Genomic DNA, 121,896 nt, shown 5'->3' on the forward strand with positions numbered 1-121,896 from the left:
AAACTTTTTCAAGGTCTTTGTCCACACGACCATTCAAAATTCCCGGGTTCGGCTGATGGTGACGTCACGATGGCCAGGATCATCGCCCGCGCGTTTTTTTGGTGACGAAAGCAATGTTCTCCCCTCCCTCCTGGTCTACACGAGTTCATTGTGAGGCCAGCAAGTGCGTGTATTTGTCAACAAAACACGAACGAGCAGACTCTAACCCTTTTAATATACAATCTGAGTACACTGCATCGAATTGCAAGCGATCATCGACTTATTAAACGAACTTCAAACAACAAACTTAATGTTTAAAAATAAGAAGTGTAGTAGTACATAATTACACGGGATTACATCAATACAGGATCAATATAATAATATAAAAATCACAAATTAGCGGTACAGAAATAAAGCATAAAATCGTTCATAAAATCGTTCATCAGCTGTAGTCGTTCATAAATACAGTCAGCGAGAAGCTTGTTCAATGCAAGTCGATGGCTTTCACAATCAAGCAACTACAAGCAAGTCAATCGCACACAAAAATGTATTTATTAAGCTGCAGTTTACCTTTGAACACGAAAGCGATTCAAGTTGTTATCCTCTTCGATTTTGTTTGGTATTGGATCGTTGATAATTTGAGGAATATATTTTTCTTCCACTTCTACAAGCCTTGAAGCTGAAGACACCTTCAATACTGCACTGTCTGAGTTTGCTGACGACAGGTAAAGCAAAATCACGTGATCTATTTTAACCAATTGCGCGCGTGGATTTTGGATAGTGAACGAAGATTGTATATTAAAGTACATACTAGTTATGCAACGCTTTCGAGTGGTATACTTAACAATTATTCCATGAGTCCGCGTTGGATACGAGGTGGTAAATAGCCAACGAGGCGCGAAGCGCCGAGTTGGCTATAACGACTCGTATCCAACAAGGGCGAATGGAATAATTGTTTTATTAAATTCTTCTCAAGTTAAAATCGAATGGACATTTCATTTTGATGTAAACGAAGTGATAGTATGAGGAGGCGCGAAAATTTCTGGCGCGGTGTTCACTTCTTGAGTTGAATGAAACATACGAGGAAAGCGAGCAAGAGAGTTTTCTTCAGAAGATTTTCCTCAAACAATCCCCTCTAAAGTCGTCTAAATATCATAGAATTGTGTCAACAGTTAAGATTTACGAGAAGATCCGAAGCAAAACCTTTTCTGGAAACTACAAGTCTTGTGCAAGTCGAACGAAGCAAGTGTTTACATTGTACTTTTTTACAGCTCCACGGCTGTCATCAAGACTGCTATATTATTTGAAGCGAAATTGAGCTCAAAGTGGAACAGGTTTATTAAAGTATGAAAGGACAAAACCAAGATTGAAAGGTAACAAACTTTACTGAAGTGCTGAGCCTAGTTTTATGACGTACACTGAATGAAACTGTGTCAGTTTGCCGTTCTTTCGTAAATTTAATATTTGCTGCTTTTCTACTTTATTCACTCGCTCTTGCTGTGCGTTCAGTTTAAAAGTATTATTAATTACACTTTTCGCATCTATCCTTTTGTTTTGCGTAGTTTAATTTACTATGGCATTTCTTTGGTTTTTGTAGGCACCGCTAATTATTTCTTGTTCATAAAGCTCGCCAAATTTGCTGTTCAAAACCATTTTGATGAAACTGTCGCTTCCCGCAGAAAATTTTTAGTTTGGCAACAGTAACGCAATCATTTTCCAAATAAGGTCAAACTAAGGTATACGAGCTGACAACCGGGATTGAGTGAACCAATCAGAATGCTAGAAATGCAATATCCGTGGCTGAAAATTTAATAATATGGAATATCCCACGAGTCACTTGTATTTTCTCGGTATACACACGAGCCTTTAGGCGAGTGTGTATGCCAAGAAAATACAAGTGACAAGTGGGATATTCCATAGTATACCACGAGAAAGTGTTGTGTAACTATTTTATACCATGCCATAGAAAATACGCCTCCTAAATTTTGTCGAGAATACAGTCGCAGCGCACTATGGGAAGGTGTGGTTGAATACCGTCGAATATACAACGGCTTTCCTGTATTCTGATTGGCTGTATTTTCTATGGCATGGTATAAAGTACAGTACAGTACAGTACAGTACAGTACAGCACAGCACAGCACAGCACAGTACAGCACAGCACAGCACAGCACAGCACAGCGCAGCGCAGCGCAGCGCAGCGCAGCGCAGTGCAGTGCAGTGCAGTGCAGTGCAGTGCAGTGCAGTGCAGTGCAGTGCAGTGCAGTGCAGTACAGTACAGTACTCAATTTGTATAGACCTCAAAATGTCCTCTTTACTGATTTACTCTTTTAAAAATAGTGCCATAATCTCTCCCTTGTAAGAAACGTTTGTCGGTATGCACTCTGTGAAGTATCCTGAGCAATGGCCAGATACTCCGCTTGACTTGTATGCTTCCAAAATATGCCGCATATCGTGTTTCATGACATTGCTAAGCATCGATTCAGGACAAAAACAGACAAAGTAATTGTGATTCTGTGTAGTATCTGTTTTAGTTTCAACAGTATAACAAGAATTTTTGGTTAAACTAAAAGGCCTGTTAAAAAAGACATCAACGTGTCCACAATGTTCATCATCATCTTGAGCCTTATTTCTAAAACACTTTTCTTTAATTTCTCTGATCTTTTTGTCTGAGCCTTGAGCATAAACGGACAGACTAACGCGACAAGATGGTTGTCTTCCTGCTGTGTCAGTGATGATCCTTACACCGCAAAAATTTAAAGCCTTGCTGACTGTAAAAGTCAACAATCCTGCTTTATCCAAAAATTCTATGCGTGATAGTAGCTGCTGCCTGGTCCATCTGTCATACTCATCTTCATCCCGCGTATTGCACAAGCCCATCGAACGTGAAAATTGTGCATTCCTCGTAATTCTAGGACGAGTTGGGAACTTGATTCCACCGGAGATAGGGACAGAAGTGAACTGTTTAAAAACATCGAGAGCCTCAGTTTGCAACAAGATTTCCGTGGGCATCACCACGTTTGAAAACTTTTCAGGCGTCATCAATGAAAATCGAAAATGTTTTAACAGATCTTCTCCAAGTACAGATCTTTTATTTGTTCCATCAACGGTCTTGTTTGCTTCTTCGCATCTCCTTGCTGCCCAGCGATCCACAGCTTCGAACAGCGTAACTTCGTCAATACGTAACGACGACCTTTCGAGAAAAAGAAGCAAAAACTCGTGTTTGAGCTCGAGAAACGAGTCGTCGACGACGATTTCTTGTGCGTTGTAATCGATGACTTCCCAGAAAGCCTCTTCTAGCTCTTGATTCTTCAATTGGAAGGCATGCTGAATTACATCCAATGCCTCTAAAGGTTCCATGATCCGGTCTACGAAATTTACGCACTCCCGTGCAAGCGAGGGGACATCATATTTGTCAGCCAGATAACACAACTGAATAGCTCTGTCCACGTTTTGAAAATTTGTATCATCGTAATACAAGAAACGCAGAAATTGAAGGAAGTCGTCTGGATCGAAGTCAGTAATGTCTATACTTTCCCCTTGCTCGGCCAAATCTCCGTAAAACATAGCGAAGAAGACAGGGCTGCTGATTGCAAGAACATACTTATGAGCTGGAATGGTCTGCTTGTTAGGAAAGACAAACTTGATGTCGCTCATAACAGGATTGTTAAACATGAACTTGTTTCTTTCCAAAACTGTGCTTCTATTGGTTTGCCACCTTTCTTCTAAAGTGCTAGCCATTTCAGCTATCCAGTCGTACTTCAAAGAGGAAAGGATTCTTAAAGGCTGAATCAAGTAAAGTCGCCAAGCGAAAGCGAAAGCGGAAGACAGCGCCCCTGGATACAAAATTTTAATATGATAAAAGCAAACAAGACAGTCCAAGCGTGAACTGACAATAGAAATTTACAATGGATGTCACGAATAAATGGAAATTTTCTAGTGCGACTGTATGAAAACAACCACTGAACATGCGCATGCGCAACTGGTGGCTTAGTCCTTTCAGAGAATTTTCCGTATCTCAGTCTTTTCTGAGTTGAACCTTATTAAGCATTTTAAGTAGTTTTTTTTTTTAAACTCACGAGAATCTTCACTATTGAAGGAGGTGAGTTACGTGGAAGAAGAAGGAGAAGAAAACCTTTCAAAAAACCAACAGTAGTTCTTGTCCAAGTAAAAATTCATTTGTCGTGTGTTTGAAAATTGAACACCTGTACATATGCAGCTTTCAGTGTTCATCACTACAGTTTATTTAGTAGATAAGCATTTCGGTAACTTATTCTTTTGAGTTTTCGATTCATAATTAAAAGTTCCTGGTTTTATATTAGTTTCCACGGAAGCTCGCCAGCTGAACTTATTTTCTTTAATGAAGTTATATTGCAAGTAAGAAAAAAACCTATCGTCACACGCTGCTCTATCAGCCCGGGGAGTGACGGCTCAAAAACCCAGAATTGCCGCATATCACAAGCAGCTTGGAAAACATCTTATTTCGCTTTCAAAGATCCTTCATCGATTTTGGCTGGGGCGCTGATTCTGAACGTCCAATCGATCACTATTCTCAGCGGTCTCTCTCACTATACAAGCATGCGTATTGATTAGCTTCACTTCACACGAAGAATGGGAGGGCTTGCTATGGGTAGTCCTCTACCATCACCCGGTCTTCTCTTCACACCCATTTTGTTGTTTGCCTTTAGGTTTTTTCCATCCCACCCGCCTCTCTCCCTTTCTATATTCCTTTCCTGAAGGCAACCAACGTTTTCTCCCCGGTATAGCTTATACAAAATTTACAGTAATATTGTAATTAGCCTTTATTTTTTTAGCTCCCCGTTATCAGTGAAAATAAGTTGAATGTGTGTCACAGAAACATTGAAACTAAAGTGAAACATTGAAACTAAAGTGAAACATTGAAACTAAAGTGAAACATTGAAACTAGAGTAGTAAAACATGATGTATAAAGGGTAAATTAAATTTTGTCAGCTCTTGTCCTGCTAGTCCAGTCCATTCCTTGAGTTTTAGGTCTCAAAAGTCGACCTGCTGATTTATTCTTGTAAAAATAGTGCCATTATCTCTCCCTTGTAGCAAGCGTCTGACGGAATGCATTCAGTGTAGTGTCCTGAACAATGGCCAGATACCCCGCTTGACCTATACGGACAATATGTATCCAAAGTATACGTTCGTTTCTGCGAAGAGTCACTGAGCAACGATTGAGGAACAAACCAGACGAAGAAATTACGATTCTGTGTAGTATCTGTTTTAGTTTCAATAGTATAACATGTATTCTTGGATAAACAAAAAGGCCTGTTAAAAAGGACATCAATATGTCCACAATTTTTGTCTTCTTGAGCCTTATTTCCGAAACACGTATCTTTAATTTCTCTGATCTTTTTGTCTGACCCTTGAGCATGGAGGGACAGACTAACACGACAAGATGGTTGTCTTCCTGCTGTGTCAGTGATGATCCTTACACCGCTTAATTTAATGTTCTTGCTGACTGTAAAAGTCAACATTCCAGCTTTCTCCATGGATTGTATGCTTGAACGTAGCGGCATGTTACTGCCGTTATACCTGGCATCCGTATTGCTCCAGCCCATCGAAAAAGAACAGAAGGGTGCAAATGGTTCATTCCATCTAATCCTGGGAAGAACTGAGAACTTAAGACCACCGGGGACAGGAACAGAAGTAAACTGTTTAAAGACATCGATAACCTCAGTTTGCAACAAGATTCCCGTTGGCATCACCACGTCTGAAAACTCTTTGGGTGATATCAATGAAAATCGAACAAGTTTCAACAGATCTTCTCCAAGTACAGACCTTTTATTTGTTCCATCGACGGTCTTGTTTGCTTCTTCGCATCTCCTTGCTGCCCAGCGATCCACAGCTTCGAACAGCATAACTTCGTCAATACGTAACGACGATCTTTCGAGAAAAAGAAGCAAAAACTCGTGTTTAACCTCGAGAAACGAGGCATCGGCGAGGATTTCTTTTGCGTTGTAATCGATGACTTCCCAGGAAGCCTCTTCAAGATCTTGATTCTTCAGTTGGAAGGCATGCTGAATTACATCCAAAGCCTCTAAAGGTTCCATGATTCGGTCTAAGAAGTTTACGCACTCCCGTGCAAGCGAAGGGACATCATATTTGTCAGCCAGATAACACAACTGAATAGCTCTGTCCACGTCTTGAAAATTTGTATCATCGTAATACAAGAAACGCAGAAATTGAAGGAAGTCGTCTGGATCGAAGTCAGTAATGTCTATACTTTCGCCTTGCTCGGCCAGATCTCCGTAAAACATAGCAAAGAAGACAGAACTGCTAATGGCGAGAACATACTTATGAGCTGGAATGGTCTGACTGTTAGGAAAGGCAAATTTGATGTCGCTCATAACCGGATTGTTAAACATGAACTTGTTTCTTTCCAAAACTGTGCTTCTACTGGCCTGCCACCTTTCAGAACTATCTTCTGAAACGCTAGCCTGGCACGGTTCTGATATTTGTTCGGAAGTGCTAGCCATCCCGTCTTCCCTTAGAGAAGAAAGTAGATTTTTACGAGCTGAACGAGTCGTGAGGCGAAAGCGAAAGCGTAAGACAGCGCCCAGGATGTTCAAATATACAGTTCAAACAAATACAGACAATGCACACAGGTGGACATGAACTAACAATGGCTGTCGCGGATGTCACAAGACGCTTTGCATATATTAAGAAATAAGGAATTAAAAAATAAAAATGTCAGTTTTGTAGTTTCATAACTGAGGCATTTGTGTACTAAAAGCGTTTTACTCACACTGTGAGCTAATTTTTGTGACTTTTTATCTTAAATTGAACCTTATATGACCTTATATGATTTGCTTTGCTGATGTATTCACTAGACAGCTCGATGGATTTTGATATCAAACTGCGCACTGTCTTTCGTTTGTTTTGTTTCCTAGGACATGTATAAAAATTTTATGCCTTGAGTTGACTTGATGTAGATTTTTCACCGCCGGTAAATAGTTACTTCTAATACTTAAAATTAGCGTTTGTCGAGAGATGTTCAAAAGAATAATTCTAACTATCCGAGTAAAACTTAACTGTGAAAAGTTGGCTATCAAACGAAATTACTTCACACTACCATGGCTACATATATTATTAATGTAGTGGCAGTCCATTAGTTGTCATGCAAAGCTACCTTAAAAATCTTCACATGTAATATTAGTCCCATCTCCCCTAGATCTATACCAAAGATGCTCGGCAACTTTTGGGCAACTTTTCATCTTTCGAGCAACTTTTTTCTTTTCGAGCAACTTTTTGCAATTTTTAGCACCTTCAGTTTTACAATTTCAAGATGGAAGACTTCCGAAGTTTTTCCGAGTGTTGCTCGAAGGTCATACGAACGTTTCCAAGCATTTTTCAGACTCCTCCGAAGATTAACGAAATTTGCCGAAGATTTCCGAGAAAGTTCTGAAGATGCTTCAACTTTCGGGTCATTCAGCATTAAAAACTCGTCAGCAAACACTAATGACGTCATCAGTATCTTCACGATTGTTCTTAGTGAAAGAAATCCTATTAATTCAACAATTTTTGGCCTTGAAACGTTATTTAGATATTTCTGTTGCCGTTAAATTCCATGTAAATGCTTAGATATCTTACCTTTCAATGGGAAATTAGCATATATCTCAGTGGAGAACTTTCTTCTTCAAAAGCAACATTTTGGATCAACTGTCGAGCAGTTGAGACATTTTTTGTTAAAAAGCAAAATAAGAGAAGTAAACCTGTAAAGGAAAAAGAAAGACCATGCGATTTGTAAACCAAGGAATGAAGCAAGCAAAATGTAGACTTAAAAACACATATAGTGTATTTACTTTGGGTTCATTCTTCCGACGCTGGAACGCCTCCGCAAAGTAGAGTCCGGATCCCCTCCCCTCCCCCCACAGCAAAACATCCAGTTACAGATCGACGGACCTTTCTAGTCTATAAATCGGACTGTTTACAAGTCTGTGATAGCAAGGATTGGAAATATAGAAGAATCTTATTTTCCAGAAGACAAAGAATGACTAGCCATAAGAGTACAGTGGGCTCCTGATTTCTTGCACCCCCAAGGGAAACGATAATCGACCCCAAAGTCAGTTTTGAGAAATCGGCAGTTCCTGACGGATATCGAAAGAGGCATTGAATTATTAGTACGCAAAATTGCTGGTATTGTTTTCACGACATAGTAGGCACATTTTCGTAAAAATACTCTAACAACCTTTTTGTTTTTGTAACACAGATCTGTTGTGTAATGAGTGATTATTTCCCATCCGCAGTTTGGATTTAAGTATAGTTTAAGCACATCGTGTATTACAAGTAGGTTAGTATAAAGCCGTATAGTAAAGTATAGAAAAGGTAAGAGAAACTGTCTTTGAGGTATTAAAAGGACGTCTCAGAATTCCTTGAACAGACCCCTGGAATGGTTGATTCATCCAAAGTATTTTATGGGTTATTCATTGATATGTTAAGAAAATAAATGCAGCATCCCTACTGTAGGTATATAAAATGGTTGCCTTATCTCCTTTTTGTAAAAAAAAAATGGTTTACAGCTGTTTCGAGAAAGGTTGTCCTACAGAAGCATAAAAGCGTATGCAACAATACCAAAGGGCATTATGCATTGGAGGTGGTTGACCGTTGCTTGTTTGAGGCAAGACGCTCTGGCTCGAAATAAGTTTATCGGCCCGACCTCTCGTTTATGCTATATGTCACAATGTCATTTTGTCGTAGCTTAATTCCACGGTGCAGGTTAATACGTTGTTTCATAAGTTAGAAATCTTTCTCCTTCCGGTATCTGGTCATGGGAGTTTGTTCGTACCACGTTTATAATAATAATAATAATAATAATAATAATAATAATAATAATAATAATAATAATAATAATAATAATAATAATAATAATAATAATAATAATAATAATAATAATAATAATAATAAAAAAAAAAAAAAAAAAATGCTAAAAAAAAAAAAAAAAAAAAAAAAAAAAAAAAAAAAAAAAAAAAAAAAAAAAAAAAAAGTCAAGTTCGAGCCCGAGTCAAGTTCGAGTCACGAGTCAAGTTCGAGTCAAGTTTTTGTAAAGATATTTTTTGGTCTTTTGGTTTTAATTGCTGGCAAAATGTTGTACCAGAAGCGCAGGAACAGCAAGATTTGGCTCTCAATGCCGATTGCGAGGACTGATTCCTTCATCGGTTCGCAGCTGCTTTCAAAGAAGTAAACATTCCTTGGCAACCCAGCCGGAATTTGATCGTTACAGTTTCCTACTTGTATTAATTACTCACAACTGAAGCAGAAGTTTCACTTCAACGACACAAAAATTATATTCAAAAAACACTTATCAAGGGAACTTGAATGTTCGTAAGCGAACGGACAAGCGGCGGCCGAAATATTAGTAACAAACACCAATCGTGACGTGACGTCCAAACTATGACAACTATGCTTGATTCCAGCTATACAGTTAAAAGGCATTTCTGGAAATTGTCTGGATACAAGATTTGTTAATTCCTGCACTTTTTCGGCACATAATGAATACATCAGGAGTCAAGACAAAACAAGTTCACTGAAAAAAAATGTTTTCCCCCATTTCTGGGACTCCGGGACATACCGACGGTAATGCAAGTGCTTCGTTTCTCTCACGTCGCGAGTAACGCGCGCAAGACTGATGCCAAATTCGGAGCTGCCGAATCAAATAAAACAAAAATTGAAACAAAAATTATATGAATTCCAACTGTGCGTCAAAATATCACTGATTGAAAACGAGTCGGTCATTGCTTCTCGAAATTGAACGCAATGTTAATTTCGCGTAAGAGGTAAAAATTTCTCGTCTCCCAAGAAAAGCCGCTAAGATCAAAGAAGCCACTGGCAAAAGCATAGAAAACGGCGATGGAATTCATTCCGGAAAAGTTTTATAAACATAGAATTGAATGACAGAGCAAGGTATACCGGTAGTTTAAAGCTTTATTAATTGTATTGTTTTAAAATACAAATAGGTCTTCGCGATCGCGTTTGCACGCAATCTTTATGCACCTATCAATGGTTTGCCCCAGGAAAGGGGGGGACAACCCCAGGGGAATTTGACATTTTTTGGAAGCCAGAGTCGAATTCCCCACCCCTGGGCACCTAGTGAATGTCAAATTACTCATATCTTCTCTTAAATTTCGAACCCAACAGACCATTTTTGATGTCAAAATTCCTACCCTGGGAGAGCTTCACGATGTCAAATTCCCGTGGGTTGCCCCCCCCCCCCCATCCTGGGGCAAACCATTGATAGGTGCATTACAATTCCTCCCGTGAGGGAGGTAAAATTGCGTGACGAAGTCAATGAATGTTTACGTGGGAGGCCAGGCGTAAATTGTTCGACTACACTTTACGGCTGTTTTCGGGGCCTTCTCTACACGAGCAATTTTTATGTGACAATTTTTATTTGCTCGTGTATATGAGAAAAAAATTAGGTAATTTTTATGTGACAAATATATTTGTTAAGAAGCTGGCGTGTCAGTTTTATGTGTCAAATAAAAATTGCCACATACAAAAAATTGCTCGTGTAGTTGATCTCATATCCAACAAGCGCGAGTGGAATAATTGTTTTATTAAAAACGCCCAAAGAATTACAATATTTGAGCTCCCCAGCTGTTTTCGTTGACGCGTATCGGCTACCAAGTTTGTGGTCAATGGTATATGAGCTCATATACCATTGTCTGTTACTATAAATAAAAACTCAGGAATTGCAATATACCATTGCTAGTTTTTAATAACATCTCATATCCAACGCGCGCTCGTGGAATAAAAAAACAAACAAACAAAAACAAGAGAGTCAGTTATAACCGCCATAACGGCTCGCGTACATTTATACCAATAAGAAACTATTTACATTCACACTAAGAGTTAAGCTCCGCCAAATGTAAATGCGTTCATTGTGTTATTAGTTGGCTTTCATTTTGCGGCGGAAGCGCACAAGCCTTTTCTTTTCAGAGAAAATAAATCTTGTGAAAAAATACATTGAAATTAGCTGGATTAAACATAAATTATGATAGCCTTGTGGATATTAGACAACGAGTATCCCTGAGTCAGGGTCCTTCAAGCGTCTTTAATTGGAAAAACTTGCGTGCGCGCGAGAAGATCCATTTCGCGTCGCGTGTCCTTGTGTAAAGTGTTTTTCTCGCGCGCTCCCCCGCTCCACTCACCAAAAGTGATAGACAATTCGTAGTCTATGTTATTGAATTTTAATACTAGTCCTTAATTTTCAAGTGCAGTTCATTCCTCCTCATTAAAAAGTAGTGACAAGATCTCTCCCTTGTAGGGGACATTGGCCGGTATGCATTCAGTGTAGAGCCAGGAACAGTGGCCAGATAATATGCTTGACTTCTCGGTTGTTGAACTATTTGTGGACACAGTCGATTTCTGCCGCAAAGATTCCTCAAACGACTTCGACCAGACGAAAATATGGTCATCCTGCGTTGTATCTGTTTTAGTTTCAATATTATAACAAGTATCCTCGGATAACCGCAGAGGCCTGTTAAAAAAGACATCAATTTGTCCATAAGCATCCCAGGGGCCGTTCTCTGTACTTAATTCCTTATCTCTAATTTGTGCGAGTTTTTGGCCTTCTCCAGCGACGGACAGACTAACACGACAAGATGTTTGTTTTTGTACCGTTCCAGTTATGAACTTTACACCACAAAGCGTAACCTCCCTGTTAACAGTAAATGTCAAAATCCATGATTTCGCCACATCTCGTTTACTTTTCAGAAGCCGCATGCCTGTGCCATTGTTGTTATAGCTCTTACCCAGTGAACATGAATGAAGAGGTACGCTGTTTCCTATCCTGGGAAGAATTGAGAACTTGATACCACCAGGCACAGAGACAGAAGTAAACTGTTTAAAAACATCGAGAGCCTCGTTTTTTGACAAAATTTCCGTAGGTTCCACGTAGTCTGAAAATCCTTGAGGCGACATCAGTGAAAATCGAAAATGTTTTAACAGATCTTCTCCAAGTACAGACCTTTTATTTGCTCCATCAACGGTCTTGTTTGCTTCTTCGCATCTTCTTGCTGCCCAGCGATCCACAGCTTCAAACAACGTAACTTCGTCAATACGTAACGACGACCTTTCTAGAAAAGAAAGCAAAAACGTGTGTCTAACCTCGAGAAATGAGTCATCGGCGAGGATCTCTTGTGCGTTGTAATCGATGACTTCCCAGGAAGCCTCTTCTAGCTCTTGATTCTTCAATTGGAAGGCATGCTGAATTACATCCAAAGCCTCTAAAGGTTCCATGATCCGGTCTACGAAATTTACGCACTCCCGTGCGAGCGAAGGGACATCATATTTGTCAGCCAGATAACACAACTGAATAGCTCTGTCCACGTCTTGAAAATTTGTATCATCGTAATACAAGAAACGCAGAAATTGAAGGAAGTCGTCTGGATTGAAGTCAGTAATGTCTATACTTTCCCCTTGCTCGGACAGATCTCCGTAAAACATAGCAAAGAAGACAGGGCTGCTGATGGCGAGAACATATTTATGAGCTGGAATGGTCTGCTTGTTAGGAAAGACAAACTTGATGTCGCTCATAACAGGATTGTTAAACATGAACTTGTTTCTTTCCAATACTGTGCTTCTATTGGTTTGCCACCTTTCTTCTGAAGCGCTAGCCATTTCAGCAATCCAGTCGTACTTCAAAGAGTAAAGGATTCTTAAAGGCTGAATCAAGTAAAGTCGCCAAGCGAAAGCGAAAGCGGAAGACAGCGCGCCTGGATACACAATTTTAATATGATAAAAGCAAACAAGACAGTCCAAGCGTGAACTGACAATAGAAATTTACAATGGATGTCACGAATAAATGGAAATTTCTAGTGCGACTGTATGAAAACAACGACTGAACATGCGCATGCGCCACAGGTGACTAAGTCCTTTCAGAGCGGCGAGCGCCACAGTAATGCGGTATGGGAAGACATGAGCGAAAAGTTTAATCACTTGTCGCATTACATTATAAAGACAAAACAGAGATAGGTGGCTTCAATTTCGCATAATCAGCCATGCACTATTTCTTCAACGTAAGGTTTGTTAATTAATGGTGTGCGGGATGCATTCGAAAGGTACCCCAGCTGGTATCCAGGTTTCATTTTGGCTCCCTCCACACACCCGAGGATTCCTGGGTACGAGATTGATTTAGCGTTCCTCTGTTGCACGGGCTCTGTAGTTATCGGGTTTTAATTGGGGCAATGTAGCAGCTCTCGAAGCTACACTAGAGGACTTGTTAATGTAGAATTACAAGCTTACGAGAGCTGCTAAACTACTGTTTAATTGACGTAATTTGTCTTTAAACTGTGACTGTGTTTGTGCCTGGTAAGAAAATATGGCTTAGCATAAGGGACTTGAGAAAAATTTTATTTACACTGTACATTCTATAATAGTTTCAGTGACATTTTCTGACTTCTGGTTGACTTTAATTTCCTGTACTAGAGCACAGTACCTCCTGCTTTTGGCAAGTAATGTAAATAGGTGTAACATCATGCACAACAAACAGAAACATCGATCCACCCAGAATCCAATTTTTCATGTACATCGTCGTTCTATTGCTGGTTTTCACTGTCACGCAAGTAAGGATACTGCCATGCGCTGTTAAAAATAAATCCAAAGCTATTGAGTAAAACATATCAAGAACACTACAGGTTGTAGGAGATTACAAGATAGTCTTCGTGTCCAAGTCTCACCAGACCAGATTCACCTTCGTGAAAACGTAAACATTCACATAAACACTTCTCAGTTGTAAAACCTCAATTGTTCAGATCGTTAAAAATAACAGGATGAAGCATTTCTTTTAAAGCATACGTGACAGCTTTCAGGAGGCCATGCCGATCCATTTATCAATTTCCTTAGTGCATTCACGGCTTCAATCAGAAGAATCAGAATCGTTTAATTTTTGACACTTAAAAAATAGTTCCATTATCTCTCCTTTGAAGGCAACATTAGTCGGTATACATTCAGTGTAGTGTCCTGAACATTTTGATATCTTTGTTTTACCGAATCTGGATTTCTCCATCGACTCAGACTAGACGAACAAACTTTGATTCTGTGTACTATCTGTTTTAGTTTCAATACTATAACAAGTAATCTTGGATAAGCTAAGAGGCCTGTTAAAAAAGACATCAATACTTCTGATGTTATGGGCGCTAAAATTCTTATTTGCAATTTGGACGATCACTTTTCCTTTTCGAAAGAGGGACAGACTAAATCAAGACTGAGATGGTCGAACGTTAGATATAATTTTAACGCCGCATAGTGTAATGGTCTCGCTGGCCATAAATGTCAGCATTCCTGCTTTCGGCATAGATTTTATGCCACTGCTGTGGGCACCTCCTCCTATCCCTTTTATTACAGGCCATCTGGTCTTGCCCAAAGGAAGTGAACGAAGGCCTTCATCGCTTCTTATCCTGGGAAGAATTAAAAATTTGAGACCACCAGGTATATGTACAGAAGTAAACTGTTTAAAAACATCAAAAACCTCCGTTGTAAACAAAAACATTTATGGGGAGCAGGGATGGCGCAGTGGTGAGAGCGCTCGTCTCCCACCAATGTGGCCCGGGTTCGATTCCGGCCCGGTGCTATATGTGGGTTGAGTTTGTTGTTGGTTCTCGCCTTGCTCCGAGTGTTTTTCTCCGGGTTCTCCGGTTTTCCTCCCTCCCGAAAAACCAACATTTCCAAATTCCAATTCGACCTGGACAGAGGACCCGCATGAAAACCAGCTAGCGCTGATGTGGCTGACATTTCTCTAAATATAGCAATTTCTGTAGGCATCACCACGTTGGAAAACTCTTGAGGCGACATCAGTGAAAATTGAACATTTTTCAACAGTTCCTCTCCAAGTACAGACCTTTTATTTGCTCCATCAACAGTCATGTTCGCTTCTTCGCATCTCCTTGCTGCCCAGCGATCTAAAGCTTCAAACAAACTTACTTCGTCAATACGTAACGACGTCCTTTCAACAAAAGAAAGCAAGAACTCTGGTTTGAGCTCGAGAAATGACTTCGCTGTAACGATTTGTTGGGCATTGTAGTCGATTACTTGCCAGCACGTTTTCTCCAGGTCTTGATAGTTAAAACGGCGAGCGATGGAGATCACATCAAAAGCGTTTAACGGGTTCATGGCTGCCTGTACAAAATCAACACACTCCCTTGCAAGAGAAGGAACGTCGTATTTATCAGCCAGATACCACACTTGAATAGTACTGTTTACGTCTAGAAAAATTGCATCATTGTAATAAAGGTAACGTATATAAATTGAAGGACGACCTCTGGATCACAGTCGGTGATGTCTATACTATCCCCTTGCACTTATGGATCGCTACTTGATCGTGTCGAATACACAGACATTTCTGAAAAACGTGGCGAATTGTTACATTTTTAGGGATTTTAACTTCAACGTTTTAGCCCCACAAACAATCAACGTTAGATTTTAGTATTTTGCATATTTTTAACTTATTCTGATTCACAATAATTTATAGTTTTAATACGTAGATCTTACGCTTTTTATAACGGTTTTTAACCTTTTTTAACCTTTTTGTTTATTTTTAATTTGTACAAGACCCCACAAGCTTGTTGCTTTTATCTTTTATCCTGTATAAATAAAAGTTGAATGTATAATAAATAGAACAAATGATAAATTTTGAGCTCGGTTATAAATAACAAAGAGGTATTTTTCAACAATAACACGAGCATGGGACAAAGAAAAATTCTGAGTCCCCGACGGTGCACAATCCACGCAATCTTTATGCACCTATCAATGGTTCGCCCCAGGATGGGGGGGGGGGGTGCGGGAAAAACCCAGGGGAATTTGACATTTTTGGAAGCCAGAGTCGAATTCCCCATCCCTGGGCACCTAGTGAATGTCAAATTACTCATATCTTCTCTTAAATTTCTAACCCAGAAGACAACTTTTGATGTCAAAATCCCTACCCTGGAAGAGGTTCACGATGTCAAATTCCCGTGGGTTCCCCCCCCCCCTCCCCATGCTGGGGCAAACCATTCATAGGTGCATTACAATTCCTCCCGTGAGGGAGGTAAAATTGCGTGACGAAGTCAATGAATGTTTACGTGGGAGGCCAGGCGTAAATTGTTCGACTACACTTTACGGCTGTTTTCGGGGCCTTCTCTACACGAGCAATTTTTATGTGACAATTTTTATTTGCTCGTGTATATGAGAAAAAAATTAGGTAATTTTTATGTGACAAATATATTTGTTAAGAAGCTGGCGTGTCAGTTTTATGTGTCAAATAAAAATTGCCACATACAAAAAATTGCTCGTGTAGTTGATCTCATATCCAACAAGCGCGAGTGGAATAATTGTTTTATTAAAAACGCCCAAAGAATTACAATATTTGAGCTCCCCAGCTGTTTTCGTTGACGCGTATCGGCTACCAAGTTTGTGGTCAATGGTATATGAGCTCATATACCATTGTCTGTTACTATAAATAAAAACTCAGGAATTGCAATATACCATTGCTAGTTTTTAATAACATCTCATATCCAACGCGCGCTCGTGGAATAAAAAAACAAACAAACAAAAACAAGAGAGTCAGTTATAACCGCCATAACGGCTCGCGTACATTTATACCAATAAGAAACTATTTACATTCACACTAAGAGTTAAGCTCCGCCAAATGTAAATGCGTTCATTGTGTTATTAGTTGGCTTTCATTTTGCGGCGGAAGCGCACAAGCCTTTTCTTTTCAGAGAAAATTAATCTTGTGAAAAAATACATTGAAATTAGCTGGATTAAACATAAATTATGATAGCCTTGTGGATATTAGACAACGAGTATCCCTGAGTCAGGGTCCTTCAAGTGTCTTTAATTGGAAAAACTTGCGTGCGCGCGAGAAGATCCATTTCGCGTCGCGTGTCCTTGTGTAAAGTGTTTTTCTCGCGCGCTCCCCCGCTCCACTCACCAAAAGTGATAGACAATTCGTAGTCTATGTTATTGAATTTTAATACTAGTCCTTAATTTTCAAGTGCAGTTCATTCCTCCTCATTAAAAAGTAGTGACAAGATCTCTCCCTTGTAGGGGACATTGGCCGGTATGCATTCAGTGTAGAGCCAGGAACAGTGGCCAGATAATATGCTTGACTTCTCGGTTGTTGAACTATTTGTGGACACAGTCGATTTCTGCCGCAAAGATTCCTCAAACGACTTCGACCAGACGAAAATATGGTCATCCTGCGTTGTATCTGTTTTAGTTTCAATATTATAACAAGTATCCTCGGATAACCGCAGAGGCCTGTTAAAAAAGACATCAATTTGTCCATAAGCATCCCAGGGGCCGTTCTCTGTACTTAATTCCTTATCTCTAATTTGTGCGAGTTTTTGGCCTTCTCCAGCGACGGACAGACTAACACGACAAGATGTTTGTTTTTGTACCGTTCCAGTTATGATCTTTACACCACAAAGCGTAACCTCCCTGTTAACAGTAAATGTCAAAATCCATGATTTCGCCACATCTCGTTTACTTTTCAGAAGCCGCATGCCTGTGCCATAGTTGTTATAGCTCTTACCCAGTGAACATGAATGAAGAGGTACGCTGTTTCCTATCCTGGGAAGAATTGAGAACTTGATACCACCAGGCACAGAGACAGAAGTAAACTGTTTAAAAACATCGAGAGCCTCGTTTTTTGACAAAATTTCCGTAGGTTCCACGTAGTCTGAAAATCCTTGAGGCGACATCAGTGAAAATCGAAAATGTTTTAACAGATCTTCTCCAAGTACAGACCTTTTATTTGCTCCATCAACGGTCTTGTTTGCTTCTTCGCATCTTCTTGCTGCCCAGCGATCCACAGCTTCAAACAACGTAACTTCGTCAATACGTAACGACGACCTTTCTAGAAAAGAAAGCAAAAACGTGTGTCTAACCTCGAGAAATGAGTCATCGGCGAGGATCTCTTGTGCGTTGTAATCGATGACTTCCCAGGAAGCCTCTTCTAGCTCTTGATTCTTCAATTGGAAGGCATGCTGAATTACATCCAAAGCCTCTAAAGGTTCCATGATCCGGTCTACGAAATTTACGCACTCCCGTGCGAGCGAAGGGACATCATATTTGTCAGCCAAATAACATAGTTGAATAGCTCTGTCCACGTTTTGAAAATTTGTATCATCGTAATACAAGAAACGCAGAAATTGAAGGAAGTCGTCTGGATCGAAGTCAGTAATGTCTATACTCTCCCCTTGCTCGGCCAAATCTCCGTAAAACATAGCGAAGAACACAGGGCTGCTGATTGCAAGAACATATTTATGAGCTGGGATTGTCTGCTTGTTAGGAAAGACAAACTTGATGTCGCTCATAACAGGATTGTTAAACATGAACTTGTTTCTCTCCAAAACTGTACTTCTATTGGTCTGCCACCTTTCTTCTGAAACACTAGCCATTTCAGCTATCCAGTCGTACCTCAAAGAGGAAAGGATTCTTACATGTAATGGCTGAATCAAGTAAAGACGCCAAGCGAAAGCGAAAGCGGAAGACAGCGCCCCTGGATACACAATTTTAATATGATAAAAGCACACAGGACAGTCCAAGCGTGAACTGACAATGGAAATTAACATAAATGGATATTTCTAGTTCTAGTGCGACTGTATGAAAACAACGACTGAATATGTGCATGCGCAACCGGTGGCTTAGTTCTTTCAGAGGGGGCGAGCGTCACCGTGAAGACATGAGCGAAAAGTTTTAACAGCTCGCATTACATAATAAAGACAAATCTATTTCTGCAGAATTCATTTGAAAGGTACCCTAACTGGGTACGAGATTGATGGAGCGTTCCTCTGTTACACGGGCTCTGTAGTTATCGGGTTTTAATGAATGGCTTGCTTCCTAGCCCCAAAACACTGGCAACTGCTACACTAGAGGACTTGTTAATGTAGAATTACAAGCTTACGAGACTGCTAAACTATTGTTTAATTGACTCAATTTGTTGTCGGCTTCAGTCGTCGGGCAGTTCGTGCATACTCTTTAAATAAATACATACTAATGATTGCAAGGGTCCTGCGCGACCTTAAGTAAGAGATTACGCCTTAGCATAAGGAACTGGTGTGAGATTTTATTTACACTGTTCATTCTATAATAGTTTCAGTGACATTTTTTGACTTCTGGTTGACTTTAATTTCCTGTACTAGAGCACAGTACCTTCTACTTTTGGCAAGAAATATAGGTGTAACAACATGCATAACAGACAGAAACATTGATCCACCCGGAATCCAAGTTTTACTTGTACTGTTCTATTGCTGGTTTTCACTGTCACGCAAGTAACGATGCTGTCACGCGCTGCAAAAAATAAATCCAAAGCTATCGAGTCAAACAAATCAAGAATACTACAGGTTGTAGGAAATTACAAGATAGTCTTCGTGTGCAAGTCTCACCAAGTCTCAGGTATGTACGGTATTTCGTACTCGAGTTATCTGTCAAAATGTTCAACACAAATTTAGAGAGCACAGTATGGAAACGTCATGTTGGAGTCCATGTGAAGAGGCACCTAGATGGCCGCCGGAAATCAATGAAAACATCTGGCGTTCACTTCTGTTTGAGAAAGTGGTCAGTTCACCTTCATGAACACGCAAACATTCACATAAACACTTCTTGTAAAACCTCAATTGTTCAGATCGTTAAAAATAGCAGGATGAGGCATTTCTTTTTTAAGCACACATGACAGCTTTCAGGCGGCCATTCTGATCCATTTATCAATTTTCTTAGTGCATACACGGCTTCAATGAGAAGAATCAGAATCGTTTAATTTTTGACACAATAGTTCCATTATCTCTCCTTTGTAGCCAACATTAGTCGGTATCCATTCAGTGTAGTGTCCTGAACATTTTGATATACCGTAAAATTCCGGTTATAAGCCCTCCCGCTTATAAGCCCCCCCGGTTATAGGCCCATCATCCTGGAAACAAAAAAAATACATCCGATTATAAGCCCCCCCCGGATATAAGCCCCCCTCTACCAGATGACAGTACTGAACAGGGCTAAATGTTGCTTTATGATGCGTTTTTAACTTAAGAAAGGTATTTCAATCAACACTCCTGTGGCTCGTCTCGAAACGTGTTTTTCATTCCCCTTATAAGCCCCTCCGCTTATAAGCCCACCCAAAACCCCTTACGAAGTTGTATAAGCCCAGGGCTTATAACCGGAATTCTACGGTATCTGTGTTACCGAATCTGGATTTCTCCATCGACTCAGACCAGACGAAAAAAACTTTGATTCTGTGTACTTTCTGTTTTAGTTTCAATACTATAACAAGTATTCTTGGATAAGCTAAGAGGCCTGTTAAAAAATACATAAATACTTCTGGTGTTATGGGCGCTAAAATTCTTATTTTTAATTTGGGCGATCAGTTTTCCTTCTCGAAAAAGACGAAAGAGAGACAGACTAAAGAGAGAGAGACTGAGATGGTCGAACGTCAGATATAATTTTAACACCGCATAGCGTAATGGTCTCGCTGGCCATAAATGTCAGCATCCCTGCTTGCGGCATAGATTTTATGTCATGTGGTATGCCACTGCTGTGGGCACCTCCTCCTATCCCTTTTACAGGCCGTCTGGTCTTGCCCAAATGCAATTGAACGAAGGCCTTTATCATTTTTTATCCTGGAAACATCCCTCTGTAACAGATCCATGCAGTGGAATCTTCATTCTCACCGGGTTTTCGGAAAAAACGTCACTGGGTTGGCCAATTTCCCACTGGGTCGGCTTACTTGGGCTGGTTTTTTAAATAGGTCTTTTCGACAAAAGTCATACTTTACAGTCACTGGGGAAGCATAAAAATAGGCGGGTAAAATCAAAATATCTGCTGGGTACTGAGGAGACTAAATTTCGACTGTGTAGGGGAAAATAATCCACTGGGTCGGGTTCCACTGGGTCTGTTACAGAGGGGTGTCTGGGAAGAACTGAAAATTTGAGACCACCAGGTATATGTACAGAAGTAAACTGTTTAAAAACATCAAAAACCTCCGTTGTAAACAAGACATCAGTGAAAATCGAACCGTTGATTTTTCAACAGTTTCTCTCCAAGTACAAACCTTGTATTTGCTCCATCAATAATCATGTTTGCTACTTCACATCTCCTTGCCCAGCGATTTAAAGCTTCAAACAAACTTACTTCGTAACGACGGCCTTTCAACAAAGGAAAGCAAGAACTCTGGTTCGATCTCGAGAAACGAGTCGGCAGTAACGATTTGTTGGGCATTGTAGTCGATTACTTCCCAGCACGTTTTCTCTAGGTCTTGATGGTTAAAACGGCGAGCGATGGAGATCACATCAAAAGCGTTTAACGGGTTCATGGCTGCCTGTACAAAATCAATGCACTCCCTTGCAAGAGAAGGAACGTCGTATTTATCAGCCATATAACAAAAAAGGCACTGTTTACGTCTGGAAAATTTGCATCATCGTAATAAAGGTGACGCAGAAATTGAAGTAAGATGTCTGGATCACAGTCGGTGATGTCTATAATATCCCCTTGCACTTATGGATCGCTACTTGATCGTGTCGAATACACAGACATTAAATCATTTCTGGAAAACGTAGAGAACTGTTAATTTAAACTTCAAGGTTTTAGCCCCACAAACAATCAACAATAGATTTAAGGATTTTACATATTTTTAACTTTTATTCTGATTCACAATAATTTATAGTTTTAATACGTAGATCTTACGCTTTTTATAACGGTTTTTAACATTTTTTAACCTTTTTGTATATTATTAATTTGTACAAGACCCCACAAGCTTGTAGCTTTAATCTTTTATCGTGAACTGATAAATAAAGGTTGTATGTCATAATAAATAATAAAGATGGTAAATTTTGAGCTCGGTTATAAATAATAAAGATGTATTTTTCAACAATAACACGAGCATGGGACAAAGAAAAATTCTGAGTCCCCGACGGTGCAATCTTTACAATTCCTCGCGTGAGGGAATTAAGTAATATTGCGTGACGAGGCCAAATAATGTTTACGTAGGAGGCCAGGCGTAAATAGGCCAATTCCGATATATTAATATTCTAACTTGGCTCCAAAGCTTGGGGGAATAAAACAAAAGAAATGATTTATTTATTCCTGAACCTCGACGTGATATCTTTTGTTTTATTCCCCCAAGCCTCGGAGCTAAGTTAGAATTTTAATATATCGGAAATGGCCTATTGTTCGACTACACTTCACGGCTGTTTTCGGGACCTGTGCTACACGAGCAGTTTTTATGTGACAATTTTTATTTCTCGTGTAGATGAGAAAAAATGGGCAATTTTTATGTGACAAATATATTTGTAAAGAAGCTGACGTGTCAGTTTTATGTGACAAATAAAAATTGTCACATACAAAAACTTGCTCGTGCAGATTCCAACTGGGCACTGTGTACGCGTATCTTTGTGTGTCTCTGCTGTCCAAGGTCATTACTGGCGCACTAAAATTTGAACTGCTGAGAAAAAATTGCTGTGTCATCTATACGATCAAATATATTTGTCACATAGAAATTGTCACATAAAAATTGCCCATGTAAACCCGGCATAACAATAGTGTATAAAATAAAAGTTTCAAATTTTCAGAGTTAAGATGAATACATTACAATCATATACTAAGCCCTTAAAACAAGAGAGTCAGTTATAACGCCATAACGGCTCACGTACATTTATACCAATAAGAAACTATTTACATTCACACTGAGTTTAGCTCCGCCAAATGTTAATGCGTTCATTGTGTTATTAGTTGGCTTTCATTTTGCGGCGGAAGCACACAAGCCTTTTCTTTTCAGAGAAAATAATTCTTGTGAAAAAAACAAAAAACATTGAAATTAGCTGGATTAAACAACGAGTATCCCTGACTCAGTGTGGGAGGCGCGGTGGCCTAATGGTTAGCGCGCTCGACTCCGAGTCGAACGGCCCGGGTTCGAGTCCTGGCCGGGGCGCTGCGTTGTGTTCTTGGGTAAGACACTTTACTCTTACAGTGCCTCTCTCCACCCAGGTGTATACCGGATACCGGCGAATTAACTGCCGGGGGATAATCCCTGCGATGGACTAGCTGCCTCGTCCCTTAGTCGCTCGCGATCGTTGGGAGAAATGTTAGTTAATCATTGAGGAAAGCGAGGGCGAAGGGATACACGGGAAGGAAGTACTTTTTCCCCTTCCCATCACCCACCACCGCTCGCGCTTCGCGCTCGCTCCCAATCCCCCTACTCGCGCTTCGCGCTCGCTCAAAATCCCTGCCTCTCTCCAAAACCCGCGCGGCCTTGGAAAAGCCTGTGGAGGAGGCAGATGGACTAGCATCCCATCCAGGGGGGAGTAGCTATACTCTCAGTCGCTTAATGCTACGGAAACCGGGATAAGCTCCGGCTGTATGGGCCACTTGGCTCGAACACAGACTGGGTCCTTCAAGCGTCTTTGGCTACGTTTACACGGGACCGGTCCGGAACCGTTCCGAACCGAACCGGACCTGTTTACATGGAACCATTTGGAACCGATCCAGGTGTTTACACGGGACCGTTCTGGAACCGGTCCGAAATGGATCCATAACTGGACCTGCAAAAAAGCAGGTCCAGTTTTGGATCCGTTCCGGACCGGTTCCAGAACGGTCCCGTGTAAACAGAAGGCCTATCCGAAAATCGGACCGGATCCGTTCCGGACCGGTCCCGTGTAAACATAGCCTTTAAATGGAAAAACTTGCGTGCGCACAAGAAAATCCATTTCGCGTCGCGTGTCCTTCTGTAAAGTGTTTTCTCGCGCGCTCCCCCTCTCCACTCAGTGATAGACAATTCGTAGTCGTTGTTATTGAATTTTAATACTAGTCCTCAATTTTCAAGTGCAGTTCATTCCTCCTCATAAAAAAGTAGTGACAAGATCTCTCCCTTGTAGGGGTCGTTGGCCGGTATGCATTCAGTGTAGAGCCAGGAACAGTGGCCAGATAATATGCTTGACTTCTCGGTTGTTGAACTATTTGTGGGCACAGTCGATTTAAGATTCCTCAAACGACTTCGACCAGACGAAAAGATGTTTATCCTGCGTTGTATCTGTTTCAGTTTCAATAGTATAACAAGTATCCTCGGATAACCGCAGAGGCCTGTTAAAAAAGACATCAATTTGCCCATAAGCATCCGAGGGGCCGTTCTCTGTAGTAAATTCCTTATCTCTAATTTGTGTGAGTGTTTGGCCTTCTTGAACGACGGACAGCCGACTAACACGACAAGATGGTTGTTTTTCTACCGTTCCAGTTATGATCTTTACACCACAAAGCGCAATCTCCCTGTTAACAGCAAATGTCAACATCCATGCTTTCGGCACATGTCGTGTACTTTCCAGAAGCTCAGGCAAGCCAGCTGTCCTTGCAGGATAGCTCGTACCCAGTGAACATGAATGAAGTGGTACGCTGTTTCCTATCCTGGGAAGAATTGAGAACTTGATACCACCAGGCACAGAGCCAGAAGCAAACTGTTTAAAAACATCGAGAGCCTCGTTTTTTGACAAAATTTCCGTAGGTTCCACGTGGTCCGAAAACCCTTGAGGCGACATCAGTGAAAATCGAAAATGTTTTAACAAATCTTCTCCAAGTATAGACCGTTTATTTGCTCCATTAACGGTCTTGTTTTCTTCTTCACATCTCCTTGCTGCCCAGCGATCCACAGCTTCGAACAGCGTAACTTCGTCAATACGTAACGATGACCTTTCTAGAAAAGAAAGCAAAAACGCGTGTTTAACCTCGAGAAACGAGTCGTCAGCGACGATTTCTTGTGCGTTGTAATCGACTACTTCCCAGCAAACCGTTTCCAGACCTTGATGGTTAAAACGGCGAGCATGGGGAATGATATCAAAAGCGTTTAACGGATCCATGGATGCGCCTATAAAATTCACGCATTCCCTCGCAAGCGAAGGGATGTCATATTTATCAGCCAAATAACACAGTTGAATAGCTCTGTCCACGTTTTGAAAATTTGTATCATCGTAATACAAGTAACGCAGAAATTGAAGGAAGTCGTCTGGATCGAAGTCAGTAATGTCTATACTTTCCCCTTGCTCGGCCAACTCTCCGTAAAACATAGCAAAGAAGACAGGGCTGCTGATGGCGAGAACGTTCTTATGAGCTAGAAAGGTCTGCTTCTTAGGAAAGACAAACTTGATGTCGCTCATAACAGGATTGTTAAACATGAACTTGTTTCTTTCCAATACTGTGCTTCTATTGGTTTGCCACCTTTCTTCTAAAGCGCTAGCCATTTCAGCAATCCAGTCGTACTTCAAAGAAAAAAGGATTCTTAAAGGCTGAGTCAAGTAAAGTCGCCAAGCGAAAGCGACTAAAGCGGAAGACAGCGCCCCTGGATACACAATTTTAATTATTGCCAACGAGACAGCCGAGCCAAGAGCTGTTAAAATTTTCAATGCGGTCATTCATCCCTTTACCGATAAATACACCTTTAGGGAATTATAAATCGAAAGAGAATACCCTACAGAATATTCGACCGCCAAAAAAATGAACATCAAGGTCTTCAAAGCGATGAAATAATCTTTCGACTTTGGAGTCCTTTGATTTACGATCGAAGAGAGACATGAAAATCAAAAGCGGACTGTTGACTTCAAATAGAGTTTTCTTGACTTATGAGAATGTTGAAGTCGGGTAAATGCTTCCTTTTAGTGTTGATTGTGTTTATAGTAATTGTTTGACCGATGATTTATTCCAAATCAAATACCGTTTATATTTTATTTGGCACGCATTTTCGCTCCGCGTAGGAATAACATCAATACAAAGCGACGCTCACTAAAATTACTGCATGTCATACAAACAAGAAAGTCAAAAGTTTTTTCCTTCTAACGGCAAATGTAATGTTAACTTGAATAAAAATTTTGTCTCCAAATAATCCTTGACCGTTCAAGTTTTTTTCTGTTCAAATTTTTCAAGTTTTGCGTAACTGAACATGACACTTCGCATGCGGGACTGAAATCTGACCCGTGCATTACTGTCTGTGATTACTGAAAATTATTTTTTAAAAAGCATCTTAGCAGCTTTGATTTTGGGATTTGATTTATAAGAAGTTCTTGAAATGCAACTATCCCTTTTGTGGACGGAAACATTTTAACCATCGCGTGTTGTATTTAAAAAACAGTGATTAAACCTCATTTATTGCCTACATTTTGTGACATTTTAACGTTGAAAAGAATTTAAAGATTTGTCAAGAGTTATCAATCTGTCAAACCCGTAGCCTGCGTAGCAGACATCTGTGTACGTTTTTTAGTGTGTTTAAAAGAGTGCGCGATCGCGAGAATACGCGCGCTGGAAACTACGGCGCCTGCTACGCAGGCTATCAAGTCTGTGTCATTTATGAACACCAGAGAAATAGCACTTTTTTCGCATATTACCTAAAATGCAATTTACAGTACCATATTTTGGTCATTTCAAATATAGTTCTATCAAAAACCATTCAATATCTGTTCTTATGAACAAACATGAGTATTTCGCTCGTTGGCACTTACCGATAGGTACAACTAGTATTATAATAAAAAGCACACAAGACAGTTCAAGCATGAACTGATGTGGAAATTAACAATGGATGTCTCGAATAAATGGATATTTCTAGTACGGCTGTATGAAAACAACGACTGAACATGCGCATGCGCCACTCTTTAGGCGTTTCTTCAGTTTCTTTTGATGTGCTTGCCTGCCCAGATTTATCCTGCATTGGGTCGTTTTCTTGGGTTTTCAAGCTTCTTTTGAAGCACTATCCCGCCACCCTTCAGAGCTTTATTTTGATGCCTTGATAGCTGCACTAGCCATTCCGTCTTATGTAAAAAAAAACCCAGATTATTACAACGTAGATAGATAAAATCGTGAAGTCGCCAGGCAAAAGCGAAAGCGGAAGACAGCGCCCCGATATACACAATTCACGCAATCTTTACAATTCCTCGCGTGAGGGAGGTAAATTGCGTGACGAGGCCAAAGAATCATGTCAGACAACGGTGGGAGGCTAGGCGTGAAGACGGTACTCGCTCTCGATCAATTTCGCAATTTCTTTGTCAAATTGAGGTGATAGTTGATTCAGCCCGCGGCTTCTTTTCTGAGTCAGCTATCACCTCATGGAAATTAAGAGCGAGTAATCTGATTGTTAAATAGAAGCCAACTTTTATTCTGAGAGAAACCTTGACAAGATAAAATGACGAAAATGAAGCCCAAGCTGAACAAATAACAAATATGTTTCTTGAACACGAAATTGAAGGAAAAGCGGCAATTAAACGGCTTATCACTGCCCCCGTCGTTTTGGCCGAAACGATACCATCCCTGAAGGGTGTGCTACAGCTTAAGAGATGATGTTATTCGGACTTTTACATTCTACAATTCCTATTTATATTCATGACTATGAAACAAACGATCGAACAGGTGTGCTGCGCCTTAGGGGTTATTTCGACGCGTGGTAAATATTAATATTAAAATGAGAATTAAAATTAATTATAAACATCTGAAGATTCTGGTGCAGCGAGTAAAATCAGAATTGCACTAGAGATTCTGCTGGTACCCTCATTTAGTTTTCATCATGCAGTCATCCCATCTTGATCAATTGAAAATATGAAAATATACTTCACTACCCCAATCCTAATAATATGCAAGGTACATTTTCTAAACAAAGGCTGAGTAAACGCTGTCACAGCGTCTTCTTTTGCTGGGGGTTTCCTTTCCATTGTAAAGCTAATTATTATGTACCGAACAGACCAGTGAGACAGCGAGTAAATCATTCACAAGAATAATAATTCAAGTCCAATACAAATGTTTCAGTTAAACCAAGTCCAAATAATCCTGACATCTAAGTATAAACGTCTACCGCTATTTTTACAACTGTTCAGATAAAATCGTAGAAAATGCTCTAATGCACTTAGCTATACATTTGGACATCATCACCAACCTATATAGAGACTTACGTAAAAAAAAATCAAGTGTGCCACAAAGTTTCTTATATTGTCTATGAATTAAATCCCAGCTACATTTTAATATTGCTAACGGTATAGTCTTACTAATTTCTAATTATAAGCCTTGCCATCATTAGATCACGCGTGAATGAACTTGGCCTTACTTCGACTCTCGGCCTTTTTCACTTCTTCATGAAGTAAATAGTGACCTCGGTTTTGGTCTCCCGATGTTGTCTGCGTCATAACACCACTGTCGTCCAGCATCATCTGATAGGCAAACGCTCGGTCGTTGATTTCATCGCGTACGCTCTGTGTATAGCTATGCTCAACAACTGAGAAGCGAAGGAGGTTCTTTGCTAGGGCAAAGCGAAACCTTTCACAGGCCTCGTGCCCATAGCACATGAAGAGGTACAACTCAACGGTCTGAAAGCGAGTCTCGGGAGCCGAATGGACAGTGAAAGCACCCAGGTCCAAATGGACCCCACCAGGAAACATCAGGTTTCCATCCTTGTCACCATGACCGACGAAGTATAGGTACTTGAACTTTGTCTCTTCTCTAACGAGCAAATTGTACAATGTTTTTGCGGTTTCGCCATCTGTCGTGATGTTGGCATCAGTAAGCTGAATTCCATGGTTCAGATAAATGAGACGTTTTATAAGTTCGAGATTTTTAGCTTTATGACCGTCGATACCGTCATGGCTGCCACATAACACTAGAATACTGCACTCCATTGTGGTAGGCGCGAGAACTAACGAACGCAGCGACGATTGTACTAGCCCCATTCTCGTACCTCGAGTCTTCGTCCCTTCTGCGCAGGCTTGAATAAACGTTTCGCTCGTTTCCTGACCGCGGGTCAAAGGGAACGAAGACCCTGGGTACGAGGATGGTACTAGCCCCAGAATTTGCGCTTCTTGTTTCTCGTGCACAGGCTCCGCCGGCTAAGAGGAACAAGCTGCTCTGGGGACGAGAATAGGCTCAAGTTGGACCCCATTGCGTTAATACCAAGTGCCAGATTTAGAGCCTTGTACGTGATGAGTAGAATTTTTAGACTTAACCAGAATCTTCAGAATCTCAGTGTCCATTAGGGACAATTAGGGTGCATTGGTGTATGTTTGGGATCGCACTTTAAAAGCTGATGGATGTCAAATCAAAAACCTCTAACCCATCACAAATTAAAGAAAACCTCAAAATAATAGTTTTACAGCGTAGAAAAACAGCAAAGGAGAAATTAAAACAGGGCCGTAACCTGACCCTTGCCATAGACGAGGCAAGATCTTGCTAGTGGGTTCTGGGGGCATGCCCTCCAGAAAATTTTGAAATCTAGAAGCTACGAATCTCTTTCAGAGACGTTTTTCATGACGCATTTCTTGAGAAAACTTAATCTTGTTCAACTGCGGATAATTCTCCCAACAAAACATATTTTGTTTTTAATTTTGGGCAAAAATCTAGACGAGGCAAGTGCCTCGTCTTGCCTCTTGCTAGTTGCGGCCCTGATTAAAAGCCGAAAATAAACAAGACTAACCTAACTAACCAAGATTAAGACAGATTACGATCGACAAACTTGAAAAAACTTGCCAGTTTTTTCAAGATGCGTTGTCCGTGACGTAGCTCCTTCAACAATGATTTTATGTACAAACTGAAAGGGGGTGGGTGGTTTAATTTTAACCCTGGATCAGGGGTGGGTTAAGTCAGTTTTGAACCAGAAGGAAGGGATGGGTCACATATTTTCCAGCCGCCACTCCCCCCACCCCCCGTACTAATTGACTAGTCCCCAACACGTATTCTTTCCTTTTGAACCGTGTAAACGAATGCTGACCGCGGTGGACTTCAGATGAAACGATCCAGGCTCCAGCAATGGCCAGGGCCATTTCGTTGTGTTCTGGGGAAGACACATTACTCTCACAGTTCCTCTTTCCATTCTAGAGTACAAATTGGTAACGGTGAACAGCAAGGCGACCTGACAAAATGATGGGGGCGGAACCTTTGATGGACTAGCAGACTCCTAGCCACCCACACTATGGAAACTGGAATTAATCCCCGTCACCGAAAACACCTCCAATCCCTGAGGTTGCAACTTAACCCTATTCTCATTCATAATTATGACGCGGAATTCAGAAGTGCGTGGATTACATAACCCCATTTGTTTATAGATAGTTGTGTTAGGTAATGCTTAATCACCACGTGCACAATCGCCGTATTTAAAGATCCCTTTGCTTAGTTTCGGGGCATTTCGAAAGAGATACGCAAGCCGGGAAGTCCGGGCGAATTTTCTTATACTCTCGCGCTACGTCGCCGAAGCCCAACCACGTGCTTTAGTTTGTTTCGTCGTTTATTTTCTCAAGTTCATGGCTGTACCTACCCTGCCTCTGCTGTTTAACTAGAAGATTTACACTGCATGTCCATTCTCTGCCGCTTCGCAAGTTCCACATCATGCCGGAGTAGCGGGACAACGCGTACAGCAATAGTTTACTCGTTATTTTAAAACATTTTTATGTGTTTTTCTTTTTCGCTTGCTTATCCGTTTGTTTATCCCGTAGTGTGTTTTATATCTACGTAGTTCTGTTTATAGCAATTTATTACCATATGTGTTACGGCTGTAGTAGCTTACGTTCGCTCGTGTGTCGAGCAAAGATTGGCAAACGCCGTGTGTCGGCTGTAGTAGCTAAAACGTTCGCTCGTGTGTCGAGCAGAGATTGGTAGACGCCGGCGCCGTGTGTCGGCTGCCCGGTCGGCTGTAGTAGCTATAAAACGTTCGCTCGTGTGTCGAGCAGAGATTGGTAGACGCCGTGTGTCGGCTGTAGTAGCTAAAACGTTCGCTCGTGTTTCGAGCAGGCACTGGCAGACGCCGGGTGTCGGCTGGTAATAGCTTAACCGTTTGCTCGTGTGTCGAGCAGAGACTGGCAGAGGCCGTATGTCGGCTGCAGCTAAAACGTTCGCTCGTGTGTCGAGCTGAAATTTGCAGATGCCGTGTGTCGTGTGTCGAGCAGAAACTGTCAGATGCGTTTGTCGGCTGTAGCTAAAACGTTCGCTCGTGTGTCGAGCAGATATTGTCAGATGCCGTGTGTCGGCTTTACGTTGCTCAATGTTTGCTCTTGCGTTTAGCACAATTTGTTACACGCCGTGTCGGTTTTAGTCTAAAGGTTCGTGGGTCGAGCTTAGTTGGCAGGAGCCTTGTGTCGGTTTTGTTTAAAGTTTGAACTGTGTATTGTGGGTATTTGGCAACAATCATGTATCGACCATTCCGGGGGGGGGGGGGGGGCACCCTGTATTTTAACTGTTAGTGTGCTAAGTGTTTCGTTACGGTATATCTGCCTGGAATTGTTTTGCTTGCATGTCAAGAAAATCAAGTAGTTGCCGATTGATGGACATTTGTTTCAGAGCTTACTGGTGTCAGTAAGAGTGTTAATGAGCTTAGGTTTAAAGTGTTTACGAGTTGGTTACGTAAGGTTTGTTACGTAACCCATCCCAGTGCGGAACTTTATTGGACAGGTATCACGCATGTTTGTTTTATGGATCTGTGTATCTCTGTAGGTTCAGTGTTTAAATTTTCAAAGCTCGCCGGTTGGCCGTTTTCATCCACGGAGTTTAATGTTTTATCCACGTTTAGACACCAACAACGTGGGATATATGGAAGTGATGTTTATCCTTTATTTTTCCCCAAGCTAGAAGTTTTAAAATTAAAATTCAAAATGTTATAAAAAAAAAAAAATAATTTTAAACAGTCCACCCCCTCCACTGGCCTTGTCGCGATCAGAAGGGTAATCTCAGTTACGCCCTATAATCCGTTTACGACGGATTCCTGGTCCGGCTTGGTTAGTGGGGTTTTTTCCCTTTTGTTCATTTTTCGTTTGTTGTCTTACGTTTTCCTTTCTGTAACAACAATGGTTTTAATCTGCCCGCCTTAGGTATTGGCGATTTCTTGAAGGAGTTTTTTCTTTAATCTCCTACTCTCATTATAAGCCACGATCGAAATACATGCTATGGTGTAGGGAAGTAACCCCACTAGCCTGGCCGGGCCTCTCGCATACCGGTTGGGGTTTGAGGGGATTTTTGAGTTTCGGGGAGAAGGTGTATTTTTGGGGTACTCTTTCCTATAAATGTGAAGATCTTTTGAGTTTGTACTGAAGCAGCAAGGTGCGTGAGCAGCCGAAGGCCACAATCTTTCCCCATACCTTATCCACGCCGGACAATGAGCGGCATAATTAATGAGTGAGAATGGTATACTATTCTCATTCATAATTATGACGCGGAATTCAGAAGTGCGTGGATTACATAACCCCATTTGTTTATAGATAGTTGTGTTAGGTAATGCTTAATCACCACGTGCACAATCGCCGTATTTAAAGATCCCTTTGCTTAGTTTCGGGGCATTTCGAAAGAGATACGCAAGCCGGGAAGTCCGGGCGAATTTTCGACCCTCCCACCTCCCCTTCGGCGACGTAATAGACAACTATTCAGACCGGGCTTTTTTTGACTTTCTCTGACCGAAGGGCCCCCCCCCCCCCCCCCTATGTAACTTCCAGAATATTTAAGCAGTCACAATGAAACTTATAGGATATATAGTATGTCCAAACATCTTTCTTTTGGTGTACGTCACGTGGGATGATGACGTCATATCACGTGAAAATTACATCATGATGTCAAAACAGCCGCCATCTTGGATCCGCCATCTTGGATTTCAAAATTTTTCAAAAATGCCAGAAAACCACCCAAAATTACTGCAAAGTACACAAAATCAATAAAATTGTGCTTACAAACCGTAAAAAGGTAAAAATTAAGATCCTATTCTACTTAATTATACCCAAATTATTCCCAGATAAATTTTAGATAAACTCAGAAAGTTTGGCGGGGTTTGGTTGAATCTTGAAAAAGTTAGAAGCGTTCAAAGTCAGCGCGGGCCTCAAGGGTTAGAATAGGGTTAAAATCAGCCAGATCTCCGTAAAACATATCAAAGTAGACAGGACTGGTGATGGCGAGAACGTAATTACGAACTGGAATGGTCCGCTCGATCTAATAGGCCCTTGCCAGAACAAAAGGAGTTTTTCACATTAAAAACTCAGAGCAAGAACATAAATTGTGACAATAGTCCATTTTACAGTTGCCTGCCAAGTGACCTGGCCTTTGAAAGGTAGTGAGGCTGGAGGTGACCTTGCATTGATACAAACCTCTCTGCTTTATTATGTAAATGCAAACTAGTTTGCATCAAAACAACATGATTAACACAACAAAAGCAGTGAGGTCTGTATCAAAACAAGGTCACCTCCAGCCTCACTTCCATTCAAAGGGCAGGTCACTGAGCAGACAACTGTAAAATGGTCTATTATATCATTTTTTTAATTTCTCAGTTATTATATCAGTTTTTATTTCATTCTTGTGTTGAACCATTCGCTGCTGCCTGACCAGCTGCTGCATTGTATATTTTTTCTTGTTGTTGGTACATCTTCTTTAGTTTCTTGGTCATCTTGCCACTCAGTGGCTCACCAGCCTGATCATGAGTTGGAACTCCCTGAAAAAAGGAAAATACAAAACAGTAAGCAAAGGGAATTGTCATGATCTAAGAGAAGACCACTTAGCCTTTTTGGGCATTTAAGAAAGGGTACAACAATGGTAAGTCTCTTTCGCAGCCGTTTTTGGGATGTCACGCAATGCTCGTCCAAAGAAAGGGGAGAGCGTTGCGTGACATCCCCAAAAAAGGGCTGCGAAAGAGACTCGATGATGGTTTGATGAACTCCGATCTCAAGTTAACTTATCTAAACTTGGATTTCTGAAATACGCAGTTTTGTGTTCGCAAAAAATTATTGATTAAATTTGAGGGAGGTAGATGTATTCGGAAACGTGTAGCGCGTTTTAGTCCACAGTAAAAAAATATGGAAAAGTGAAGGAAAAAGTGAGAGCACCGCTGCAACCGTGCAAACAAATCAACATCCCTTAAATTCAGAGAAAAGCAAAATGTTTTGCCTGGCATGTTAAGAATAAGTATCACAAGTATATGCATTTTGAAAACGAAGAAACGAAAATCAGTGATTCTTACCTGCTCATCAAATTTAGAATACTTGTCTGTTTCGTGTTTAAACAACTCCCATGGAGGAATTCTAGCTTTGGCTTCTTTTGCAGCCTAGAAAAAAGAGAAAAAGACAAAACAATAAAAAAATGTTAATTTGTCACTTTTTTCTAACTGGATGTTCTGCCTTCTTTCTTTTATATTTATTGAGTGATTTTGAAGTTATTGTAAAGTTAATTGACACTACTCCGTACCCTTTCTGCTTCAAGTTTTTTCTTGGCTTCTTCTTTTTGCTTTCGTTTCTTTTCTTGTTCCTGAAACACAAAATAAAACAAAACGATTGCTAAAATGATAAAGATTACGTGAACAACAACAACAAAAAAACCATCGAAATACCTCTAGTTGTTGCTGCTTTTCTTTCAATAAAGTTTCTTTGTCCACAAACTTTATAACCGCATGATCACCTAGAAGACAAACCAAAAACCACATAAATTACCATCTAGTATGTTAACACATTAATCTACGGTTCACTTCTTCTCTGTTTAGTCTGGTTTTCACTAGGGACGCAAGCACAAGCACAAGGGTCAAAATGCAATGCACTTGTTGTTTTTGCTTGAGTCGAAGCCTTTTTCTCGGAGAAATAAGAGCTGTTATCCTTGCACTTGTGCTTGCGTCGCTAGTGAAAACCAGGCTTTAATAAACTGCCTCGCATAAGTGAACAAGGTGGTCTGGGACATCCGAAAGGTTCCACTCTAAATAGCACTACAACTGCAGGAAAATATGGAAATATTCGAAATGATAAAAAATCTCTACTCGCTAACCTTCTAAGTCCTCCAGCTTTACTCCTAGTTCTGGTAAACTGTCATCCCTCAGTCTGTCGCAAGCTTGAAGGATTTTAGTCACTGCAAAAATTAATGAACAAAAGTTAATTAAAAGCCCCTTTCATATTTTTATTCGTAGTAATTAATAAGATACAAAACTGGGTGCAGATAAAATGTTTGACGAACCTAGAGATTAGGTAAAATACCAAAAGCAATGCTCATCATGTAAAATTATTTATTTTCTTAACATTTTTCTTATTTTAAGATTAGTATATGTAAACGAATCCTTGGTTAGCTACGTTTGCCACATCAACAAACTTTGCACCACACGAAAAAAAATGGAGTCAGCTACAAACAAAAACTAGAATACAAGAGTTTTACTTAGGGCGCGTTCGTTTGGGATCAATCCGGAATAAGAATAATTGGAATCAAAGAGAGATAGCGTTCGTTTGGCTGCTCTTCCTATTCCGGAATACTTGGAGTTCTAATCCGGCTATTCTGCTCCCAGGAGCAGAATAGCCGGAATATATTTCAGAATATCCCAAACGAACGCGCCCTTAATCCGTGAAATCTGCTTATACAGCATCGTCCAATTTTGGCAGTCTTTGAAAGTTTTTGAACCCAATTATCTCCAATTTTTTTTAAGTATGTATCTGTTGCATGCGTGTACTTATTGAAGTGAGTTTTACCTTTCTCTTCTCGTGCAACGTTCCTGACCTCTTCTCTAAAATCGGCAAGAAGCTGGACATACGGCATTGCGACTTCTTCATGCTAGCGTAAAAAAAGAAAAGTGTTTTCTCGCTTAATGTTGTTTTCGAATAATCTTTCATTTCACTTCTTGATGAATTCCATATTTGGATCAAAACATGCGTGTTACATGCACTATAAACCAACCAATCAGAGCGGGGAGATTGCAACCAATCAGATGCAAAGCCAAATCCAATTTTCAGCGCTTTCCGCCGGATACACGATTTTTCTTCAAGCTCTGATTGGTTATATGAGACAGTGAATGGCTCTGTTTCGCTTGAGTTTTTGGCTTACATTGTGATAGCCCAGAAAATGCATATCTCCCTAATCTTTCCAACCCGCCAAAAATCTTTTTTTTCCCTATTTGACGAAAATTTGTCGCGGGAGAACCATTCTGCAAATTGAAACCATTTATTTGCAGAATTCTTGAACACTGAATGATTTATACAGGGGCACCCAACGAGAAATTCCCCGTCGGCCATTTTGTGCGATTTAAAGCCTTATCTTTAAACGCTAAAAAAGTGTATCTTTTCGGATACGCTAGCTGGACTTTCAAATTTCAGAAAATTTTAGGGAACAAACAATTATTACCCGAATTTACGAGCCGCTGTTGCCTTCTCGAAAATCGTAGCTGGCCTTTTTTTCGTACCCAAAACGACATTTTTCTCTCTCCGAAAACAACAGTCTTCACTTTCGCCATGTCACGAACGTTTGAGCTAAAAAAAATTTCCAGTTTTTTATCACACTTTAATCCTAAAATCGTAGGCGATTATAGGTCTTCCGAACAGATATTCACCGAAATGGACTGTTGGGTGCCCCTGTTTATATTGTAAAGGGGTAACTTGATTAAACACATTACAAAGAAAGCTTCGAATAAATGTCTTACATTTGCTGCAGCGGTTTTGCTGGCGACTGGAAATCCAATAGCTTGTTCTTCATCAATTGCTCCGAAAATCTGCATTGGTAAAGAAAAAAAACAACAAATATTTTCATACAGAATCTGACTACTTCTCTGAACCCATTTTATAAAACACTGAAGGAACAGATTAACGTTCAAGTTGTCACAAGACGTAGTGTAAACAGACCTTGAGCATTTGAGTGAGATACTTGGCAACTCCTTCCAGGAGATCGTGGTTCGGGGATTCTTTTTTCTCTTTTTTGCTGCTAATGTAGATGTTTGCTTGTTTCACCAGTTCTTGCATTTGTCGCAACGCTGTTGGCGTGTCGATTGAATCTAAAAACAAACAAACAATCAAATTAATAAAAAATTAACGCATGGATTAAGGAAACAAAACCTCCGCAAACGCAAGCAAACATTTTAAATAAACACTGATAACATGGCGAACACTTTTATTTCCCTTGTTTCAGTTGAAGAAAAAATTATGTTAATTTATAAAAAAGCTATAAATATTACAATGTATTTCATTTATGTTGATAACTCAATATGTAATGCCAGATGTAAAAGTGAATTCTAACACTAACCACACAAAGCATCGTGGACTGCTGCCTTTTTAGCCATGAATCTGAAAATAAATTAGAGTAACCAATGTATCCATCAGACTTCTGATTATGGCTTATTTTAGTTAAATTGAAATTTGCTTTAAGGGGGGGGGGGAGGGTGCTACACCTGAGTTTGAATTAAATTTTAAGAGGTTTAAAGAAAGGATTGAAAAAAAAAATTGAAACACCGCCAGACAGTTAACCCCACGCAAGAGCACTCCAGGTTGTCAGGGGACTGTCTGATGTCCATCTACCAATTTTTAACTAAAATTTCCTTATTTTACATGTAAAATCACATTAAATCTCCAATACTTCTTATTTCTCTAAATTTTACTAATCTTTTCAGGAAAACTATCTTCTCCAAAAATCATCCAAAAATGTTCAAAACACCGTTAAACATAGGTATATGGGTTAATGAAAGCGTTTTTGGATTTCTCGAAACGCGAAGGTAACACTGGTCGATCAATCAGAACCACTGCTGTTATTTGATAAAATATGCAAAATACTGATAAGTGCAACAAGGTGTAACTGGTCAGATTGGGAAAAACAGACTTTTGGCATACTTTTCTTGGAGATCCTTCTCTAGCTCATGATAATTGTGTGCTGACGGCGTTGTGTCTTCTGGTCTTCTAAGAATGTCTTTGACATTTAAGAAAAAATCCTGAAAAAGAAATAAATGAGCAATCATTGATAATAAATTATATACAGTACACTTTCAGTCCCCAGACAAATGCCGTAAAATCTCAATTTATAGTAGTTCAAGGGAGACAGGGCACTTATTCAGAACGAGGCACTTGTCTATTTTTATTTTTATTTTTAATTTTTACCTTCTCACATCTGAACAGCCCAAACTACAAACCATGAGCTTGGTAAAACCTTCTCTTATGGATTAAAATTAACTCTCAACTAACCAGGCAGATCGTTGTTCACTCGAAACTGAGGGAAACTAAATTGCAACCCGAGGGTTGAATAATATAGTTTTTTACAAAAAAATTACAATGGTTAAAAAAGGTTAAAATTCCTTAGATATACAAAATGAAATATACAGCTATGAAATGTCAAATATTTAAAATTTGAGCGCATTGCTAAGAATGAAACTAAAAACTAAACAAAAATCGGTGCACAGGGCACTTATGCTAGATGATGGGAGCATATTGTAACTGCGCTTACCAGAATAGCAAGGGGGAGGGTATGAGAATAGGGATGCTTATTACGAGAACAAAAGGCACGCGTTTTATTGAGGGAGGCGCATAATGGAAGAAGGTGCTACTAAATTGAACCTAAATCGAATTATTACACAGCTTCATTTAGAGGTCTTCAGGCACACCTCAGAGCATTTTATTTTACAAATGAACTCGGCCATCAAAATCTGTTGCATTAAGCGGTTGTATTAACAGGTTCTTAAATAAGAAAATGACTGATGAAGTTTTCGTTGGGACAGGTATAATGGCAATTACAACGAGGTGGTCGAAACGTGGGGTTTTATACTGCCAAAATCTAAAAGGCGGTAGATGTATCATCTTGGGTTCGAATAAACGAAGATTGACCTGCAGTAAATTTGCTGAAGTAATCTAGTATCTTGTTTGAGTTATCAAAGAGTGTGCGTTAGCGAAGGGTGCTGTTGTTGCTGTTACTATAAATAATGTAGATCCAGTAAAACTCTTTTTGGCACGAGTTATCTTGAGCTAAAGATGCCTTTAAGATTTTCAATTAATTTATCAATGCAGACATGTAATGTAACAAAAGAAAAAAATTATACTAACAACTTACATTAAACAGTTTGTCGGTCTGTTCTGCTTCACGAAGCACGTTCTCACTGTAGTCCAGTGTAGCATTCCACGCATGGAGAAGAAAGGCTAATCTGATTTGTCTGGCCGAGTTTCTCTCCAAAGCTTCCTGAAAACGTCAAAAGAACACTTAGTTTAAAATAATCACTGCTCCTGCACTGACAGGCAGATCTATGGGAGGGGTCCACACCCCCCCCCCCCCATTACTGAAAAATATAAGAAAATATGAGACCCAAAGGTCGAAACATTACACCTAAACTAAGGACGTTCATGTATAATATTGACTCATGCACACAATTTCCAGTGATTGAGATTGACTCTGTGTGTATCGAGTTGAATTGTCAAGTAACTTAGATGAGTCGACGTAGTTCAATGAGTAATTTGGACATGAATAAACAAATGAAATAGATATATTATAAAACAAACCTTGATTGTGATGAAATTTTTCAAAGACTTAGACATCTTACATCCCTCTATCGTCAAATGACCAGCATGAAGAAAATAATGAATCCACTGACACACACCATAATGAGCCTGCAGAAATTTAATGCATCTAAAAAGTTAATCACAAATTATTGTGCAATGATACCGAAACAAATGATGGCAAATAAATGATGATGATGATGATGATGATGATGATGATGATGATGATGAAACAAGGGTGTCACCCTGTTTGCATTGGGTGACAATGTACTGTTCGTGGTTCTTTGTCATTGTTATTAACATTATTGCTCAGAAGCTATGACAGCGTGCAAAATTCCAATAACAAATCTTAAAAAACTTTTGGTCAAAAAAATAAGCTTAGGGTTTGACACTTCCACTGATTTACCGTAATTTAACTCTAAAAGTTTTAAAATTTACCTCAGATTGTGCAAGCTCATTGTCGTGGTGAGGAAATTTCAGATCCACTCCACCAGTGTGAATGTCAATGGAGCTGCCCAAAACCTCACTAAAACAAACCATAACATAATTATTTTTAGCCTACAAGCAGGCTCCCGATCTGATCGGCATGGGATGCGAGCCGAGAAGGGTCTGTTCATAGACTAAATTAATCTAGATTAATAACTTAACAAGTCAGTGCAATTCTATTTCTTATTATTTTTAATTAAACTGCAATACCATGGGATTATACATAACATGTTAGTTAAGCAGCACATTCTGGCATGATCAATGCTGGAAACAAACAATCATTTGCAGTTAGATCCTGCCATTTCAGTTGTATTAATGAAATAAACCCTCTGTTTATAGGTCTCTATATGCTGATGGAGATCATTTCACATCACTTGCTCTCTTAAGTCAGTTCGCGCTAATTTTTTATGCGCATCCTTACTGCGCACGTAATTCATGTCGCAACGCCATCCACGCCATACATTGAGCGCGCACGCTGAGAAAACTTTCTAAGCACATTTAGGGAAGGTGGCCATTCTGCTCACTTCGCTTGGAGTTTGCTCTCTTAAATGGTCGGTGACCCCTACTCTTTTCTTAACGGATTACTTTTGTTAATTAATATCTACGTTTTGCGAGAAAATAAAAAAAATCTATCGAGTGGAAGTTTGTTTTTATTGTCCGACTGACGTTTGAATTACGCTTTTCGAGCTTTTCGTTTTGCCGTACGAAATTACGAAAAGGATATCAACACTAGGAATTATTTAGGTAACAGACGCCCTTGTACAAAATGTGACTAAGATCGTTTGCCTCTGTTTACTTATCTTCGCCATTATTAACTAGAAGCCTTGTAAACACTGCTGAATTACGCGCGCCAATTTTTCAAAATCAAGGTAGTTTTCCACACGCTTTATCTACGAAACAAATTCGGTGACCCCAACTTTTTTTTACATTTCTGACACAAGTTACTCATTACCTGGCCACAGTAAAAATTTTAAAAAAATCTATCGAGTAGAAATTTTTTGCGCGAACGTCCTTAAATGGCCCAAGTGGTAAACACAGCACCTACACTAACTACATCAGGAGTGGAATGAAATCAGAATTCCAAAACCAATCTGATAATTATTTTTGGTTAAAATTCCAACAAACCTTGCCATGACAGAGCATTCCACATGCCATCCTGGTCGGCCCTGTAGAGAGCATTCATGAAAAAAGTATTAATGGTAACAAAAGTATTAAGTTTTTATCCAGCTGAATGTTTCTAATTAACTTATGACAATGATGGATTATTAGGATAAATTTATGGGGGATATTGCCTGATGACCTGTCTGACTGTCTGTTTGTCTAACTGTCTGTCTGTCAAACGGTTGGTCAATCGGTCTGTCTGACTGTCTGTTTGTCAGTCAGTCAAACTATTGGTCAGTCGGTCTGTTGGTCTGTCTGTCTGACTGTCTGGACAATCTGTCAATCTGTCTGTTTGTGGGTCTGTCTGTCTATCTGTTACAAATTGGGTTCATTAATAAGACGTCTTGGCACACATTGCAGACCTATGCCATGTTTTTTAGAATGCAGAGAGCAGATTTGTTAGAAGAGGCTGGCAAATTTTGCTAGCCACCAGTTGTTATTGAACAGTCTTCCTAATAGCACCTCTGTGTTGTGTGTCGTTTACATGTACCTTTCCCCAGGGTGAGTCCCAAGCAGGTTCTCCTGGTTTACTAGCTTTCCAAAGTGCAAAGTCACGCTCGGACTTCTTGTCTCCTGCATTTTGACTAAGCTCTCCTGTTCACAAAAAAAAGAAAGGCTGAAATACTTCAATCTACAACTGGAACAATCTTAATTTCCTTGTTTTCTCATTGGATAAATGTGTGTACCTTCTCCCTCTGCTAGAGCTTCCAGATCACCAACAGCTTCTGGGACTAACTTTGCATAAGTGTGCTTACCACTGGAACCAAACTTGATGGTGTCAAAATACACTGAGCCATTGCACTCATACCTGTGGCAAGGAATTAGGCAGTCAAACAGGATATAAATTATAATTAAATAAACTTAAAGGAGCTATGTCGCCGTATTTTAAATTATTTTTCTGATTACTTTCAAATTGAAGAAAACCTCAAAAAAAAAAAATAGTTATACAACAGAAAAACAGCAACGGAGAAATAAAAAGCCAAAAATAAACAAGGATGGTTTCATCTGACAAAGATTAAAAGGGATTGCAATTGAGAAACTTGAAAAAAACTTGCCAATTTTTACAAGATGTGTTTTAAATGCCTGTTTTTGCAAGAATACCCGCAGTATTTAAAAGATCTCTTCTCCCTGCGTTCTGTAACTTACTGCCTAAGGGGAAGTGATATTCTTCATTTTAAAAGGAAGCCGTCTTCTACAACATACGGACTAAAATCTTTCAGCTATTTTGCTGCAAAGACTTGGAACTCCTTACCAGAAATTATAATTCACTAAATGACTTCATTACAGCAATTCGACAATGTACTTTTAGCTAAGATTTTTTATCATTGGGGAGGGGGTGAATAGAACAAACTTTGTAAATTTGTATTTTTATATAGTTTTAATGTGTAAGTAGTTAACGGATATAATAATATTGTTATTTCTATTTTACTTGTTTTATTTTTTATTTTTAATATATATTTCACTTGTTTCTCGAAAAAACTAGCTTGTCTTAGCTATATTGAATTCGAGGATAAAAAAAGTTAAATTATGTTATATGTATATGTTATAGCTCCTTTAGGTGTGTGAGGGGCCATGGACCAATGGTTAGTGTGCTGGACTCTGGATCAAGTGGTCTGGGATCGAAAACTGGCTGGGTTATTGTGCTGGGTTCTTGGGAAAAACACTATACCTCTACACTGCTCCTCTCCACCCAGGTGAAGAAATGGGTACTGGCAAATTCTTGAGTTTTATTAGTTAAAAATCTTTGAAACGGATATTCTTGAACATGTAAACTACAAAATCCAAAGATAATTATCAATACTTACCCATATCCATTGTCAATCACTCTCTGGATGAAAGTAACTACTTCAGGAACATACTGCGTAATGCGAGTTAAACAATCTACAGGAAGGATCTGAAAATGAACATTTTGTAAAAAGGAACATTATTTTTAGGTAATTGATGCTAATGATGATATTATTAAGTGATCACTACTTGCTCCAGCTGCATTGTATAAAAATAAAACAAAACAAAACAATTCAATGGCATAAATGTCCAGACACCCTAGCACTATAAACTTGTGGTACTTACATTAAGAGCCTTCATATCCTCGTGAAATTCATTCTCCCAATGTTGGGTGAGCTTTGCAAATATTCTGTGGTCTGTCACATTTGATCCAAACTGAAATAAAGACAATTAAACAGTGTTTTAACCAGCATAAACAGTCTTGAGGTATAATGCCCAGGGCTGAAAGATTGTCCAAAAGATGTACAGTTGGCTGGGAAGTGAAACTTTGAGGGCAACTGTGACATACTGAGGACAAACTTTCAGCCAAGTGCATTATCCTTCAATATACCAGCAAGCCAGAAGGGGGGTTATTTTATTTTACAACCCTCTGATTAATTTCCATAACATGCTTTATAGCTGGTAAATAGGAAAAAACAGACAGTAATAATCATGGTGTAACTGCAGTTTCAAGAAATATTATAATTTATACAAGTTGATTGGTTAATAAAATTCTTTTAATGTTGTGATTTGATTAAAATATTTGTTAAACCTGAAAAAGTGACTTTGTTTGTTAGTGTACTGTGTTGTACCTAGAACTCTATAAAATTGGCAAATACATATTATCAAATTGGATGGGGGTATATTGTCTGAGCCCGTCGTCCAATTTTGTACCACGTGATGCGTTTTGTCCAATGAGTGTGCACACCACTGGTGTAACTCAGGCATAAAATTAAGAGTATATTTTAATTATTTTGTATATCGGCTTACCTGAGAGTCCAGCCATGCAGATAGAGGTTCACTTGCTTCCTTTAGTAACTCCTGTTAAACACAGAATTATCAGTCAATCATTTTTTATTTAAATTCATGTTATAATGGTAAATAAACAAACAAACAAACAAACAAATAAATAAATCAATAAATCAATAAAGAGTCATCCAGTCAATTTGTATTAATATAGCACCTAGGTTGCACAGTGGAAATTAATCATCACTTTCTTACCTTAGTTGCTGTTTTGACAGCCTCATCAGAACTGTTTGTGGCTTGTAAATCTTTTAATCTTGAACTGCAAGATTTCACTTTTTCCTAAGAAAAAATACAATTTAATACAACACTGTTTTTCAAGAAAAATATCTAATATAATTAACAATTTTTCCACAAGCGCGCATTGGATATAAGATGGTTGATAGCCAAAGTGCCAAAAAAAATATCTAAATAAATATAATCAACAATTATTCCACAAGCGCGCATTGGATATAAGATGGTTGATAGCTAAAGTGCCAAGTTGGCTATAACGATCTCATATCCAACAAGCGCAAGTGGAATAATTGTTTTATTAAAAACTCCCTAAGAATTGTAATATTTGAACTCCCCAGCTGTTTTTGTTGACGCGTATTGGCTACCATTTTTGTGGTCAATGGTATATGAGCTCATATACCATTGTCTGTCAACCAAGCAAAACTCAGGAATTGCAATATATCATTGCTAGTTTTTAATAATAATTAATATTGATTTTCTTTTCTCAATAACGGCAGGGGTGACTTGACAACTGAATCTGGCATTAGTTTATTCAGGGCTGGTCCATCATTTAACCGAGAAATCACAGCATTATAAATATTATTGAAGAACAAAAACACAATTAAAAAATGGATAATGTACACTGGCACAAAATATTATTGACATCCAATAATTTGATGTAGGTAAAAAAGTGTTTTTGCAAGACATGGTGGCCTAACGTTTAGCGCGCTGGACTCCAGATCAGGCAGTTTAGGTTCAAGCCCTGACCAGGGTAAATGCATTGCATTCTTGAGCAAGACTCTTTCCTCTCACAGTGCCTCTCCACCCAGGTGTATAAATGGGTACCGGCGAATTTAATGCTGGGGGTAGCCCTGCAATGGACTAGCATCCCATCCAGGAGGGAGTAGAAATACTACAAGGCACTTCATGCTACAGAAACCAGAATAAGCTATAGAGGTATGGGACACTTGGCTCAAAGCAGACTTTTTCGTAAATAAATGTTACACTTACAATAATTCTAAGATACATATTTTTCTTGTCTTCATCTGTGGTATTCTTCATTTTTTTCTGAGTAGGGCTGAAAGAAATAACTATCTAAGTTCAAGCAGTCACCAAGACATGTTTTAGACATATACACTATGTATTGAAAAATATACTTTGTCTCTAGTACTAAGGTGAGTTTTAGCCCAGGTTGTGAACCTTTCTGAGGGAAGCTGTTTTTTTTACAGTTCCTCCCTGGCATGGCAAAATTCTGCCAAAATGCAAAGTTTCATGATTGCACAGATCACTTTAGTAATTTTTGTTACCCTAATGGAAACATAAAATCTATACAAAAGCTGCAGTAAAAAAAACGTATCCACCACACCTCCAATGCAGTATTTACATCTTCTAATATTTTTTCTGGAGTATTGTCCTCCTCAGTGTATTTCTCTAACAGGTGATTTCTCCTGGCTCTGAAAATAATCTGCATAAATAATAATCAACAAAAAACGTTTAACATGGGAATGAAACAGGCAACACTGTGCTGTGCTTTGTACATGAGTCATTTAGTATATTTTATACCATAGAGCTTACTGACCAGTAGAAACATTGTGTTGTTCCAGAAAATATCCACACTCCCCACACAGAGGGATTTTTGGGTTGAATCCCTCCTTCCCTCTGGGAGGGGGTGAATAGGTTTGCCGATCGACCAATTTGACCTTAAAAGAGGCATGGATTGTGGATTTTTGTGATACATTCAGCGGATTCGCGGATTTCGAAAATACAGTGGATCCCAGATTAGCTGAAAATTTTGGCCTGGATTCCGGACTTTTCATGTCATGAAGTTCCGAACATGGATACTAAACAAAGTTCGGATCTCTTTGGTAAGTCTTTGTTAGTATGTTGGCAGAATTGTCACAAAAACAAGCAATGAAAGGAAACTTCTTTTAAAAACTGGCATAAAAACAACATCTATTGTCCGTTGCAGTGAAACAATACCTCACAAAGTTTTCAAGAAATGTGGATTCAGATTTGAACGTAAGTAGTGGCACTGACTGACGGATTTGGCCAAAAAATAGCACGGATCAGCGGATTTGCGTACCCCTACTCGTTAATTCCCCCCCTCCTCTGGAAATTCCAGTTTAGGTTCACACTTTGGTCTTTAAGACCCACTTCCACCTCAGAATTGCCAATGATCCTCCACAGGGAGGGTATGGATATTTTTTGGTTCAGCACCCAGTCTTGAGTTCTTTGCTAGTTTTCTTATTGGCACATTCAGTTTCTTATGCTGTTCTAGAAATGGATATCCCTCCCACAGAATGTTTTTTGACTTGTATATCCCCAGGGGGGGGGGACACTGAACGTGTTTCTTATGTTTTTCTTTGTGTTGTATCTTCAGATCATTCCCCCTTTCTTAAAAATTTAATGGGTCAGAAATTCGGCATGGGATTTTTTGGGGGTTGATTTTTGGTGAAGGGATTTTTTGGGGCTTTGTTGGAAACCCCAAGTTTTTTTTTTTTGGATCTTGATTTATGCTCCCATTCGATCATCCCTGTCACTTGAAATCCCGAGTACCCCCCTCCCCCTGGGTATCTCCCGCCTCTCTGGAGATTCCAGTTTTACTTCATACTTTCCTTTAAAAATTTAAGCTTTTGAGACCCTCTAGGGTGGGGTATTGATATTTCCTGGAACTGCACATTTGCAGCCATCAGTGATATTCCCCATGTATCTTACTTGTGAACATTTAATTTAGTCATACCTTGTCATCAATGTCTGTAATATTCATTACGTAGAACACATCATAATTAAAATAGGACTGAAGGACTCTTCGTAAAATGTCAAACGTAATGTAAGACCTGAAATTAAAAAAGGAAACACCAACAATAAAAAACGGCTGTGCACCATAAGCTATCTATTGAAGTGGAAGTCAAGGTGATTTATTTTAGATCTGTGTCTATTGAGTACCAATAAAAGAAGACAAATTTCTTGATGAAATGGTAGAGAACCTTCCATGATCAAATACCTTGCATGTCCCATGTGAGAGGCATCATACACAGTTGGTCCACAGCTGTACCAAAACACTCTTCTACCATTTTGTGGTACAAAAACATTCTAGTAAACAAAAACAAGACAGTATAATTAATTATTGTGGAAGGTACGGTGGCATTGGATAGCCTGATGTGCTGGACTCCAGATCGAGCAGTCCGGGTTCAAGCATTGGCTTGGGCACTGTGTTCTGTTCTGTTCTTAGGCAAGACATTTTACTCTCAAGGTGCCTCTCAGCCCTCTACTTGGGTGTATAAATGGGCACCAGCAAATCTACTGCTAGGGGTAACCCTGTGATTTACTAGCATTTCATCCAGGGGGAGTAGAAAAAGCCCTAGCTGCTTCATGCTACAGAAATTGGGATAAGCTCTGGCCTAATGAGCCATTTGGCTCACTATACTAATTTATACATAAAATGTTATTTGGGTCATTAATTTTGTCATAAAGCTTTTTTAATGTTTTTATACGATCCTTGATGCATGACTTCTTTATTGTCCAGAGGCAGTTTTAAGGAAAATTACCATGGTTCTCTAACAAGTAATTAAATTAAATTTGTGTACTCAAAATAACACTTTTAAAAATTTTATGCATGAATCACAAAATTTATGTTTGAATTAAAAAAAAATATTATGATAATTAGGAGCACACTTATCTTCCACAGGAAATGGTCAGTCTCCAGTCTGTAAATTATTTATTATTATGAGAAGATTTTTATTCCGACAAAAGATCAACATAGAGCAAAAGAACAGTGACTTGCTTCAAATAAAAGTTAATTTCGCGGAGAGAAACGTATACAGACTTGATTGGCTGATTTCAATAAAAGAAGTTTTAAGCTTATTCATTAAGCTTATTATTTTATTGCATCAGAAAAATCACACCATTGTACACACTGAAAATTCAAAAAATCACGCTGCAAAATAAATGAGAATTTCTTACCTTTTCACGCGTAAGACTGTTATAAAGGTTTAGTTCTCCATCACCTTCTGGCTTTATCCATTTTGGTAGAGATTTTCCAGACATGTTTATATCGCCGAAGTCGCCGGTAGAAAAACTCCTTCGAACGATACAAACTAGTGTTGATTTTTGTTCGTGGAACTTTGTTAAGCCTACAAACAGACGCCTGGCTCTTAACATAAAATCTCTTCAAAATATTTGCGATAAAATGTCGCTGGCTTTCGATTTCCTTTCAAGTTCAGGGTTCACAAGTTACGAGGAATTCATTTCACGTCCGCCATATTTGATCAGGTCCTCGCTAGTGCCCAGACTTCTTCATGTTCTCGTTAAAGGAACTCCTCCCCGAGTCGGGTGAAGGTAGTATTGACTAACTTCTGGGGATGGGTGGGAGAAAAGATAAGTAACAAGAAGCTTAAAGAAGATTTCTACCGGGCGGTAAGCTAAACCCCCGGGGGGTACTCCCGTATGTGGCCTATATAGGTATGTGCCGCCCGATAGGGTATGGTTTTTGAGGTTCTCGGTCCTTAAATAGGACCATTTATTAAATTTGTGTACTCAAATTTAATAAATGGTGTAAATGGTTATTTAATAAATAACCATTTACGTGTACCATTTATAACTACTTTTAATCCATCGCTTCCTCACATCTCTAACATCATCAAAAGACATTTTCATTTACTCTCTTCTAATCGCTGCAAAACTGTTTTTCAACAGTTGCCTGTTGTTGCTTTCAGGCGCTCCCCTAACCTTCGCGATTTACTAGTGAAGGCCAAACTTCCTTCTAATTTGACTAACCCGCATCCGCAACTTCCATCCGGTTCTTTTCGTTGTGGAAAGAACTGCGCCACTTGTCCTTATATTACCGACGGACTTACTACCTATACCTTCTTTTCTACTGGTGAAACGCGCCACATTCAATCTAACCTGACCTGTGACACTGAAAACCTCATCTACATAATTCAATGTAACCGCTGTAATTTACAATACATAGGAGAAACTAAACGACGTTTAAAAGACCGATTTAATGAACACCGCCGTACCATAGATAACCCCAACAGTAAATCTAAACCCACTACAGCCGCACAACATTTCACTTCCTCGCCTAACCACACTGCTAATGACATACAATTAATCCCCATCGAAAAAGTCTTCTCTAACCGAGACTCAATCCGTAAGGCCAGGGAAGCTTTTTTAATTCTAAAAGGCAGAACACTTGTTCCCGATGGCCTTAACATACGCGAAGAAACCTATTAGTTTGTTTACTTATATTATTATGTTGTCATTTTTTAAGCTTAGCATATTTTAAATTTTTTGTTTTATACTAGCACACTGTTTACATATTTCCTGTATTTAGTTTTACGTATTTCCGGTATTTCGTAAGATATCATTATCACCATATAAATTTAAACATAGCCAATGTAAACTTCATTGTACCTGAAGAAGGCTGGTTTGGCCAGCCGAAATATAGTACAAGACTAACTCTCTCATTCTACGTTGTATCGGTCTCTGCTTCTTCAATTTCAGTTTTCTATGTGTCAAACCGATTAGATCACTCAGTTGATCCAACGTATACCGGTAGGAGATCGTACACGGTTTGCTTGCTTGAACCTTAAATAGGGTATCATTTTTGCTCCTTTGGCAATGTGTTCCCGGTGTGATCCTTAGATAGGGTACCTAAATTCTATTAGCTAAAATAAATGCCCAGCTAAACGAAAAAAAGATATCTTAAAACTGAATTTTTCCGTTCAGGTATTAGAAAAGCGATTTTGTAAAGATTTGTGTCTTGCCGTGCGCAGTTAGCCGTTATTTGGGTCGTCACGGAACGCTTCTCCTCCCCTTAAATAGGGTGTCATTTTTCGCTTTTTTTATCCTTAAATAGGGTCAGGGTTTAAGAACCTTGGCGGCACACCCCTATCCGAAATGTATGGGAGTACCCCCCGGGGCTAAACCACTTTTCAACTGCTTTTTTTGCCTTATATGTAGCACAAACTCAATAACCCAGTGGCCGACTACAGTATAAAACAAACTCACAATCTGATTGGTTACACAAAGATGGTCTAATATTCGTTAGCATAACCCAGCTGCCGTCTATTGGCAAAAAGCGCGATCTGATTGGCTACACAGGTGCCTTCTTTCGATCGTTAGATAACCTGCGATCAGGCGTTCTTTTTTCTTTTTACGAAAGCGAGAGGTAGTAGGGAGGGAGGGTATGATTTCAGGTTAATCGTTAGATGGCTCTCGGAGCACGTGCTCAGTTTTTGCTGAATTTTTTTCAACAAATCCTTCAAAAAGTCAACTCTAGCGATCAGAGTCAACTCTCTCTAAGAAGGACACCTTCGGGACCGGCCGTAGCTGTCGGTCTAAGAGAGGTGTCCGCTCTGTAGAGATTAGAGGTAACATGACACCAGTAATTCTGAGTTAACAAAGCTAAACCTTCTTTGTTAACTGCAACAAGACTAAAACAATAAAAGGACCGTATTTGCTTGTTAAAGCAAAAAATGAGAGCTTCTACAAACTGTAATACTGTGAGTAGAAAACGACCTCTTTAGTGTCCATACAGGTAAGCAGAGAAGTAATCCGTTAAAGCGTCATTATTTTTGGTTAGTAAGCTTGGTATTCACGTATCCTTAGGGCGCTGACTAACTTTGCTTTAGGCCGAGGTGAAGTTTGGAAGTACTGATTTTCATTAATAAATCATGATAAAAACACTTCTCAAGTGTCCGTTAATGATTTCAGTGTCCATTGTCTGTCTTATAGGGAGTTTGGTTCCTGTATATTTTTGGGTGGGGGTGTGCCGCTGGGACTCTGACACCCTTACCCTATACCAGACCATGTTCAGCTGATTTCGCAACCCTTCACTAGACTGAACACCGGTAGAAACCTCGAGCTTGCCGTAAATAGACTACCTTGGGAGCATGCACAAGTAAAATTGCTGAAATCGCAAACCTAAACTATAAACACAAGAAAATCTCCAGGAACATGAACATAATTTACATAACCATTAACATTTTACTGGTGAATTAAATTGAAAATTAGTGCAAAATTGCGCGCATGACAGAACGAAATGCATCCTCGGAGACCCTGGGGCATTTGGTTGGGGGGACACGAAGTAAACTGAGCCGGAAAATCGGCGTCACCCACTACCTCTCGGAACGAGTTAATTCATTGGTTCTTAAAACAATAGATAACAGGTGACAACAATGCCCCTAGCCCTGAATAACAATAGAGGTAGTGTTTACAGCAGGCGAATGAAAATAGAGGTTCCCGAGAGGTAGTGTCTTACTCGAAAATCGGTTCAGTCAAATGTTTTCTGTTTGAAACCAGGAAGTTTGTCAAAAATTTTGCACAGAATGTCCCAATTGACTTTCACGACTATTCAGTTTCTGGTTCATTAAGTTTTACAAACATTTTTTTGACATGTATCTGTACTCACAGGATAGAAGCTAAGCTTTTTTTTAAACAAAATTATTCACAGAACACATTACATAATGTCTTGACAACACAAAAAGTGAGCACTGATGACAAATGCTTCTTAACCAAATGGTATCAATTTTATTTATTTCTCAGCTATTTCATTACGTATATTTCATAAATTAATAAATACGCTAGTTGGTAACTGCCACCAATTCAGTGATTTCCTTGCTGTTTTTCAATAACATGCATACTCTAAAGTTCAAAAACTAACCATCACTATGGTTGGTTATTTCACTCTTGCCAATCAAAATTATGACAACAATTAATGAACCTTGATAAAAAGAAACAAACAAAACGGATGGCAATCTACCAGTGGCATCACAAAGATGCAACCTTTTTTTGAACCCATTAAAACAAACTTCTGTTTCCTCAGAGATTTGCAAAGACGATTGACAGCAGCAAGAAAAAATAATTTTAATTATTGAACGGGCACAAGTCTGGAAGGCCTGGTATCTAGTATGTCAAACAAAAAGTACAATTCAATTATCAAACTGCTATAACTTTTAAATGATTGTGTTGTTAATTTAACACCCGATGAACAGATTCCTATAAAATATTAATATATAAGCATGTATATTTTTACTTAAATAAGCTTGACTGGGTAAGTGGTCACAAGTAATCCATCATTTTTCAAATTTTATTTTATTTTACAAATGCAGTTGCAATAAATACTGTTGTCAGTTTATGTACTATGGAAACAAAATACAAACTTATTTCTCACTATAGGTAAATCCTTGTATTAAACCAATTTTTAAAAGTGATGTAAATTTACTTTCCTGTAAAAACAACAAAAAAATGCCCCTCCCCCCCCTCAAAAAAAGAAAAAATCTTCCCCACCCCCAAAAGAATCTTAAACTTGGTATTAGTGGACTTATAGATCCATTTTTGACAGCTTCGGGCACGAGCTAGACATGTCAAACGTGCAGGTCAAACAAGCGCCAGCGGCTGGATTACACCGACACCATCTCGGGTAACCAAGCCTTCCCGCACGGCATGCCTGTAGCCGCGCTTCAAGCCATGGAAGGCAGCCTAGCCGATATCAAGCACCACATGGCAGAAAGTGGCCACCTAGAGCACGCCCCGACACAGTTCAATTCCACTCTTGTTTTTATAGATATCATTTCTGGCTAGCAAAATTTGGATGATTGATAACCAGGGTCAGACAGGTCATGTTCTTGAATTTTGTTACAATTTTGTACAATGATTGTACCAAAGGAACTGGAGTGTAAAACAGAAGGTAAAGAACGTCTACAGTGCATGTCTTCAACTTAGTTGGAACTCACAAAACTCAAAGACCATTCTGCACCCCTAAAAGAATGGGACCACCTGCATTCTAAAGCATTCCGATGCCAAGTTACATATTAATTTTTCATAATTATTGTAAAATGTACTTTCTCAAACTCTTAAATAGGTAATTCATCAAGTTTAAACAAAGAAAATCATAAATGTGAAGGAGGTTTGGATACCTGTTCTTAATAAGCATCTACAGTAGATATTGACGATTTAATTTCTTTGTTTAAGTAGTTATTGTTTCACTTGAGAAGACATATCAAAGACTCGAGACAGTGTTTCATTGGCTATCCAAACACCTTGAATTTCATAAAAAAATACTCCCCTGCGTGTCATATTCTCAACTCTCTTCTTGGTGTTTGGATACCTATCCCAATGAAACACTTTTTCTTGTGTTTGTTACATTACTTCAAGTCTGTGTCTTAATATTGTAAAATAATTCTAAAAGATTTTATCCCTGTCCAACAATAATCTCTTTGTACTATACTGAAAATAACTGACATTTTTACAATTATCTTGAAATTAAATATTGTTATTCTATCTTTGCCCTGAGCTGTCTCTTAAATATCACTGGAGCTAATGACAATACAGCGGACACCACAACAATCATGATGGATTTGAATGACATGACATCTCCCGTGGTCGTTAGAACATATAATTCAACTCCTGCACTGATAAAGCCAAATGATGGTGGAGCGACACCTAGAAAATGATAAAATACTTTATCAAAATTTAAAAAGAAAAACAGATAGCATTTTTCTTTAAAATGCTTTCAAGATAAGTTATCGAAGTGACATCTATTGTTATTAGGTTATTGTTTTCCATTGCATCGTAAACTCTAGGGTTGTCTAGGGTTATGACAGGATTTTGTAAGCGCAATTTCTGCGATTGGAGTTGACAATTTATTTGGCTATGGATCTTTCTTGAGTAGTATATGTAGTAACTTCAATAACAGTATTTTTAATGAGAGTACCTGTATTTTCACAAAATGTTAAGAAAAAAAATACCGGTAAGTGTGGAGCTCTGCTTTTAGACTTGGCTAAATCTATATACATTAGAGCACTAGGGTTAATTGAAGGTGCTTTCTTGAATGGTGCCTATTGTTTTAGAAGGTGGTCATGGGTGTGCTTCTAATTGCATCCAGTCTTACTTAGTGATATAAGTGTCTTTGTCAGTGAAATGGTCAAATAAAAAGAATATAAAAAAAAATTAAGAACTCACCCACAAAAGTTCCTACAAAAAATGGCAAAAGTGGTACACCTATGACTGGTGAAGTTATGTTGATGAACCAGTTGGGTAGAAATGGAGTGATGCGCAAGAATATGATGTAGCTTAAGAGGTTGTCTCGATGATGGTTAACCTGCAACAAATTAATACCTGATGGTTAATGTATTTTTACATCCGCTTTCATTTCTATGTGCATAGTGGCTTTCTATCAACATCCATCTTTTTACATCCTAAACAATCAAGGCAGATTGAAATTCGCCAATCACAGCCCACTAGCATGACCTTCTGAACTTGTGGGCTCATTTGCATGAAACCAACACTGGTATGCATTAGTTTTGATTGGCTTATTTTAGACAGCAGGTCGAAAGATGATGTCGAAAGATGGATGTAAAAAGATAGCTATGCACGTAACACTGAAAGCCGGTGTAACTACCGTACTAGGAGGGTAAGATGTAGAATGGAGATGTTTTGAGGATTAGTTTTAAGCTACAATCTTGGACAAAACTGTTAAGACACTTGAGCCAAATTTCCACACAGCTCATTTTTTCAACCCCCTTTCCCCATTTCAATGTTGTCAATGCTGCCGTACGTATTTTGAAAACATTAAGCCTGGTGAATTACAAACCCTATGAAAAAACCTTGAGCAGGGTGAGGGGGTAGAATATGTTTACCTGCTTGCAAAACAAGACATATGCAAAAAGTATGTGAAATGTGTTTGTCTCAGCTAGCTCAGAGCCTAAAAGTTTATGTAATCAGAGGTTTCAGGAACAGGGACAGCGGAGCAGGGGGGGGGGGGCTGGGAGGGGGGTTAGCCGCCCCAATACTTCTGAAAAAATAGAGACTAACATGTACTTAGAAAAGAGTTTATAACCCCCCCCCCCCACTTCAAGTCACTTGTCAGCCCCCCCCCCCCTTTCCAATAAGAAAAAATAATGCTCTGCTGCATGCTTAGTACAGCCGGGCAGGATAGTTCCAGTCATGGCATTGAAACCCGCCAGGCAAAGTCAGGTTCACAGGTGGTGATTTTGCCCAGTGCCTGTACCCAAATGAAATCCCTAATGTTTTCTTGTAGCACAGGCTTGGCCTCATATTGGATGTGAAATTGAGAACAAGAGTGCAATATATTGTTAACACTACCTGTTCACGCCATTGATTTACTCTGTCAGGCATGTAATGTTGCACAAGTCGTCGACCAACCAAGTAGAACAATAAATAACAAAATGAAGCACCTACACTGGAACACTGGAAACAAAACAAAAAACAAGATTAAGGCTACAAAACAAAATTTTTTTATACTACCAGGAACATTTTTTTTTTTTTAAATGGAGTACAATGTAAAGAAACTGACAAGGAAAAAATATTTTTGCCTTTTCTTTGCTGTGAGGATATCCACTGCTGAATTTGTTACTTTAACTATATTTTTTTAGTACCATGTTATGGAGATTGTTGCCAAATCTTATTTAGACATGCCATTCTACAGCTACTTTGAGGAAACCTACCAACCTTAAAATTAATTAAATGAGAGGTACAAAACTTAAGACAGGTTGTTGAGACGTAGCTTGTAATTTATTCTGCTCAGCAGCCATTAGCTTAGTTTAAGCAACATTTCAAGTGGAACAAATTCAGCATCTAATTTATTCCTTATAGCATAAATGAATAATTACTGTAGACATTAATAGGTTCCAATAATTGAATTGACAATGCACTTACCAGACATACAAGAAATAGCGCTAATGGAAAAGGAAATAAAAATCCTGATAAAATACTGAGAAATATTGATCCAGGTATGGCAAATGTCTGCAAGCTGTACACTGTGTTAAGGAAGACACTTAATCGGCAACGTGAATTTGCAAAGTAATATAACTTATTTAGGTAGGTAAGGTAAAGTCTGCATACAAGCCTAGTGGCCCATCAGGCTGGAGTTTATCCTGGTTATTGTAGCATAAAGCAATTAGGAGTATTTCTACTCCCCCCTGGATGGGTTGCTATTCCATCGCAGAGTTACCCCTAGCATTAAATTTGCTGGTACGCATTTATACACCAGGGTGGAGAGAGGCACTATGAGAGTAAAGTGTATTGTCCAAGAACACAACCCAACTAGTGCCCTGGCCAGGGCGCGAACCCAGACCACTTGATCCAGAGTCCACTAACTATTAGCCTACCACACCTCCTAATAGAGCGGTTTTCAATTGAGTGCGAAAGTTAATTGCGTTTGCTTTGGTTTTGCATTGCTACGCTTAGTGATTGGCTTAAAAATCTCGCGCCACTTCCAGCCGATCAGAACTAAAACCAAAACAATCGTGACCGTTCGCGCACATTTCCCGCGCGGGCCAGCTACATGTATTGCTTCGAGTTTGATTGTCACTGGATTGTTTGTCTTTGATTGGCTAGATTTACTTTGGTTTTGGTTTTACGACACTCAATTGAAAACTGCTCTATATAACCAACTTAAAGACAAAGTTTATGCCAAAAAAATTAAACTTATTTTTAATTGGTTGACTAGTTCTCTTTAATCTTTAAATTTAAATTAAACAGATGAGCAATATCATAAGGATACAAAATATAAATAACAACAAATCCTAGAAGAACTTGAGTGAAGTATTCATCAGTGTAATTAGACAATGCTCTTCCTAAGCCCTTAGCATCTTCCATGTGTCTAGGAAGCTTTATCCTTGCCTTGTCTTCCCTAGAAAGGATTATTGTAAATAATCACCTTTAGTATATAAAATGTATCTTTTTTTCTTTCTCAGTGACAATTAATGCAGCGTTCATAATATCTTAATGAGTTAATTTTACAAAATAATAAACTAAAGTACATGTAGGTATGTAGTATAGCAAGTCAGCGAGGAGATGTTTCAGTTCAAAAAGTCTTTAAGACTTGTTTTAGGACATGAGACAAATGCAATAGACTGGTTCAAGATTTTTATCTGTCATTTCTGTAAAAAGAATATCATATGATATATGATGAAGAAAACATTTTACAATTGAATGTGATACATATATACATGTACCAATGTTTGTAATCTGACCAAGTCAAAGTCGACTTGACAGATCTTTTCCAATTTTATCCCTATTATTAGTATCAACAATTTTGAGTTAATAGTAGTCAAAACATTTCCAACAATTTGGTCAAATAGAAAAAAGCACAAACACTTTGCTCAGGAAAATTAAATATAAGCTTAACCCTCTCACTCCCAAGAGTGCCATATGCACAAGATGCCATTACATCATTTTATTAGACATTGACAGGAATGTCTTGAACAGATCTTCTTAAAAGCATAAAATCATACCCCCTAGCATACAGACCTGATTCCACCCCATACTTTTGCAACTTTTTCCTAAAAATAATAATATCCGACAACAACCCCCGAGCGCAATAGTTTTAGGTATACCAAAATATAGGGTGAGTTTATGTTTTATTTTTGTTTTTCACAACAGATCCGTTCTTAGTTGTTTACACGCTACCTTTCAAATGGTTTTGCATGTTTGGTGTTCCGTTACAAATGTGGTATTTCCCGTGGGAGTGAAAGGGTTAAACATCAGATCTGGTGTCTATGTGACTTACGGTCTAAGCTTAGGAAAGCTCCAGTATACAAAAGCCATTGCCACAAGGGAGCTTAAAAATATTAGCCCTAATACGATGAAAGGTCCTGTGTTGTTTTCCATTTTCTGTGGTGTTACTTTTGAATCTGAAAGAAAAACAAAATGACAATACATATGATATGCATGGAAAACAATGTTTATTTACTGACTATGAAAGCTCTATCAAGGTTCCTTTCTCTAATAAGTCCGAAGCAGCCCCCACCCCCCTCCCACATCTGCACCCATCTTACCTAAAAAGGTTTTGAAAAGAACCAAAAACTAAATTAATAACTCTCTTGTAAACCAAGCGTGCTAAAGACCGTGTTCGGCATGACGTGTTAGCTTTTATTTGACAAATGAAAAAAAAATTGCTTGTGTAGACGACTCAACACATAAATTTAATGTCGCAAATATTGCAACAGCATACATGTATGTGGTCCACGATCTCCCAAACTCCCATCGAGCACTGTGCGTGCATCTTTATGCGCATCTCTGCTATCCAAGGTCATTACTGGTGAACTAAACTTTCGACTGCTGACAAATAATTGTTGTGCCAACTACACAATCAAATATATTTGTCACATAAAACTTGCCTGCGTAAACCTGGCTTTATTCCCAAGAGTACAACATTGAATTTCTCCGTTGCATTAATAACACCGCTATTAATGAATACATTGCCAAGTGAACAGGTGGCAAGGAAAGTAAGAAATTGTCAAGTATGGCTGATATTGACTTGATGTGGTACTCAGAGAAAAAAACTTGAAAATTACAATAAAATTGAAGTTGGATTAATTATAAAAGGAACATACAGTAAGCTAAATAAGCTTATAAGATTTTGACAATTAGCAGTAAAGATAATTGCATTTTCGAGGCGGTGTAGCAGAAAATATTCCAGAGATTCGTAAATCAAAAACGTCATCCACGATAATAAGGAAATGTTAAATTAAGGCTTTAAAATTTCGATCCTAAACGCCGGAACTCATGACTCATCACACACAAGCGCCACATCATATTATAGTAAATGGATTGCTATGAGCAAAAGTGCTCACATTATTTATCAACAAATGGAATATTTCCCTGGCAACAGCTGAGGAAAGCTGAAAAGCCTTCTAAAGCTAAGACAGCATGAAAAACAAAATTTACTTACGAAACTTGCTTACTTTTGAATGATGGTTCGGCGCGTGTCTTTGAGGTCATATTGTTGATGTGATTCGGGTAGTTTTGTGGCAAAGGCTCTCGTCCCTTGATTTTTAGCAGTTCGTTGGGAAGATCTCTAACTGTCATCCTAGCAGAATATTGCAAACATTTGAATGAAAACACAATTATTAGGGCAAACGTCCAGCTGGAATATCTTTAATACGTCATGTGAACTCACCGGCGACTGTGTGTTTCTTGTTTCTTGTACGATTCGCTTGGGAACCTGGCTTTTCTCCAATAGAAAGAGGAGGCTCTGGGAACTAGAAAGTCGACTTTTGCATAATCTTCGTCGATCTTCGTCCATTTGCCGAACTTTTTCCAAATTCCGATTCCACTACGAAGAGTTTTACGAGAACGATTACTTTCGTGGGGCGGGCACGGGGCTCAGAAATTAATTTTCACTCTCAAAACATTGCCGGACTGTTAACAGTTTTTAAGCATAAAATCTTTCTAAAGTAAGGGATTGGAAAGACGAACTGGGAGAGAGAAGGAACGAAGAGATCCACCGTCTCTCTCTCGATGGAGGGGCGCGGCCTGAAGGGATAAAATGAAAACTTGCATTTGCTTATTTTTTTTACTGGAAAAGTCGGATTTGGGTTACTGCAACTGGAAATCAAAAACCAAAAAATGGGAACGGGGCTAGGATTTGGGCAAAAAAATAGGCTGGAGAAATGGGATTTTGGCAAAGTTTGGGCTGGGAAATGGTATTTATATCTTTATATCCCCCTTGTACTTCCATGCGGTTTACAATTTGCGAAAAGCTTGAAACATAGGTTTGATAAACTTTTGTGATATAAGATTATGATATCTTGATCCTGAGCAAATAATTGGAAGGAATGAAATTAATTTGACTTTTAATTTCTTTCTTGGGGGGGTTGGGGGACAAAGGGGGGGAGGAGGGGGCTGGGGGAGCCAAGAGCGTAGTGGCGCACAGCTCGCCATTATTTTCGTACCGAAGCCCACTCTAGAGCCCGTTGACTGGCTATCTTATTCGGTAAAGGATAACGATAGGGTGCCAAGGGGGCAGTAAATATATCGTAATCGAGGAATCGAACATCGGGGTTCCGTCCCATACTTACATGCCGGACATAACATATTCATCGTTATATCGGGAATATCGTTATATCGTTATGCGTGACGCGTGATTTGGGCAAAAATAAGCGCGTGACGCGTGAAGACAGCTCAAATCTGGCCGTGATCCTTGAATTTCCGGTCTAGTGTGACGCGTGATCTGCTTATTTTGAGGACCGTGATTCGTGATTCAAGCTAAACACGTTCGTGAAAACCGAAGATAGATTGGAAACCTCAAAAATAATTTTCGGTATCGAAGCAAAATTGACAAACGATACAATCTTGATCGTGAAGACAGACTGATTTTGTATTAGGACGCGTTTAGGTCTTGTTTTACACTGCGAACTCGCCTGAGATCAAGTTTTTGCTACTTGGTCATTGAAAGGTAAATGCGGCAAGAATAAACTTATCAGTTAAAGCTCATTTTCTTTAATAATGAATACTCAAAAACGTGATTCGTGAAATGGTAAAAAATATACGTGACTCGTGATTTGTAAGCAATTAGGCTCGTGATTCGTGATTGGGACCCCCCCCCCCCCTCCCCCTTTACCACCCTGGATAAATGATTGTAAATCTCAAGCGACTCATGAAGTTAACAAAAACAACGATATTAGAGAAAAAGGGTTCCTGCGCAGGCTAGCCAACCAGCAAAACCTCCGATGGAGTGACACAAATCCTCGACTTCATTCCGAGACTTACAAGGGAGATTGGCGTATGGTGGATCATCGAACGAGAAATGGCCATCTCGCCGGCTGAGCTTGCGAAAGAGGCGAAAAAAAGTTTCTCTAGCGATCTCTCGCATGCTTTAACGGGGGCTGCGCCCGAGTTAGTATGTCATGTTTCACGCGAGTCCCGTGACTCAGTTTTCTGTTAAAGGATTTGCTTTTTAATGGTAGTGTCACATTCATTAATCATTGTATTATTTGTAAACGTCGGTTTTGGATTTGTTAAGGGCTGTTGCCTTGTGTGGCAGACGAATTGTATTCAGTGTGTGAGAAGCGGAAAGAGAACATGGAAAAGAAAGAAAAAATCTAGCGGCGCAAGAGATGCAGTCTTCGTACGACCAGTTCTATCCTCTCTCGTCTTTCACTTTTTGTTCCACGAAATGCCCAGGGGTTTGAGGCAAAAAACAAGATAAAACGGGAATCAACAGTTCTTTGGTTTTTATTTAAACTCGGCAATTATATCCCAGAAGTTTCGTTAAAAGATAACTAGCCGTTTTTGAAAAATAAAACAACGTAAAATTAGTTTAACTGCCGAGGACTTAATTACGTGACTGCATATTAAATACGAGAGCATGACGGAAAATGGTGAAAGACTTTGAATATATCATTTTTTCAACTTTTTCTGTGAATTTGCCTCCAATAATATACAGCACTATTAACGGCGGTTTTTAATGATTTTATTTTATTTTTGTTTTTTTGTTTTTTTTTTTTTTTTTTTTTTTTTTTTTTTTTTTTTTTTTTTTTTTTTTTTTTTCTCTTTTTTTTTCTTCTTCTCTTCTTTATTAAAAAATTTTTTTTTTTGTTTTTTAAATAGTATTTATTTTTTTTTTTTTTTTTTTTCCTGGAATGGTAGTCAAGCTATTTATCCTACGCGGTGGCAATTTTAGCTAACAACGGAAGGCAGAAAGAGGATACTTACATTAAAACAAAGGTTACATAGAACCACAGCCCGCAAAAATTCACAAAATTGAATGGGCAAATCTATTCAGTTAAACAATGCTAAAACTATTTTACAGAATTTCTTTTTCGTTCTTGAAGTTTAACTTGTCTCCTCTGCAGTCGGAGAGATGAACCTTGCGTGACGTCCTTTCACAAGCGTTCTTTGGGCCGTCACGCAAAGCACCATCTGAAACAGTTCGTTTACGTTACAACATGAATCAACAACTAAGGCTGAAGTCACGGCACTGTTTAGTTGTGGACTTCAGGTTTGGTGTTCAAGCTTTGTTTCCAGTCTAGTAGAAAGGTTCTTGTGTGTCAGGGCAACAGTCATTCTAAGAGTCCTTCTATGAAATCTGCAAAAAAAAAGATTCAAAGAGATGTTTTTTCTCTCTCCAAAATGGGTGGGAAGGTGAATTGACATTTCCAGCTTTAAGGTACATTGTCATGGATTTTACCAGATTTTTGAAGAGCCAAATTTATAATTGTGTCGCAGGAAACCTAAAAATAATAGCCCATTTTTATTAAAAATTGCTATATTAGAGCACTGAAGCTGTTACCGAGCATCTTTGGCTGCGGATGGCTCGGATGAAAACGGATTGTAACTTATAAAAGTTAGGCTAACGTTTTCAAGTTGATTTCGCGCGTCATCAGGAATTAGGAATGTTTTTACTGTAAATAATAACTTATTTTAGTATTTTGTTGTAAACAATATAATTAATTTAGCATCTTTATTATTTTAAGATGAGGGCCCCTAAATTTATCAGAGACTTAAGTTACTGTCACGGGCCAAAAATCTGCGAAATCCCCGTGACAAAGCTCCTTTCAAAAAATTACCTTGTCTTAATCCACCATGTCCATATTATTGTTGTCCATTTGGTTGTCATTGTCGTATTGTGGGTATTCACCATTCGGTTCTTCCTTGATTCTTTCTCCTTCACGTTCACGGTCCCGATCACGGTCACGGTCACGATCCTTGTCACGCTCTTTTTCTCTGTCACGATCGCGGCTCACCGCGATCACGATCTCTGTCACGGTCACGGTCACGCCGCTTCTCCCTATCCCTGAGACAAAAAGGGTGTCACACAATCATACTTTTTTATATTGCGTAAAAGAACAAGGAGAAACCAAAAAAACCTTCAATCTACACGAAATAGGATCACAATAAAGATTGCATGACAAGCTGTCAAATTTATAACTGCCCCTACTCTCACCTGTCACGGTCACGGTCGCGGTCACGATCTTTTTCGCGTGACCTGCTTCTATGTTTCCGACGTTCTTTTTCGCGGTCACGGTCGCGGTCACGATCTCTGTCACGTTCTCTGTAACGTTCACGGTCTTTGTCACGGTCACGATCCCTGAAGCGTTCACGATCGCGATCCCGGTCACGATCTCCCCTATCTCTGGTTTGGTCTCTTTCACGGTCTCTGCAAAAGTGAAAGAATTATTACCATGATTAATAAAGGGGTTAGACAACACCAGTGTTACGCCATTTTTTTAAAAAAGGATTTTTTTAACACGGGATTTTTTCGCACTATTTTTCTAAGTGGCAGGGTTGGAAACTAAAATTTCGAGCACTCGCCATCTGGGCGAGTGACCTCAAATTACACTCGCCCAGATCAGTTTCACTCGCCCAGTCTTCCAAAAAAAGGAAAACGGCCCCACCCCCTACGAAAATAAAATTACTACCTAAAAGTTTATACTCACTGTCGTGGAAGACTGCAATCTATTTCTTCAATGAAAAATTGCCAAAAATAGACCTTACTCCACAATAAAAACACCAGCATACTTACTTCAAAAGTTGAAACGCAGTTTTATTTAATATGTATTCCCAAATTCCTGTTGTTTGCAAGCAAAACTGTACAGAAAAAGTGACGGGAAATTGCCATCTTGCTGCGTTTCGCGGCTTGGTGGATGAGTCAGTGAATTTATGACCAGAGGTATTACTTTGTACAAATACGTCCATCATGTAACAGGCCCGAAACGGAAGCCATTTTTGTCTGTTTACAAATGCGAACACAGTTTTGTTTGAGTTTTTTAAAAATATTATGTTGGTAAGCTATCGGCTTGTGAAAGTGTAGATTCTATTATTAAAGTGAAGAGTAAAAGTTATGTTTATTTTGAATTATATATCTGGATATGATCGTACTCGCCAAACGGGCGAGTGATCCGTGATTTATACTCGCCCGACAGTTTTCACACTCGCCTGGGCGAGCGGGGAGTGCTAATTTCCAACTCTGAAGTGGCTATTTCCTATCAAATACAATTTAACAAAGTTAACCAACAACGAGTGTGCAGTCAGCCGTCTTAGTGGTCAGCAGTTCCTCCTCCTTGCTAGGCTCAGGATTCTACGTTCCCCAGGCGTCATGGCATTTTGTTAGGTGCTTGTATCATGGCAGTACTTCAGTACAATTTTTATCGACTTCTTCTCCCTCCTTCCCCTAACCCCTTTATTCCATTCCACTGATCTAGTCAGTGTGACGGGTGCTTGGGCGTGGGAGTTCATGGCCGCTTTGTGGAGATTAACAGCCACGGCAGCTAAGGGTTACAAAGGCATTTAACTTATAAAAATGCAAGTAACCAAATGCTCACTCGTATCTCTCTGTATTCTCCACACGTCCTGAATGTTTGATGTTCTCATCTGGGCCACCAATACGAGTGCCACCAAGCCCTCCTCCTACAAAGAAAAAAATGTAATTCAGTTCACTGTTATTCACTTTTTTTACATGCAAAGGTAGGTAAGGTTATGTCTGCTCAGGCTGGAGCTCATCCCAGTTTCCGTATCATGGATAATGATAATGATAATGCATTTATATAGCGCCTTTTTCATATGTATATGTTCAAATGCGCTTTACACGTACTGTAATTTACTACACAATTGTAAAGGCCAGACCACAACACCGGGAGCTTAATGCCCTACTCTTTGCGAATAGTGTGCGGGTTCTTTAACGTCCCCTGTTATAAGACTGAAGATACAGGAGACGGGACCTACGGTTTATCGTCCTTTTCCGAGAAGACTAGAATGTCTAACCATTTGCAGATGAAATAACAAAGGCAGCACATTCTCCTCAGTTATTTTAAGACCCTGAGTGTTGGTCCGGTCTGGGAATCGAACCCACGACCTCCCGCACAGCAGTCCAGCGCTCTACCAACTGAGCTAACCGGGCGGCGGAGCGACTAGGAATACTGGTATTTCTACTCCTCCCTGGATAGGATGCTAGTCCATCACAGAGTTACCACCCAGCATTGAACTCGCCGGTATTCATTTATACACCTGGGTGAAGAGAGGCTTTATGAGAGTAAAGTATCTTGCCCAATAACACTACACAGTGCCCGGCTAGGGCTTGAACCTGGACTGTTCGGTCCGGAGTCCAGCGCACTAACCATTAGGACACCGCGCCTCCCATAACAAAATGGTTTCCAGAGTTATATGGGCTTTGTTGTGGATTGAAACAGATATATTCATAGTACACTCACCAAGTCTTCTTGGTTTCCATGTCTTTACTGTACGACCTCTCTCCACATCCACCACAATTCTCCTGCCGTCTATCTTTTTTCCATCAGCATGCTTGTAAGCAGCTAAAAAAGAAACAAAGAACAAGTGCAAATGTTACAAAAGTGTAAAAACTTTAGCAGTTCAATATTAAAAGAGTTTTGCATGACAGTTCAGGTGCTGTGTGATACTTACCTGAGTATGTCAATGGCAAAAACAATATGGAGATTACTGGCTAACAGTCAAAAATGAGAACTTTTTTCACCAAAATACAACCAACCCGCAGATACTGCTAAGAATTCCAGACAAGCACTGCTTATTAAGTTCGCCAAGAATTTTCAATGCTCAATCCACAACCGTCCGACCAACCGACCAATTGACCGACCAATCATATTGTACTAAAAGAGCCTGTAAGTTAGTCCATGTAGTCTTTGCCATCGTTACACCCATTACTGCCAATTAACTTACGGACGGAATACAAACATTCTGGGTTAGTTGATGTGCCCAACTCACCACTGAGTCGGCACTTTTTAAGAGTCTGGGTAATTTTCTTTTTTTGTAGCTAAAAAAAATATTCAAGGTGGCTGGGTGAGTACTACAATCAAACTTCAATCATTCAGACAATGTGGGGCTCATGGCGGCAAGTCCAGACATAATTATGTAATAACTACAATCAAATTTTCTGAATCTTATTATAAAATATAACATTCATGAGAACGTTCAGAACTATAGAGCGGTTTTCACTTGAGGGTCGAAAGTACTTTGCGTTTGCTTTGGTTTTGCGTTCACTACGCTTAGTGATTGGTTTAAAAATTTCGCGCCACTTTCTCGGCCAATCAGGAGTAAAACCAAAACCAATCGCGACTCGCTCGCGCACGTTTTCCCGCGCTTCGTGCCAACTACATGTATTTGCTTCGAGTTTTGATTGGTTCCCTGGATTGTCTGTGTCGTTTGTGATTGGTCAGAGTAATTACTTTGGTTTTGGTTTTACGACACTCAATTGAAAACTGCTCTAGTAAATAAGTCTGAATAATTGAAGGTCGACTGCAGGACAATATAGATGAGGTACTTTAGGATAACAGAATCTTATCCCGCTATCACCCACAAAACTTGCTCAGCAGAGCAGTCAGTATAAGTACAACTGCAACAGTTAAGTACACTAGTTTAAATATCGAGAAAGTGGATGAGCTTTTAAAATCATCACCAATACACGAGTTTGCTGAAGGTGACTGTTAATGACGATTTACCCAGGCAAAATGGCTTAACCTCAACGGGAGTGCTGTAAAATAACCAAGGCTTGGAACATTCCTCAGACCACCCTATATTATTCATTGTCTTGAGTTTAACCTCGCCTAAACTACATTGCGCCCCATTAAAAATTGCTGGAATTTAGAGACTTTAAAAAGTGCTTTCCCTTCTCATATATTACACCTAGTGTGCTGAAGTGTTACAGCTGTACTTATCTTAACTTTCTCTCTTCATTTCTGAAAGGAGACCTTCACATTTTTTTTCAAGTTTCAAGTGACAGACTAAAATGTGATTCCCTTTGCTTCAGAACACAGTTGAATAAATGCCCACAAGAAAGTTTAACACCAAATTTTACTGGGGAAATTAAAATTTGTGGCTCTCTTAGGAATTAAAGGGGCTGAGAAAATATGAAGTGTAAGAATACTCACACTCCTGCCAGGTCCTAACGGAACCAACATTACTCGGCAAAGAGTGGTGACATTCAACGCTCTCCAGTAGTGTGCGTGCGTCACTGGAGTTCCTTACCACCACAACCAGTGACCTCACCAAGGGAAGCCAATTAGTGAGACTAACCCCACCCCTCTAAAGTGCCAGTGATTTATTGAAAAATAATGTAAAAAAATCACAAAAATGATTTTAGAGAATCCAAAACTTAAGTGATTTTTTCTTTTCACAACATAAACAAGATACCATTTGCAGCCTATCCACAGAGTTATGGAAACACATGATAATTTGAGAGAACTTGATACAGTTGTGGTAACACTCACTGCAGTTTCTCTTGTTCTCCCAAACATCGATGTGTGTTACCATATACCCCATGGAAATATGAAATGCATTTTTATTCCCTAAATGCCATGTTGACAAGGAGTCACGATGTAAGGCAATAAAAAATTTGCTAATTGGCTTCCCTTGGCAATACTCACCCGAGAGGATTTTTATTAGATATATATACTTATCAGTGATTGGAAAATTAATATTTGCTAATGCCGCTCTGCTGCAGTTGGATTTCTAGGTGGTTTGCATACAGTTTCGAAAGGCAAGCACAATGCCAGATTGCATTTGGTAATAAAAGAAACTGTAAAAAAATGTTTATGTTGCCTTCTTGCTTGCATCTTTCAGTTTGCAATGCAGCCAAAAATTCCAATTATTTATCTTAAAAGCATGTTGTACCCTGCATTTGCATTCGCTTCTCCCTTTCTTTCTTCCTGACTTTGTGGCTAAGCATACCATAATTAACCACCCCGAATTCCCTGACTTGCACCTACAAAGCAGGGGTTTTGTTTCAGGCTAGTTGTTTGATATGTGCAACGTCCAGTAGTTCATACACAAAACAATTATTATTTTCTAAAGGTTAAACTGGCACTTCTGTCCGCTAGTTTAACCTTTGAATCTGGTTCTTTGAACTGTTACCAAAAACCCTGAGAAAGCCAAGTATTTCATGGTCTATGTCACAGTGAAACAAAACAACTTTCTTGGTACCTTTTCTGAAACCAACTCCTGTTTGTTGACTCAATGCATTAACAAAGTGCTTTAATGTTAAGATTAACAGCAATCCTTTCTTCATAAAGATAGTAATTTTAATTATATTTACTTGACCCATTTATAAGGAAATTTCACTGAAAACAAATTTGGCACAAGTTTAGATGAGCTTCCCAGAAACAAGAAAAACGGCCATGAACTAGTAATTTGGATGTTAAATTGCTTTGAATTCTTTTGGTTCTTAGTTCTTCTGCTTTCCAAAACTTGACAAATGCAGCCGCAACAAACTGTTCAAATTATTTTTTTTTTCACTCTTTTACATTTCAGTCGAAGTTAAGTTTAATTTTTGTTCATCGACAGCTTTGAAGTAAACTAAAATTGCATTCTATTCAGTTTATACTTTTTTTGCTTCACACAAATATTGTTTTTTTTTTACACAAAAGTGTTGAAAAGACCCAGTTTTACCTGTGCGACACCTATACCCACCATTTTTACCTGATTATCTTTCAGGAGAATTCAAGAGTAATGGGAAAAGTTAACCAAGTACTGGCTCAACTCTCACTTGATGGTGAGTGATAAAGTATTCACTGCAAGATTCGATCAAAATAGGGAAACTTAGTAAACAAGTCAGACAAAACTCAGCTTACCAGAACCTTCCCAGATCGTAACTTAAACATGTTCTAGGTATACAGAAGTTTTAACTATTTTGGAACATGCCCAAACCAGTAAACAAGTCAGACAAACCTAAGCTTACCAGAACTTTGCCAGATCGTAACTTAAACATGGTCTTGCTACAATTTAAGATTATTTCATTATTTCAAGCATGCCCAGACCTAATAGAAAGCCTGAAACAAGTTAACGTATTGACCAACCCAGCAGTAAAGTAGAAGCCCATTAGCCAAGTGTACTCATACACCAGGTAATTCAGACATTTTTCTGAACAAAGATGTTCATTACCTTCTACACAAGACCAGTCCAGCCAATGTTTTGACAATATTTAAGTGACGATTCTTTTTAATTTGGTGACAAGCGTTTGCCAATGTTAAGTCAAAATAGCTCAAAACTTCACGCTGTCTGGGCTAGAAATGCATCTTCCAGGCATGTTGCTATTATCAAACGTTTTCCAATATTGTTTCCATGAGAAAGCAAAACAAAATGAAAACCTTTTTCACAAAGGATAATTTATATTATCCTGGAATGCTTAATTGGTTGGCCTGGTATAAAAATGTGTCAAAGACAAACATATTCCACTATTATGAGCTACTACTTCTATGTGTTAATTAATAACTTTTTACATGTACTGCGAGAGAGCAAAGCAAAGCCATTTGCAGCCATTACCATTGTACCTTGTGCCAGTACTTCTTACAGCCATTTTGTACATGTACCTGATATGGTTGTGTAATTATCGCTTAGAAACCTGCTTCAGCAAGACTAGGTATTATGTCTGTTTTTATCGAATGTATTTAAGTATGTTTACCCAAATGGCAAGTATTACAAACAGTGGTTTTCAAAGCTATGTGAAATCAAAATTCAACTTTGATGCTTAGCTTTCAAACTGCATCAATCCCACTTCAAGGGCAAACAAAATCCTGTATATACAGTCAACTCTTGCAGACCCCCCGCTATTGCGGACACTCGCTATTATGGACAAAATCCAGATCCCCGGCGAAAGAGGTTTGTCTGGAAATGACTCCCGCTATTACAGACTTTCGCTATAACGGACACTATAAGGAGAGTTGACTGTATGTTGAGGTTCAAGTTTACTCTTGGTACAGTTCAAATGGTATTTTTCTTTGTTCTGGTGTATGGCAATATATGATAATTAATGTAAATAAAACAAAGGAAAATAACAGATAGTACCAAGAGTACAACATATACACCGCCAGGGCACTGGACAGATTCCTTAAAAAAATGTACATAAGTTTCTGAGCGATTTTGCTTGTCGAAGCCAAGAAAGTATTACATAGAAACATCATCTTGATTTGGAAAAATCTAATTTACATTTACTTTCTACACACTAATTTACATATGCGATTTCTAAAACCGGTTTCGTCTAAGACCTCGTCAGTTGTTCGCCATACAAAATTTGAATATAAACATACGTCATGTAAGGTTTGGCCAAAATGAACTGGTGAGGACACAGTAGTTAAAATGACACAATAACATTTATTTGATTGACAGATGTCACAAGAGCCAACCATTTGAATTGAAGTGAGACCACATAATTTTGTAAACCACTGTCATGTTGAACTTCTAAGTTGAACATCTTTCAAGCATTTCTTTTTAGGTTAGAGCTTTTACTTAAGTTTTATTTCCATTCTTTAACATCTTTTGATACCTACCATGCATGTCTCTCTCATGTTCATATTCAATGAATGCATAACCTCTGGGTTTGTTGTTGTTTGCATTGTGGACGATATGGATCTGTAAACAAAAACATTCAATTGAAAAAATATGTTAATGTTTAGTGGCAAAACTTGCAACCTTTTTGGTTATCAGGGAAATATTATTATTGATAATACCAAAATCAAATTATGTAAAAATGAAGATTTTTGTTACTCACTCGCTTGACTGGCCCATAGAGCTCCATCTCTCGTCTGAGTTTAGATTCAGAGGTGTCATAATTCTAAAATAAAATTTAAGCAAAAAACATGTCAAAGATGTAGTTAAGAAAACACTAAGCCAGCTCATCAACAAGCCCAGCTGGCTTTTCTGGCCTTGGCAACTCTAAACATTTACTCAAGTCTTCGTTTTCATGCGAAATTTCAGCCAGATTTAAGTTCTCTTTCAGCCGGTGAAATTACATGTAGCCTGCAGTTAGCCTTAGTGACATCCCTGCATGTGCCCAAGTTACACCTTTAACCTAATGACAACTTTATGAGGCTCATCTTGTGATTTGAAGACTGTGAAGCAAATATAATACAGTAAAAACAATACATACAATCCTTCCAATGAATAGAGTCCTGAATGCATCCGTTCCTACAGCATTAGCATCATTGTGGGGATCCCCTGAAAACAAAATCGTACATGTATATTAGTTTTGCCATGATTTTTTACAAGCAGTGTAAAGCCTTATTTGTGGTATTGTCAATCAAAGAACTAAAAGAATTTGGCCAATTGTTTAAATTGTTCAAGACTCGCAACTTTAAATAGGGCCTGTTTGTCTGAAAGCTGGCGAATTCCACTCTTGGAATGGATTGAAAGCTTACCCAAGCTTTATTCCTGTTATTAAAAATGATGGCACTTACATTGTTCTGTCTGGTCTTCTTGAAACTTTGTGGTCCGCTCAATTTTTTCTTTCCTCTAGAATGAAAATTCCATAAAGATAAACATTTGAAATGTATTAAACTTAGATTTCAGGATTTTGAAATGGAGGCTTAAGGTAATTCCCTAGAAATAGAACTGCTCATAGATTTCCAACCAAACTTTGCCAGTTGGTTGTTTACCTTAAGGGAAGTTAAATTTTGAAATAAAAAAGGGGGGTCACCGTATTCGTTTAGGAGCAGGAAGACCTTGTATTTACCATATAATTGAAGGCGTAAGCGCAAGAAACGCACTTTGTGTTTTGGCCAAATTGAAAATTCTCACAAACAACTCCAAATTTCGCACGCAAGTTCGTTTACATGTGCTCAACACTGCCCTGTATTTAATTTTGCTGGTCTTTCCTTCGTTTTCGAAAAATAACACATGCAAAAAGACAAGGTTTTTGCTTGCGCGGCGTCTTTTGACTTTTCTTTTACAAACGATTAATAAAGGAAACCTTTTGTTTCTCAAGACGATGAAGTCAGCTAAATTTTTAGGGTTAAAGTCCTAGCCCTAACGCAAAAGGTAACCCCAAGGCCGTAGGGTCGGGATTAGAGTTTCAGATTAGGGTTACAGACTTAGCCCTAACGCAAAAGCCTAGCCCTAACGCAAAAAAAAAAAAAAAAAAAAGTTTAACACTAACCCCAAGGGATTAGGGAGTTAAGCCGTTTCAAGTTAAGTTTAGGATCAGAGTCAGCCTCAACCTTTTATAGATCGCGCTTTTAATGCAGTAAGCTTTCACGCCAGTTTGCTTGCAGCTAGCTTTTTCTGCAGTCTGTTTGCAGTGATCTAGTTTTTGTTGTTTCGGGCAAGACTATTCTACTCTGTTACCGTTACCGTTAGCTGTACTGAATTTGCCGAGGTGAAAGTGAAATAAAGACTGATTGTTGATTGAATACGTTTGCTCGTGTTGTCACATTATACTAGTTTTGCTTTCAGTTGAGTGCCGCCGGCTTGCTCTCACTTCTATCTCCACTCCTTACATCATCACACATCTACAAAATCCCGCGAAAACAAGATAAACTTATGAGGTCAGTTTTCGTTCGCACGAATCGATAGATTCATTGATGAATATTTAATGAGACACAGAAAATATTTTGCGAAGGGAAGGTGTCCTGGGGAACATATAAAGAATTTTTTAAAGTCTAAAACCAGGTCACTTCTCGGCAACTTTGTCGCGGCAGCACCCAAGCGGATCCTGCAAAACTCGCGTTGACGAAGTTCCCGGCAAGAAACCTCTTGTTTTAGACTCTCTATGCCGCCAGGCTCAAAACTACCTCGATTTGTGCAACGTTTTTTCCGAAGCGCTAAACAGCGCTGTTGTACAAAACAAAGGCAGAAACATCACTCAGTTCTTCGAGCGATGCTGTAAACTTACGGGTATTCAGACTTAATGATGTCCTTCAACCACCTGGCAGCAGCACTTACGCTAAAACTAACCAAAGGCTTCAAATGATTTTCAGGAACAAACGGCCATTTTTTTTTTCTCTTTCCTCTCACGTGACGCCTATCAGGTGACATCGCGTCACAATGTGTTCAGTCCAGTCCTTTTCTTAAAGCGAATCCTCAAAATGGTGGATAGGAACTAAAATCATGGCTCTGACACATTTTTCAACCTCCCCGGACAGTTAAATAACGCTAGAAGGAAAGATTTACACGCGATGTGTCAAAAAACTCATGCTGCTGGCTGACGGTGGAGAACGTAAGCTTTGCAAAACGCCTTTGTTCTTTGCATACGTAATTTCTAAAAAACGAGGCTAGATTCAGCGAATTTGAATACAGATCAATGTTAAGCACACGTAAACGAACTTGCATGCGAAATTTGGAGTTGTTTGTGACATTTTTTTAATTTGGCCAAAACACAAAGTGCGTTTCTTGCGCTTAGGCCTTCAATTCCTTATATTTCCTTTGCGAGTACTGCTGAAAGTGCACATTTTCGGTGATAATGTATTATTCTGCCATAGAAATTGATCTGTATTCATTTTATAGAAAGAATTTGATCGCTAATTTCGAACTAAGAGAAAAAAATGATAGGTCACCGAACTCGTTTACGAGAAAACGATGATTTCTCCCTCGCGCGAGCCAAGCCGCATAGAAAAAAGCCGCCATTTTGTTTGTGTGCGCGCGCTAATTACGCGTAAAATTCTGCGCAGTAAGGATGCGCAATGCAATACTAGGGAATCACCTTAAAAGTAATCCACTACTGATTTCTAGGATATGTATCTATTTGAATATGATCACAGTATTATTTGTGTTAATATTGCTGTTAAGTTGTATTTTGGTTTAATTCTAAACGATTCTTTAACCAATAACAACAACAATACACTGAAATGTATGTGTATACAAATTTCTGGAGACTTCTCTGTGTCCTGTCACTTTTCCTGGGTAAATGAAATCTCTTTATTCCCAGCAAAAAGAGAAGGAAAACAACTCCATCTTTTTCACCAGCATATAAATTTTACCTTTCGCTCTGTTTTTTCATCTCTTGTTTCTCCACGGGTCGGTGCGGGAGTTAAATTAGGATCCTTGAAAAACAAAGAACAAGTGCTTACATCAGTAACTAAAGCACTGATCATACAGCATGCAAGGTAAAGCAAGTCAGCACCTTCATCACTGGAGCTTATGCCTATTTCTGTGGCATAAAACAGCTACAAGTACTTTTTCTACAAGTGAAGATACTGTTTGAAAACATGTACAGTCAACTTTCTCTTAACAGACACGTCTATAAGATGGACGCCTCTTTAAGACGGATGCCAGGTGTTGATCCTGTCCCTGCCATTTTCAGTCATTCTACTGTAACTAAACCCCAGGGGGGGTACTCCGGCTTGTAAATGACGGGGATGATCGAATGGAGGCAAAACTCAGGACCCCAAAAAATCCCTGAGTCTTCCGACATTACCCAAAAAAATCCCTGGACCAAAAAATAACCCCCAAAAAATCCCTTGTCAAATTACCCCAAAATTGCCAGGAGGGGCAATAATATAACACAAAGAAAATCATAAAAAATTGAACGCTCATGTTTATGGGTTTATTCATCATACCATAAATACGGCCGCGCCAAGGCACTTTAGTTTGTTTTTAATACCCAAAAAATCCCCTATTCAAATCAAGTCACCCAAAAAAATACTTGCCAAATTTTCCAACCCAAAAAAATCCCGGAATCGAAAATTTCAAACCCCAAAAAATCCTTCGATCATCCCCGTCATTTACAAGCCAGAGTACCCTCCCTGGGAACTAAACTCCCCATAAGATGGACACCTCTCTTACCAGACAGTTGGAGGGGGAGCTGGTCATGACAGTGTCCATTTTAGAGAGAGTTGACTGTATACTAAATATGAGATACCAGACAGAATCAAGTTTGTAAGCTTTCACAAGCTTTCAGAGCAGGCTTTTAGCCAGGATTTAAAGAGAGGGAGTCCGAAATTTTTTAAGGCCTGACTTTGTCCCCATAGGAGGGCCTGAGGAGCATGCAAGGTGTTTTTCTGCAGTTATGAGTGCAAAGGTATCTAAAGATTTCCAAATTTGCTAAAAAAACCCTCTGTATACAGTTATTCATATTAATTTTCTCTGAAAAGTGGCCGTCCATTGGGCTCCTGGACTACCATCTGGCTAAAAGTCTGTTTCAGAGCCAAGTGATAACTGATGCAAGGAGTTATTTGTCACATGAACTTGGGTATTTAGAGTCTACTCAAAATTCAATGCCAGGCCCTGTCGCTTAATCAAGACCACGGTTTTGAACCAGGCCTGTACAGAGACATTTTGATATGTGACTCCAACTACCCAAGTTCAAAATCAGGTGACAAGTAACTTAACTCCCTTGCATTGTGCTGAAGTTTGATCTTGACACTTTTGTAAGCTTAAAAACAAATCAAAATTTAGCTGAATATTCTTTCATGGTTCAGAATTCTTCTTTGTGGTATAAAATATAATCCAACATAAAGGTTATATAGAAAGAGTAGTTTTAAGATGAAAAACTGACAAAGTTTAAAGAATAAAACAGCTGCTCTTATTTATAATTGACTCTATATCAAAGCCTTCCGCATACATTTCTTCAAAGATCACCAAACTTGATTAAACAAAGTTATCTTTTGATTTAAATATTGCCCAAATGGAAGATCACGCAGAAAACAATGCTTCCACTTCATAGCAAACGGTGCAAGTAAGCTCCTTACCTCAAATTCTCTCACGAACTTTGCCAGACCAGTGTAAGGCCACGCTCGTTTCAACCAAGCCGGTTTATCCAAAGGTGCTAGGTACGGAATTGGATCGCGCGGGGCAAATAATGCCAGCAAATTCGGCGGCAGAAAGGCCGTCATTCTCCTTCCAACGAATTTCCTATGTGTTCAAGCTAAATTGTTACGCTGCTATTCAATAAAAGGTTAGAAATTCAGCTCCAAAATTCACAGCAACATCATTGAAGAACGCTTCCCACCGTTTCATGTGCTTCGTAAGGAACTCGCTGAGGATCATGGGAAAAGTAAATAGAAAATAAGTTGTGATTGGTCAGCAGCTTGTCCACCAATCAAATTCAATGTTAGTTTCTGATCGTTTCATGGTTTCAAGATGGCCGACGATCAGAGAATGCTTAGGGACCTGCTAGGCATTAATTTTCGGAATGGATTGCAGTTTTTCGATCGCATTGATAACTTTACAGCCTCAAACGTTGGATTAGCTGCACGTGAAGGTGACGTGGAAAGACTAAGACATCTTCTTTCCAGTGGTAAGTATTCTAACGCAATAGACTTGCATAATTTGCAGAGTATCATGTTCACCCAAGTTATTAAGCTTATGTAAGCTTTCAAGCAGGCCAGTGCATAAATAGTATTGACAAATAAAGTCCATTTTTAAATGGGTCTGTTCAGTTGTAGTTCACGAATAAAGTCAAAGTGTGGTCGGAACAAAACAGTGGCCACTGAAACTTTGTTGCTTCTGCATGTGTCGATGTAAAACATTCATCTTATTGAATAACAATAGTTTCTATTGTTTCCTGCCTCGTTCTTCAAAGAGTTCCGACTCAGTGAATCTCATTTGCGGGGTATTCTGCAGTTGCTCCCAGAAGAAATACAAGATAATAAACAATACTGTACCAAAATACAATGAATCACAATAAAGGGTAAAACAGTGTGACTTCATCTGCACCAAGTACATACAGAAAGACCCATGATGTCCATACCACATTGAGATGTCTTCTGTGATCTAAAACCCTGGCTGCATTTTATGTAGGTTATGCCGAAGATCTTCGGCACAGATTTTAAGAAGGCATACAATCATAGTCTAGTCTACTCTAGGCTAGAATAGCAAAGGACCTTGGCGTAGACTTAGGGCGCTTTCCATTTTTCAGATCTGGCCGGCTGGTCTGGTGGTCTTGAATGTGAAATGGGCTGTTTCCATGAGATTTTCCTGCAAATCCACCAATGTATAATATTTCTGCATTGACTGATTTGACCTTAGCAAGTGACCTTGCTAAAAGGCCTCATGCTAATTTTTAACAAACCCCTATTAAGCTGCCAACCTCTATTAAGTGGCCATTTGCCATTTCCCTGAGGGTGGCCACTTAATAGGGGTTCTACTGTATTTTGTTTTCAAATTCATAGAAAATCAAAGGGACTGAGTCACAGATTTTAGCTAAATTGAGGCATGGGAAATGAACGTCTATGCAAATTCGTTGAGATATAAAAATAACCTCTTAACACAATGAAGGAACATTTCAATAACACACCAAATACAAAAGAAGGTAGGCCACAAGCGACGAAGATTGAAATGAATTGCGTTATGTGTTTTGAAATGTTGTTGGGATGAACAGTTTTCAAAGTTAATCTTGTTTAATTTGCTTGTAGCTTTACATTATAACGCCTAGGAGACACATTTGGCTGCAATGAAGCTTTGGTTTTGACATTTAGATCCATAGAAGAAATTACTTTGCAAACATTAAGTTTCATAGCAAACTTAGTAAAATAATCTTAACTCAGCCATGACACACTCCCTTTAACAAAATGCTCGTCACCTTTCTCAGGATCTCCATATGATGTGTCAGATAACCGTGGCTGGTTCCCTCTTCACGAGGCAGCTGCGGCAGGACAAGCTGGCTGTCTAAGGTGCTTATTAGAACTCTTACACATTGACAAGAGTGAGGATGATATTAATTCAAAGGCTTACAGTGGTGAGACAGCCCTTTTCCTGGCTACTGTTCATGGTCATGTTGAGTGTGTCAAGATGCTCATGGAATTTGGAGCTGATGTGAATATCATGAATTGTGAAGAAGTGAGCTTGCTTGTAGCTGCTGTCAAAGGTGGCAGTTTAGAATGTTTCCAGGTTAGTGTTGACAACTACAGACCACAAAGTTCAAAGTTCCAAAAGTAGCAACTCTTGTTACTTTCAAAAATAATGTGGCAGTGTTTTCCCTTCACTACTGTTGGGGTCCCTACTTACAGGTAGCTATGCATATACAATTTAAAAAAATTTTGAAAGCAATTTAAATGTGGCTAAATAAAATTTAGGCAAGGTTAGATTTGAGCCAACACCTTGAGCCAATGCTGGTCAGCAGGGATCTTGGGACCATTCACCATGGAGCGACAAAGGGTATCACATGGCTTACTTGTTTGGCGTTCCAGTTGTGTGAGGTTGTGTAGTTGTTTTGAGCTTCAAAATGAGTTTGTTTGGTACAGTTTGCTCCCTTCCTCATTGGTGGATTCGGTAAGTATGTGAAGGTAAGTATCCCCACTGATCATGTCAGTGTGATGGTGCCTGGTGGTGGTTGCTGCTCTCGGGGTTACCATGGATACCTGCATGCCTTGCTTGAGGCTCAAATTCACTTGGCACCAAAACTAGGCTCTTACCGATAGTGCTAGCACTTTTTTGGCATTATTTGGCTTCGCGAGCATTTTGTTTTACATTCTATCCCAAAAAGTACTGCTAGCATTATTTGGATTTTCAACTGATTATTTGTATAATTTTGTGTTAAAAAGCACAATCTGACTTTGTTTATGACGTCCAAAGATGCATTTTGCCCTCATTTTAGTCAAAGGAGCCGAGGAGGCCTGGGGAATAGGTTTGATAGGTCAGCAATTGCCTTCTAGAAACTCAGTCCACCACACTCGTTCCAAGATGTCGTCATCCACGTTGTCATCGAGGAACAATGGAAGTCAGCCAGCCAAGGCAGAGATAGCTCGAGAGCGTACTCTGACATCAAACATTGATCGTTACATTTTGTTGTTGAAAAATGTAACTGAAAATCTGAAAAATGTAATATTCTAAGTTAAAAAAGTCGGAAAAAAGTGAGCATTTTTATGTAACCCACGAGCACTTTTTTAAAAAATTAGCATTATTTTAGCACTTTTTTGGCAAAATACAAGCACTGCTTTGAGCATTTAATGCTTTTTTTTACGAGCACTATCGGTAAGAGCCTAACCAAAACCCCTTTGATAGGATCCTTCCCTAAGCTCATCTATTAGTGACAAGTTAAAAGGTGTTTTTTTTTGTTTTTAGTAAAACTGAATAAGCCCTTTTGTTGACTGCTGAAGCTTTTGGAGAAAATTATTCTGATGTCTATGCAGTGAAAGTACAAAATCTTTTTTCTATCTTTTTTCATTAGATTTTCTTAAACCACTGTGGTTTAGATGTAAACAGTCAAGATGTAGGAGGCTGGAGTGCGCTACATGAAGCAGCGTTTGCTGGGCATGAAGACTTCATTGAGATACTTCTTTCCTCTGGTGCAAATATTGACATACAGAACAGCGATGGAGCCACGCCTGTATTTACTGCCGCACAATATGGACATGACTCGTGCTTAAAACTATTGTTGAAAAAGGGAGCTGATATAAACTTACTGACTGTAGATGGGGCTTCACCACTGTTTATTGCTGCCCAGGAGGGCTTGACAAAGTGTATCAACATCTTATTGGGCGCTAGTGAGTGTTTTTTTAGCAAATATTTCTGCATGCAATTTAAGAGAAGTCTCCTAGGTTAATGCTCTTTAGGCTCATCTATTGTCACTCATTGTCAGAAAGGTTTCTTTCAAGACTGTGTGCTGATTGTTTAGGGCTGGGTTGTTCAAAGTATGATTAAAGGGACTGTGTCATAGATTTTAGCCAAATTTAGGAATGGGAAATGACAATCAAATTCAGTGAAATATAATTAAATTAACCACTTAAGGACGTTCGCACTAATTGTTTATGCGCATCCTTACTGCGCACGTAATTCATGTCGCAACAACACGCCACGTCATGCACGAGCGCGCGCGCTGAGAAATCTTTCCAAACACATATTGGGTGACCGTGAGAAGTCGTTGTGTTAACTTCGCTTGCAGTTTGCTTTCTTAAACGGTCGGTGACCCCTATTTTTTTGGGATAAATTACCTTTTGGGATAAATCTCTACCGATTGACAAAAAATGAGCCAAATTCGAATGTTGGAAGTTTATTATTTTTTTCATTTTGTCTTCCCGTGCGCGATCGAATCAGTCAAATTTTGCAGCATTTTGCTGTTTGAACGTTTGCAAATCCAATTGTTAAAGACAAGGTTTACTCTAAGAGACTTTAAAAGTGAAATATATTTGTTCAATAGACCCACTCAAATAAATTGTGACAAAGGAGGTTGGCCTGCATCAATTCATTTAAAATATTTTGTTGCCAGAAGCCGCAGTGGTCATATTGAGTGACGAAATCAAATTTTTCCAAATAAGCGCCTTCTTTCAGATATCACATCTCGAAAACGAATTCGGTGACCCCCAATTTTTTTTTACATTTCTGACATAAGTAACTTGTAAACTAGCAGTGGTGAAAGTTTAAGAAAAATTGCAATGTTGAAAGATTTTCGTGCGAACGTCCTTAAAACAGTGAAGGAACATTTCAATATAAACATAGCAAATACAAAAGAAGGTACAGATAGCCAAAAGTGACAAAGATTGAGACGTATTGCACTATTGCTTTTTGAAATGTTGTTTTGCTGAACAGTTTTCAAAGTTTGTCACATTTGCTTGTAACTTTAAGTTATAACGCCCTGGAGACAGATTTGGTTGCAATAAAGCTATAGGTTTGTCATTTAGATCCATAGAAGTAATTTCTTTGCATAGCAAGTACATGTGTTTGGCATGACACAGTCCCCTCTAAGCTCATTCACGATTAGCATGATTTGACCTCGACTAATCTCAAACTTTACAAAACATAAGCAATTCAAATATGAGTTTATTGAGTTTACTCTATTTTTTGTCACATCTTCTGTGTGATGAGACCATTTTTGAGCACTTTGGCTTGACGCTTGTAGATAAAATTTCCCCTTTCCTTGTCTTTAGGGGCTGACCCGGAAGCACGCGTCATCGATGGGGCAACACCGCTGCACGCTGCCGCCGAACGTGGGCACTACGAATGTATTGAGATGCTTTTGGACGCCGGAGCAAGCGCGTGCGTAGAGACCAGCCAAGAGAAAATCACTCCACTTCACCTGAGCAGCCAGGAAGGCCACTACAGGTGCATGGAGCTGCTTCTATCCGAGGGTGTTGCTGTAGACGCGGCCACTCTGAGCGGGAACATGACCCCGATTTGCTTGGCCTCCCAGGGACATGCAGAGTGCACCAAGTTGCTGTTAGACTGGGGGGCAAATCCCAACCACATATATGAAGATGTGGACGTGCTACCCAAGACACCACTGATGGTTGCGACTGAAGGCGACTGCGTTGATTGCGTCAAGATCTTAGTAGAAGGCGGCGCGGATGTAAACCGCGCGACGTACACGTCGCCTTTGATTCTCGCCGCGCAGAATTCCTCGCGCGAGTGTACCAAGATGCTGTTAGACTTTGGCGCTGATCCGAACTTCACGGATAGAGGGAGGAACACAGCGCTTAGCATAGCTGTTACTAGATTCTGTTGTGGGCACAGTTACAATTCACACAAAGCGCAATTAGAGTGCATTAAACTTCTACTCAAGAGCGGAGCAAGTGTCGATGAGCTTCACGGAGCGTGTTTTGCGTTTAGGGACCCTATCGCCATGAGAGCATCAAGCCCTGAGCTGTTTGAGTTATTGTTAGAATTCGAAGGGAACAGGCCTATCACGCGCGAGGTATGCCGCACGAGATACCGCGCGAGTTGCCACTTTGAATCGTCCGCGGCGGACGAGGATTCCGCGGACGAGGATTCAGATTGGCGTAAGCTCGTGAGCCTAACAAGCTCGCCGCGTTCACTGCAACATTTCTGTCGCCTCATAATCAGAAAGAGAATTGAGAGCAGTAGAATGCAGAGAATTCCTGAACTGCCAATTCCGGAGTCTTTAATACAGTACCTAATGTACTCGGACTTGTAGATGCCGAAGATCCATTTTTGCGTGTGTTTGTTTGTTGTAATTTCCCCTTCTCGCTAGTTCTGAGTTGAAGTAATAAACTCCCTTGAAAACAGAAAAAAAGATCGTAGACTGATGTTTTTAAGTTACTGTTAGTACACTGGCTCTGTGCAATGGTGGTATATCACACAAGTCTTGAGGTACTTCCCAGTTCTATCGCTCATAGAAAACGAGGGCGAGTAGTCTAATTGTTTTAGTAGAAACGTGTTTGTGCTGTCAAACGATGTTATCATGTGGATCACCCAAGGCCCCCTGCTTTCGACACGTAGGTCACTCCAAACCACTGCTATTGATACGTCCTGCTTTTTATAATCGCTTTAAAAAAAAACCCGCCCGATAGTGACTTTTTAGATCTCAAATCCTCGAACCTCGTTCGCAAGAACATGCATCAACTAATTCTCGTCCCCATAGCCCTTTCGTTTCTCTTAGCCGGCTTGGCACGAGAAAACAAAGGGCTCTGTGGACATATGATTTTTGAAATAATTCGAATTGTTTAGATTGGCTGTTTGGAACAAAGACTTCCTAAACGGAAGTCAAAAACGTAACGACTCTCTCTCTTATTCTTCTGAAACATCATGACTGCATACATGAAGACCAGAAGTCCTACTTGAATTTAGGACTGGAAATCCTGTGTCTCCAGAGCCCTTTGTTTTCTCGTGCCAAGGCATAGCCGGCTTAGAGAAACGAAATGGCTATGGGGACGACAATGCTCAAATCCTCGAATCTCGTTGCCAAAATTAGGCCGACACCGGAAGGAAGCGTGAGCAACAACTTCCGGCACCTGTTGGTTGGACAGTTATTATAGCTCTAGGCATAATCACCATTTACCACCATCAATAATTAAGTATTGCTAAATCAATTCATTTCCCGCCAATCACGCTGTCTTGTAATGAAAGGGTTCGCCGTCATAAATATGTACATAATTGGCTCGGAAGTCCATTAGAAGCAGACCCTTGAGATCACACGAATACAAATAATTAACGACTTCGCCTCTCGCTACGGGCAAGATGAGCCGAGAAGCTCGAGGGTTAATGCGACATAACATAACAAAAACTAAACATCTTAAAAGTGCTGTCTATTTTCATACTCGCTCTATGGTATGAAGTGATCAGTTCAAAATCGCCCGTTTTCGAAGGACTTCGATTTGCAAATTTTTGCTAGCAAGTGGAAAGTAGCAAGCACGTCATGTATGCCTCACTCGTGCACACTCCTCAAAGGACAGACGATGTGTCAGGTAAGTGAAATTTAATGGAGGGATTTTCGTGCTGCTTTACTTGAAAGCTTTGTAACGCGACCGAGGTCTTCTAACGAACACAGAGTATATTTTACTCAGCATGTAATAGTACAAAGCCTTTTAAGATTCCTTGTTATCCCGAACTGAAACCGGCGTTTCTAAATGTGGTGTTTTCCCGCAAGTTAAAGAGTGCGGCCTTATCTAGCGAATGCTATTGAGTGTTAACTTGAAAAAAGAGAGATGTGGTCTCAACAACGTTTAATGATATACGACCAAAATAAAATGTATTTTAAAATTTCAAGGAATCTCAGATGTCGGCAGATGGTCTGGTAAAATTTCTATACTGCGATCATTTCCGCAGAATGATTTTAAAAGCTAATTGATAAAAAACGGTGCATTTAAAACGCCTGTACAATATGCTTAATTAAAATCGAGCTGGTAACGATAAAACAACAAACGCAAGTGTGTATCGCCAATTTAATGTCAATGATCTCCGTGAGAAGCTAGATGGGTGATCAAAAATTGTTAAAGGAAAAGAAACCGCCAGATTACTGTTTCCATTCGGCTTGAGGGAATACAAAAAGATAGAAGCCTCCTTAAATGGTTTAGAGGACGCGCGTAAATAATTAAATGTTTACACTATTGTTTTGTCAGTTACAAATGGAAAGATACTTAAATCTAAATTACTTTTAGTGGTTTACTAAGGTCTCTAAATTCGAGCTTAATATTTTTGCATATTATTCTGGCTATATGAAGGTCTGTGACGTGTATTATTTTTCTTGATTACTGAGGGACCGCTTAAATTTTTCTCACCCAAATTTGCCGTAGGACGAATTTCCAAAGGCGGATTTTTCTTTAGGGAGCTTTAATTAACTAGCATCTGCGATATACGTACGATAAAAAAAAACTGTTTGAAAAGAGAAAAATCTTGTGTTCCGAGTTGTAAAAAGATAAAAATCGCCTTTTTTCAGAAGTTTATTATAGTTTACTATAGTGGATAGTTCAGCCACTGAATATCAATTATGTACAAGTACAAGTTTTCTTGATATGACATATTTACTGAATGAGCAGGGTTATTTAATGGTCTTAAAACCTTACGAAAATAAATATTTTATCGGTTACATTACATTTTGTTACTGAGGGGCAGCATGAGAATTTGAATTTGATTCTAGAAACGTGTAACACACCGCAGGCGTAATATTTTTGCTTCAAACACAGAGTAAAGTTCGTAAGTGAAGATAAAAAATATATTTACTTGTGGTTTAATTTTTTCCATAATGAATAGCTAATGTATGTTCTAAACTACCCGTAATTGCCTTTATTGTGATAAGGTAACCGCGCGCTAAATGTTGTGATTTATAGTTGTTGTTTGCGGATTCGCAGCGTTATAAACTTGAGTACAGTCATTACTGATTAAATATTTTTTAAACTTACCAAAATAAATACCTTATTGTTACTTATTCGGCGCGGGCCTTAATTTTGGCGATTTTCAAAAAATTGCGAAATTAAAGACCGGGAAAAAAGGTTCTCGCGAAAAATAACCACGCAAAATTTAATACCCTTCTATATAATTGGACTTACGTGATCCTTAGGATTGGGTTGGATTAACTCCACAGAGCCCTCTTCGTCAGCCATCTTGCGAGGAGTGAATGAAAAAGACGAGAGCCTGCGGCGGAGTCAGCGGTTATAGTTGGCATCGTTACTGTTATTTTGCCTTTATTGCTTTTAATTCACTGTATGTTTTGAGATTTAGGAGTGAATAAAGAGACAATGCATTGTTAAATTGAGACGAGTATTTTGAAGTATAATTCGTTATTAATCAACGTTTCGGTCAGTTTACTACATAATTATCTTGGTACAGTCGTCAAACTAGCTCTACTTCGTTACAAAGGAAGATGTCAAACTGTTTTTTAAGTTTCGTTTTGTTATATGGTTTTGTTCAGTGTCACTGGAAACTATTGCTGTGGAAAATTAAAATCATTTGTGCCAATTTTGAGACTCACTGTTTGTTTATGCAGACCAGTATTTTGAGAATTTTTGCGATTTTCGCGAAATTAAGTTTCCGCGAAAATAAGTAACAATAAACTATATCTTTAACTTTATTCTGTTATTTATTATCGCATCCAGGGCATCGCAATTCGACTTTTTTGACAAGTAAAAAAGTTGTAATTAACTAAATCTTAAATCAAATCATCAAATTCAGGTTTCTTTTTTAAACAGAAGTAAACTTGGTGAAGAAAACAAACTTTTGTTTATTAAATAATTTATTTGAAACAACCAAAGCTTTGTATGTAAACATCGAGCTAAAGTGAATAACTGTTATAATTGACTTCAAAACGGTTTGATTCAGATTCAAATTTAAGTGTTTACTGGGAAAAAGTAATTGAAAACTGGAGCTAAGAAGGCCGTTTCATCATGACTTGAAATAATTACTAAAAACTGCACAGCGCTAATGCATTGTTATTCAAAGATGTTTTTCAATAGTAATTGACACTGCACCACAGGGGGTGTAAAGGTTGATTTTCCGATATGTAACGTTGTGTTGATTTTATTTCCCATATTGACACGTCTGATGCTACAAGGATCGTTACGTAGGTAAAGGGACTGTATCACGGCTGAGTCTTGAGGGGCCTAAAGGGCTGGGGAAATGGGAACTGGGATTTAATTGGGAAATTTGGGAAAATGGGATTTTGGTCACTGGGAACAAGAATTACATACAGGAAAACAATAGAACTGGGACTGGGATTTTGAAAATTTGTGAAAACAATTGGCTGGGAAAATAGGATTTATGCCCCCCTTCAGGACCCTCAGTCTAGTCTATTTTATTAATTTTGCCAAATACTCGCTATGAAACGTAATGTTTGCGAAGAAATTACTTATACTGGATCTAAATGACAAAACCATAGCTACATAAAACAAATATGTCTCCGGGCGTTACAATTAGAAGTTATAAGCCAACGACATTAACTTTGAAAACTGTTCAGCCTTACAGTTTTTCAAACACCCTGTTTTGATCTTCTTTAATTTTTGTCCATCCGTACCTTCTTTTGTATTTGCTTCTTTTCTGAACTGTTCCTTCACTGTTTTAAACGTCTAAATTTGGCTTAAGACCGTGGCGCGCAGTGAGCTAGCAATGCCGAGAATAACTTGACTCGGCGGGCAGCAGTGCGAAACATTTACGACATACAGTCAATACACCCTCAACGGACACATCTCTAATACAGACACTTCTCTTAACCCGTACGAGACACCTGGAGTTGGTTCTTGCCGCACTTCTGAGCAATTCACTATGAGTCAACTGTCCTTAAAAAGGACACCTCTGAAAAAATAGTTGATAGACACTTTGAAACACTCAACCGACATTTGAAAGGGGGTTAAAATTCACTTCAAAGTATCACAGCAAAACGATTTGTGGAAGTAATGTTTTCATGTAGGTGACTAGTAACGGTTTATAATACTTGTAGTCTTATGCATGGTCAATACAAACACCGTATCAGTTGATGCCGTTAAAACGGGTATTAAACAAGAAGTGACCATCTTTTTGACATGATGTGTCAAAAAAACCCTTTTACAGCCGGTCGGGCATCACCTCTCGTAGGATCTCACATGAATGGCTCGCTTCACTTCGAGAGAACAATAGAGCAAACAATAGAAACAATGCCCTTAACCCCCCAAAAACAATAGCAACTGCTACACTGGAGGATCAGTAGAATTACAAGCTTACGAGATCTGCGCTACACTACTGCTTCGGTGCCGTAGCAAGGGTAAAATAAGTGGGGGGGGGGGGGCACACGAGCGCCGTAGGCGCTAGCCGCTAGGGGGGTTTGGGGGCATGCTCCCCCCGAAAAGTTTGAAATCTAGAGGCTTGGAAATGCTATTTCCAGCGTTCTCCAAGAGCTATTTGTGATTTACGCATATCGCAAATTTGAGACATTTTGACATTTTTGTGACATTTTAAGACATTTTTACACATTGTTGTCACGATTTCTGGTTTGTTTTAGTTTTTGGCTGTTTAATATTGTTGTGCATCTTCCTACGTACATTGAAAACGAAAAGAAGTACAAATGTTATTGTTTCAAACCTCTCGGGAGATAAAATTTTATTTTCAACATTTTATACAGGTCTGTTTTTTACTTTTTGGGAAAAAAACTGGGGGGTGGGGCAAGGGCCCCCCAGACCCCTCCCCTTGCTACGGCACTGTGCTTACAACTCGGGTGCATACTGCAAGATTGAGTGGCATAGGTGCACCAAGTCATACATCAACTGCTGTTGAGAAAAAACTATTTCACTACATGTATTTTACTTTCAAGCTAGTAAGGAAAGTAAATTTGGTTCAACAAGTGGTGTATAACTCGGTGCACTTATGCTACTCACCGTGAAGTGTATACCAGGCTCGGTGATCCTCACTTTTTACCAATTGATAATTAGCATTTTATACGATATATTTTATTGCAAAATGCAAGAGCTACTTCAGGGAAAGGGGAGGTTGTGCCTCCTTAAATTTTTGAAAACTAACATTGCTTTCAACCCCTCCGGCATTCTTTAGCTTTTAATTTTCATCATATGAAAATTAGCCTTGATAAATAAAGTACAATAAAAAAACAACTTTAAATTGCTTTTTTTGTGGTGGGCTACCGTAGAATTCCGGTTATAAGCCCTGGGCTTATACAACTTCGTAAGGGTTTTTTAGTGGGCATATAAGCGGAGGGGCTTATATCCGGGAGGGCTTATAAGCGGAATGAAAAAAACGTTTCGAAACGAGACCTGGGAGTGTTGATCGAAATACGTTTTTAAGTTAAAAACGCACAAAAAGCGACATTAAGCCCTGTTCAGTACTGTCATCCGGAAGAGGGGGGCTTATGTCGGGGGGGGGGGGGCTTATAATCGGATGTATTTTTTTGTTTCCAGGTTGACGGCTCTTTAACCGGGGGGTCTTATGGATAAGCGGGGGAGCTTATAACCGGAATTTTACGGTACTCTATTTTTGATCTGTCATTATTTAATTTCTAATCAGATTCCGGCAGCAGGATGAGGCACCTTTACCCTAAAAGCCACAACGACAATTCAGGTAAGTGACTGATAATTCCGCAAGCAACAAAATTACTTCGTCATGCATAAAAACTGAGAGGAAGACTGGGGACGAGACCTTAATGTTATGTAATATTACCTCATTCTCGTCCCAAGAGTCGCTGTCCCTCTGAACCAGCGGGGGCCAGGGGCACGAAGAACTAGTGGAGACATTATTGAATTGGCTAGATTTTAACAAAGATAATTTAAACTATAGCAGATCAAATCAACCGTTTTAAGCTACCTTATAACAAAGAAATTTGATTTTATTGGTAAGATTTTAAATTCCCTTTGTTTAAATCTAGCCAATCAAATCACGAGTCCCAGAGCCACCTTTTCCTCGTGCACCAGGCCCCCTACGGCTTAGAAGGACAGGTGGCTCTGGGGACGAGAATGATACTACCTGAAAATAAGCAACTGAACTAAAGGCTATCAAAATTGAGGGGGACACAGGGAGCATCCGATCTTTTTGTTTACGCGACGGTTAAGCCAGTGGAAAACTCTTTTAATGTAGTGTGTTGGGTAATCGCAGCGGATTTCCGTTGGTAAAAAATGGAAAGCGCCCACGGTCATTTAGCCTGCGGCTACGCCCAAAGCGCAACAGGAATCCCGCTGGTTTAACCGTCGCGTAAACAAAAAGATCAAATAACAGATAACGTATGACAAGCGCTACGAAATAGAGAGAACATTTAATATTTACAAAGGTCGAATTTGGCTCCTCTGCTCCCTGTGTCAAAAATTCGAAAAGGTTTATGTGGCTTAGCTTATTTATCGATTTGAAGAGGAATTTGAATAGGGGTACGCAAATCTGCCGATCCGTGCTATTTTTTTTGCCCAAATCACGCGTCTATCATCGTTCAAATCCGAATCCGCATTACTTGAAAACTTCGTGTGGTATAGTTTACTTCAACCGACAGTAGATGTTGTTTTTTATGCCTATTTTTAAAGAAGTTTCGCTTCATTGCTTGTTTTTGCGACAACTTCGCCAGCATACCGACGAAGACCGACCAAAGTGATCCGAACTTCGTTAAGTATCCACGATCCGAACTTCCCGTCGTGAAGAGTCCGGAATCCAGGCCAAAATTCTCAGCTAATCCGCTATCCGCGGTCTTTTCAAAATTCGCGAATCCACTCAATGTATCACAAAAATCCAAAATCCGTGCGCTTTTTAAGGCCAAATCCGTCGATCCGCGAACCTATTTAACCCCATCCTGGAACAGGGTAAAGCGAGTTGAGACCCAGGGCTTTCGCAAAATCGCGCGCGCAACGCACGTTTCGCTCTCGCCACGCGGGCTCTTTCGAAAGTCTATACGGCCGAAAAAGAGTATACTTACTTTGGTCCGTTCTGTACAATATCAATTAGCTCTCCGAGTACATGCCCTCGCGCTGTTTTCAAACGATTGCTACAAATCCCTAGAGTTATTTGATTTTGTCATAAACTCACCGTAAGCGCGCAGGGATTATTTCTCGTTCTCGTGCCGTAAGTCAGGTAAAATGTCCTGGAGACGCATCAGCGATCATGGAATCCAGACTTTAATTTGACGTTTTATTCAGTTCAATTAAAAACTGTCATTTTTTTCATGCGTTTCTGGGCCTCCCAAGTACAAGCGTAAAAAATGTTTTTTATCTCCAAAAATAGAAACATGAATAATTTGCTGTAAGAAGTGGTTCACGTTTAGCGTAAAACTTAGCATTTAGTCATTTAGTTGATTTGCAAAGGACGGTTATAAAATGTACTAAAATGTAAATGAATTCACCGGAGAGCCAACTTTTGGTTTATTGACGTTTCTTGCGGTGTTTGGAATGTGATTGTCATGTTTCATGATCGCTGGCGATTGTAGAAGTTTTTTTTTTCAGTGATCACTGACGTTTTGTCCAGTGTCGTAAAATTTCCGTATGCGCTCCAAACCCGCTCTCGCAGAGTCATTTCTGGGTTTAGTTTTTATTAGAACTCCTTCCGACCTAAAGCGAATTTATGAAAACCAAACTTTATTTGAGCTGTACTGTCAAACTATTTACTACTTGGGATAATTGATGTCTCTCCGGCATTTTAAAACTGAAATTACATTTGAGGTTTCAATACTTTCTAAGAAAAGAACTAGGGCAGGTATTTTTCAGTTGTTGTTTTTTGCTGTTTTCAGAATGAGCAAAAATTATTATGAGACAAGTGTAGCAAAGCGAGACTTTGAATGAAAAGCGAACTGGATGCAACAATTTGAAAACGAAATTCCATCCAAAAAAAATGTCTTTTTAAAAATATTTTATTGGCACTATGAATCGTGAGTGATTGAAGTGTTTAAACTGTCAGTGCGATCAAAATCAATGAAATCGTATTTGTGGTACTAAAATAAGATGTTTAGTAATAAGACAGCGGCTTTCGAAATTACGGTTGAAATAATCGTTTTTCCTGTCGGAATTTGGCTTAATTTAGCATAATAGCGATATTTATTTTATTTTCAAAATCTGAAAAGTACAATAAAAGCAAACTCTAACATAGAACTAAAAAAAAACATTCAATCACAACCTTTTTTTAAAATTGCGAAGTGTAAATATGTTCCATGGATGTGGATCATTTACAAGAAGACGCCTTATTTATTTTTTCGTTTTAAGCCAAATCTTGTTATGACCTAGATGATTAAACGAACGAGGGAGAACAACTAATTATTGAAGTTCTAAAACCACTTAGTAACCGCGAAAATGGCTTCTTAACGTATCACTCTAATGTTTTAATGAACAATTTATTACTTGTATTATTTAATTGCGTTCCCCACGTTCCTTTGCCCGCCAGCAGGTTGGAGAAATTAAGATGGCTTACCACAAAAAGAAGAAATAAAAAAAGAAAATTAAAATGCGACCTAAAACATTTCAAGACGAAATTTACCTCAAGCCAATCTTTGGTACAAAATGATAGAAGTTTTTAAGTGCGGAAAGGTGAAGCTAAATTACACTAATTTCAAGAATTTCAAAATGTTTTGTATGTTCTCGAAATTTCAGCTCAGCTGAATTGAAATTAGAAATAGAGATTATATACAAGCTATGTTTTTATCCATTCGTTTAATTATAATTTAATTTGTGTTTTGAACATGGAATAGAACAGTTCCTAAATTGAATTAAAAAAGAGAAAATTTAAGACCATATTGGTTTCTTGCGGTGTCATAACACTCGTGTATAAAAAGCGGCAAACTTTGATAGCCATGTACAATTTGTTTCTACACGTCCCTAAAAATATCCTGATTTTATTCACTTGACTGTCTGTGGGCCATCTCTGAGTTTGAGCACAATTGGCAGTCGTACACAAATTGCAACAAGAAGTTTCGACGTAGTTTTGTTAAGGAGTAACTTTTTTGGGACTGCAAATACATTTGTCGAAGCTTTACAAGTTTAGATGCAAGTCGAAAATGGAATCACAGCAAGGTTATTAACCCTGTGATTTCTAGATTTACGAAAATGAATTAATAAAGCTTGTCTAAAACTCATTCTGTACAAATTTGATCAGCTTTGGTTTCCGACAGTTTAACATTGAAAGTCAAAATAAAAATGTGATCGACTCCATCAACGACCTGTTTTGTTTTTCGGCATTTTCTTAGATAATTTGCTTATATCCAGGTAGCTTAGTTAGATCTCTCCCTACCCTCTTCCGTAAAAGTTAAGTACTGACAATTCAAAACCGAACACTTCATACACCGTGATTTACTATTTGTCGTTCAAGCCCGTTAAAAGCACGTTGGAGCTTAAAGAGAAATACCCGCTAAGCAGAACTTAAAGAAATTCATAAAAACTAAAACTAAGGGCGCTGAACTAGTCGGCCGGGCCGCTAGTTTTGAACGTAAAATCCACCATAAAAATGTATAATATTTATGTATTGACTGATTTAACAGAACAAATCTGACTAACAACGGAATTCTGTTCTCGAATATATCGGTCTAATCGGCCAGTTCTGACAAAAAGAAAGCGCCCTAAAATATCAACCCAGTGAGCATCAAGGATTTTCTGCTTAGGAGGGCGCAAAGCCGCAAATTGCTGCTAAAGACTCGAGTTATTTACAACCGCTGTGAAATGAAAATTGGTTTAGGACGGTGGCTAATTTCGATATAATATGCTAGCCAATGACAAGGACAAGTTGTCAATTGCCCAAATCACAGCAAACAGTACGGTGTATGCGATGTTTATAGGATTTTATAACTTCTGCTTGATATGCGGAATCAGATTCGCTGGAAATACCAGTGGCTAAAATTTATATATAAACAAAAGCAGTATTGGGCGGAATTTTACAGTTGAATTTTGTCTTTTTCACGCTATTTCTCGCTCTAGGTTGTGCGAATTTGTATGAAAGTCAAGAACCTAAACAAATAACGGCTTTAAATGCTACCAAAAGTTGATTAAAACTTTTCAGGGTACTTTTGCCCGCGTATTTATGGCAATATAATCTCTCCGGCTTAGAGAGCGATTAGCAACGAGACTAAAAAGGCGGCAGCTATAGAAGGCACAAGGCAGAAAAATGCATTTGAAACGAATTGCATTCGCTACAAAATTATGCAACAAGTGCAGAGCGAATATTTTTCGCAGAAAGTTCAAGGTCAAAAGTTGACTCTGTAGGGTGGCTTAACATATATTTGTCTCATCGGTATATTCAATGCCATTTAAGGCTCAGTTTCGCGGAGGCACCCTTACAAGTTAAGTTATCGTCAAGCTTATCAGTTGCGGTATCTTATACTGGGCCAATATGGCGGGGACATTTTCCGTGCCAACACGAGGTAAGATTTTCAGCGAGGCCTTTTTTTTGCCCTGTAGTTTTACTGCTATTTGCTTTTCTATGGTCATTTTTGTTTTCCGTCTGTTGTTCAAATTATGACCGGCACGGGGCGGGTCTGTTTTTTGCGTTTTGGAATTTAACATATACATTGGAGCTGTCTTGTAAGACCAAATCGACTGAATCGATCCAAACAAACATCACCCCACGGGTTAAAAGTCTTAAAACCAGTTCTCTTCGCAAGCAAAAATTGTTCATCTTAATTCGTCCAAACAAACTTTACATACAAACCGATGTAAAGCCAGGTCTCTTCGCGACCTGGAAATTTAAATTCTTTTTACTAATCTTCATATATTTCTTTTAATGTTAGTATTGAGAATTTCGCATTTTATCAAAGCCAATATGCCTTGATTGACACTTTCGTTATCGTCACCACCTGTCTGTTTAAACATGAATTGTATATTATAAGGAGAAAATCGTTTTTCATCCGTCTTATGAATTCAATAAAGTGCTGATTTTATGTTATGCTCACGTTTTACAAAACAATCGTGATTTTTTGATAGCATGAGAAACAAATGGCTTTTTAGATACCATTTTTTCGCGTTTTATTATTATTTTTCCTACAGCTTTCGGGCAAAGAAAAATATACGCCCACGTGGCGGACAAAATTCCATTGCTTCCCCGGCAATGATCAAACCGTCAGCTTTTTAATGAGGTTTTGTCTAGCAGGTACCGTCCCAAAAGCCACTACAATTATCTCGAATTTTCCGCCACAAGATGGAAAATATGTAATTACTCTGTTTTGGCGCAATGACACTGACATTTTGTCGACTCTCGAGTCGCTTTTCACAAAACAGACGATGTCAACGAAAACCTTAATTTTAATTTAAGCTTTCGCGTGGCGAGAATATTCGTTTCTTTTTTCTCACACCGGCCCGGTTGTCAGCTGTGTATAGATCTGTATAATATGACCTTCGAAAGGCAACGAGCTGCGATAACAAAATGAGTTGGCAATGGGCCTACCAGGGATTATTTTGACAGTAAAACCACATCAAATGTTTGGTTTAATTTGACCCTCACCTGGCTATATTCTCACAGATTTGTTTTACTAAGAAAATGATTTCGCCTTTCGTTTCTGCGGGTGGTCTAATTTATTCGATCATTCTCAAGCGAATCTTCCCCGCTGGAAGAAAGAAAAAAATGAAGGAAAAAAAGAAGGAAAGAAAGCACGGCGGTCGCGCTAAAACTGTCGAAAAAAACAGACGACTTTGTATTATTCAGTATTTTATAGACAGGCTGGATAACTGACCACAAATTACGGAATTGGGTTTCGTTCAAGCCATAGAAAGGCATTACCTTAAACGTCAAAATTATCCCTAACTGGCGCGAATCCCGAAACATCACACCTGGGACTCCGCCGAGCGCGAAACAGCACTCAGTGTGGTTGTTTACAGCCAGCGAGGGCTTGCATCTCATAACTCTTGCATGAATTATCTAATTCCAGTGGCCTCTCATTAGCAGGTAAAAAATTACATCAACAAGCAACCGAAACCACAAGTTTTGACGGACCGTCGGGGGCGGATTGGGGTGAATAGTCTCCGCGAAATGACAAATAAAACGAACAAACGAACACTAACTAAACAACAAACAAACAAGGCAATACACGGTCGTACGCGCGCGAAATACGGACACTACTTTTTTCGAATTTCATCTACGTTCGTCCACGAAAAATTAAGGACTTTTAAAGCAACTGTGACTCCTTTATACACCAGAAGATTGATTCTGAGCATTTTCGTGAGAAATCTTTCCACTTTTTTAACAAATTATTATTATAAATGAAAGCCGACCCTTCACAAATCAACGGAAGTCAAAACAACGGCTATGATATAACTTTTGCGTTTTTCTGCTGACTAAAAATCGTTGCCAGGTAGCGAATTTGTTCCATTTTACACTCAATTGAATTGCTAAAGGGCAAAGAATGGTTTTGTGTTGTCTCGGAAGTTTATCGTGAGCGAAAACATTCATAAAGTCAGTAGATATACTATAAAATCACATCGCTCCGTTTACGGCTAATTTTTCAGAAGGTTAGCTTTGGCTATATTGTTTTGGCGTTCGTTGGCGATAGCTGTCATGTTTATGTATAAACGTATATGCGAGATGAATTTTTGCATATTTTTTATTTTTATTTTCTTACGCTCTCACATCAAAATCTTACAAGAAAAGATAATTTATTTTTCGCTTCAACAACCCAAGTGTTTTTGTGGGCGAATTGGACCGTGTCCAAACACATCACGGCTTGCAAAGCTATCCTGACCCGGAGATAGACGGGAATGTTTTGGGTCTAGGCGAGCAGCAGGTTTCCATCAATGGTGGGTTACTATGCAAATTTCTGCCTGTGTCTTTAGTAGTTCAACTATCAATCGCGCGTGCCCAACAACCTGGGAGCGACAGTTAATAATTGCTTCGCTGTTACGAGAAGTTGTGTTGGTACGAAAGAATGCACGGCCGATAACATCGAGACGTTTATCGACGCGATAATTCGGCAAGAAATTACAAGCACACTCGTTACTGCCACAACACGCGAATTTACTCGACTGTAAATTCCTGTCTTCGAGGAATTGATTCGCTTCGACCCAGTGCCGTGTCGCGGGCAAACGAGAAGCTAAAAGAGGGCTGGCGAAGATTAGTTTTTTTGGCCTGAAATGTGACCACGTGTCAAGACGAATTGCCTTTGGACCTTGATACAATGACTTTGGAGAAATTGCGATGAACACCGCGGCTGCCTAGCGGCATTTATGGCAATATGTTTCTTGACTCTATCTTGTGAGGTGTCAACTCGAGTAACGTCTAACTGTGTTCATATCTGGCCCCGCATATGTACACTGTATTTACTGCTAGAGCCTCTGCCAAATGGATTCAGAGTTCTCTTTCATAACGTGAGCTACCCAAGTAAGTTATATTACGCTAGAGCGAATGTGCGTTGTTTCACGGGAGCGATTCGCGAGCATAGCGTATTATACCGCTCGCGAGTCGCTGCTAAGTTTTCGTATAAAACATCTGCCTTGTATTTCAGCGCGCCAAAGAAAATTTACATTTTCCTCGCAGAAGCCAGCGCGAAATTCGCTTTCGGAAAATGACTGTGAGTCGTTTAGTTGACAAATGTAGCTTGTAGATCGACCAGAATACATCAAGCCACTTCTAATAGCACGGAAAACATTTCAAGATCTAGTGTGTTTACATCCCTTATTTACATTTCCTGTTTATTGAAGACGTGATAATTTATTCAGTGAATTAATAAATTACAAGTTTAGATCTAAAAGGAATCAATAATTTATGAGAATCGGGCCCTTTCAGTTTTAGAAGCGGGACATCTTCGCGAATTTTAAATTTTTTCTCGCTTATTTCAAGGGTTTTCTCGCCCGTAAAAATGTCGCGGTCGTTGCACTTTCGACGGTCCCGCGCTCACAGAAATCCCCTTTTGGTTGGTACTTCATGTCAATTATTAATCAAGTGTTTCTCCTCGCATCCGGGCTTTAGGTTCGCCGTATTTAACAGATCGTAAATTGGAGATGGACGCTTTATCGGGAATGTCTTCAGTGACAGCGGCTCCCGACAGGCAAAACTCTTCGAACTATGTGCCCGGCAGCAACAGTACGAACGCGACGGTCCTCCGCGACCCGCATACCGGCTCAATCACCCTGTCCGGCATCAAGCCTCAAGTCATGGCGTCGCCAGAAGCGAGTGCGGACAGATTTGTTATCAACGTGAGTGGTTTGAAATTCGAAACACACGCTCAAACGCTAGAACAATACCCCGAGACATTGTTAGGGAATGCAGCCAAGCGAAGCAAATACTACGATTCTGGCCGAAGTGAGTACTTCTTCGATCGTAATCGGCCTGCTTTCGACGCGATCCTTTTCTACTACCAATCCGGCGGGAAGCTTTTGCGTCCAGCCAATGTACCCATGGATGTGTTTGCGGACGAGATTCGATTTTACGAGCTCGGCGAAGACATTCTACACAAAGTGGAACAAGAAGAAGGGTACATAGAGGAGGAAAAACCAATTTTACCCGAAAATAAACTACAGAGGAAGATTTGGCAATTGTTCGAATTTCCCGACACGTCCTTAGGAGCGCGTATTATTGCCATATTTTCCGTCGTTGTGATTACGCTTTCAATAGTGACATTCTGTGTCGAGACCCTGCCTCAGTTTAGAAAAGAAGACGACGGCGAAAAGCGAAAACAACCTTGGTTTTCTCTGGAGACAGCCTGTATAATTTGGTTCACATTTGAATACTTGATGAGACTAATCTCCTCGCCTCAGAAGCTGGTATTTGTGCGTTCGTTTCTGAACCTCATCGATATTGTAGCTATTCTACCTTATTATATAACGCTACCGATGCAAGACACCAAGGCATCCAGTTTTGGAGTACTGAGAGTAATTCGACTGGTCCGCGTTTTCCGGATTTTCAAATTATCGCGACATTCCAGAGGACTACAAATTCTAGGACACACGTTACGCGCAAGTTTGCGCGAGTTAGGTCTTTTAATTTTCTTCCTACTCATCGGAGTCATTTTGTTCAGCTCCGCAGTGTATTACGCCGAAGGCGGCGAGACGGGGACACATTTTAGGAGTATTCCTGACGCGTTTTGGTGGGCTGTAGTCACAATGACGACGGTCGGCTACGGGGACATGAGGCCCATCACAGTCTGGGGAAAGATCGTAGGATCGCTGTGCGCCATTTCCGGCGTGTTGACCATCGCGCTTCCGGTGCCTGTAATAGTGTCGAATTTTAACTACTTTTACCATCGCGAGAATGAACAAAGGGCAGCCGAGGCGAGCAAGAAGGAGAAAGACCGCAAAGAGCAAGAAAGATTGGAAAGAGAGAAAGAGGAACAAGAGCAAGAACGAAAATACGGAACGGTTGACCACAATGGAATGAACGGGCCTGAGTCGACAGGAATCGAAATGGAAATGTTGACTTCGCTGGACAGCATTCCTTCTAATATCAAAGGGCATAAAAACAAGGCTAACACTGCTGTAGTATCCAATTCTATGCCTCTTGTGGACTACCCCGATTCTACTATACGGTTTGAAACGGGGGTGTGACTGAAAAAGCCTCCCCTCTTTATTGTTATTTAATTTGGAGGTTTCGAGGAAAGATTGGGAGTTATAACATCTTCCACAGATTATAGGACTGTGCTAGAGAACAAGCGGAGAGGCGATCACACCGATAGCTGAATCGCCAAAGACCTGCGACCTGCGAGGAATTGATTTGCATAGCGGCCTCTCTCACCCGCAACACCACGGTAACTCCGAAGGAAGCCTCGCCGAAAGATTTTTCCTTTCGGCCTTTTGTGAGATAAAGATAAATTTCGAGCAACCTGCTATTAGCAGGGAAAAACAAAAACAAGCAAGGAACTGTACAATGCTGTTTTGAAGGAGTACAGCGAAACAAACTCCGATACAAACCAAGAACAAGATGCCTTAGCTTCGATGGACGAATTCATTTTTTTATATATAAAATTCACTAATTTATAATTGATACGCTGCACAAAGTAGCACGCAGCTTCGGCCAAGAACGATGAGCCAAAAAAAATAGTTTGTATATGAATTAAATCTAGGCAATTCAGCTTTGAAATGAGATAAAAGTAGATAGCCATAGAGCCGGAATCCCTCTTTTCTTTGCGGGCAACAAAGTTGCTCAATTCTTTTTTTATTCCTCGGTTGCCCTAGGTGAAAATATAACGAACCAGAAATTCTTGGCTCAAAATACGATACTTCTTAATATTTCCACTGAATAAAACGGATTTTTGCTTCTTCAAGTCCAGTATACAAGAATGTAAGTGCTTTCCAAACTTTAAAATACCAGAACCTCAAAAAACTCAAGCTGAAATTGGCGACTCCAATTCTTGGAAGGAAGCAATTGTGATTGTTGTTAAGGCAGAATTTCGCGATGATGACATTTTTATGGAATTTTTAGGCAGAACCAAGGCATATTGTTAGTCTTTCACAAGTGGCTTTGGTTGTTTGTGACTGAATACTAAGGAGAAAAGAAGAAATAGATTGATATACAATCACAACGTTAGCTATTGTGTAAAATAATATTGATTGAATGGGATTCACGAAATTTGATGTAACGTCAAAATATTTTGTGAAGGCCCATCGAATACCAGACGGATTCGAAACAATGTGGCTTTGGAACTTCAAAAAAATAATCGTGAATTCTATAATTTCGAATGACATGAAGCTACAAGCCGCCAAAACTGAAATATATCATGTCATTTCGAAGCTGCATTGGAAAGTTTAATATTGAAATAAAATTAGTGTGATATCGGGAGTCGAGATGATTTTAAAAAACACTTTGTACTATTAAAGACTTTTATTGAAATTCTGGCTAGAGGTGAATTTATTCTAAGTTCAGAGATCTGTAAAACATGACAAATTAAACGTTTTCGTTTTGTTTATATTTTAAAACACGACACTCAGGCGACGACTGAAATTTGAATATACCGGCAATGGGGTTGATTTTATATATTTTTTTTAATATTTCGTGATACGTTTGATTTTTATTTTGTCGAGTATTCTTTTGCATTAAAGATGAAATATTGGTGATTTAGTTTAGCCTTGAATTCAAGACGGCCGAGGACAACATGTTGTTTTCTTGTTCAAATTAAAACCACTATGAATATTTTTACTTTTCCATTCTTGCCATTGACTTGAAATCGCGCGATGTGATTGGTTTGGGCGAAAGTTGTGACTTTCGAATCACCCCACATTTTCATTAAAACTCGAATTGTTTACTTCAATCTTCTGAATAACCGAGTCTTACAGCACGCTGAATCACAAACAAAATGCTTTTCTTTGGGAAATATTTTCCCGCGATTGTTCAGAAATGCATTTTCAGGGCAAACGCTCCGGTATTGTACTTGTAACAACAACCCGGCAAATAAAACATACGTAGAGCTATAACCTGTAATTGAAAATGCTTCAAACATTGCTGCAATGTGATTATTTCGTACAAGACTATTTGCATTTATTGTTTTTTGATCAATGCTACAAATTTCGAAGGTTGCCGATAGCGCATCGCTTATCTTCAAAAATGAATAAATTTACCGGTAGGATCGTTTTCGGTTTCGACAACTTCGAATTATAAAATTACAAATTTCGACCGCGAACTTATCTTTGTTTATAGAGGAATGAACCCCAACTGCGAAAATAAATTGGTTTTATTTAACTTTTCTCTGAAATGCCTGGTTTTTTAAACTGTGGGATATTTTTGGCGAGCGCAGTTCGCTCGATTTTAGGCGATAACCGAACAGGATGCTTCGGAACGCGAACAGACGTCGTTCGCACATTTTCGCGAGTTCTTTACAAACGTTGCCTTAAAACTGTCACAATTTCTCGCGAAAGTGTTTCAAACTTGAGTGAGTCTAAATTCTTTTGTTGTTCACAGGAGAGAGTTGTTTTGAACAACTATTGTTCGTTATTTATAATTTAAACGTAAACCGAAAGCCTTATCTTCTGACAAGAAAGTGAGAAAATTATATTTTCTATAAGTGTTATAAACTTCGATCAACGAGAAACCACCAATTGAATATTTCTAGCGTTTAGAATGTTCAGTGTTTTTATGTTATGCGTTTATATATAACGCAGCTCTACATTTTACGGCAGACAACAGTCTTACTACAAATTGGCACAAAATATTTACTTTTCGTTTAGTCTTGAAGTACACAACGCTAAAATACTTCTTCCTTCGCTACGGTACCTCGGAGATAACTCTGTTGACTTATTCTTCATTTCAACCCGGTTTTAACACGAAATGCTACCAATTCCGAATTGGCTAATTTGCTTTAACTGTGCAAAACAAAATACAGCCCAGCAAGGAAGCTCGAAAATGCGACCATCTGGCTTTCGCCTTCGATTGCATATGAAATATTCTCTTTCATTCACTGCTGTCTAAATTAAGACCTCTTGACAGCTAGGGATGGAAAAGTGATTTTTAATCAGTAAAATAATCACTAGCAGCCCAAATCTAACTCAGGAATGCTGTTTGTCAAATACAGGGGTATTCACTGGTGGGTAGTTGATAATCAGTTCTTGATAATTTCCTTACTGACCACAAGTCTGTTGCCGTTTCGCCGTGTCAAGACTTTCAGATAAGCCAAATCTCCGATTAAAATTTCCAACTTGGGTCCTTTAGAGTGGAATTACGACAAAATAATTTTAATATCACGAACAAGAAGTCGACTTTTCGTGGACACAAATGCATAGCTGTACTGATAATGAGTCGGCCGAGCCATAGATCACAATGGCATTCTATTGTAAGCGCAAGATATCATTGACAAAATGCTCAGTCGGAACTACTGAGAAATTTCTATATTCCCTCCGTTTTATATTTACATAAATTGTGTAATAACACGCAATTTAAATCTGTCACTTCTTTAGCCTTACAATCCGATGCTTCAATAATCAAGCTCTATGGCTGTTGAATTAATAAGCTTTAATTCTTCATTTCTCGTTGACTTTTCAGCTTTAATCTGTTTAATTTTTAGTTGATTATTCGCTTGGCTGGCCGAATATTTTTGTTTGTCTTAACCGTTGGAGATGCTAAAAGGAAAAGAAAACGAAAAAAACAAAAACAATGAGACTTCATTCAGTACAATAGTATTCTTTCAATTCAGTTCTGCTTTTTAGCCGAGAGAAAAAAATTAAAAACTTATAAATATTAAACTGGGGTTCTGAGATTAAGATCTAACCACGATAAAACATTTTTTTATAAGAAGAACCAAATAATAAGAAATAGAACACTTTTCTTTCCCATTTATATTTCGTATTTCATGTTTACGGAGTCTTCCAAAGCGGTTATTTCATGCAATCATGCATGCCTTGGTTAAAGGGACACAGTCACGGCTTCGCAAGTTCAAGAGCCTTAAGAGGTATTTGCACCATTGGAAACCTACAAATAGTGGTCCAGTTTTGTTAAAAATTACTATGCCAATGTACTGAAGCTATAGAGCGGTTTTCAATTGAGTGTCGAAAGTAATTTGCGTTTGCTTAGTTATTGGTTAAAAAATTTCGCGCCACTTTCTCGGCCAATCAGGAGTAAAACCAAAACCAATTGTGACTCGCTCGCGCACGTTTTCCCGCGCTTCGTGCCAACTACATGTAATTTGCTTCGAGTTTTGATTGGTTCACTCGATTGTCTGTGTCTTTTGTGATTGGCTAGAGTAATTACTTTGGTTTTGGTTTTACGACACTCAATTGAAAACTGCTCTAAACAAGTGATATTTTTGTGATGCCATCAGGAACTTTGATCTCAACTTGAAATAGATAGACTGACTTTTTCAAGTTCTGCCCTTGTGGCCTGGAAAAACAGCTAAACCTTACAACGTCTCCCCTTATCCTTCAACAACAAATTTAGTCATATATATCTTTATCTTAATTTTCAAGGCGCATTTCGTGTACGAGCGAGAGTACTTCGCCAATTTGAGTATTTTTTACTGAAAAACAGAAAAATCCAAGTGACAGTGTCACTTTAACAAACTCCCTCTACAGACCAGCATTCCAAACGACACACAGAGGACAAACTGGCACAGCCAAGTCAATCGCAAGAGACATTTGGACACGCAAGACTTGAAAGCCTCGCTGGAAACCCTCCGCCCGCCTCGCCTCGCCTCGCCTCGCCTCGCCTCGCCTCGCCTCGCGCGTGAGATGATTGGACGTTGGAAAAGTGAGCACGTGTCTTTGTGTACAGCTTTCTAGGTATGCTTCGTTCCGGGAGAAACAGCCTAAGACTGAGGCATATTAGTTGCCACACGAGCTAGCGTGTGAGCCATATGTCAATGCAGGCTCCCTAACTGCATGCGAACAACCCCGGCTAACAAATCGATTTCTTGCTCCTGTTATAGAGGAATGGAAAAAAGAATAAACTTACGTGGTAGAGACATGCTAGACTTGCTCCAAGTCGCTCGTGTGATTCGCGGGAGACCGCTGGATACGGAAACGGAGGGCGCACGCGGGCATGAAAATCAAAATGGCGGAGGTTCGTGGCGGAACGAGCTGTTCCTCGATAGCCCACTTTGTTTTCCTTCCCGCGCACTTTCACACAATCCCGCGCGAGATCTCAAATGCCATTTTACTCAAGTACACTGTGGTCTTTTGCGCTCGATTTCAAAACGATTTTATTCAAGTAACTATAGATACAAAGAAAAAACGAGCGACTTGGGGCAAGTCTAGAGACATGCGTGCACGTGCTTGAATTGTTGCCACGTGTTGTACGCGCGTGATTGCCTGGTGGGACGCATGCGAACGCACGCGGTTGCAGCGATGTTCCGGTGGAGAAAACAGGAAAAGAATGCCAAATTTGACTCTAGCCGACAAAAAGAGCAACTCAAAATTAAGATCCCTTAAAAACCTCAGCACACCAGACACCGCTATAGGCAATCTGTGTTCACGAAGATGAAAAACAACATGAACTACCATTACCATGAAAGCAAAAAATTGTTCAAGAACTTACATTTCGTTACCAGAATTCCTCTTGTTTCCAAGTGAAGGAGACACGAGTTCGTACGGCACACTGCCCACGGCTGTGTACACAACCTCGTTCCCAGGCTCCCGCGCGAGAGATGGTGAGTTTCTTTTCTATTCTTTAGTGGAGGGGGAGTAAAAGTCAGCGGAACTGGCTCCAACAAGATATTATAGACATCGAAAGCCTTTCCACTTCCTCGAAGCGAAGCGCGGGGACGTCATAACTCAGACAAACAAATCGGAATGGCGGATATTAAAACAGCCAGTGTTCCTAACTTTTGAGATCCCTCTCTCTCAGAACACGCTGAGCCTCGTGGGGGTATAGTCATTTGCATTCTATTTTTAGACCTCGCGCGCTTCGCTATTTCAAATCTACAACCCCTGACAAAATTCTTGGGATGTTTTGCCCTTTTATCCTTCCCCTTCCTTATTCAATGTTGAGCGAAAACTGACCTTTCACACAAGATTGTTGGCCTGAGAATGCAGCCGCCTCTCATTCGCTCCCGCTACTTGGTCGCGTTTCGCACGTAGGTAGCGGGAGCGAATGAGAGGTGGCTGTATTCGCAGGCTACAAGATTGTAAAGCCAACACTGATAGGGGGATCGAACGGGGATATCCTACAGCAGTACAGGAATGGGGATTGCTAAATTGAATTCCAAACTCTCTCTTATCGGGCATGTGTTTACAACTTACCCAACTCTTTTTGTCGTCAAATTTTATTCCCACAAATTATGGGTGTTGTATAGGAATAGACCTGTTGGAATGACCGTTGACCAATGGTAAGTGAAAAAAAATAAAAAACACACTGCGGCGAAAAACATGACAAGACAACGCATGTCGGAAAAAAATTGGATTTCAGACACTTAACGTTTTGTATGCTTCAACATACATCTTCAGAAGTGACCGTTAGCTAGATTACAATCCACCATTAAGAAAAAGATGGCGGCTGTGGATTTTACCACAATACCTTTCGAACCTAACACAGCCAAGGGCACAAAAAGACAGCCACGTTTTGTCCTTGTACTAAAAACATTGTTCATGCGGGGTTTAAAGTTTTTTTAATTTTATTCCCAAAAGGAGGAGAGGGGTTAGGGAACAGGGGGGAAGTGAGCAAATTCTCACAGTGGAAACCCGTTAATAAACGACAACCACGCCAACGGGCCATGAAAATTTCGTCGAATTAACGGGGAGGCTTTGTTCATGAAAATAATTTGTATGTATCCTTTTATAAATGAAGAATATAGTGCTGACTCCCCATTGACTTCCATTCGCAGTACGGACGCAATTTCTTGTAACGGAACACATATTTTATGTGCTATTGTGACTTATCTCATCAGAATTTCAGTTGGTCGTAATCACAAATTTATAAAGAAAATACAAAAGTTTGGGAATTCTAAAAGATGGTCGTTTAACGAGTGGTCGGTTGGAGGGGTTTCAAATAAGAAATTTACTGAGTTTTTATTCCGTCCAAAAGCGGTTCCTGTAATAACGAGCAGGTAATATTATAGGGCTGATAATTAGGCGGGGTCCCACTGTAGAAGTAACGAGTTTACAGTGATTATGTCCTCAGTTTGATATAAAATCATTACAATCATTTTTACAAGATTAAAACTGTTTAATATTCTTTTCATTACACAGTTTCCAACGGCAAGCTTTATATTGCTGTCCGTGTTGTTATCAATCAAATTCATAATCATGTCAACACTAATTCATGATATGAATCATACGTAGTTTTCCCTATCTGCAGGAAACCACAACACTCGGCTTGAAAAACCGTTCTTCGCAACGAAGAAAAAAAAAACTGCAGCTTTTTTTGTCGCAGCAGCCAGTCGCATTATGCTTGAAATTAAAATTAACTCTTGAACCTACTGGAAAACTAAAAAGTTCTATTTACACTAGCTATTTAATTAGCAATTTTATAAATCTTTTTTTTCTCGTGATTAAAAAAAAAAAAAAAGATTGCACATGTTTCTAAAAGTGATCCACGCGTTTGAGAGTACAGCGTCTTTCCTCTGGGTTCTGTGAGTTACTTGAGAACTTTTTTCTGGGCGGTTCCAATGTTACATTGGTTAACCTAGAAAAAAATAAGGTTTAGTTATTATTTATGTCCATTTTAAATTATTGAAACAGACAGGAATAGTAAAGGGACTATGTCACGTATTTTAACAGATTTTGAACAACCCAAAATTATATTTGTGTCGTAGGAAACCTAAAAATAATGGTCCATTTTAATTAACAGTTGCTATGGCTGCGGATGGCACGGAAGGAAAAGGATTGCAAATTTAAAAGCGTTAGTCAACGTTTTCAAGTGGTTTCAGCGCGCCTTCAAAAAAATCGATATTTATAGCCCAAGTCTGATTTCTATCCCAAATAAAGGTTATACCGTAGAATTCCGGTTATAAGCCCCCCCGCTTATAAGCCCCCCCCGGTTATAGGCCCATCATCCTGGAAACAAAAAAATACATCCGGTTATAAGCTCCCCCGGATATAAGCCCCCCTCTACCAGATGACAGTACTGAATAGGGCTGAATGTTGCTTTATTATGTGTTTTTAACTTAAAAACGTATTGTCATCAACACTCCCGTGGCTCGTTTTGAAACGTTTTTTTCATTCCGCTTATAAGCCCTCCCGGATATAAGCCCCTCCGTTTATAAGCCCACCCAAAACCCCTTACGAAGTTGTATTAGCCTAGGGCTTATAACCGGAATTCTACGGTATTTTCCGTTAACGTTAAAAGACAATGTTTTCATGGGTGAAGTTGTCTACCACTTATTTCAGGACAGTTTAGACCAAAAAAATGCGAAATCCTGTTTTTTCCCAAACGCATTTACAGCCTGAGCCAATTACTATGACAGCTGGAAAAGTGCATTAAACCAATCACAACTGAAAGCTAAGACACGTGACCAGTGAAAAGCGCGGGAAAAGTCGCGTAAGCCAAATTTTGATTGATTTAAGTTTGGCGTCACTGATTGACTGCGAACACCAAGCATTCACTCTGATTGGTTACATTCGTAGCATAAGTTTCACGAGCTATTAAAGGGCTTCCCAAACCAAAAAATTAAAATGAAGAACACCCTTTCCTTCCTTATCGGTGATTACGGTTTATTTATAGCTGTTGTCAACGCCAAATAACGAGAGAGAGAGAGTCGATTTAATTTCTTTCAAAGTCTATGTTTAGATTGGAAAATATTAAAATAAAATGCGGGGACTTTTCTTGAGTTACAATATCACTTCTCACCTTGGTTGCAAATCGCAGGGAACAAAGTGTTTCCTGAAGAGATTCCTCCTTTGGTGAGATATTTACAAACATAAGGCTGTAGATAAAGGAAAACTAGATCAAGAAAAGAACAGTGAACCCTAGACATAACTGGTCTCTTCAAAAACCTTCTAGCTTACTTTTAGAAATAGGAGTCACGAAAGAAGATTATATTTTTTTAGTGCTGAATTATCATTTTGATTTTCGTGGTGGTGTCTCAAACATAAACAATTCCTTGAGTGAGTTTCTAGATTGGTCGAACTGTGCTTAGTGTCGTAAAACCAAAAGCAAAGTAATTACGCTGGCCAATCACAAAAGACACAGACAACCCAGTGAACCAATCAAAATTCGAAGCAAACACATGAAGCCGGCACGAAGCGCGGGAAAACGTGCGTGAGTGAGTCACGATTGGTTATGGTTTTACTTTTGATTGGTTGAGAAAGTGGCGCGAGATTTTTAAACCAATCACTAAGCGTGGTAATGCAAAACCAAAGCAAACGAGAGTAAAGCAGTTTTCGATTGAGTGTCGTAAAACCAAAACCAAAGTTATCACTCTGGCCAATCACAAAGGACACAGACAATCAAATGAACCAATCAATCTCAAGGTAAATACACGTACACGTTGGGAAGCGCGGGAAAACGTGTGCGAGCGAGCCGCGATTGGTTTTGGTTTTACTTCTGATTGGATGAAAAAGTGGCGCGAGTTTCTTAAACCAATCACCAAGCGAAGTAATGCAAAACCAAAGCAGATGCAAATAGGCCTTATCACGGTTTTCGACGCCATCTTGACGAGTAGGCAAAGCGGCTAGAAATTACAGTGTTTGTATGGGAATCCGACGGCAAATATCTTCTACAAAAATTGAATTCTGGACAACTTATGAATTGTAAAGTTAAGATGCTTGGAAAAAGTTTTATTCGCCAAGTTTGAAGGTTGTCGCTGGGCTAGAAAGCGTTCAGTTACATTTTTTATTTTTCCATACATTTGTCTATAATTTTTCCCGCGAACCGCGTCAATCATGCGGAAAAAAATATAGACATATGTATGGGAAGTTAAAAACGCCACTGAACGCTTTCAAGCCCAGCTACATCCTTCAAACTCGGCGAATAAAAACTTTTGCCTAGTATCTTACCTTTGCAATTGAAAATTGTCCAGAGTTCAATTTCTGTAGAGAATATTTGCCGTCGGATTCCCATACAAACACTGTAATTTCTACACGCTTTGCCTACTCGTAAAAATGACGGCGAAAACCGTGATAAGGCCTATTACTTTCGACACTCAAGTAAAAACCGCTCTATTTGCACCAAAATCTCACCTCTTACTATTTCCTCCGAGCGAGTTTTGTAACAGGAAGGTAAGTTTAGAGTTCCTGTACGGAATGTGCTGCTCTTTGTTGGCCAGAGCCATGATAACATTTCCCAAGTTACTCAAGCTCTTATTGATGTTCTTCGTTTCTCGGAGTCGTTCCCCAGTGGAACAAGACTGACTGAGGCGCTCAGAGCCCGCCAAGTCAATAAGGTTCAGAGTCCCTGCAAGAATACGTTAAAGAAGGTGTGAGCTTTAAAAATTCACTCTTCGTTTGACCGCAAAATCTCAACCAATTACAGGGTTGCCACTCATTAGAACCCAAAAAGTTCCCTGACTTTTCACTGACCTTGCATTAGGCGAATAATAAAATAAGCCAAATCCTCTTTTCATTTGCTTCAGCTTCTTCTGTAGACCATCTATATTCTTCTATTGATTTTTTATCTCTTTACGCCTTTCACGGATTTTGAACGCATGAAAACAAAATTCCATGACTTTTCAAGAACTAAGATTTTCCCTGACTTTTCGCAAAATTCCCTGACCTTGAAATTTTTTTGTTTTCCCTTGACTTTCCCCTGACCGTGGCAACCCTGAATTTACGATTACGGGTCAGTGCGTTGTGTTCTTGGACAAGACACTTTACTCTCACAGTTCCTTTCTCCACCCAGGTGAATAAATGGGTACCAGCGAATTGCTGGAGAAACTTGGTAGAATGCTGGGGAGTAAACTGCGATGGACTAGCGTTCCATTCAGGGGGAGTAGAAATACTCCTAGCCGCGTCATGCTACAGAACCCGAGTTGGGATTAAAGGCATTACTTTACGGTAAGCTAGTTTGCGTTGCACTCGTACGAGTACACACCTCTGATTGGTGACTGCTTGCGCGCGAAAATTCAAAACCGAGCATCAACCAATCAGAGACACTTCACAGAGCTGCGTCATCAGTATGGAATGTTTCAGATCAAATGGAACAATCACGTATTCAGAACCCCCTTTTCCTGACCAAAAGGATCCACGGTCCCTGGAACGAGACTGTAGCGAAAACTGAAATTCGCAAAATCATTGAGTTGGTTCCTATTTTGATGGACTACACAATAAATAAGAAAGTGATAAATGATCATCGCAGTGAAATCCAATAAGATGGAAAAGAAGCCTGAAAAAAATTAGGGCCAACGAGATTCGAACCCGTGACCCCGCGAACCGGTCGATGCCTACCAAGTGAGCATGAAGCCACACATTGGGAGCGAGTAATGTGAGTTCAATTACCCGTGAGAGGAGGAAATGATGAATGATGAAAAATTCAAATGAACTGCGGATGGATGAAAGTGAAAATGATCATCGCAGTGAAATTCCAATTTAAGCATTGGAATTGAGCATTGGGTGGCTCAAAGCCACTGGTAGGGCACGCACCGGATCGCGGAGGTCACGGCGATCCCGAGCCCGTCATGCCTATTCCATTGCAGAAACCTGCGATGATCATTATCACTCATATCCATCCGCAGTTCATATATGAATTATTTCATATACATTACATCACAATAAAAAAGGCCAAACCCCCAAGATGCGAGCTTCACACGATAAAATTAGCTCTAATATTTCAAAATATAAGTCATTTTCCGTATCATTTACTTTATTTTTGAGGAAATACTCGATGGGTTCTGTACCTTGGCACTTTTCACCGGTAAGAAGATTTTCTCCGACAAGTTTCAACCTAAAGACGCTGTGACTTCGTGAGGATCGTTCATTGCACTGAGTGGCGGCCACAGCTCTGTTCTGAGTCGCCTTCTCCAACAGACTGTACACCTGGAAATTAAAACACAGACACTACTCTTACTAACATGCGACACATTTTCTACTTTCCCTTACCAGTACTTTCTTTGGTCGGTTTAATGATTTTAAGGTCATTGCCCTGTATTGCATTGCACATTTTTACTGCGCAGAATTTTCGCGTTTTGCGCGCCCACATAAACAAATGGCGTTTTTTTTGCGAAATGAGTGAGAAAAATAAATCGTCTCTTTCTCGTTAACGGGTATGGTGACCTATCAATTTTTTCTCAGATTTTGGGTGTAGCGATCAAGTTCTTTCTGTCAAACGAAAACAGATCAATTCCCATGTTTAAAAACTAAATTGTCAATAGAAATGTGTACTTTGCCAGTACTTGTAAGGGAATTATTAAGGAATTATGAGGTTAATACAAGGTATTCCTGTTCCTAAACGAATATGGGGACCCCACTTTTTATTTGAAAATTTACGTTTAAGGTAATCAACAAGTAGACAAAATTTGGTTGAAAACCTATGTTCAGTTTTATTTCGGGGCAATGACCTTAATGGTTTTATTTTTTGGTGTCGTGTCAAGGTACGTCACACAATGTCTCTTGTGTTATGTTTCGCACAACCCTTAAGCACCTTTTCGTACTTCGTCCCCCTCACCGGGCGACGCTAGTCGCACTTTCCGAGAAAGTTGTGTGACACAAGACTGTCAGACAACGTTCCTTAGAAACAACCGTCCTAAGTGACGGACCATTTAATTTTTTTTGGTGGAGGCGGGGGGAAGGGTTGGGTAATTTTTCTGAGTACGATTTTTTTTTTCGGCATTGGTATTTAGCAAGAATTTTCATTATTAACATGACCCTCTGTGAGAGTTTTTTGCAGCATCCATCTTTGGCGGGTGGGGCTTGCTTGATTTTTTTTTTCGTGATTTCTTGTGAACGATTTTTTTCTCCTACTTTTCTTGTGCAAGAATATTTTTTTTCGTAATTGCCCGAAGCTCCTCCCCCCTCAAAAATTAAATGGTCTGCCCCTATAGGCTGCCTGTCAAATTTTGGGCTTCTTAACGGTTCCGCTGCCTCTGGTCACACAACGTTTTGCTTCGCAAGTCACACAATATCACACAACATCGCGCTATTTTCTTCTATTGTTGGTCACACAGCATGTTCTAAAGAGGAACAGTGTGACACTGAGGCACTAACCTGTCTTTCTGACGTGACAGTCACGGTCTTCACGTTCGTGACAGTAACTTCGCACGCCCCGCTTGTGCTGCTGGGATTGACAAGTTTTATGTCGTGCTTTGTATTAGCATCTCCAGAACCCAGAAGGTCCTTGATAGTTTCGTTGTAAATTTCCAGGAAGCTGGCTTCAATGGCGTACTAACAGGAGAAAAAGTACATGTAAGATTACCCGATAAATCTAGAAAAGAAGTGGTTGAAGGAAAGAACAGGGTCGACAGCCGACCTTAATCCACCTGAAAATTTTTTAGGTGGATTTCCTGTGACGCGTCACTTTTTACGTGCGTGAAAAAATTTAGAGACAATGTATGAACGACTTGCGTTAACGTGTAAGCAAGTCGTTCATACATTGTCTCCAATTTTTTTCACGCACGTAAAAAATAACGCTTCACTGGAAATCTTAGCCTTAGAAACAATGTATGAACGACTTGCGGACACGTTTACGCAAGTTAGTCGTCCATACATTGTCTCTAAATTTTTTCACGCATTAGATTCTTTCTGGTGTCCAAATTTAAATAAGCGCCGGGGTGCTTATTCGAGTAAATACGGTCCGTAGTGTTTATCGGTTTTCGAACAACCCGCCCATGGCCTCTATCAGGCTCTCTATTTCCGGAAAAACGCACGGATAGCGGCGGGCGAAATAACCTGAGTATCAGGCCTTCCTAAGGGGAGGGGGGAGGGTAGGCTACGGGCGAAAAGGCTTTCTCTTTTTCGTTCTAATCCTTGTGCTAGCGTTTTACTCACATACTTTGAGCTCGCAGGGATGTAGCTAAGAAAACACTAAGCCGGCTAATAAACAAGCTTGCCCAGCTGGCTTTTCTGGCCTTAGAAGCTCTAAAGCAGTAGCACAACAACCTGCTGGTACTAAATCGAAGCTCACCTGCCAGCCCTTCTCCTTGAGGTCCTGGGACGTTCGGAACACTTGCTCCATGGCCCGAGGAATCATTCCTTGTTGATCGTGGTCCGCCGTGTTTCCTTCCATGGTGTAGGTTTTTCCCGAGCCTGTCTGTCCGTAAGCAAATATACAGACATTGTAGCCGTCCAGAGCTGATTGAATCAATTGCGAAATTTCACCGAAAACATCCTGTTGACTTGAAGACGGGTTGAACACTTTGTCGAAGGAGAATTCGTGTTTAGGTGCAGCTTTTCTGGTTCCGCAAATACTCTGTGGATGATAACAATCAAAGCTCAAAAGTGGATACTTCCTGTACAAACAAGTCGAAGAAGTAAACTACCGAGTTTTTAATACTAAAATAGTTATTTGTAAGATTACCGTAAAATGCCGATTAAAGGCCAACTAAAATGCTCCTCCCAGCCTTCCGCCCATCCCGATTAGCATTTCCAAACAGGTCTTTTTTATGCCCTAAAAGTCCCCCCCCCCCCCCACCCTAAAGTATATAAAAGCTCCCCAAGTTATAAGCCCACTAGAAAGCGAATACAGCCGCCCCTCATCGCTCTCGTAGCGGGAGTGACGAGAGGCGGCTGTATTCGCAGGCTAACCCAAAGCCCCTCACGAAGTTGTTTTAGCCCAGGGCTTTTAACCGGCATTTACGTTATTGAGATCAGCAGTTTTTCCCGTGTCAGATGTTGGTTGCAAACGGTAATGTGACAGGAATCGCGAAATTTAAATGTGTGATACAGCGTTACTAGCAGGAATAGACTTAAAGAGCGGAAAATTTAAAACTGGCTTGATGTTTAAAACCCTTACCTCATTTGGCGACGTTGGTTCCAGTACCAGTTCCCTCTCGTCCTGCCCAAATGAAAACATGCATGACCGCTGATCCTCTTCTGACGTCAGCATGGGCCGTACGCGACAGAAGACCCGGATGTTGCCTTTCAGCTCCTGAATGGTGTTATGAAGCTCACGCCGGATTGTTTCTTCGGAGCGCAGTTTGGATTCCAGACCGGCCACGTTAACTTGAAGACCTCGTATCGCCTCTTCGAGTTTTGCAATAGTGTCGCTTTTTTGTTGACTTTCGTTGAGCGTTTTTTCAAGATTAACCTTTTGAAAAGACGTCGAAAATGATAATTTGAATTTTCAGGTTGTGCGCCATCAACAGAGTAATACACTGCTATTTCTGAGCGGACTCATTTGCTTTGCGAGGAAGCATCTGAACAAAATTTGAGTACCCTAAGCATTCCGCACTGATGACGTGGCACTACAGAGATCTGTAGTGTATCTGATTGGTTGTTACTTGCACGTGAAAATTTTAAACCAATCAACATCCAATAGAAACACTGCACGTACCTGTGTAGTGTTGCGTCATCAGTATGGCATTTTTTGTCGAAGGAGTTTTTCGCGGGAGATGAATTGAACGCGCAAAGCGATGAGAAGTGACTGTTTTTAGTCAGGGCAAGTGGTGTAACAAACAAATGCCGAGGAAAAAAAATTGAAGAGAACTACAGAAAGGCACAAACAAAGTAGACACGGAGTAGATTGGGATAACATAATGAAGAAAGCTACAAAAAGAAAAAACAAACAAAAAAAAAATCAGCAAAACTAGTACTAGACCGACCTTTGTAGCCTGTAGTTCTGTGGTAATGCCCAGCGAATCTGCTGTCATTTTAGCCACAGTGGATTTCAAGGCCATGACCTCTTGTTTGGAGATATTAAGTTCATTTTCAAGCGAGTCTTTCTCCTGTTGCAGACATTTCTTGGCTCGTTTTTCAACTTCCAGCTCAAACTCGTGTTTGAGTTGAAGGGATCTCACTTCTTCCTCTGTGTTTGTGAGTTTAGTCTGGAGATCCTGAATCTTGGCTGTGGCCTAAGAAGAGATGGCATTATAACAAGGACAAAACTGAGTACTGCATGAATGTACGTTACAAGTACCGTTAGGTTATAGTTCGTTTCAGTACCCTCCCTCCAATAAGTAAATAAGCACTCCCCGCCCCTCTTTAAACGTGCTTTTGTTCATAAGCGCCTCACATTGAAAAGAAAGAGCGAAAGAGAGAGAAAGAAAGAAACGGGGTAAAAAAGCAAGAAAGCAAGGAAGGTAGGGAGGAAGGAAGAAAGAAAGAAAAGAAGGAAGGCAGAGGAAAAAAAACCGTGTGTACGATTGATCGATCGAACGTTGTTCTGCATCCAATGTTTTAACTTTTTAAAAAAGAAAATGATTTTCTACCTCTCAACTGACAAGAAAGTTTCAAGTTTTAATGACAAACAAACGGCAAATAAGGATAACGCTTATAATTACCCGGGAAATAAAATGTTACCATCCATCAGCAATAAAAATGGTATTTCTAAATGATGACCGGCAAAGCGTGTTTAAAGAAAATAATTGCGATATACCTCTTGCTCACACATTTACTGATTGAAAAAAGAGAAAGGAGGGAAAAGAATTGCTAACCTCTTCAGTTTGTTGATGTTTTACTTGCACTGTGCCCTCAAGTTGTTTGTTCAAAGATTCCAGAAAGCCTATCCTTCCCTGATTATCACCGATTGTTTTTGTCATGTCCTCCATGTAAGTTTTCGATTTAAACATTAGCTCCTCCATGTCTTCCAACCTTCCTTTGTAGTCCCAAGCGGGTCTTTTCTTTCCTGACGAAAAAGAAAAACAGGAATAGCATTAGCGTGCGTCGTGATTCAGGGTTCGTACACAAAGGACTTTTCAAGGCCAGGGGCGTAGGCGGCTTTCTGGAGAGTTGTAGGCCTAACCGCTACATGGGGAGGGGGCAGGGTGTGGTTTCCCGGGTATGCTTCTGATAAAGGCCCTCAACAGTGCAATTCGGCAGCACCTAAATTTTGGCATTTCGTTATCGAGAACGGGCCGGCAATTTTCACTTATTGCTAAATATATAAACGTGTCTTTAATACTAAACGACACATACCTAACACTTGGTAAAATAAAGTTCTTGTGTTCGAGTATAAAGTGCCAATTTTACATGATATCGTTCCGCCTTAGGGTTTGTCATTCATCAGTGGAAGGCAAGTTGCTGTTTCGTTGAAAAACTTGCTCGCGCCACGCAATACAGATAATAATGCCACGGACTTGTGCGTCTTCAATAGTGTGGCCATATGTATAAAAATGCTCTACGATAGGAAACCCCGACATGCTTCGGAGGTGCTCAACGAAGCGTTGCCGTAGTGTGCGACCAGTTTCGCCGATGTAAATTGCAGAAAACAGCGACAAGAAATGCCATACTCTTAGGCTGTTGTTTCGCAAGTGAAAACATCCTTGATGACAATGGAGAATTTGGAACCCTGAAACATGGTTCCAAGAGAAATGTGATCACAGGTGCGGCAGCGAGCGTGCGTACATGGAGAGTTTTTCACGAACACGAATGTACCTTTTCTCCCGGTCTCCCGCTTCCCTGACCCCCTCCACTTTATACTTTTCTATGTTTTAAAGTACAGGTGCCATGCAGCCAAGAAAATTCTACCTATTACTTGACTATACTCTAGAAGTCTCCCAAGTTTCTACTTGCTAGAGACTTGATCAATCGCGAAAGGGTAGTGGCGACTATTTTAATGCATACTGCTTTCTATATCATCTTGAAAGAACTTCAACCTGTACATTTTAAAAATACGAGCGGGTTAAAAAAAATTTGTAGGCCCGGGCATACGGGCCTATAGGCTAGATACGCCCCTGAAGGCCTTTCCAGGACCCTTCTTGGAAATTTCAAGGACTTTTTTTTCATGAAATTTACCCCAAATCAACGATTTCCAGTCTGTTGTGCCCTTGATGTGCTTGCTGAAGAACTAAAAAAATTGCTTATTTTGGCGGTCTTCTTATTGCCTTGAAGCCTTTTGACGTTCAATAAAAAAATCAAGGACTTTCAAGGACCAAGGCCTCGTGAAATTCAAGGGTTTTCAAGGGATTTCAAGACGCATACCAACCCTGGTGTTTTGTTTAAGCCTGCAACTGACATTTTTATTCAGGCTCAAATCTTCTCTCTGTCTAAAGGAGCTTTCCATTTGTCAGAACTGTCCGGCCAGACATATTCGAGAACAGAATTTGGATGTTAATCAGATTTGTCCTGTCAAATCAGTCAACACATAAATATTATACATTCTCTAATTGCTCAGAATTTTTTCCTGACTTTCCCTATGGTTGATCATTGTGCAATTATTTCTTTTTTGTTATGGTGGATTTGTGTGAAAATCTCGTGAAAAAAGGCCCATTTCATGGTCCGGCCAGCCAGTTCAGACAAAAGGACAGCACCCTGAGATACAACCTGAAAAATTCCATGTAGATGACGTCACTCTACAGACATCCATGTAGTGTTTCTTCATGGTTGTTGTTGTTCTGATTTTTCATGCGAAAGTAACAACCAATCCGAGACACTTCACAAATCTCTGCAGAGCTTCATCATCAGTACGGAATTTTCTCTCCAGTGAGGAATTAATTGAGATGCATGGAAAGGTCTTTTTTACTAAGGTTATAGATTTCTCAATGTTTTCAGTCCCTTTAGACTAGAGAAGTGATCCCACAAACATGACATGTTGAAGGCAAAATGCCCTTGGATCAGAAAAATTGAGGTACATGGGAGACCATACCCCCTTTAAAGAATTTTTAAACGTTTTGTCAAATATTTAGAATAAAAATCAGCGAAAATAAATGACGTTTCGATGAATCACGGTTCATCATTATCAAATTCTAAAAAAGTCAGATTCTGATGAGATTTTTAGAATTTGATAATGATGAACCGCGATTCATCGAAACGTCATTTATTTTCGCTGATTTTTATTCTAAATTGTATAACGAAAGCCTCCGTTATTTGTCAAATATACATGTATACTAGCTATGAAACTTGTTGAATGTTTGAAGAAATTAATATGGATCCAAATGGCAAAACCATATCTTCATTACAAATAAATATATCTCCTGGGTGTTATAATAAGCAAACGAGCCTTACAGTTTTTCAAAAACCCATATCCCAATTTGTTAAAATCTTCAATTTGTTCTGTCAATCCGTACCTTCTTTTGTATTTGCTGTGTAATTGAAATGTTCCTTCACTGTTTTTAGCAGTTATATTAATGTTTCACTCAATTTGGTGGCCATTTTCTTACGTAGTAAAAAAATGTCTAAATTTGGCTGAAATGTGTGACACTGTTCCTTTAATTAAAGATCCCTCATGGGAAAAGAATACCTTATTACATGAAATTTTCGCGACACGTTAATTTCGCGAATTTCGCGCTTCTGAAAAAATCGCGAAAGTAAAGTGGCGCGAACAATAAGTGACGCGAACATAACATGACGTGAAAATTAAGTGACTTACATATGTCAATAATCATGAAAGAATAAGTAACTGTTTAATACCACTAAAGGGTCGCTTTAGAACAATTACTCATGCACGTACAAGCATGACCTGCATGTAGACATTCCGAGAACTACTCTGTTGTTGCTATTGCCGAGATTTAGTCTCTGCCCTTGCGTTTTTGTTACGTTTGATGTTATTGTTGTTTTATTTTATTCAAAGGCATGTTTTAAATAATATTGCCAAGGAAGTATAAATTGTGTCTTACTCAAAAACGCGAAATTAAAGTGATTCATAATACAAAATTCTTGCCAAATCGTGAAATTTAAGTGTCGCGAAATAAGGTATTTATTGCTTTCTTCATCAAAGTGTTTGGTTAGGCCCAAGTACTCACCTTTTGGACCCAACAATGCATCAGAAGCAGGCGCCTTTGAACTGGCATTTTTATTTGCTGTTGTTGGTGGTCTAGAAGCTATAGTTTGTCTCTTGGTAGTAGCAGACACTGGTGCTGGTCGCGCCTGTGTTAAAGCCGCACCTCGTCTCATAGTACTCGCTGAAGTTTGGCGTCTTAAAGTCGAGGAGACAGCTGACCTAGTTGTTCCGGTTTTGGCTTGAGGTGCAGACTTCAAAGAAGTTTGGGATGTTGATTTCTTCATTTTAGGTGGTGGCTGTAATGAAAGGATATTTTAAAAAACTAAAACTTTACTTTTACAGTGCTTCTCCTCACCCAGGTGAATAAATGGGTACCTACAAATTTAATACTGGGGTTAACCTTAGGATGGACCAGCATCGACTCAGAGGGATTGAGTAGAAACACTCAGGACTAGCTAAATGCTAAAGGAACCAAGATAAGCTCTTTGAAATAAAAATTATTGTATTTGATTGCCATACAGGGCATTTGCAGGAGAAGATCCAAGAAGGTTGCAGCAGTGCGTGCACAACCTCATGCCATGGCAGCCTAAGAGGCAGGGCCCTCCTCCATCCACCCATGATTTGTTTAGTACCACTACATGTGAGGTGGAGAACACTGACTGATGCTCTATGATTTCTTTGAGAGGAACTTAGGATCTATGGAAATGATTACATGACATTTATATGAGCAGTCCCCAACATGGCCAAAGAGGGAATAAGATTTCAAGTCACACTCTTGTGTCTAAGAAATAGACATCTCTTGAGGCTTTTGCTTCATTTGAGAACAGTCTGGTGAACAAGTGCCTGTTGATGGCAACATCACTTCAATGAAAAGTTACTGAGCCTATGATATTCGTCCCAGAAGTTGCTACTAATACTACATAATACTACACGGAACTTGATCTGTTGAGTTATATTCTCAGTCATCTATATTCAAATTTTCAGGTCAAAGTTCCCAAAATAAAGTTGTTAACTTTACTTTAATCAATGGAAAAGATTCCCTTCAATCTTAATCTCGCATACAAACCTCACAGTTGGGGGGTGCAGCATTGGTAAATGCCTGTTCACGAGGCCTCTTGATGGCTGACGGTGGCCTAAGTTTACTGACAAATTGGGGTTTTGCCATTTGCTTACTGGCCATGATATTCTGATCTTGTGTTGATAATGGGGAACGCTAAAGAAAAAAAAATTAGAAAATATATTACATGATTAGACAGCAGTGTTGTATGTACAGTATAACATGTGCTCTGATTGGTCTAGAGCTGTGCTATAGCAGTGCCCGGATGCCACAGGTGACTAACTTTTGTCTTTGGGTGACTTGTATAACTTTGCTACCATGGGCACCCAAGATGTCTTACGTACAAGCCTTTGGGCACCCTGTAATTTTTCTAAGATCACAGCTTTGTGGTCATGCAAATAATTGCCTTCTCACTGCTTTGCCACTTGCTTGTATGACCCAAACATGAGCTCCTTGTAGGTTATAATTAATTATGTTATACTGTTGGCATTGTTTTGCAACCCTCCAAGTTTAGTTTTTTTCCTAAGCAGCCATTTGGCCACTGACTGCTCAAGTTTGGTCGCCAGTGAAAAATTTAAAATTAAGCTCCTGCATTTCAATCCTTCTTCTCGATTTTAGTCGCCAGGCTGGCGATGTCGGTTTGAATTTAGCTGCCAGCTCCAAAGTTTTAGTCGCCATGGCGACTTAAATGGTCCTAACTTGGAGAGTTGTTTTATAAATGAAAAGAATCCTGCTTTCACAGCATAATGATAACACTCAAGAAAGGATGGGAGAGTTTGAAAACGCTTGCCTTCAGCTCAGGCTTACAAAAACTTTTCAGTATTTCTCCCAAACTTTCTCTTTTGATTGCATCAGGCTTGTTATTTTCTACACATCAAAGTTTTTATTTCGTGAAAGGCATTCATACTCTTGCAGTTGGGCTTTGCAGGCTCTTTTGTGGAATATAGGGCAAAAAATCAGCAAGCAGAGCTGGCGAAAAGAAATCAGGAACTCAAACAGTGCTCCGCTTGCCGATTTTTTTATCACCTTACATTTATATCCACCCTGCGGTTGAGATTTGGGAAGTAGAAAGAGGCCCCTGCATAAATCTTGTCATTTCTTTGAAGTCGCTGCAGCCCCAAAGTTTGGTCTAGTCAGTCTGGATAAAACTGGTTTTTGCTGTGCAGGCATTAATTTTTTTTGGAAAAACTGACAGTTAAGATGGAGCCCAAGGTACGCTCTTGAGAGCACTAGAGCTGACGATTGCTCTCGCCATCTGCTGCAGTTTGTGCGCGCGTGCAGCTTGTGGATCATTTAAGATCTCTGAGTTTTTGCAAACCAAGAAGACATTTCCAATTAAAATTGCACATCTCTACCTTAAAGGAGAAGTTCACTCCAGAATGGCCATTTATTTTCTTTACGCCAATAAAAAGTTTACACAAAGATATGTTATTCACCAAAATTTCAGCTTCCAACGGTTGCTATAACCATACGAAATCTTTCCCAAAACTCGACAACTGAACGCCGCCATCTTGGAGCTGGTAATGTATGCGTGACGTCAAAGAGCTCAGCCTGAAGTTTGGCGTGAAAATTTTTATAGTCAAAACTCCTTGTTTTTTGAGCAAAAAGGAGATGCACAAACAGGCATTTCGACAAACAAAAGCCACTACGAAGAAGCAAGGAGTTTCGAGTATTTAAATTTTCCAACCAAACTTCAGGCTGAGCTCTTTGACGTCACGCATACATTACCAGCTCCAAGATGGCGGCGTTCAGTTGTCGAGTTCTGGGAAAGATTTCGTAAAGTTATAGTGCACGTTGGAGACTAAAATTTTGGTGAATAACATATCTTTGTATAAACTTTTTATTGGTGTAAAGAAAACTAATGGCCATTCTGGAGTGAACTTCTCCTTTAAAGTCACTAATAAGACCTCAAGCAGTGCTTGACATATTTTTTCCGGAAGGAATTCAGATGCTTTTTGAAGAAAAAAATTTGCAAAACAAACACTTTGTTCACGCTCTTGTGCGCGCATGCTAAGATTAGGTGGTCCTTGCGCGGGATTGCGTGCAAGCTTGACATGTAAGCCTTGCGCATGCTCAACAAAGATTTGACGTGATTCTTGCAGAGCCCTTTCTTCTCAAGTATATCGGTGGAAAAGAAAGGGCTCTGTTTGCAGGGTGACGTATATCCCACTGCATAGCCTGCTCACAGGCTAAGTTTATGAACAAAATTATGTAGTATTTGTCAAAGTTTCATGCACATGTATGATACTTACAACTTGTACTTCTGTAGCATCCATTTTTTACTGTTTCTAGTCTTGGATTTAGCACATATATAAAAAACAATGTCTAAAGAAAATACAGAGAAAAAAATTTCAAGTTACTCGCGATCGGTCAAGTAGCTAAGTTAGCAAGCTTACTCACTTTACAACTTAAAAAATTTAAGCTCGAGTTTATAAATAACATTATGTAACTGCAGAATACCAGGTCACTCGAAGCAGTAGTCCAAATTGAATACATTCATTTCCTTTTTCAACTGCTTTCTATATCATTTGCTTTTGTGGACAAATGCTGTTTATGACAGTAAACTCACGAGTCAATCTTACATGCTAAACAGTTGGAACCAATTTTTGAAGATTGGGAATGGAATATACTTTGAAATTTACCAAGAGTTTGTAAATCACATACAGGACAATGAAACCAAGGTTATAATTTGATAAAAGCCGTAACGTGGTAGCGACTAAATGCTTTCAAGACGCTGGGATCTGTCTCCAAAGCGTTCAGACAACAACCAACATGGCGGCTCGTGAGCGCGCTACAAGAACTTCAAGTAAAAATACTTACCAAAGCGAAGGTAGGAATCCAGAAATCAATCGTAATAAACTAATAATACGGCTAAAGAAAACTTATAAAACTAAAAGTTAAGGCGATCGAAAATCGCAGAGATGAATAAACGTTACTTCTGTCGCTGCAACTCGCTGTGGAACGATAAACGAACTATCCGTTCATATGATTGGTTGTTTAGAAATTTGAACTTCCCGCAAACTGCGCAAGGAATTGTGGGTGCAAACGGGTTAGAAGAAAGAAAGAAAGAAAGAAAGAAAGAAAGAAAGAAAGAAAGAAGGAAAGAAAAACCTGGAGAAAGCTAAATAAAATGAAATTAAAGTTCTTTTATCAGAATTAGGGCTGTCGACATGCAAGTTGCTCGAAACTTCCCAAATAGACGCCCAAAATTTCTCAAACAATTGCTCGAAAGTTGCTCCCAAAAAATCAAAAAGTTGCTTTTTATTAATAAAAAATGCTCGAATGTTGCTCCATAAAATAAAAAGCGTTATTCTTTTCTAAGAAAATTTCTCCAAATATATACTAATTTTTCCTTTGAAAGTAAGATTCTTTTAAGAATTTCATGCAATTTTCGATGACGTCATTTTGCTGATAAGCCCATCCGAAAGTTAAAACACCTTTGGATTTTCCTCGGAAATCTTCGGTATACTTCGCTAATCTTCGGAAACGTTTGTTAAGTGTTCGAAATCGTTCACGCGCACGGCCTTCGAACAACACTCGGACAATTTTCGGAGATCTTCGATCTTGAAATTGCTCAGAATGCAAAAAGTTGCTTGAAAGGGAAAAAGTTGCTCGAAATATAAGAAAAGTTACGATAGTGGACAGCCCTATACTAATCAGAATCTTGACTGAATTAAACAAGTTGTCGTTTAATAATAGATTTACAAGTATTAAATTCTAGAGGCAATAGTTTTTGGATCATTATTATCATATGAGACTGTATGTCACACGATTTATTCTAAAACAAACACCATACAATAACAAACAACCACTCCAAAATTTGGACTATCGCATCAAAAATAACTTCGTCTTTATAAATTTGAAAGAACTCCGCCACTAGCCACTGTGTTTGAAGATATTTTAAATTTTTGCTTTGTAAATGCGAAGCCATGAAAAAAAACCTTTTTCAAGAGAATATATATCCTCTTGCCTTCAGCTAGGCAGAAAAAAGTT

The 121,896-nt window shown here is 39.4% G+C and overlaps 10 protein-coding genes and 3 pseudogenes across 11 annotated transcripts; 2 read left to right on the top strand and 11 right to left on the bottom strand.

The window, feature by feature from the left end:
• Window positions 1-390: 390 nt before the first annotated feature.
• Window positions 391-4,700, bottom strand: LOC144631311 (BTB/POZ domain-containing protein 6-like). The gene has a single exon (XM_078489720.1). It carries the CDS (start codon window positions 3,715-3,717, stop codon window positions 2,299-2,301), a length of 1,419 nt encoding a protein of 472 aa, XP_078345846.1. The 5' UTR covers window positions 3,718-4,700; the 3' UTR covers window positions 391-2,298.
• A 71-nt stretch (window positions 4,701-4,771) lies between these two features.
• On the bottom strand, window positions 4,772-7,058 carry LOC144631308 (BTB/POZ domain-containing protein 6-like). Its single transcript, XM_078489718.1, has one exon. It carries the CDS (start codon window positions 6,477-6,479, stop codon window positions 5,010-5,012), a length of 1,470 nt encoding a protein of 489 aa, XP_078345844.1. The 5' UTR covers window positions 6,480-7,058; the 3' UTR covers window positions 4,772-5,009.
• Window positions 7,059-9,914: 2,856 nt separating this feature from the next.
• Window positions 9,915-13,209, bottom strand: LOC144631312 (BTB/POZ domain-containing protein 6-like). Its single transcript, XM_078489721.1, has one exon. It carries the CDS (start codon window positions 12,619-12,621, stop codon window positions 11,221-11,223), a length of 1,401 nt encoding a protein of 466 aa, XP_078345847.1. The 5' UTR covers window positions 12,622-13,209; the 3' UTR covers window positions 9,915-11,220.
• A 649-nt stretch (window positions 13,210-13,858) lies between these two features.
• Window positions 13,859-15,866, bottom strand: LOC144632066 (BTB/POZ domain-containing protein 6-like; annotated as a pseudogene).
• A 951-nt stretch (window positions 15,867-16,817) lies between these two features.
• On the bottom strand, window positions 16,818-18,507 carry LOC144631313 (BTB/POZ domain-containing protein 6-like). Its single transcript, XM_078489722.1, has one exon. It carries the CDS (start codon window positions 18,378-18,380, stop codon window positions 16,980-16,982), a length of 1,401 nt encoding a protein of 466 aa, XP_078345848.1. The 5' UTR covers window positions 18,381-18,507; the 3' UTR covers window positions 16,818-16,979.
• Window positions 18,508-20,735: 2,228 nt separating this feature from the next.
• Window positions 20,736-22,386, bottom strand: LOC144632067 (BTB/POZ domain-containing protein 3-like; annotated as a pseudogene).
• A 1,348-nt stretch (window positions 22,387-23,734) lies between these two features.
• LOC144631314 (BTB/POZ domain-containing protein 6-like) lies at window positions 23,735-25,231 on the bottom strand (annotated as a pseudogene).
• Window positions 25,232-32,936: 7,705 nt separating this feature from the next.
• LOC144631295 (cysteine--tRNA ligase, cytoplasmic-like) lies at window positions 32,937-48,066 on the bottom strand. The gene is made up of 25 exons (XM_078489704.1): window positions 47,760-48,066; window positions 46,801-46,889; window positions 46,537-46,633; window positions 45,181-45,261; window positions 44,808-44,891; window positions 43,782-43,865; window positions 43,551-43,601; window positions 42,867-42,956; window positions 42,602-42,690; window positions 41,483-41,604; window positions 41,287-41,390; window positions 40,761-40,801; window positions 39,588-39,675; window positions 39,153-39,260; window positions 38,710-38,835; window positions 37,503-37,600; window positions 36,922-36,962; window positions 36,525-36,673; window positions 36,326-36,394; window positions 35,382-35,463; window positions 34,693-34,773; window positions 34,268-34,335; window positions 34,126-34,185; window positions 33,902-33,985; window positions 32,937-33,376 (listed from the first exon to the last, which is right to left on the bottom strand). The coding sequence occupies exons 1-25, from the start codon at window positions 47,955-47,957 to the stop codon at window positions 33,236-33,238; spliced, it is 2,325 nt and encodes a 774-aa protein (XP_078345830.1). The 5' UTR covers window positions 47,958-48,066; the 3' UTR covers window positions 32,937-33,235.
• Window positions 48,067-51,488: 3,422 nt separating this feature from the next.
• LOC144631319 (transmembrane protein 41B-like) lies at window positions 51,489-58,751 on the bottom strand. Its single transcript, XM_078489727.1, has 7 exons — window positions 58,511-58,751; window positions 57,334-57,457; window positions 56,326-56,454; window positions 55,479-55,572; window positions 54,906-55,010; window positions 53,763-53,901; window positions 51,489-53,243 (listed from the first exon to the last, which is right to left on the bottom strand). Exons 1-7 carry the CDS (start codon window positions 58,632-58,634, stop codon window positions 53,074-53,076), a joined length of 885 nt encoding a protein of 294 aa, XP_078345853.1. The 5' UTR covers window positions 58,635-58,751; the 3' UTR covers window positions 51,489-53,073.
• Window positions 58,752-61,184: 2,433 nt separating this feature from the next.
• On the bottom strand, window positions 61,185-75,233 carry LOC144631316 (U1 small nuclear ribonucleoprotein 70 kDa-like). Its single transcript, XM_078489724.1, is given in 12 exon segments — window positions 61,185-61,635; window positions 62,117-62,288; window positions 62,290-62,343; window positions 62,494-62,706; window positions 63,872-63,956; window positions 64,757-64,858; window positions 69,842-69,923; window positions 70,063-70,125; window positions 70,441-70,508; window positions 70,748-70,802; window positions 73,265-73,327; window positions 74,975-75,233. Coding segments are annotated over 11 exon segments (1,095 nt in total). The 5' UTR covers window positions 75,119-75,233; the 3' UTR covers window positions 61,185-61,635; window positions 62,117-62,122.
• Window positions 75,234-75,343: 110 nt separating this feature from the next.
• LOC144631304 (uncharacterized) lies at window positions 75,344-81,363 on the top strand. The gene is made up of 4 exons (XM_078489713.1): window positions 75,344-75,522; window positions 76,816-77,114; window positions 78,394-78,709; window positions 80,090-81,363. The coding sequence occupies exons 1-4, from the start codon at window positions 75,366-75,368 to the stop codon at window positions 81,091-81,093; spliced, it is 1,776 nt and encodes a 591-aa protein (XP_078345839.1). The 5' UTR covers window positions 75,344-75,365; the 3' UTR covers window positions 81,094-81,363.
• Window positions 81,364-81,912: 549 nt separating this feature from the next.
• On the top strand, window positions 81,913-98,573 carry LOC144631305 (potassium voltage-gated channel subfamily A member 2-like). Of its 2 annotated transcripts, XM_078489715.1 has the most exons (3): window positions 81,913-82,363; window positions 87,378-87,431; window positions 95,718-98,573. In XM_078489715.1, exons 1-3 carry the CDS (start codon window positions 82,315-82,317, stop codon window positions 97,289-97,291), a joined length of 1,677 nt encoding a protein of 558 aa, XP_078345841.1. In that variant the 5' UTR covers window positions 81,913-82,314; the 3' UTR covers window positions 97,292-98,573. The 2 variants fall into 2 exon arrangements, with proteins under 2 accessions (XP_078345841.1, XP_078345840.1); XM_078489714.1 differs by lacking the exons at window positions 81,913-82,363; window positions 87,378-87,431 and adding an exon at window positions 94,435-95,129.
• A 5,733-nt stretch (window positions 98,574-104,306) lies between these two features.
• Window positions 104,307-120,877, bottom strand: LOC144631296 (carboxy-terminal kinesin 2-like). Its single transcript, XM_078489705.1, has 13 exons — window positions 120,724-120,877; window positions 120,156-120,228; window positions 117,913-118,059; window positions 116,869-117,142; window positions 113,623-113,813; window positions 112,792-113,040; window positions 111,984-112,277; window positions 111,156-111,440; window positions 110,240-110,416; window positions 108,934-109,072; window positions 107,282-107,495; window positions 105,951-106,026; window positions 104,307-104,786 (listed from the first exon to the last, which is right to left on the bottom strand). Exons 2-13 carry the CDS (start codon window positions 120,177-120,179, stop codon window positions 104,739-104,741), a joined length of 2,118 nt encoding a protein of 705 aa, XP_078345831.1. The 5' UTR covers window positions 120,180-120,228; window positions 120,724-120,877; the 3' UTR covers window positions 104,307-104,738.
• Between the last annotated feature and the right edge of the window lie 1,019 nt (window positions 120,878-121,896).

The sequence above is a fragment of the Oculina patagonica genome, chromosome 12, assembly GCF_052425735.1.
Source record: "Oculina patagonica isolate OP01 chromosome 12, crgOcupat, whole genome shotgun sequence".
Lineage (NCBI taxonomy): Eukaryota > Metazoa > Cnidaria > Anthozoa > Scleractinia > Oculinidae > Oculina > Oculina patagonica.

Bases quoted from the DNA above. Each gene is read 5' to 3' on its own strand.
- LOC144631311 (XM_078489720.1), bottom strand. From the start codon at position 3,717: ATGGCTAGCACTTTAGAAGAAAGGTGGCAAACCAATAGAAGCACAGTT.
- LOC144631308 (XM_078489718.1), bottom strand. From the start codon at position 6,479: ATGGCTAGCACTTCCGAACAAATATCAGAACCGTGCCAGGCTAGCGTT.
- LOC144631312 (XM_078489721.1), bottom strand. From the start codon at position 12,621: ATGGCTAGCGCTTCAGAAGAAAGGTGGCAAACCAATAGAAGCACAGTA.
- LOC144631313 (XM_078489722.1), bottom strand. From the start codon at position 18,380: ATGGCTAGTGTTTCAGAAGAAAGGTGGCAGACCAATAGAAGTACAGTT.
- LOC144631295 (XM_078489704.1), bottom strand. From the start codon at position 47,957: ATGTTAAGAGCCAGGCGTCTGTTTGTAGGCTTAACAAAGTTCCACGAA. The intron at 39,261-39,587 runs GTAAATTTTAAA...AAATTTCTGCAG, and splicing joins ATGAGCTTGCACAATCTGAG to GCTCATTATGGTGTGTGTCA. The intron at 36,674-36,921 runs GTTAGTGTTAGA...GTTTGTTTTTAG, and splicing joins AGTCCACGATGCTTTGTGTG to ATTCAATCGACACGCCAACA.
- LOC144631319 (XM_078489727.1), bottom strand. From the start codon at position 58,634: ATGACAGTTAGAGATCTTCCCAACGAACTGCTAAAAATCAAGGGACGA. The intron at 56,455-57,333 runs GTAAGTCACATA...AATCCTTTCTAG, and splicing joins AGCTTTCCTAAGCTTAGACC to GGAAGACAAGGCAAGGATAA. The intron at 55,573-56,325 runs GTATCCTTATGA...CACAGTGTACAG, and splicing joins TTTGTTGTTATTTATATTTT to CTTGCAGACATTTGCCATAC.
- LOC144631304 (XM_078489713.1), top strand. From the start codon at position 75,366: ATGGCCGACGATCAGAGAATGCTTAGGGACCTGCTAGGCATTAATTTT. The intron at 77,115-78,393 runs GTTAGTGTTGAC...TTTTTTCATTAG, and splicing joins GCAGTTTAGAATGTTTCCAG to ATTTTCTTAAACCACTGTGG. The intron at 78,710-80,089 runs GTGAGTGTTTTT...CCTTGTCTTTAG, and splicing joins CAACATCTTATTGGGCGCTA to GGGCTGACCCGGAAGCACGC.
- LOC144631305 (XM_078489714.1), top strand. From the start codon at position 94,976: ATGGCAATATGTTTCTTGACTCTATCTTGTGAGGTGTCAACTCGAGTA. The intron at 95,130-95,717 runs GTAAGTTATATT...TCCGGGCTTTAG, and splicing joins TCATAACGTGAGCTACCCAA to GTTCGCCGTATTTAACAGAT.
- LOC144631296 (XM_078489705.1), bottom strand. From the start codon at position 120,179: ATGGATGCTACAGAAGTACAAGTT. The intron at 112,278-112,791 runs GTCGGTCTAGTA...TCTTTTCAAAAG, and splicing joins CAGAACTACAGGCTACAAAG to GTTAATCTTGAAAAAACGCT. The intron at 111,441-111,983 runs GTAAGGGTTTTA...TATCATCCACAG, and splicing joins AACCAACGTCGCCAAATGAG to AGTATTTGCGGAACCAGAAA.